The 121896-nt window shown below is 38.5% G+C and overlaps 14 protein-coding genes across 22 annotated transcripts; 4 read left to right on the top strand and 10 right to left on the bottom strand.

Annotated features, from left to right (window-relative positions):
- Positions 1 to 406: 406 nt before the first annotated feature.
- Positions 407 to 5833, bottom strand: LOC136249243 (alpha-L-fucosidase-like). The gene is made up of 10 exons (XM_066041208.1): positions 5347 to 5833; positions 3621 to 3727; positions 3230 to 3360; positions 2798 to 2931; positions 2654 to 2751; positions 2070 to 2202; positions 1743 to 1828; positions 1602 to 1686; positions 1377 to 1516; positions 407 to 646 (listed from the first exon to the last, which is right to left on the bottom strand). The coding sequence occupies exons 1-10, from the start codon at positions 5679 to 5681 to the stop codon at positions 534 to 536; spliced, it is 1362 nt and encodes a 453-aa protein (XP_065897280.1). The 5' UTR covers positions 5682 to 5833; the 3' UTR covers positions 407 to 533.
- A 2557-nt stretch (positions 5834 to 8390) lies between these two features.
- LOC136249241 (alpha-L-fucosidase-like) lies at positions 8391 to 19711 on the bottom strand. Its single transcript, XM_066041205.1, has 10 exons — positions 19302 to 19711; positions 18445 to 18551; positions 18074 to 18204; positions 12839 to 12972; positions 12166 to 12263; positions 11695 to 11827; positions 11529 to 11614; positions 11388 to 11472; positions 8734 to 8873; positions 8391 to 8625 (listed from the first exon to the last, which is right to left on the bottom strand). Exons 1-10 carry the CDS (start codon positions 19646 to 19648, stop codon positions 8513 to 8515), a joined length of 1374 nt encoding a protein of 457 aa, XP_065897277.1. The 5' UTR covers positions 19649 to 19711; the 3' UTR covers positions 8391 to 8512.
- On the top strand, positions 19666 to 31887 carry LOC136249242 (alpha-L-fucosidase-like). Of its 3 annotated transcripts, XR_010698128.1 has the most exons (12): positions 19666 to 20142; positions 21937 to 22043; positions 22400 to 22530; positions 23305 to 23438; positions 24175 to 24272; positions 24327 to 24459; positions 25212 to 25297; positions 25354 to 25438; positions 25524 to 25663; positions 25927 to 26088; positions 31379 to 31432; positions 31549 to 31884. XR_010698128.1 is itself a non-coding variant. In XM_066041207.1 (11 exons), exons 1-10 carry the CDS (start codon positions 19811 to 19813, stop codon positions 26037 to 26039), a joined length of 1359 nt encoding a protein of 452 aa, XP_065897279.1. In that variant the 5' UTR covers positions 19666 to 19810; the 3' UTR covers positions 26040 to 26088; positions 31379 to 31887. The 3 variants fall into 3 exon arrangements, 2 of the variants coding, with proteins under 2 accessions (XP_065897279.1, XP_065897278.1); XM_066041207.1 differs by having other exon boundaries at positions 31379 to 31887; XM_066041206.1 differs by lacking the exons at positions 31379 to 31432; positions 31549 to 31884 and having other exon boundaries at positions 25927 to 26166.
- Positions 31888 to 34860: 2973 nt separating this feature from the next.
- On the bottom strand, positions 34861 to 35658 carry LOC136248297 (putative methyltransferase DDB_G0268948). Its single transcript, XM_066040093.1, has one exon. The coding sequence runs from the start codon at positions 35656 to 35658 to the stop codon at positions 34861 to 34863; it is 798 nt and encodes a 265-aa protein (XP_065896165.1).
- Positions 35659 to 40444: 4786 nt separating this feature from the next.
- Positions 40445 to 41752, bottom strand: LOC136249235 (putative methyltransferase DDB_G0268948). The gene is made up of 2 exons (XM_066041194.1): positions 41590 to 41752; positions 40445 to 41541 (listed from the first exon to the last, which is right to left on the bottom strand). The coding sequence occupies exons 1-2, from the start codon at positions 41603 to 41605 to the stop codon at positions 40460 to 40462; spliced, it is 1098 nt and encodes a 365-aa protein (XP_065897266.1). The 5' UTR covers positions 41606 to 41752; the 3' UTR covers positions 40445 to 40459.
- A 100-nt stretch (positions 41753 to 41852) lies between these two features.
- On the bottom strand, positions 41853 to 55115 carry LOC136249238 (uncharacterized). Of its 2 annotated transcripts, none has more exons than XM_066041198.1 (5): positions 54995 to 55115; positions 51220 to 51278; positions 48793 to 48889; positions 48678 to 48734; positions 41853 to 42451 (listed from the first exon to the last, which is right to left on the bottom strand). In XM_066041198.1, the coding sequence occupies exons 2-5, from the start codon at positions 51261 to 51263 to the stop codon at positions 41960 to 41962; spliced, it is 690 nt and encodes a 229-aa protein (XP_065897270.1). In that variant the 5' UTR covers positions 51264 to 51278; positions 54995 to 55115; the 3' UTR covers positions 41853 to 41959. The 2 variants fall into 2 exon arrangements, with proteins under 2 accessions (XP_065897270.1, XP_065897271.1); XM_066041199.1 differs by having other exon boundaries at positions 55003 to 55098.
- Positions 55100 to 60500, top strand: LOC136249233 (DENN domain-containing protein 5B-like). The gene is made up of 2 exons (XM_066041192.1): positions 55100 to 55285; positions 56792 to 60500. Exon 2 carries the CDS (start codon positions 56797 to 56799, stop codon positions 60355 to 60357), a length of 3561 nt encoding a protein of 1186 aa, XP_065897264.1. The 5' UTR covers positions 55100 to 55285; positions 56792 to 56796; the 3' UTR covers positions 60358 to 60500.
- LOC136249236 (endoplasmic reticulum-Golgi intermediate compartment protein 2-like) lies at positions 60359 to 62615 on the bottom strand. 3 transcript variants are annotated; one of them, XM_066041196.1, is made up of 2 exons: positions 62472 to 62615; positions 60359 to 61558 (listed from the first exon to the last, which is right to left on the bottom strand). In XM_066041196.1, exon 2 carries the CDS (start codon positions 61547 to 61549, stop codon positions 60494 to 60496), a length of 1056 nt encoding a protein of 351 aa, XP_065897268.1. In that variant the 5' UTR covers positions 61550 to 61558; positions 62472 to 62615; the 3' UTR covers positions 60359 to 60493. The 3 variants fall into 3 exon arrangements, with proteins under 3 accessions (XP_065897268.1, XP_065897267.1, XP_065897269.1); XM_066041195.1 differs by having other exon boundaries at positions 62404 to 62521; XM_066041197.1 differs by having other exon boundaries at positions 62427 to 62495.
- On the top strand, positions 62478 to 67870 carry LOC136249234 (phospholipase ABHD3-like). The gene is made up of 9 exons (XM_066041193.1): positions 62478 to 62924; positions 63173 to 63279; positions 65028 to 65088; positions 65763 to 65808; positions 66186 to 66298; positions 66430 to 66603; positions 66654 to 66723; positions 67115 to 67280; positions 67704 to 67870. The coding sequence occupies exons 1-9, from the start codon at positions 62593 to 62595 to the stop codon at positions 67868 to 67870; spliced, it is 1236 nt and encodes a 411-aa protein (XP_065897265.1). The 5' UTR covers positions 62478 to 62592.
- A 107-nt stretch (positions 67871 to 67977) lies between these two features.
- Positions 67978 to 75644, top strand: LOC136249240 (tetratricopeptide repeat protein 32-like). Its single transcript, XM_066041204.1, has 2 exons — positions 67978 to 68295; positions 75367 to 75644. Exons 1-2 carry the CDS (start codon positions 68019 to 68021, stop codon positions 75507 to 75509), a joined length of 420 nt encoding a protein of 139 aa, XP_065897276.1. The 5' UTR covers positions 67978 to 68018; the 3' UTR covers positions 75510 to 75644.
- LOC136249239 (uncharacterized protein C2orf50-like) lies at positions 75505 to 78850 on the bottom strand. Of its 4 annotated transcripts, none has more exons than XM_066041201.1 (4): positions 78623 to 78850; positions 78295 to 78510; positions 78200 to 78239; positions 75505 to 75841 (listed from the first exon to the last, which is right to left on the bottom strand). In XM_066041201.1, the coding sequence occupies exons 2-4, from the start codon at positions 78501 to 78503 to the stop codon at positions 75656 to 75658; spliced, it is 435 nt and encodes a 144-aa protein (XP_065897273.1). In that variant the 5' UTR covers positions 78504 to 78510; positions 78623 to 78850; the 3' UTR covers positions 75505 to 75655. The 4 variants fall into 4 exon arrangements, with proteins under 4 accessions (XP_065897273.1, XP_065897275.1, XP_065897274.1 ...); XM_066041203.1 differs by having other exon boundaries at positions 78295 to 78505; XM_066041202.1 differs by having other exon boundaries at positions 78295 to 78505; positions 78662 to 78850.
- Positions 78851 to 86715: 7865 nt separating this feature from the next.
- Positions 86716 to 89767, bottom strand: LOC136249232 (uncharacterized). Its single transcript, XM_066041191.1, has 2 exons — positions 86963 to 89767; positions 86716 to 86855 (listed from the first exon to the last, which is right to left on the bottom strand). The coding sequence occupies exons 1-2, from the start codon at positions 87938 to 87940 to the stop codon at positions 86781 to 86783; spliced, it is 1053 nt and encodes a 350-aa protein (XP_065897263.1). The 5' UTR covers positions 87941 to 89767; the 3' UTR covers positions 86716 to 86780.
- A 2120-nt stretch (positions 89768 to 91887) lies between these two features.
- Positions 91888 to 94598, bottom strand: LOC136249231 (GTPase IMAP family member 4-like). The gene is made up of 2 exons (XM_066041190.1): positions 94488 to 94598; positions 91888 to 92908 (listed from the first exon to the last, which is right to left on the bottom strand). Exons 1-2 carry the CDS (start codon positions 94495 to 94497, stop codon positions 92022 to 92024), a joined length of 897 nt encoding a protein of 298 aa, XP_065897262.1. The 5' UTR covers positions 94498 to 94598; the 3' UTR covers positions 91888 to 92021.
- Positions 94599 to 99446: 4848 nt separating this feature from the next.
- LOC136248296 (uncharacterized) lies at positions 99447 to 100131 on the bottom strand. Its single transcript, XM_066040092.1, has 2 exons — positions 99846 to 100131; positions 99447 to 99772 (listed from the first exon to the last, which is right to left on the bottom strand). The coding sequence occupies exons 1-2, from the start codon at positions 100129 to 100131 to the stop codon at positions 99447 to 99449; spliced, it is 612 nt and encodes a 203-aa protein (XP_065896164.1).
- Between the last annotated feature and the right edge of the window lie 21765 nt (positions 100132 to 121896).

Raw genomic sequence — 121896 nt, 5'->3', positions numbered from 1 at the left:
ATATGTTATAGCTTCCTGTTGTTCAAGCAATTTGGAAATCTTTTGGAAACTTCTCATTCTGAACTGAGTTCACAAAAATAATGTTTTATGAACTATTGACATTTGTATTTCAAGAAATTATCTAATACTCCCATGTGGGGATATTGCATATTTTGGCAATGGTATACTAATCGATGCATTTGTATTTCATTTAATCACCTAAATTATGGGGTAGAAATTTGTACAAACAAAATTACAATGCATAGCAACAGTTTGAGCTAGTCAAACCTGCTATAAAATGACATCCATGCAGTATCACTGAAATTCTCCCAGACTTAACCTTTTAAAAATTGTCTTTGGAAAGCACTAGTAGTACTTCAGACTCCTCCACCATTGTCATACAAGCTTTAGGTCCTGTGATACTGATATTTTGTAGCACTATAACAAATTCATATTACAGTTATTATGCACTTCTGTACAATCACATAATGTAACTACTATCTAGAAATGAATACATGGCAGCACAATGTCATTAATGTAGCAAATCTTAAAATTTACTGTACTACAATCTTCAGTGCCCATGCCCACTTCAAGTTAGAAGATGGAAGAAGGTTAGGTAGAGTAACTTGTAGTCCATCAGAAACTGATGAGAACTTTAATGGAGTTTCTACCAACAAAACAATTAAATATATACATTACAATATGGAAATTCCAAGTATAGCTTTTGATTACACAAATTCACAAACTTTGAATAGTTAATAAAGCAGGCTATTTTTTACGAGGAAAATATCACAAGTGAGCACATATATTGACTATGGTCTTGTCATCGGAAACCCGTTCTCCAGGGTGACACTTATCAATTAGAGATTATAAACGCCCCCTATGAAAGCTCCACCCCAGAGAATGGGTCTGTGATGATAAGACTATGTTAACTGCATTAATGACATAACTAACATTACACAATTCTTATGCAACTTTTGAAACTGCATGCATCCAATGCAAGTTTACAGTAGTATCCATCAATTTTCATTACATATTCATGTTTGCTGATAAATAAATGTACGGAAGTAGAGGAAAGCCCAGTAATTGTGTCATGTTCATAACAGATCGAATTACAGATACATTAATAGAAGATATTAGTCAGCTTCTGTAATCTTTCATCAGGTGGCCAGATAAAAGTATCACCTGCTATAAACCACTGTATCTATAGGAAATAAGTGAATAATTTCTTGTTTGGTTGATCATCACTACCTTCACATTTAATCACACAGCTATGACAGCAAGTAATAGTGATACTTTCAATGAAGCTTACCAAAGCAAATATAACCACACGCAGACCAAGCACATATCACGAAAAATTCTATTTCTACATGTGCAATGTTGCACAGCACGAGTACCTGTCAGTCCCAACATCTCCACAGACGTCACATGATGGGATGACAATGCTCCCAGTAACACACTGCTATTACTAGGCCAGTCCAGTAGTACAGCATACACTGTTGATGTCTCACCAGTCACATTACCACCACTTGTGTACCTATCACAGTCAACACAACCATCACTATTGTATAGTTTAACTGTAAACACCAAATACTCTAATAGAACATACACACAATACTCACCACACATTAGGACCGATGGTGTCATTCTGATGTAACCATGGTACTGACCCATATATACACTGTCCATTGATGTTAAGCCATTCACCTATACTAGTAACAAGTGGTATGGACCAACTAGTAATGGACTATACTGGTACACACCAATCTCTAGTAGCCTCTCCTCAAATATCGGCATTATCCTCCCATCATGTGTGGGACCAACATTGAGTAACAGGTTACCACCACAACTGTGTAGGGAAGAATGGTAGATAGCAGCATCATTTATCACAAGTTTCGCAGTATGTGCAATACAAACTTGATAACTATTACGCACATGGATTATCATTATATTTGACTGACCAATCAGACAATAAATTGGTTGGAAATGTGTCCAACTTATTTCTACAAAGATTCAAGGCTACAATGAAAATCTGGTTTGTGGGTTATCCTAATCATCAAACCTAGTCGGTGGATTCACTGTACACTGACCTGACCACAATCACCAACTGGTTTATTATTTCTTCAGTTGTAGCATACCCATCAAGGCCAACACTTCTATCATAACCCCAAGAGCTCTTCTGTAGTGTTGTAGCATCCTCCCATTTGTACTGCTCAAGTACACCTGAAATGTACATACAAAGGGATCACTCAGCCCACAGCTTACAGTTATGACAAACCATATATATCTTTCCGACCTGTGGTAACTGTTCTATTAGAGGAGTTCACATTATGTAACTGTTTTATTAGAGCATTTTTTACAAATCCAATATGAGTATTGTAGATCATTATTTAACCAGGAACCCAAAACAAATTTTAAAGTATGTCTCCTATTACATAGTGGACCCTAGAATTGGGAGGCCTGGTATCTTAACGTCCCAAAAGCTACATAGAAATCTAAAGGGGGTTTCCTAAACTTCTGTATACTCTCTGTATTAACACAGAAAAGTTCTCAAGTGGCCATGCAAGTACATACATAGCATTTATGCAATCGGCATGAAAAATTTCAGGAAGGAATTCACAACCTACATCCATAAGTTTACACACTTACATAGTATAAACTACCCAAAACACACCTGGATTGTAGTGATCGTGACATGTAAAATATCCACCATTTTTACAACGATCACCACTACCCCAGCGATCATTGACCACAACAGTATCCTTGACTGGACTATAAACAGTATAACAGTAACTCCATTGTATGTCAGATATGCTACCTGCTGTTATATAGCCAGGCAAGAAACTCTGTGCTCTTCCAGTAGGTGTCTATTTCTCCTCCATAAGCATCAGCCCATATCAACTCTGGTTTGTAGGTCTCCACTACCTCATGTAGTTGTGGCTGCATCACTTCCTAGTGACACTGGAAGTAACATGCTGTTATATACACACATGTAATCATGTCAATCCTGAATCATTTGTGGTTATATGGCAACTTTGGGGGTAGGCCACTACACTGCAGCACTAAAGTTCCACCTGAACCTGAGTGAAATGTGTTGACTATTTGCATGCTTTCCCAGTGTAACATTAGGACCCTATCAGTACAGATAGGTAGGCTACACAATACATGTGTTTCAACTATGATACCAGTGCTCTATCCCCCTAACTACTGCTGCTCACACAATACATACAGACACAAAATATTCAAGTACCTCAACATAATATTGTGTCTTAAAGTCATTCGCCTTATCCTCTTGCCACAAAGGATGGAACCATTCATACAGGGAGTAGTAAACACCAAAATGAATATCAGAGTAGTTCCTTATAGCAGCAGCTAAATCACCTGTGTGCATCACACCAAGGTCTTCATGTTATAGTCTAGTAGTAGACCTGTCCCATTCCCACTAACCCCCATAAATATGGTCAGGAGAGGGGAAGGCATTTTAATGGACACGCTTTAATGCCAAATTTGATCCACCAAACCAACTGTGACCAATATAATTGTCCCCATCCCCCTGACAACAGTATGATCAGCACCACAAATTATACACCTAATCATGTACTACCTAAAGTACGCATATTGTAGAACAATATATACCATACCAACAAGGTCTCTCTGTGGTCCAGTGTCAACACTATTCCAATTCCATGAGTACTTGGATGGCCAATTGGTGAATCCATCAATATGTTTACTAGTCAGTACCACATACCTACATTTAGACATAGCCAAGACAGCACACCTATGGGTATGTTCACTACAATACATACTACACAAATGACCATCTTTATGACTTTAGTACCGTAGCCATCAATGCAAACTTACAATTGGCAGCATAAGTGACTGGGTATATGTGAGCATGAAACATATGTCTTGTACCCTCACACACCTACACACACGCATGCAGGAATGCACGCACACGCACACACACACAAAGCCTATAATAGCTGTGCGAAACACAACTATTGCCACCCAGCAAACCAGCACTGGGAAGCCTGTGCACCACTCAGGTGCTTGAGCCTTGTGCAAGCAAATCCTCCTGGGGTAGGGCTGGTAACCCGCAGGAAGACTTTCCAGGTCTCACGGAGAGAAGTTGCAGTACCCGAAGTTTCACAATGACCCCATCACTGCTAAGTGAGACAAGGACAGTTGGGCATTTGCATCCCCAGTAAACACTAGGTATATCCATTGATGTTACAGCTCCCCAGATGACACCAGACCACCAGGTCCCTATTTATACAGCTGAGTAGACTGAAGCAGTGTGAGTGTTTCTTGCTCAAGGAAGACCATTGCCAGTAAACCTGGTGGCTTAACTGTCCACTATTTCTGCTGTCTGTCCCTTCCATTTAGGAAGATCCAGAGGGGGTAGTCGAGAACGAAGGAAGAAAGGTGTGTGTGTGTGTGTGTGTGTGTGTGTGTGTGTGTGTGTGTGTGTGTGTGTGTGTGTGTGTGTGTGTGTGTGTGTGAGAGAGAGAGAGAGAGAGTGCCAATTTGCTGTTGTTGCTTGGCACAGCCGCACAGAAACCAGAGGACCCATTGAACTCCAGCAGCAGCATGTGCCATGACATTATGACTTTGTCCACCAAGCTGTGCCTGCCTTAAGTGCAGACTTTAGTAACCCCTGGGAGGCTTGCAAAACCTCCACAGGGACACCAGGTTGGTGTGTACCAAGTGATACCATCAGGCGGTAGGTATCCTGGGCTTGGCACACAGTAACCTAACCTTGTGATCGTCGTCAGCTTAGCCAGCTAAGGCTAACATAATAAGATTCCTTGTTTCCCATCACCTTGAGAACAATCAGGTAGTGAGGGCAGGTGGTTATTATTATTAATAACTAAAATTTCATTATTTTGGTGAGCCTTCGAAATGACAATGCACTGTCCACCAGCCAACTTGTTTCAAGCAACAGGATAGATGTTTTAAAGAGCTGTGGCTTTTCATACGTGTCACAGACAACAGCAAAGCACTTTCCAAAAATTTAGTAATAAAATAAAACTACTGAAATGCCATGAATAATTTTGATTGATGTAGGAAGATAAATGAGTGCTATATTAGAGTTGCTGACTGCTCTATTAGAGTATCTTGATCTTCAACACAAAAATTATTTGTATTTCTCAAATCTTAATTACAATAATAATTATCAACGCTGTAGGCAAAGTGGCATGCAGGCAGGTGATGGGAAAGAAGGGATTAATAAATGTTGGCCTAAAAGCTGTTGCCTGTGGGTCACCTCGTGGAGGTGCTGTTAAAAAACACCAACACACACACACACATGCGCACACTCACACAGCAGCAGCAGCAGCAACAACACACACAAACATGCACACAAACCTTGCTCCAGCCTTCTGAAACAGTTCAACCCAAGCTTTGGGATTAAACAATTCAGCTTTGAACATTGGGGCAAAGTCTGGATACCCAAATCCCTGAGGATAATTCTTCTTCATATATTCAATAACGGTAGTGACGTTCCTGACTTTCCAGTCATCCCAGAACCACTCTGATACTAAACTAGGTACACTGTACACTCCCCAGTGTAGGAATATTCCAAACTTCGACTGGTCGTACCATTTTGGTAGTGGCCTACTGTTTAATGAATCCCAAGTCGGCTGGTATTGAGCTGTCACCAATGAAACACACAGTGTTGTCAACAAAATCAAAATATTCATCCTGTCGTCGTAGCAGCACCTTAACAACAGGTGCGCTATTAATAAATAAAGTTTTTACAATCCTTAGGTGGCTTCCTTTTTATGCGAAGAGAGGGATGTCAGACCACCAGACTAATAAGTAGTTTGTTTGGCCGTCTGTGTAGCAGCAGGAGGGGGCGGGGCTAGAGACCAATTTTAGAGTAAGCCCACTGAAGCCAGCCGGATCAAGACACTGAGTCTGAGCCGGTAAGTCAGCTGCCCACACTGAATGGCAATGCACTTGAGAACAAGAGCTCATCAAACAACTAGTACTCCCCCTCAAAGAATTCGTGCCGAGTGAACAATTAGGAATTGGACCAGAGATTTCAGGGTATTGCTGAATTGGCCCTCGGGATGATGTGTTAGCTAGTTCCAGAGACTGATGATTATGAGATGAATGATGGCTAGTTGCTGTGCCGTGTCTCACAATGTTTCTTTGTAATAGCCAAATTGCTGGCAGAGTTTGCTACGGACCATACTAAGTTACTCAGTGGCTTGCTTGGCCACTCATGCAGCCAGCAGATCTGATTAATGACTTTTCTTGCCCAGTGCATGGCACAACAACTTCCAAGTCATCACGTTTGTCAGGAAGATATTGGATCATGATACTGCTTGTAAAAGTATCTCATCTACTGTGAGAATTTCATTCCAAGAGTTGCAAGGGTGAACTTAGTAATGACCTTACTTAATTAACTGTGATTGTTGTAACCACACCTTCCTTGCCAGCATGCTCATCGTGCACACAGGTCCCTTCCTGTCTGTTCAGACGAGTCTGAGAATTTACCTTCAAGCTAAGTTTATTTATGTATCATTCTAAATCACTAATCAATGATGGTTAACTACCCAAATTCAATGATAAATTTCGTAAATTTTCCTGTAGGGGCATGACCCCAGAGTCCCAGACTATATCATATCACTTTTCTTAGCTACATTATAAACTACGTAGCTATCAGTGCATGGTTTTGTTCTACCATTCAGGAAATGTCACAGTAAAATAAAGTTTGCTACTATGTATCTGGCACTGTACTGCCCACATCATATTGACATATGATAGACATCTAGTCTCCCTGAACTTGTTTAATTCACCACACATTAATTTTGTGTGTATAGTGCAGTAAACATGGTTTGTGCTCAAAGTTTAGCTATAGTCCATACAACTACAGCTGTACAGTTACTATATGAATTAGTATGTGCAAAAAAAAATTCTCTGTGAGTCCATTTATGGCTGTGGCGCAACTACTGCTCCTGCACAACAACCCTTCGGTGATTTCATCATCGGCTCACTCACTTGCTTAAAGTAAAGCCCATACACAAATGGATTGATAAGGAGCACCAGATAACCAATATTTGGCACAACAAGTTATGTTACAATCCTTTTGTACATTGTAGAGGCTCCCAGTATCTTGACTGGCAAGTAGATCAGTGGGAAGAAGAGGCCAATTCCTAGGCTGCCCAATGCAACTACCATTAATGTTATCATTGGCTTCCAACTTGTCCTGATAGCAACTTGCTTTTTCTTCAGTGCATTAATTTGACTGATAGTGACACCTGACCTGGTCTCCTCCTGTATCTTATTGTAGATTTGGTAAGCTTTGATGGCTAAGTGGATGTTGAGGATGACAGCAATAACCGATGACACAAAGACAGGTAGCAAAAGATTCAATAAACTGATGATGGTGCTCCTTCCCTCAGAACTACAGGTGCCAAACTGAGCTATTTTGGTGAAGCCATCAGTGACAAATAGCACATGATTCTGACATGAGCTGATGTTGTAATAGCCTAAGCCAGATAATGACGATTCTGCCACTGATAGCTTGAGGGGTCATGATTTTTTTGTAGGGAATCCGATAGCTATCATCTTGTCAACTGAGATGACTACGTATGTGAAATATATCACATTGCCAGGGAACAGCAGGAACATGAACATATTGCAGCTGATAAAATCTCCCAATCCAGTGACAAAGCTGACCATGATAAAACTAAACTGCAAACAAGTGAGAACAGCAGATATCATGCCAGTCAGCCACAAAGATGTTATGAGACTTATGCAGACTTTGTATAAACCCAGTATGCCATAGTACCATGATCATCATAGTAGTCCACTTGAATCCCAAAGACAAGTAGGTGAGATATCCTGGATGGTGAGGATCTTGAGAGTTGTTTCTGAAGTGATTTCGAAGCCAGAACTGGACACCTCACTAAAGCCACTATTTCCTTCTTTGGGTAAGCAAGGCAAGCAACTGAACTCAAACTACTGTAACAGGCTCAGTAAGAGCTACTAACCCAAAGTGTGATTGTGATAGTTGAAGCCATTATAACTACAGGATGATAGTCACTGTTGTTTTATTGGATGATATTTTTAATAGACAGTGCTACTTTATGGGTATGGAAAATATCATGCATTGTACATAATTTTATGTACACTTACTACTGTACATCCTCCACTCACACGGTATATATAGCACTAAGGAGCAATGACACATGCACAATCTTCATCCTTCAATAGAAAACTATTCAGTAGAATACTAGGCAGGAATTTTATTTGGGTATTCCCTGCCTATTGTTGGTGGACTGTTAATTTGACAAGCAGGTTAATGGAGTCACAGTGATATTACTGGAATGTTAATTTGGCGGATACACCAAATCTTACCAATTCGCCAAATTAAATTCTTCACTGTATATAGCTAGCTATAAATTCAGTTTTTTTCTTCTGTGTTAAGAATGAAATGACTAATATTTGATTCTGTGGTGTTTTACAAAAGTAACTAAGTAAACGTTTTTCATATTACAATATACAAAACAATGCTGCTGATTTATTGAAGTGTGATCTTCAGTGTCCATGCCCACTTCAAGTTAGAAGACGGAAGAAGGTTAGGTAGAGTAACTTGCAGTCCATCAGAAACTGATGAGAACTTTAATGGTGTTCCTGTAATGGATTTTTATTCATAAACTCCGGTACATAATTTCAATGCTTCACACAAAGCCTGCCATATACTACAAACCACTGAAGACAGCACACACAGCACTATCATACCTGTCAACCCCAACATCTCCACAGAGGTCACATGATGGGATGACAATGCTCCCAGTAACACACTGCTATTACTAGGCCAGTCCAGTAGTACAGCATACACTGTTGATGTCTCACCAGTCACATTACCACCACTTGTGTACCTATCACAGTCAATACAATACACATGTTATAGCCATTTCTGAAACTGTTCTGAGAAGTTGAATAGATGTACCCAAGCGCTCGTGCGCACCACAAAAGTAGTCTCTCATAACCAGACCACCACTACCTTTATTTTGTGTGTAGGCAGGAAAAATAATCAAAACAGAAATCCTTCACCAGTTATCAGTAATCGTTGATCGACAAAGCTCTAAACTTGTAAACCAGCAATGCACACTCTGCTATTGATCGGAACAAGCACAAGAAAAAATTAGGAATTTTAGGGATCAAAGGAATAAAAAAGTAGTGACTGGTGGATTTTTAATTGCTGGGTTAGCTATACCCAAGCCCAAAACTGCCTTCAGTATGACCTGAAATCCTTCCAATAGAATTGTATAACTTTTCTTCTTCCTGACTGACTGACTGTGCCTTCAGACAAGGATAACTCGAAGGCTACGGTCTTGATTTTTTCACTGATCAACATCATTTCAGCCCAACAGGTATCTTTTGGCATACCGCAGCATGTACAATGCATGCTTCAAGGACATACCTGTGTCCTTCTTTGTGTCCCACTTGTCTTTACTGACAGCATATAAGGTGTTGATTCACGGTAGTGCTGCGTGATGGTTTTCCTATGTTTGTAACAAGAACTGTCCAAGTTTCCATTGTGACTGGATTGATTACAGAGGTCCTTCTTGTAGTGTTGCTTTGTAAACACTATGTAACAAGCTGAACAAAGCTTAAAACAAAGTATAAAGGCTGCTTCACTATTTGTGACCGTCTCAGCGGAAACCTGTCTAGTTCGCACAAGCATACGTATTGAGAAAATAGAAATTTAAAATAATTCGTAAAATTATGCATGCTACAAGAAAAAATATGCAAGTTTTTATCGGGCCAGTACTCAAAGAAGGAAGACTCAAATTGATTAAAACTACACACCATCTTATTCGCCTACTCATGGGGAGTTCAAAAATCTTTGTTTCATTCCTGTAGCCCTAATGGTTTGCGTGTCACATACGTTTGTTTACGAAGCGGTAGACGTAAACAAAATTATCACCATTTCTTCAACAAAACCACCTTCATATGCCTATGCGCAAGTGACTGCAAAGTTAAAACTATACCTTGGTTGATCTGCCAATCCATGGTGAACATTGTAAGCCAAATTTCAACTTTGTAGACTAATCCAAACGGAAGTTATGGCTGCGAATGCAAGCGCCTGTACATAGTTTATTTTAGTATAGTAACTGTACAAATCGATTTCCTTGTTTTTCCTACTTTCTAGTGCTGTAATTCCAAAACTCCTCACCACAGAAGGTTGAAACTTTGGTGAACCATTCCTTGGACAATGCAGATAATGCTGAGAAATTAATAAAAAAATCAGAGGTTGTGCAAACTAGACAGGTTTTCGCTGAGATGGTCACATTTCAGTAATTGATAGTTGGGACACACCTTCAGACACAAACAAATAAGCCTAGCATCATTCTTTCTTCTAATGCAGTATGCATGGATTCACCAGTCATAGTAATGCTACATAAAAAGTAAGCAAACAAGGAATACTGCAATACTGGGTTTGGGCTTTTCTGGCCAAAGTATCACCCTAAAACCAGCCTTATAATATCTTCATAGCACCTTGGTACTGTATGATATTTCATAGTGGTCTGAAAGCTTCAAAAAGACACCTAAGCTTTTCAGTGTAAAGCACAGATGGTCCTCAAACACTTCTTCAGTTTCATCTTGTAAGATTGTTATTGTAAACAGCTCACACTGTTTGTAAATACAAGCAAAACCAGGTATTAACGTAAATACACATTGAAGCATCTTCTGGGCTGTTTCTTTTGTCACATTTACTTTTCAAGTATTTATTAGCCAGAAAATCATGGCAACACTTCAGCAGGGAGCTTTATTGTTATCCCACTGTTCAACTAGAAGTGCTTTGTTATAAACACATGAGGTCAATAACAAGAGTTTTACCCTTGCATCACCCATACTGCACCCATTTAAGTACACGCAATTCATACAAGTTGATATTGTGCTAGTTCTAAAAACCAGACAGCACATGTAGTTAGTATGATCTAACTAAATAGGTGCCATGAATAAATTTTTACTAATCTTTATCTAACTATCCAAATTAGAAGCAATTGTAATTAATTATTTTGCAATTTGTCAATTACATTGCTATGCACTGCTAAGGAAGCGTAACTCAAAACAAGCCACTTTAATCACAAATCAAGCACAGATGTACTGTCTCTATTTCCTTATACAAATGCAAATTCTCTACTCTTCATTTTCACTTGCATGGGTGTCTGGACAGGACACACCCCTATTCACCTCAAAGGAAATCGTTATTCTTTGTAGTCTACAAGGCCATTTTCCGGTTGTTTTTCAGTAGACAGTCTATCATCTTTTTAAATACCCAAAATACACTAACAGAGAATTCATTTTGGCATTCAGTTAAACAAAATAATCACTGCTCAGTTTAGACACCAAATACTCTAATAGAACATACACACAATACTCACCACACATTAGGACTGATGGTGTCATTCTGATGTAACCATGGTACTGACCCATATATACACTGTCCATTGATGTTAAGCCATTCACCTACACTAGTAACAAGTGGTATGGACCAACTAGTAATGGACTATACTAGTACACACCAATCTCTAGTAGCCTCTCCTCAAATATTGGCATTATCCTCCCATCATGTGTGGGACCAACATTGAGTAACAGGTTACCACCACAACTGTGTAGGAAATTATAAACACCATTTAAAGTATATGAGTGCAAGCGCACACACACACATGCGCGCACGCACACACACACCTCACTACTGATACCAAAAGATCCACTAATTCATTTGTGGTACGGTATCCTGAGATATCAGTGTTTCTCTGGTAACCCCATGAAGACTTTTGTATAGTAGTGGCATCTTCCCACTTGTACTTCTGAAGAGACTCTACAGGTACATACCAGCATATGTGACCGGGCCTGCGATAATAGGACATGTGGGCACAAACTACACCCTGTCACACAACAGATCATATCTCAGTAATGAAATAGAATATCTGCATTCTATAGCCTACATTATAAAGCCAATTAAATGTGTAATACATGCTGAAAATTTCATGGCTATATCTTAATGGTATCAAAAGTTATGAGCCATGAAGCTTGAAAAATTAAGCAAATTTTATGTGCCCACATGCCCTATTTTCGTAGGCCCGGTCACATATTATAATGAATAACATTTCAAATACTGTATAGTACTATTTGGCATGTGTGTATAGACATGCTTACTTGGGTGGTAGCGATCATGGCAAGTAAAGTATCCACCATTTTTACACTGATCATTTATACCCCAACGATCATTGACCACAACAGTATCCTTGACTGGACTACAGTATAGACAGATCACATTGTAATCTGTATCATTCCTTACACATTGACAGTCTATACACACATCAGGTGACCTCCCCTCCCCCCACCAGTTTGTTTAAGTGACCATTTTCAAACTTCACAGATGTAAATAACTGAAGAATCAAACATTAACATTGCTCTTTATAACAAGTGCTATATGTAATTCCTTACACTTACACTAGTCTGTTAAATATTTTAATTTGTATACTCACTATATGCCACATCAAAGGGTATGACATCACACAATAAGACGGGCAGCCAATAATAATTAATAGCAACCTTTTTGCAACATAATTTTAAACACCACATCAAAGGGAAAATGATGCCAAACATATATAAGGCTGAAAGTTACCTGACACGCACCCCAAATATTAATTACTAGCACGGCAGAGTAGCCACATATCTGCCTGTTATACAGCCTTACATACACTGTACAGTACACACACCTCAGGCATAGCACAGAATCACCTAGAGCACTGAAGGGTTTACAATTTAAAAGAGGTACGAGTTCATACATTGACAATGAAAATCATATAAAATTGCTAATTCTTACCTATGATTATATAGCCAAGCAAGAAATTCTCTGCTCTTCCAATAAGTATCAAGAGCCCCTCCTGAACCATCTGCCCATATCAACTCTGGTTTGTATGTCTCCACTATCTCATGTAGTTGTGGCTGCATCACTTCCTAAACAAAATTGAGTACAGTTCACATTTGTCTTCAGAATAAGATTCTGAAGTTAGTACAAAATCTTTACATATTTTATGTACCATACAGCAGGTAAGTTTGGAGGAAAGTTTGGCGAATTAGCCGCAATGCGATTTTGGCAAAGAAAAGTCAACGAAGTTCTTAGTAGCTAATACAGGATGAACAATTTGGCGGAGTTTGGTTTGGCGAAACACTGCTCACTCATAAACTTCCTGCATATGGTAAAATAGTTTTGGGATTATCATACAGTGTGATGGTACTGTATAGTAGGGACCACAAATGTGTGGACGTAGCCCATGGAAAAACATCACCCAAAAGCCAGCCTCACTTTTCCCTGACAATGATGAAGCAGTATTGGTTAGGTAAAATTAAGCCCAAACAAGCCTTCAGATCGACCCGAAATGCTTTCAACAAGTTGCTATGAAATTTAATAAACAGAATTTTCTAGTGACTGACTGAGTAACTGATGCCTTCAGATAAGCGTAACTCGATAATGGCTAAGGCTACAGGCTTAATTTTTTCACTGTTCAATGTTGCTTCAGCCGGAAAGGTGACTTTTAGCATACTGCAGTATGTACAATGCATTCTGCATGGACTTACCAGTGTCCTCCTTTGTGTCCCATTCATCTTTTCTGACAGCAAAAAGTGCAGTAGCATGTGATGGCTTTCCTTTGTAACAGAAATCGTCCGTATTTTTCATAGTGCATGGCTACTTTGATTGCAGAGGTGCTTTTCGAACAGTTCTTGATTTGTAATGCTTCGTAGTGACGATAATTGAAAGCTGGGGTGCGCGGCACTATTTCTCTCTTTTGATGTGGTATATGCGTGGGTTCACCAGTCATCTATATATTAATTCTCTTCGCCCACGCACGTGTTTTTCGAGCACTGATCCGCCATTCTTGTTCGGATTCCAATCGGATCAGTACCATTCAATTCTAGAATTTGAGACAAATCTTATGATCCAGGATTGGTGGCGATTCGTTAAACTACGGAAAATACCCTTTAAACCACCGTAACTACCCGAGGAAGACACGAATTCGTCCATAACTTTCTGGAGACACTTATCGTGTTACCAGCCTTCCCCATCCCAGCCTACACTAGACATTTCTCTCCCCTGTGGCTGTCAGAACTAGAAACGTTAAAATCGAGGCCATAAAAATTTCAAACACAAACTACTCCCAGGTTTTTCCCCCGATTAGCTTCAAACTCGCTATACCAACTACCCGTCCAAATCAATGTGTCATAAGGTGGTTTTCGTGTCTATCATTACGTGCTAACCTTGGTTGCAAGATACTTATCACTGTCAATGGCCATTATAAGTTTACGATACACGTATACGGCATCCCGGTATACACGCGTTGCCAATAGAAATCAGATGACGTCATGGTTAAAATTTAATATCTAAAAGCTTACAGTGAGATAGGATCAATCACTTTTTCATGATTTAACCAATCAAGGAGAGTTTCGCAGTGGGTGTGGCAAGTCTACGAGCGATGATTATTTCTATCAGGCTAGACCACACAAGGAAGACTCGCCGGAAATACACACTGTGCACCCTGCTGTGCTGTCCACTACAAGGATAGATGTCCTGAGGCCTATCCCGCTGTGTGCTAGACGAATTATAGCTACTGTGACAAGAAGACAAGCAGGTCAGGGACTATAGACATACCTAAAACGAAGGATTACTAGCAACACCACTGCAAGGGAGAAGGAAACAGTCAATAAAGGATAGTTTCATAGTGAGTGTGTCAAGTTAACGTGGGATGATCACTCCGACCAGGCTGCCTACAATGACACGCTCTGCACTCTACAGGATGACACCTTTGTGAACAAGGAAAATTAGGTTCAACTACTCTAATAGAACATACATCCACCTTACTAGGCGATGAATCGTGGGGACTAGATCATTTAGTTGCTATTGCAGTCTTCAATGTGTAGGGAGACATGGACACATTTTCACTCCTTGGTAACTCAACATGGACAGCTGAAACTTCCAGAAGCTCTACTGAGCAACCACTCTTCGTATGAAGGATTCACCTGGGCTATGCTGATATACAACTCTTCACATATGCTGGTGTTGACCTTGCTCAGTGCAGCCGATTAACTTGAATACCGTACTCAATACTGTACTGCATACACACTTTGTCATGTAATAAGTAAACAACACAACAATACCATGACTAGGATGTAGAAATGAAACTCCAATTCAGTTACTCATATTGACAAAACAATCTATCTGAATAATACCACTATATGTGACAAATTCAACTTGAATTAGAATATAGCTCATTGTGGTAATGCACCAACCATTGGTCAACTGATCCTCATACCACACTCAAGCACTTTATGTTAGTTCATGCAACATCATCCAAATGAAGTATAGAGTACATCCCAATTGTGGTATTTGTCTGCTGCTAAAAACTAATGCATGGTTGTAATGGGACCTGCATGAGTACTGCACAGATGCGCAGAAATTCCAGTGCACAAGGCCAACCTACATTATAAAAACTATAACATCAGTCACTCTTTGTTCATGAAGCCACCAACATTATAGCTAGATTATAGTGCCACACACAATTGAAGAGATCATGTTATGCATGCACATAAGTAGCTATGTGTAATCATGACTTTGTTGGTATGTAATGGTGTGATTACTTCTTGATCATTAGTAATGTTCAAACTTTAAGTGTATTCACACAATAGCACACAATTGTCTTAGTATCACGCGCATTTTGCGCGGGTACACCTAGTAATAATAATTTTATTTTACAAAAAAGTTAACAAACAAGTACACAAAAAAAATTGGAATTTTCAGCTAGACTATAGGGACCATAGCACATCGACAAAAAGTACTGAAACAAGCTGGAGTAGTGCACGACATTAAATCACAGTAAAACAATAAGAAGTGTTATATCCCTACTGTCCATAAGATAGAAGCTGGAGTAGTGCACGATATTAAATCACAGTAAAACAATAAGAAGGTTATTATCCTTACTGTGCTCAAGGTACCATAATGGAAATGGACAGTAGGGATATAACACTTCTTATTGTTTTACTGTGATTTAATGTCATGCACTACTCCAGCTTGTTTCAGTACTTTTTATCAATGTGTTATAGAACTTTGCGTGGGCGAGATCAAAGGAAAAAGCGTACCTTAAATTTCATAAAGTACACTTTCAGCCAACCAACAGTGCTTCATCAACCACAAAGAGTGCTTTATTGTACTGCAAAGAGTGCTTTATTCATTCAATAAAGCACTCTTTGCGGTGCAATAAAGCAATCTTTGTGGACAATAAAGTACAGTTGCCCACGTGCCTTAGTGCAGGCTAATATCCTGCAGGGCTCATGCCAGTATGACTAATCACCCAAGTCAGTGAAGGCTGATAGCCTCGCCGCGCTGAGTGATCAATCACCCCAGCCAACACAAGATCCACCACCGGACTGCTTTTATAGACATACCCAAATGCTTCGATGATGGGTGGGAGAAGGTAACGTTGCTGTTACATTTGTTAATGTAAATGGACAAGTCCTGGAGATATCACGGAATTATTTCACTATGTGACTCACAATAGAATCGATTGTGGGTTGCGAGCAAAACCTGCCAAAATACACAATGAACGTCTACCATGCCAAACTATGGTGAAATACGCGTGAGTTACTTTGTTAAACTAGTTTGTGTGCGTTCAGGCAGTTAATAGGTCGTGCAATGCGTGTTAATTATGAGTCCTAGTGTATGGTGAAGCTACATGACTAGTAAGTTCCATAAATCATTTAAAGCATAGCCTTGCTCGTGCTATATGAAAAATAAGCACTTGGCGCTTGGCCTCGATACTAATAAAGCACTCAGCTTTGCCTCGTGCTTTATTAGCATCTCAGCCGCACGCCTCATACTTTATTTTTCATATAGCACTTGCGGCTATGCTTTAACATATATACCTATGGTCCCTACTTTTTTTGGTATAATTGTTATATACCATATAATATTGGTAAATTGGTGCTTTTCTGTGCACTAGTGAGTCCACTTTTCAGTCCATGATGTTGTTTGGGTGTGTATGGGTGTGTCACTGCTCAAGTCAATATTTATAGTCTCTGAACCAAAAGTCCCTACTGATAAGATCTTGTCACCATTAATGCTATAGACAAGCATAGACCCACTGGTTATATGTATACTGAACAAGATGAGGATTTTACCATCCATCTCCTCCACTACAACATGACCTACCTTCAATTACCATTAACTGGGCTGGAAAAAGCATCGAGACTGCAAGAATGAAGCTCCAAATCATTTTACCACTAAAAGTTTGGTAAAACAGCCAATGTTTTCGGTTTTATACAATTGCTGAACTGGACTCAGGGAAAACGAAGGGGAGGGGTTGGGGGGGGGGGGGGGGGAATGCACATGACAATATTAGGGAATTCTTTTTTTTTTGTCCTTTGTAAAGAGGTGTCCTTAATTAAGGGCTATTAATACTGTTGATTTGGAAGATGTGCTTTATAAGGAGGTTATCCACAATTCAATGGTGTCCTTTAAGAGGGGTCCTCACTGCAATATCATGCAAACTACCAAAGAATGTTTCACATGAGCTGAATAATCCCTGTACAAATTAAGGTAGAGAAAGGAGGGGACTAGGTACATATTTCACCAGGAGATCCTGCTTCAAACAATGATGCAATTCACGACTGGAAAAAAAAAATGCTGAGTAATTAGACTTAGATGTGCAGCAGTCATGGATCAGAGGCATTCCAAAATTGATACAAAAAAGAATCAATTAACACCACAAAACTAGGGTTGATAGGTCAAGGATTTTGTACTGAAACATGGATAAAATGAATCCACAAATAGTGGTTTAGATAGAATGAATAGCTGTACTTCAAATACAAATCCAATCTGTTCAAAACTTGTATACACCACTAACTGGACAATGGGACTATAAGTAGAATAGAGAAGTGTAAATAAATAAAATTGAGATCACATATAAGGCCGTTACTGTGTTTATAGTTTTTAAGACTGCCATCCATATCTTCACAGTATTCCATACACACATATATAAACAACTACTTGCTAAGTAAAGTAACTCACTTCAACATAATATTGTGTTGCATGCTTATTAGCTTTATCTTCTTGCCACAAAGGATGGAACCATTCATACAATGAGTAGTAGAGACCAAAATGAATATCAGTGTAGTTTCTTATAGCAGCAGCTACATCACCTGTGTGTGATACAAGAGAAGAAAAACGAAATAAAGTAGGCCAGAAGTAAAGACTTTCTGTAATGCTACGTATGCCAAACAATTATACCGATAACACTAAGGCTACTTTAGAACTGTAAATTTACTGTATAACTTGCAGATTTTAAATATTCTTCAGCCATTACTGAGCTCAGAAGAAAATTAAATACAACCAGCAATATAACCCTAAAGAACTTCTACACTTCTGTATATATACCATACCAACAAGGTCCCTGTGTGGTCCAGTATCAACACTATTCCAATTCCATGAGTACTTGGATGGCCAATTGGTGAATCCTTCATGATGTTTACTAGTCAGAACTACATACCTACATGTACATGAATATTATACATGTGGCACACCAGTTCCATCTCATCATATTTACTACCATATACATCTTCCTAATAACAACATACACTGCAGGTACTATTGTCACCTTGTAACTACAAGTGAGGGTCACTAATTTAAGGACAAGTTACAGATTCTAGGATTACTCATTGAGTATACAGTGAAAACCTGATAAGTTCACTTGATAGTCTGCTGTAGAGTTTGGCATCAGCTTGGTAACATGACAACTTTTAAACATGTTAACCATTATCTCAAATTAGTAGCTGATGAGATGATAACTGAAACTTGAAGATGTCCTGCAATAGTAAAATTTTCAGTTGGCAAAATACTGATAAGTTCTTAGGCTTCTTTGGTGCTTATAAACTTCTGGTTTTAGTAATTTGCTAAGCAGAAAACAATGGAACCACAAAAGAATTTAGTCTGATTTGACACATAAACGTAAATTAAACACCTATAAACAGTGGCTACATATCCATAGCAATGAAGCCCACACAGAACACAGAATGGTATGCTGAACACCAATCATCGATCAATTGCAGATTCCGTTGCCCTATGATCTACTAGTTTAATTTTTCTATGAAGACAATTGCAGTCTCATGCAGCCAGACCCTAGACTACCTTTTATCTATTGTCAAAAAATTTTTTGACAACTGCCGAGACCCGAGCCAAGACCATGATGCATTATCGCTTGTACACTAGTGTTCAGTGGGAAGTCACTGCCTCAACACACCTTGCTCCAGCCTTCTGAAATAGTTCAGCCCAAGCTTTGGGGTCAAACAATTCAGCTTTAAACATTGGAGCAAATTCCGGATACTCAAATCCCGGAGGATAGTTCTTCTCCATAAATTCGACAACGTCAGGATATTTTCGGACTTTCCAGTAGGTCCAGAACCATTCTGACCGAAAACTAGGCACACTGTACACTCCCCAGTGTAGGAATATTCCAAACTTCGACTGGTCGTACCATTTTGGTAGTGGCCTACTGTTTAACGAGTTCCAAGTCGGCTGGTATTCAGCAGTCACCCAAGGAGCACACAGTGTTGACAACACAAACAATCTCGCGACCAACATACTCATGATACTTAAGCAGTGCGCCAGAAACTCCTCACGTGATATGCTTGACAACTGGGGTTTTCCCTGCAGTGGCTCAGAGTTTTGTATGGACTCAAATACGATTAACTTCTTGCATGTTGGTAACTACGGCTTACCATCAAGGTATTTCTACTCTAATACAGTGGAATGTTGTCTGTGGTAACAGCGATAGTGATATTGAGTTGTGTTTCTGGTCAATACAAACCCACGTGGGACTCGTTAAACAGTAGGCCACTACCAAAATGGTACGACCAGTCGAAGTTTGGAATCTTCATTCACTGGGGGGTGTACAGTGTGCCTAGTTTCAAGTCGGAGTGGTTCTGGTATTATTGGAAGACAGGGAATGATTCTGATTTGGTAGAGTTTATGGAGAGAAATTATCCTCTGGGGTTTGAGTATCCAGACTTTGCTCCAATGTTCAAAGCTGAATTGTTTGATCCCAAAGCTTGGGCTGAGCTGTTTCAGAAGGCTGGAGCAAGGTGTGCATGTGTGTGTGTGGTGGCCTGTTCAGTGTGTGGTGGCCTGTTCCGTGTAGGGGTTGTGTGTGTACTGTTTGCTTATTTTTAATCCCATATATTTTCCCTCTCCAGTATTATAAAGCTTGATTTTTGATTAAACATTATGTAAGAACCTGCACATTCATTCACCTAATTACACCATCCGTGTTGGGTGTTAGAACTAGAAGCTTGTTTAACTAAATTGTTGTCGCACAAATTTGTTGATAACAAAGGTGCTAAAAACTGAGTCTCTAATGCAGACTGGTGTTTCCAAAGCAGGTACTTATTAAAAGCACCGTAAGAGAAAAATTGGTCTGGCCATATATGCATGTGCAAGACTAGTGTGTGTACATGTGAACACATCATTTTGTTTTAATCATCTGTAGCTAGCTAGAAATTTTGGACACTACAAAATTTCCTGTTTTCATGATCATCGCTAAATGAGTAAACCATCCTCAATAGTAACAGACATCTATCGAGGTCTTCAGAAGGACCACAAAGGTATGGGCATGACCCATGAAAAACATCACCCAAAAACCAGCCTCACTTTTCCCAGATGACGATGAGGCAGTATTGGTTAGGTAAAACTAAGCCCAAACAAGCCTTCAAATTGACCCTAAATGCTTTCAATGATTTTTAAAAAAATTATTTAACAGAATTTTCTAGTGACTGACTGACTGAGTAACTGACTGATGCCTTCAGACAAGCATAACTTAATAAAAGCTAAGGCTACGGACTTGACTATTTGACGTTGCTTTGGCGAGGTGCCTTTTGGCATACCACAGTACGTACAATGCATTCTTCATGGACTTACCAGTGTCCTCCTTTGTGTTTCATTCATTTTTGCTGACAGCAAAAAGTATCAATATTGCGGTAGCACATGGTGGCTTCCCTTCGTAACAGAAATTGTCCATATTTTTCATAGTGGCTACTTTGATTGCAGAGATGCTTTTCGAACAGTTCTTGATTCGTTCTGCTGTGTAACAGGTTGAACACAGCCGACAATGAAACATAATGGATACTACGATAATTGATATAACTGGGGCACGCGGCACCATTTCTTTCTTTTGATGTGGTATGCGTGGATTGCAGGAGTGCTTTTCAAACAGTTCTTGATTCGTAAAGCTGTGTAACTGGCTTAACATAGCCGACAATGAAGCGTAATGGATACTTCACTTTTCAGACGATAATTGATATAGCTAGGGCGCGTGGTGCCATTTCTTTCTGTATGCTAGGGTTCACCAGTCTTAACAATTATTATTTACAAAAAAAATTAACAAACAAGTACAAAAAAGGGACCATAGTACATCGATAAAATGCACTGAAACAAGCTGGAGTAGTGCATGATATTAATTAAATCACAATGAAACAATAAGAAGTGTTATATCCCTACCGTGCATTTCCGTATTATGAGCACAGTAGGGATATAACACTTCTTATTGTTTTACTGTGACTTAATATCATGCACTACTCCAGCTTGTTTCCGTACTTTTCGATGTGCTATGGTCCCTACTCTAGTTGAAAATTCCAAAAAAAATTTGTGTACTTGTATAACATAAGGGTGTCTTGTAAACATATGTATTCTTGGACATTTTTGGAGACCTCTATGTATGTACTGCATGATTATAACAGAAAAAATATAGCTGTCATCACCACACAAAAAAATTGTTACTTATTGCATCCAGAATAACCATGACGGACATGTTGTGTGCTATTATATCACTGGCCACTGTTGTGCACTTATGCTATGATTACTATACACTGTACACTGTACAGGTATGTGGTACTGACTAGTAAACATCATGAAGGATTCACCAATTGGCCATCCAAGTACTCATGGAATTGGAATAGCGTTGATACTGGACCACACAGGGACCTTGTTGGTATGGTATTGTTGTACAATATAATAAAGTTCTGACTGGGTAGAACCAGTTGTTTACTGACCATGAGTGGCAGTTACCATAATTGTTTGCTCAAATACAAAACACATTGATGTGTTGATGAGTAATCTGAACATCCACTATCGAGAGATGAATGTTCTATTAGGGTAGTTGTTCTTTCAGTTAGAATAGTACATTCCTTTATTATGCTTTTGCACATGAAGTTAGAGGGTTATGGACCTTTCAATTCACCAGGGAGGTGAAGTTAACTTCTATACATGGAATATTGTATGCTAGTGTACGCATGTGAGTGATATTGAAGATCACATGACAATGATGATACACTGTATCACACATAGGTGATTTAGCTGCTGCTATAAGAAACTACACTGATATTCATTTTGGTCTCTACTATTCATTGTTTGAATGGTACCATCCTCTGTTCTTGCAAGACAAAGCCAACCAGTTCAAAACCAATGACTACATGAGAGTATGTATGTATATTGTCTATATAAGTAGTTCATATGCATCTGTAGACATGTAGGCGCATTTTGTGTAGTGGTGTGTGCGTGTGCGTGCGTGCGTGCGTGCGTGAGTGTGTGTGAGACAGCATAACCAAGTGGTTAGGGCTTCTGCCTGGTGATCGAAAGGTCCCAGGTTCAATTCCCAGTTATGCCACTTTAGTGTTGTTGTTGTTGTTTCCTTGAGCAAGAAACTTTACTCACATTGCTCCAGTCTACCCAGCTGTTAATGGGGACCTGGTGGCCTGGTGTCAACTGGGGAAGCAGCCCACCCAGCTGTAACATCAATGGGTACCTGGTATTAACTGGGAAAACAAATGCCCCACTGTCCTTGTCTCGCTTAGCGGTGTTGAGGTCGTTGTAGAACTTTGAGTTCTGCGACCTCTTTCCATGAGACCTGGTACAATCCTCCTGCGGGTTACTAGCCCTGCCCCAGAAGGATTTGCCTGCACAAGGCTCAAGTGCTGAGTGGTGCACATGCATCCCAGTGCTAGTTCGCTGGGCGGCAATAGCTGTGTTTCGTACAGCTGCCTTGGGCTTTGCTTGCTTGCTTGCTTGTGTGTGTGTGTGTGTGTGTGTGTGTGTGTGTGTGTGTGTGTGTGTGTGTGTGTGTGTGTGTGTGTGTGTGTGTGTGTGCTGGTTCACTTGGTGGCAATAGCTGCCATAGAATTTGCTTTGTATGTAATGTGCACATGCATCGTGTATGTGCATGTGTGTGTGTGTATCACTCTCAGTGTCACTAGGAAGTGATGCAGCCACAACTACATGAGATAGTGGAGACATACAAACCAGAGTTGATATGGGCAGATGGGTATGGAGGTGCTTATGATGATTACTGGCAGAGCAGAGAATTTCTTGCTTGGTTATACAACAGTAGGTAAGCAGGTGACACACAATCACTGACAATGGGAGTATTTCATTATTGACATGCAAGAAATGTAAACACTCTTTTCAGTAAGAAATCATCCAGTGCTGTAGCTAGCATTAAGGCAATCAGACAGCTACCTCAGTAAAAGAAAGTCAGAATGACAAAACAATAGTACTACTACAGAAGATCAAGATACTCAAATAAAACAGTAAAGTGTGCCCTAACCTACGTACTGTTTGACATGCCTACAGGGTATGTATATATACTACAAAGTAAATCAGCCATTTAGTTTACATATCCTTACCTATATGGTCATGCTTGTAGTTACCTCACACCTAGTGGTGCCTGCAGTCTATTAAGCTGAAAAGCCAACTGTGTGTCTGACTGTCTACATTCCTTCTATGATTTTCTCTCCAGCTGCTGTATGTATTGAAGTTATTTTGTGCCAAACAAATGCTCATTATCTGGGAATGAAACTGCTTTTAAAATAAGCATAATTTGTCATTGTATTAGCTTCTTAAATACAGGGGCATAGAACAAAGCTTGCAAATAACTGGTGGCCATGATGCATTGGCTCTAATGTATGGAGTTGTTTTCTTCCAGTGTACCATGCACATATGCAACATTTTTCTCACCTGTATACTTTTCATTCACATGCTGCACTGCACAACACACATATGTACGTACACAGAAAGACACACGCAAGTATACATACTTATAATTCTTATGCTGTTTATGATCATAGTCCAGTCAAGGATACTGTTGTGGTCAATGATCGCTGGGGTCATGGTGATCAGTGTATAAATGGTGGATACTTCACCTGTCATGACCGATATAACCCGGGTGTGTTATCATATTAAAAGATTTGTACATTATACTCACCATTAATATTTGTAGGAGTATTGCAGAAGCACAAGTGGGAAGATGCTGATACGATAGACAAGAGCTCATGGGGTTATCAGAGGAATATACCACTACAGGGTTACCATACTACTGAAGACCTAGTACATCTCTTAGTATCTGTTGTCAGGTGAATTGTCATGTTAACAGAAGCATCCGATCCAGTTGTAAAGAAATGGCAACTAAATTCATAACATGAAATGCTTGATTGTATGCATTTGTCAAAACACTTTAATTAAACAGTCATTATTATTTATTGACTGTCTCTTTGAAATCAATCATAAAGACAAATAACATTATCAAGACCCCCAGTTGTGTGGTGTGTAGTCCAGAAGCTGGCATGTTATGCCAATGTATTGCCCTGATTGGGTAGTCCACATGCCAATTTTAAGCAAATCTCCCAGGCAGGCACAGCTTAACTATTTTTGGTAAAGTTAACTGTCTAAAAACCTCTTCAAAATTGAGTCATTACAAGCTACATTTCCAAAGGCCTAAGTTGACTGAGTAGAGTTTGAAAAGGATGTGGAAATGTTGAGGTAGTTTGTTTAAACTCAGGAACAAACCAAACCCATGCATTCTTCCATCCCAGAGTGTATACACAAAAATAATTATCTAAATTGTTACAGAATCTAATTGGATGCTAGAGTTGCATTGGGTAAAGACCTCTATTGTAATATTAGTTCCCTTGGTAGTCCATAACTTGGCATAATGGTTTATTCCATTTGGCTGTTAGTGTTCTACAATACTCTGAATACTATTATTTTTCTCCATATAAATCTCCCGCCATAGGTAAGCTGTGTAAATCAGATTGATTATGTATGTATGTATGTATAAATCCAGACACTGCTGTGGTTTACTAATGTACCATTCTTCCCTGTACAGTTGTGGTGGTAACCTGTTACTCAATGTTGGTCCCACACATGATGGGAGGATAATGCCAATATTTGAGGAGAGGCTACTAGAGATTGGTGTGTACTAGTATAGTCCATTACTAGTTGGTCCATACCACTTGTTACTAGTGTAGGTGAATGGCTTAACATCAATGGACAGTGTATATATGGATCAGTACCATGGTTACATCAGAATGACACCATCAGTCCTAATGTGTGGTGAGTATTGTGTGTATGTTCTATTAGAGTATTTGGTGTTTGCAGTTAAACTATGCAATAGTGATGGTTGTGTTGACTGTGATAGGTACACAAGTGGTGGTAATGTGACTGGTGAGACATCAACAGTGTATGCTGTACTACTGGACTGGCCTAGTAATAGCAGTGTGTTACTGGGAGCATTGTCATCTCATCATGTGACCTCTGTGGAGATGTTGGGATTGACTGGTATGCTGCAATTGTTTTGTGTAACTTTTAACTTAACTCTTTATACCATAATTTTAAGGGTTATAGTTACAGAGAACTTGACATGCACTCCACTATTTTGTTGGTACACAGAATATGTACAAACATAGTGCATGCTCATTGATAAAGAACATCAGGACTTACAACATTGCAATTGGTTAATGTAGTACTCATTTGATTTGTGTAATGTAGCATGTTTCTGCTTTAAGATTCGTTTAATTGTTTACATTATATTCCCACTACAGGAACACCTTTAAAGTTCTCATTAAATTCTGATGGGCTACAAGTCACTCTACCTAACCTCCTTCCATCTTCTAACTTGAAATGGGCATGGACACTAAAGATAACAGTGCAGTGAATTTGTCACATCAATATGTATCATTTGTAGTTGAGCACATAACTTGCTGGTTAGTCACAGACCAGAACTTGTGTATCGTGTGATAATAAAGTAGAATATCTACCAACGGTAGCACTCTTACAAGTAATATGATATGCCCATGAGGTTTGTGCAGTCCGAGGGTGGAGTGTTTACCAATTAGATACAAACTGAATGGGTGTGTTATGAACTGTTTTGTGGTGTGAAGTTTGCACAGATCAAAAGCGTCCATTGTAACATGGCCAAATGGAGTGAAAAAACAGGAAAGAATGCTAGGCCTAAGGCTAACAATGGCTTTTGGGAACTGTATCCAGGATTTCCTTTCAGCATTCTTTTTCGTTTCAAGAGCTTTACAAGCCTTTTTCCTCTCCAGTGTTGGGGGTAACGCGTTACTTACTTTTGTAGTTACTAAGTAATATAATGAAATACGCTATAAAACAGGTAATATAACTCAAGTTACTTTACTTACAAATGTAACGTGTTACCTAAGTAATATAGTTACTGTAACGAATCTAATGTTGAATGAAGCTTATTCACCAGCTTCTTACTTATAACCAAGATTTGCACGTTGTCCAACAACGCAATCATGTCACATGATAAGGTGGTAGTTTCACACGTGACAGCTTAAGGCTGTGGACACAAAGTAATATAGTATGTAATATTATTATAGTTACTTTATTTTTTGGGTAATATGTAACTGTAACTAAATAGTTCAGTTGCATGTAATATGTGACTAGTTACTTTTAACAAGTAACTGTCCCAACACTGTTCCCCTCCTATACCGCACAAACAAACCCATTAATCCAATAGTCTCAATGTATAGGAGGCATTTTCAAGCAGACTTGCATGATGCCATGAGATTGAGACTTTTGTAACTGCATCAGCTGTGGCCAACAGACATGAATAGTATTCAATAAATGACTTATTATACAAAAGTGTACAGACACTTTAGATACATAACTGCTAGTTCTTGCCATGAAAATGTCATTCACCTCAGGTTAATGTACTGATAGTATGCCTTCATGCATACACTAATTAAAGGTTGCTGATATTGTGTAATCTGGAAATTCTCTACGCAATAGCAACTAGTGTGGCACACATGGTAAATGTTTCAAAACATAATGTATGGTATGAACTTTCATGCTATGTAACTAGCTACTGTTATCCTGATTATAAATCAGTTTTTGAGGTTTCCGGAAACCAGTCAAGTGTATTAAACTAGTTTAAAAATATATTTTGCATTGATTTGCAAAGGCACAACATTCAGATCCAAATACTTTAATAGAGCAGTCACACTATTCAGTGTAGCAAGCTATGTAGAGCTGTATGGATTTTTAAGTACTTTATCAGTGATATTAATATATAGTTACTTAGCTAGTAGAGGGCAGCTATTCTCAGCAGGCAGTTACCATTTATTTGGTCTACACCAAAAGCTATGCTCCTGATCAGAAACCATGCAGTCACCAAAAATCCTGGAGCCTCCTATGTAAATTGTAATTGTACACTGGTCACAGTGTTGTTGTAGTTGTTGATCTTGTACATGTGAATTGCTTCTATTGCTACAAGAAATACATCATGCATGTGTGTATCATGTGCGTATGTTGCTGGTATACTAAAGATTCATAGTAGCTACAGTATATGTGACCATACTATTTGACAAAACCATTCCTCACACATCAGTGTTGTGACTTTGTAAGACTGTAACTTAATGTTGGGGTATGCCATCTTGACCTGTCATGTTGTACTACTATGGAAGACATGTGTGAAAATTTCAGGTCAATAGCATACTGACTAGTCACATTACTTCGCTTTCGAGTTATTAATTGATAGTTCAGTTGTGAGAATCATCTGTATTTTTCATGGTGGCTGGATTGATTGCAGAGGCGTTTCTCCTGTAACGCTGTGTAACGACGGGCTGAACATAGCTGAAAGCGAAGTATAGTGTTCACTTCACTTTTGAGTCAATAACTGAATGATAGCTGGGGTGCGCGTTCAGACGAAAACATTGCCATCCTTTCTTTTGATGCAGTTTGCATGGGTTCACAAGTCATAATTATGTTACAAAAAAGTAAAACAAAAATTATCAATTTTAAGTTTAATTAGGGATCATAGAAAAAAGTAGGGAAACAAGGGAGGTCACCTATACACCTGCAGATATACTAGTGAACATTTAATCCCTAAATTAGGGGTTAAATGTTCACTAGTATATCTGCAGGTGTAGGTGACCTCCCTTGTTTCCCTACTTCTTTCTATGATCCCTAATCAAACTTAAATTCATATTTTTTCCTTATACTTGTAGTATAAGCATGCATGCTTACCATACCTTAATTCTAGCTTAAATCCCTTCACCGGCAATCAATGAAGCCATACAATGATATGGATACCGTATAGCGGGTTATTTTCAAAACAGAAAATTTTGCAAAAGGAGCAAAATCTGAATTTCGAAGGATTTTAATTTCGAAGAGTGTTTATTTTCAAATAAACGGAAATTCGTATCACAATGTGTGAATGTTTGCCAAAAACTGACTTACTGATGGAATAACCCCCCCATCCCTGTGCACTGGAGAGAAGACTGAGGGAGTTTCGAGTGGAATAAATTCACTGGCTCGCATGCTCGATCGTAGCTAGCATAGATTATAGAGCAGACGGCATCAATTCCCATTCTGGATCACCTGTTTTCTGGTTATTGACACAGTAATGATACAGTTTACCCATTGTCATCAGTAATACTGAGCTAAAACTCGAGGAATACACAAGCGAATCACCGAAAGTTGGATCATTGCTTTCACTTGTGGGAATTTATTTTCGAAGAACAACCGGGCATGGGGATTTATTTTCAAAGAGAAGGGCCTCTTCGAAATATCCGAAAACGAAAATAAAAACCTTTCGAAAATTACCAGCTATACGGTATGCCTTTGCTTGACTCTTGATATACAGTATGTGCAGTATGGAGAAGCCTACTGAATCAGGCTGAAGCCAGGATGTTAACAATTTGAAGCCAGGATGTGAACAGTCTGAAACCAAGATGTGCATGCTGTGTGCAAGATGTGGAAGCCAGGATATGCACTAAGATGTGATGTAGTCGTACTTGAAGTTGCGCATCCTGGCTTCAAACTTTTCATCCTGGCTTTAGCCAAATTCAATTCAGTAGCTCCATACTGCACATCTTCCCTGCAAATGATTGTCATCAGCATTAACACTTGGTAGTATACTGTAAAAAAAATATTCAAATAAAATGTGAACTATTGTATTATCGGTAGTAGTGTATTACCATATAAGTATGGATATTCAGTCTACAACAGTTTATAAAATACATGTACAGAGATATATAATTGTTATTAATTATGACATGCAGGTATTTAAGCTGTGCATGTGTGAATGTTAAATTGAATGCCAGAACTTAAAATTTGAATCCAAGATGTGTTGTATATTTACAGGCTTATAGTATAACACAATGGATTCATCACACACACACATGTACAAAACTTAGCTTATAGCATTGTAAATAAATAGCAAATAAGTCTATGTACTTAAACAGCTTTCCTACACTGGGCATGTTTGTACAACCACTGCTGAGTATAGCTACCGGTGTTACACCATCATTAATTACCATGTTTATTGTCTACATGATGACAAATACTGTTAGCGACTCAACTACTAATATCGAGTACTAACATGTTTTGCTAGTTGTATACTGAATAGCTACGTAATTTATATATGTATTTCAATGGAGTCATTGTACAGTAATACAATACTTCTGTTAATATGCTCTTTGGCAGGATTTAGAAAAGTTATAAGGTACCTTTCATCCATCTTTGTTTCAGCATTTTTTTGCGATCATTTCAATAGCTTTACGGGTCCTAGACCATACAAACAAACCCATTAATCAAATAGTGTTGATGTATAGGAGATTGAAATCACATTTTCAAGCAGACTTGTGTGATCAGATTGAGACTTTTGTAACTGTATCAGCTATGGCCAACAGACATTGGTATTCAGTAAAATTATGGTTTTATTATACCACTTGATGTAAAGGTATACAGGCACTGTAAATAACTAACTGCTAGTTCTTGCCATGAAAATGTCATTCATGTCAGGTTAAGGCACTAATAGTATGTCTTCATACACTATAGCTAAATGTGGCTAATATTAAATTCTCTATGCAATATATAGCAAGCAGCTACAGTGGGCATACGTTTCAAATGCATAATGTACGTAGAGTTTACAAGACATGGAACAACAGTTACATAAGGGATTAGGTTCTAATACTCCTAAGGAACAGTAACTGTGGACATTCGGTTTCCTATGTATTTATTGATAGTCGGGTCAAAAGTAGTAAATTTTTGTGATAATGTTATCAGTCTACTTTGATCATGAAGAGCATGGTATTGGGGACTGTGAGATTGCAGAGTGGACTGTTGCATATAGAGACCTCACTAAACATTCTGATACTGACTTTGTGGAATAGGTGTGTGATATGCAATTAACATTCACAGAAGCCTTTTATAGGAGTTATTGCACATGCTAAGAGAACTATGCACTCAGCCAAGGGTTGGGTTTCACCATAAGCTAGATGGTATATATGTAACATTAATACCCAGCTTGTGACCCAGCTACATAAGGTGTTAATTTCATGTACTTATTTAATGTCATAATTTCCATATACAGAAGCACCATTAAAGTTCTCATCAGGTTTCTGACTATTATTAAATTACAAGTGACTCTATACTTATATAGCTAATATTCTTCTATCTCATAAAAGACATAAAGTCTTGATGCAGTCAGACTAACAGATACGTTCATTTCTTGTATAGCTATGATGACACAATTATTATCATCATTTTTTATATATACATACCTAGCAATCAAACTATTGTTCTCTCTGAGTCTCCATCTCGCATATCTACAAGCATATACCCAGTGCATTATATCTATGGATAAACAAGTCCTGAGTTTAATATTCTTAGCAAACCCAGTTACTATATAGCATAATATATACAAGACGCTAGAAATGTCCAGAGCCTCATACATATTATGGCTCAATATATCTATATGCAACACACTTTTATCAGCCCAAGTGTGCTTACTACATCTTCTCATACATGTTTGACTAATTGACAAGATAAAGTTTATAATGTACTTTAAATGACAAGATAGTAACTTTTGTTGTGACAACAACTTAATTGTTACTGTACATTCTGGTGATTATTTATAATTGTTACAATAAAAACAAATTAGTGAAGGTCTCTAACAAACTAGTAATGGTAACTATTTTAGGTAGTGATGCACTAATTTTTGCAGTGACTGTTCCTCCCTTGTAGTGATGAAGCAGTGACGGTAGCTACTGAAGTAGTGAATATCACTACTTAGAAAGAGTAAGCAGAAAATAGTACCAAAAATCAATGAAGCCATATAATGTTATGGATATACCTTTGTACATGTTTTCTGTCTATGACAATAGTTCACATTTAATTTGATCCTATACACTAAGGAGCTATTGGATCACTACTGAGGTTTGAAGCCAGGATGTGAACAGTCGAAACCAAGATGTGCAGGTTTTTTTGTATGAAGTGAAGATGTGGGAGCCAGGATATGCAGTTAAAGCCAAAGTGCTTCAACCCTTCCTTCCTGAAAATTCAGTAGCTCCATCTTCCCTTCAAATGATTGTCATCAGCATTAAAGTATACTGTAAAATAAATATTCAAATAAAAGTGTAAACTGTTGTATTATTGGTAAGTCTACAGCAATTAAAAAATACACGTACGGAGATATATCATTGTTGACATGCAGGTATTTAAGCTGTCATGTGTAAATGTTAAATTGGACATAAAATTTTTTGCCTACTTGAAGGTAATACTGTAAGCAACTCAACTACATTTGTTTTAGTGGTCAGTTGTATACCGAATAATTTGTATTTCAGTAGGGAAATGTTTCAGTGTCACTTAAATCAGTACTGCATGCTCACTACATGTAATGCATCAGCTATCTGTTATGTATTTGTATAAATGATGAAACCTAACATTTATTTGATTTTTGGTAAATTCGTATAATTATTATACTATATTTCCACCACGTGAATGTAAATACAAGCAAACAAACTATGTAGTCCATCTTTGGTTAATTATTAATGCATTGTCTCAATCCAATTTTATTCTCATTAATTAACGAATATTTAGGAATGGAACCCATTTCAGCTAACGTACTAACTAGTATACTATTTAGAGCTACTGTATATCTGACAGATAACTGTATAGCAAGAGTATTGTCCATTATACATGCATTCTTGATTATAGGTGAATACGCTATGCACTGCAACACATGTTTGTATATGAATAGGTAGTAAGACCATCTCACATTTTTATGTATATATATATATATTATATATACTGTCAACAAGACATTGAACATAAAGTATGCTAGCTATTCTTATCCTGATTATAAATTGTTATACCAGTCACAATGTTAGCTGGTAACTTCATGTTACTCCATCCTATACACATCTCAGATCTCCCAGTATCCTCTAACATCTGTTGTCGTTGTTGTTCTTGGCGTTGTTGCAACAGCTGCTGCTGTTGGTCTTGTACACTCATGTGTGAGTTTTCTTCCATTCCTACCATGTTAGTCGTTAAAGATACATCATTATTGTAAGCAAGTCTTACATCTAAACCTACCAACATAATGATAGCTAGCTATACTGTCCTGCTTATTTTTAGCTAAACATATATTTTATGCTTGTAAAATACACAACTGAAAAACATTGTTTCCTTACCTCCAAGTTACTTTTACACACTACTGTTCTGAGTCTGAAGCTATTTTAATTGTTTGCTATACTATTTACTACTTTTATACCATATAGTGTGATGTAAGAGGGAATTTCTAAATACACTGTTGTAAACATCATATGGCTTCAATATAATGGCAGGACTTAATGTTGTAAACATCATATGGCTTCATGGCATATGATGTTTACAGCAATATTATAAGAGGGGAATTTCTAAACATCTTTTAATATTGCTGTAAACACTTCCGAGTATACTGTATAGGCGGATCTGAGGGGGAGCCAAGGGGTGCTGTGCCCCCCCCTGGCCTTTCTCTTGCCCCCCTTGGACCTACAGTACTATATTGATACCAGAAACTAGAATCATGCATTCACAGTGTATTCAGAAGTATACTCGGAAGTATAGAAAGCCAATGGGCAAATAGAAGACAACAGTTATAAATGTACTTTACAGTTATAGCTAAACTATACACTAAAAGAAAGCGAGGCAAATAAATTTGAATTTTTGTGGAAAGATCGAGATACTCTAATAGAGCAGTCACTACTCTAATAGAACAGTCGCAGTTCTAATGTCATCAATTTACAATTTTTACAAATATAACAATGCTAGCTACTCCTTATTTTGTTTTGGTATGCACTTTACCATCAAACAGGTTTATCTCAGATAGGCCAACCAATCTTTGTATGCATTGCAAAGCATACACTTTGTTAGCTAAGTGCTATCAAAAATGCTCTCAAATTCAACCCTAGGAGGTCTAATTTTTAAAATTTTCTCCAACTACAGTTTTAAAAACTGTATGTCCATCATTCATCCAGCTATATGCTAAATAAAGTTATGCAAATGAATATAACTTGTGTACTAGAATTCCATTCTTATCCTCACAGTGAAATAAACACTGTTGTGCACTAAAACTTCCTGCTCCCCCCTGACAGTGTCTCCTAGATCCGCCTATGCTCTTACATCACACTATATGGGTATAAAAGTAGTGAATCGTATAGCAAACAGATAAAATAGTTTCAGACTCAAAACATTAGTGCATAAAGTAGTTAGCTATATATATTTTACTTGAAAGTGTATAAGCTGAATAAGCAACTGACCAGGTATAAATGTTTCTGGTATGTGAATTATTTTGAAACTCCAGCTCTGTAATAAAGCATGCATCAACCAGGTTTGGATAAAATGTTGTTGCAGTAAAGCATTATAACAAATAGGCAACTGGTCAACCACTGTAAGCATGCATTTTAAATGATTAAAATCTCTAATACAGCAGTCAGCCAATTCTTATAGTATTGAATTGCTGGCAGAGACAAACAGCTGGGCAAGAATGCAAAACTGAAACATAACTACATGCACAATAGTAATTATAATATAACAGGGCTCTGATATAGGTGCATGGCTGTGATTATAGCAGTCACCTTATATTCATCAGTAACGAGTTCTTCAAGGCATGTACCCCACCATTCCGCAACCTTAATTTCATTGAAACATATAATGTTAGCTGCTTTCTAATTATATGATGATGGTAGCTTGCAGCAGTGTATATAGCTGCTATCTTGTGCTAGTGTAGCTGCTATACTACTTTTACAACTACCGTGTGAACTGCTGTTTCTATTCCCAGAAGTGCATACTAGTGCTGGGCAATAATGAATGTATTTTGTATCGTGATAATATATTTGTCATGATATGACCTAGAAATTATTACCGTGATAGAACTCACGTTACCTACCCATTATTATGTAAGCTTGTAAAATGGTGTCTCTTGTTCTGCCAAGCCTTGCACTGTACCCTCATTAAGTGTAGTTATACCATTAGATATTTTGGTAACATGTACATCCAATCTAGCATCCTTTCTACCATTTTGAAAGGCACTATAGGTAAATACACTGATACATATGTTTACAATGGTCAATGCAATGCAGTGGGCAGTAAGAACAGTAGTTCAAAGAGCCAATGTAATTACACTTGTATTAGATTAGATAAAGATGACAAAGGTATTGTTCAACCTAAAGACTAATCAAAAATAGTTATTCTTTTTGACATATTAACACAAACATAGGAAACTGGATGTGTATCATTATCTTTTCCTTAGGAATATCAGAACCCAATTCCTTATGTAACTGTTGTTCCAGTTCATCCAATACAATATTCCCAGGATGGAGTTCACTGTATCTGCGATATGCTGCACTACTCCTCATGTAACCAATTAAGTCAGGAAGCCTTCTTTGTTCTTCTGAGTAAAAGTCGTACCGTTCTAATTTTTCATAAGGAAGGTTAAGTTCTGCATAGCAATTATCGATATGCTTTATTCGATCAGCCCAGCAACCTTTCAGTGTGTCTTTCAAGAAATGTCTGATCAATGGTTGTACATTTTCATGTTTTGCTTCAACATGACCATACCCATATGCTGCCAGACATCCTCCGTGTTTCAAAATTCTATCTACCTCTGAATAAAACGTGGTTTCATGAAACCAGTGTAGCGCTTCAGCACACGTGACCAGGTCAACAGATTCGTCTGCAAACGGTAGCTTCTCAGCAGTACCCACGCAGAACTCAACATTTTTGATATTTAGCTGTTTCGATTTCTCGAGAGCTTGATGCACCTGCTCCTGGCTTATGTCAATTCCACAAACTTGCTTAAAGAGATCGGCCATGTGAAATGTGCCTTGGCCTGAGCCACACGCCACGTCTACCATCTTTTGGAAGCCTCCTCCATTCTTCTTTATAAACTCTGAAATGACTTGGCGAACTTTAGGAGGATATGTTGGCCGAAACTTAGAGTACAGTGATGCGTGGGACTCGTCTTCATATAGCCTGTACGCCATTCAAAACCCACAATCAATTCAGTCAGCTAATGACAAATTAAAATTTTCGCGAAATTTGTATCACAAAAATGAAAACGCGGTCAGCACGAAATAATTATTTCCCTGACTGATGTCACACTTCAGTTAGCAATGACAGTATAGTATAATCCCCAAATGTCACTGCTGAAAAGTTGTAGAGCAGTCTTCTTTTCAAAAAAAGGATCACACTTGAAATCACCTGAGCCTGAGCCCCAAATGCATGGCAATTGCCTCAGGCAAGTGTTATGCTATATGATGGTTCACCAATTAAAGATGTACGCTTTAGACAAAGTTTTAACCACCAGTTCAAGAAGGTACTTTTTTAGCCTGTTTTTCATTGCATATTCGCTGGCATTGTGCTTTGCAGTTTCTCAGTATCAAATCCAACTGCTACAAAACCTTTGTCTGACCTATCCTCAAATATGCATCTCCAGTATGGGCTCCTCACTTACAAGTAGATATCTCTGCTAGATATTTCTTGGACAGTAGTAGTTGACATCCCTTCTTATGCCGAAGGCTAAGAATTTATCAAGTAGTAGAATGGCATCCAAAAGATGGTTATTGTGTGCACAACTACGTAGTTTATGGAATTGACTCGGACATAATGCACCCATTAACATTAAGCCCCACCACCCCCCTCCCAGGCATACAGTAAGGAGATGTGGAATAGTGGAAATTTGGTTTGATTTGACCTTAAAAATTGTCGTACCAGTGGGGCATTTGACGGTTTAAATTTACGGTGCTTGCATGCTCTTCTCTGCCTCCTACAAGAATAACCTGTTCCTAAAAGTACATAGGTGGGGAATCTGACCACTTGTCATGTCCTCATGGGTGGGAAATTTGATTCTATTAAAGTCAAATCCCCATCCTTGCCAAAGAGGAGAGATAATATTGATGGGTGCATAGCTAATGTTGGAGAGACAATGTTTATGTGATAACTTTAAAATTGTTCTAAGTGGCCGTGTGAAACTCAGTTATTGGATGTAGTTAATGATTTTTCCAAAGCTGAGAGCATTGAATTCTGGGGATCAAATTGATGCATTGTTTCTAGATTATTGTTTTCTAAAGCCTTCAACAAAGTCCCATATGAAAGACTGTGTCTCAAAACTATTCACTATGGAGTTAACGAACGTTATTGGATTTAGAGATGCACCGATATGACTTTTAGCCGATATTCCAATAACCGATATAAAATAATATTATCAAGCCGATAAACAAAGCCGATCCGATATGGTAGCATGGACATTTTCCCTAACAATTTGCTCTCTAAATGTAGTACAGAGTAGGACTGTAATCAATAGCCAACACTACATAATCCTGCACTGCTAGGAGTATGAGTACCCATAAATAGATGTTTATGTATATCTGTATCTGCTGCCTTTTTATGCATGTTACCGATCCAATATCGATATGAAAAAAACAAGGCCAATAAAACTGATAACCGATCCAATTATCGGTGCACATCCAATTAGATTATTAGATTGGATTAAAGACTTTTATGTGGACAATCTCAAACAGTAGTTATTGATAATGTTAATAGCAAACCCTCCACCATACTGTCTGGAGTGCCCAGTGTTAGCCCACTATCTCTATTAATGACATCATACAAGATCTACATCACACAAGATCTACACTGTACTGTCAGATTCTATACATGATGCTTAGTAACATTACCATCCATATGCCTGAACGATCTCCAATGTCACTTAATCTCCTTACAAACATTGACAGAGAAGTGGCAAATGGAGTTCAACCCATCCAAATGCATGCATCTTACAATCACTAATAAACACCACATTATTAAAGTTACATATCTAATCACCTAATACAGCAGGTTTCTAATGCAAAATATTTAGGAGTAATCTTTGATGAACACCTCACCTTGAAAAATCACTGACAATCATAATATCTGTAGCTACCAACTTGAAGGCCAATGCTACTCATGTCTAAGTTTTGAGGAACTTCTTTTGCCTTATAGTGTCTGTGGAGGCTCAGGTGGTTGCTAAGACAGTTCAGTGTCAGATGTACACTGCACTTTGTTGTTTTTTTTGTTGCACTAAAATTCTATTGCACTCACAGTATAATATTCTGTAGATAAATTGAGGAATTGTGGTTTTTATTTTGTATGCAAAAGTTCCATGGCAAAAAATTGCAACCACAGCAGTGTGCTGGTCCTTGACGCAGGTGTGTGTTCTGTTAGAATAGTTTATACAGTATAAGTAACCCAGTGTCTTGTATACTGTAGTAATATTATAGCCGCATGCATGTAGTTTTACCACAATCACTGGTATGTGTCTCTTCTGTTTATTCTTACAGCAAATCACAAGAATTCCACCAGATGGACTTAGTGACTCCAGTTTGGTAAATAAGAGACTTAAGTTCTCTCCTCTAGTACTGGAGAATAGAGACCTCAGTGGTCAGTATGTAGTTATGTAGCTAGTGCTATATACTCAACATAATATACTTAATTTACCCTTGAATCATGTTTCACCTACTGCAGACAAGTTATGCTTTACGAGAATCTCATTGTTGTTCCAATGTCAATATCACTCTGAGTGATTTAGAACACCATTTGTCAAAATTAACACTTATCTTTACTCTTTCTTGCCTCCAATAATTAGATCATGAAACAAAATCTTATACAGAAAACATTGTCAACCAGCCATCTTTAATTATTTATTATTGATTACAATTTTAGTGATCATGTGTATGTATCTGTGTGTCATAATTTTTACATAGTAATAAATAAATAACTAATAAAAGTAAAATTGATTGAGAGAAGGTATTTAGAAGAAAATCAACTTGAGCTATATTTGCAAAACGTTTGCATGGTGTGCTGAGAGTCTGCTATTTATAAGTCAGGAGATATCTACACTTGCAAATAGCAGACTCCCAGCACACACCATTAGCTAGATACACAATAAATATTTCTGAAATTGACTACAGCACTACACTACACTGAACCACATTTTTTGTCCAGACGTATACTTAGTCACATGCTAAGTATATCCAAATTGCAAAAATGCTGAGTGCTGCAGATGAAAATGCAGCAGAGTATAGTCATGTCTTTGATTGGTCACTTCTTTAATGAGACATGGTCACATGGACTGTGTTCATAATTGTTTTAATTATGGAAGGATTCCGAAGGAACATATAAATTTCACAAATTATATGAACTCCATCTGTGGGATTGTTGTTGTACCTATATAGGATGAACTGGAACAATAATTAGTAACTGAAGGAGTTTGATTATTTTGATTATGGTATACTTACTGAATTTCTTATTTTGGTATTGCTAGGTCAAAAGGACTTGTTTAAAACATTCACAGTCTATTCAGGGCGGGAGCATGGTACTGCCAATTGCATGTAAATGGAAAATAATCAAATTGTACAAAGTGATAGCTATATAATTATTAGCTTTGCTATGAATTTACTAAGAAGTATTGAGTGGACTGTTGCATGTATACGTACATACAGACCTACACTACGATGCAAGCTAGACATTTTGGTTGCTGACCTTCCTTACCATTTGGACCTTGATTATTCGTTCTGTTGATGGCTATAGCCTCCATGCAATGATGCCTTTGCAGTTTCTGTTAGATAAACTATTGGTAGAAGTTAGCTCAGCTGCACATACACCTTCCAGCTTGAAAGGTTTGTTACTGGCTTAGCAATGCATGCCCAATTAATATGCAGACCAATGTTTAACTTGACCTGTTCAAGCATTCTTGTATGAGAGTGTATACACAAGCTAATTTGTTCCTCAGAATAGGGTTGCATTGCCTGGAGGGTGGGAACTGGCCTCAGAAACACATCAAATCCCAGAGTGCTAGTTATTACAAAAGCACATGAGCTTATCAATGGAGGTGTCACATCTGAGGTTTTCAGAACCAATTAAATAAGCATGTTAATACCCCTCCAAGCCATAGCTACATATACTCCAATAGGACAATCTGCAGAGTCGTGGCACCAATACATCGTGCAAAGGATACAACATCTTGCACTATTTTGTAGCTACACACTAAAATAGACTGCAGTTGGGATACACAAAATCCTGTAGACTATATAGTAGTACATTTAATTTAGCTCTACAAGACAAAAATTAAGTATTCCATCTAGTCATCCAAAGTCTGATGTACAACGTGAACACCTTGAGCTAACATCATTTTCTAAAATGAGAGTGGACTTAACTGCACAGGTTGTAGTGATGTTACATGTGACTGTGAGGTGATTTGCTGTTTTGTTATAGGTACTGAGTAAATCTGTGTCGGATGCTTTGCTGGAAGTGGGTACGTACAGCAGCACAACCAAAGATGTAGTGTCAAAGTAGTCACTCATATGTTTCCAAAATGTAAGATTTATGTATAGAAGTAGATTGCGTAGCTTATCAAAAGTTGATGTATGGCAGAGAGTATCCAACTCCCAAATTGATATACAGCCTGTCCAAACATGCAGTCTACTTCTAAATACCTCCACTGGTGATAAACTACATATATGTACAGGGTGTAGTGTACACATGATGCCAACAGAGACAAAAAATAGAACTACAGGGACTAACTTGACTAACAGTACAGGATGTTGGATTGTGTCACATGATAAGTTGCACAAAACTATTACATGCCCCAGCTTGCTAAAATTGTTTCAATGTACACATAGCTACACTGAAGTCAATGCACTGCTTAATGTGCTATAAACACCACCCTTGATATGGCCACCTTTTTGACACTGGGGTAATAGTAGCTGTAATGTAGTATGCATGCACCATTGACACAATTGTAAAATGTTATTCTTTTTGACCTATTAGTACAAAAATAGGAAACTGCAAGTACATAGTTATCTGTTCCTTAGGAGTATCAGAACCTAATTCCTTATGTAATTGTTGTTCCAGTTCATCTAATACAACAGTCCCAGGATGGAGTTCACTGTATTTACAATATCCTGACCAAGTGCTGATGTAACCAATTAAATCGGGTAGCTTCATTTCCACATCTGAGTAGAAGTCATACCGTTCTGATTTAGCATAAGGAAGCTTGAATTCTGTAAAACAAACATCAATGTGTCTTCTCCGATCAGCCCAGCAACCTTTCAGCGTCTCCTTGTAGAAATGCCTGATCAATGACTGTGTGTTTTGATGTTTTGCTTCAACATTACCATACCCATAAGCTGCTAGACATCCTTTACGTTTCAAAACTCTATCTGCTTCTGGATAAAATGTGGTTTCATCAAACCAATGTAGAGCTTGAGCGCAGGTGACCAGATCAACGGATGCATTTGCAAACGGCAGCTTGTCAGCAGATCCCACGCAGAACTCAACATTACTGTGATTTAGCTGTTTTGATTTCTCCTGAGCTTGATTCACCTGTGCCTGGCTAATGTCTACCCCACAAACTTGCTTAAACAGGTCAGCCATGTAAAACGTGCTTTGGCCTGAACCACACGCCACGTCTATCATCTTTTGGAAGCCTCCTCCATTCTTCTTTATAAATTCTGAAATCACATCGCGAAGTTTAGGAGGATAGGTTGGTCGAAACTTAGCATAGAGTAATGCGTGAGACGCCTCTTCAAACAATCTGTACGCCATTGAAACCCACAATTGACTATAGTTACATAACCACTTCCTGAAAGTAGCGTGTGTTTTATTAGAGTAATTTGATTGTTTCATACTATTAACGTGGGTACAGTAACACATGGCAGTTGGATGTGTTATCAACATTGTGCCAATATCCAAGCGATATCCCACCTTCGAATAGTTATAGCTAGATAGTCTTTGATCTGCATGTAGAAAATTCATGGCTGGAGGGTCGTATTTATACTGAACGTCCATTTGGTTCCATGTGGGGTACTTTGAGACAACATAGTCACTCTCTAGGGTTCAAACATGAACTTGGTTTAATCATTATCATAATGTTTTACCTTGTGCTCTGCACATTACAATCGCATAACTGAAACACTACATCAATACTTGTTGATTGAGAGAATAATTTGGTCCCTGTGGGTCCCTAGGTCCAGTCTTTCCTACCACTTTAGAGATCATGCAGAACTTCGCATGATTCAAGTCCTTGTTTCAGAGGAAGAAATAGCTACAGTGTAGCTATATCTACAAAAGTCACCAGTAACACTTCACATTACTCTCATTTTACATTTACATACTGATATATAGCATACAGAGTTCTACCTATTTTATTGCTTGGGTTTTTAAATAGATTAGACAAATTGTTAAAACTTACAAATGGATATAATCAGTAAAGAGAAAGCAAAAATAAAACAAACAAAACAAACAAAATCATTTGCAACATCCTCCTTTGTGTTGCTCCTTAACTGGTATTTTCTTCTCTACTGTAAACGCTTCAGGATCACGTTTGAACACTTTGGCCTGTGACTGCACAATTTCTTCGATGAATTTAAATAGTTCTGAAACATTTTCTCCTGTCTTTGCACTTGTTTCAAAGAAGCTTTTTTTTCCAGTTACTGAAGAAAGGAAGGTAGAAGCACCACCAGTTTTAGCTCTCTCCAACTGCTTCAAGTGCTGCTGTTCTGCTAGTGCCTGTCCTTGTTGTTTTGTAACTTGACGACTCTTCACACCAAGCAAATCAGATTTGGCGCCTACTAAAACAGTGAGACATGACTGACCTGCTCCCTTCAGAAGTGGCATAAATAACTCTTGTAGTTTTTGAAATGATGAAGAATCAGTGATGTCATATACCAAGATGGCCACTGATGCTCCTCGACAATAAAATGCTGACAAAGATGCATACTTCTCCTCTCCAGCTGTATCCTAGATGGGACACAACAAAAAATAATTAACACTTGACCAGCTAATAATACAGAGAAGTTTAAAATTAATGGTAGAAATTTTAATGTAGAACTCCCTAAGATCATGTAAACACTTAGCTTTTAGAAATCCGTCATGGGATAGTGGGGTTATAAGCAATTCTATCCTTTAAAAGGTAAAGCATCAACACTTTCATTAAAGTCCCAAAAATAGCACAATAGAACAAATGGTCACAACTCAGCTTTGTAGAATTATTTTGTGATATAAATACTTTAGTACATTGGCCACAGTACAACCTTCTTTACAAGACTATCTTAGTTTAAGGTCACCTCTGTAGAAGGCCACTTAATAGCTGCATGCATTTAGCATCTTGTAAATGGAAAAACAACATGTACATGGTCTGAGTACGTACACACTGTACCAGTCATGGTCACCCAAAAAAATACCGAATGTGCATGACGATACAATACAACTTGTTTCCTTTTCGTTCAAGGCAGTGGAATGTTGTGGTTAGACTGTGATGACATAATTGGTCTATGACGTGGCTTCTGGAGTGCGATGTTGCCTTCAATGACTAATACATTACCATTGATACTGGCAATATTTATGCTAGTGCAGCTGTCGTATATAATTGCTAACAATTTTGTATGAGTAGATAAGCGCTGGCGAGTGGTGGATTGTTACTTGCAGAGCTAATTCGCAAGTAATAAGTGAGATTACCAAGTTTAAGCCGTCTCAACTTTGTTGTCATGTCTAGTCCTGTATCATTCCCTAAAACAGCATGAAAGGAGAGTAATTAACCCAGCAATGTAGCCTAGGGCACTCACAAGTTATCCAAGAGCTTTATGGCGTCAAATAAATTCCCAGCAGTGCGTAGATTCCTAGCATCACTGCCAACTATATCTCTAGTCTCTCTAGTATGCTGGTTTCTCTATACAATAACTAGTATTGAAGTTTAGTAGCAGTATACTGGTCATTGTGTCATTCACTATAAGACCACTATTTCCCGTCGTTACCATAGGCTTGAATGGCTGCTAGTGGCGAGAACGGTGGTGAAATATTGTTAGCACCAGAATTATTACCAGTGGCTTCATTAACTACAGTGCTAAACTATGATTCAATATATGAACAGCCAGTGTTGGGAAAGTTACTTTGTAAAAGTAACTAGTTACCTATTACTTGCAACTGAACTATTTAGTTACAGTTACATATTACCCATAAAATAAAATAACTATAATAATATTACATACTAGTGGTACCCGTGCAAAATGCGCATGATATTAAGACAATTGTTATGTCCTATTGTGTGAATACACTTAAATTTGAACATTACTTCACATCATAACATATCAACAAAGACATGATTACGCATAGCTACTGATGTGCATACATAATTTCCTCAATTGTGTATAATGTTGGTGGCCTTGTGCACTGGAATTTCTGCACATCTGTACAGTACTCATGCAGAACACAGTTCTCATGAAGGTGGCGTATCAAGATGTGTCCCATTACAATCATGCACTTACATGAAAAAGATTAGTTTTGAATGGCAGGGATGTACTCAACTTCATTTTGATGATGTTTCATGAACTAACATAAAGTCTTTGAGTGTGGTATGAGGATCAATTTACCAATAGTTGGTGCATCACCACAATGAGCTATGTTCTAATTCAACTTGCATTTGTCACATTCATTTTGTATATTTATGTAGTCAATTTGAGTAACTGAATTGTAGTTTTATTTCTACATCCTAGTCATGGTATTGTAATGTTTAATTATCGCATGACCAAGCGTGTATGCAGTACAGTATTGAGTATGGGTATTCAAGTTTATCAGCTGTACTGAGCAAGGTCAACACAACCATGTGGATTTGGATAGAGATGAGTTCTTTTGTTGCTTTCTGAATCAAGGTGCATTACCAAGATGAATCCTTCATATGAAGAGTGGTTACTCTAGAGAGAGATTGACTGTTGGTAGAGAGGTTGTGTGTGTTCTATTAGGGTAGATATCGCGATGTATGTTCTATTAGGGTAGTTCAACGGAGCTTCTAGAAGTTTCAGTTGTCCCTGTGGATTTACCAAGGAGTGAAAACGTATCTTATGTCTCCCTACACATTGAAGACTGCAACAGTCACTTCATGATGTTGTCCACGATTCGTATACTGGTAAGATAGATGTATGTTTTATTAGAGTAGTTGAACGTAATCTTCCTTTCTTCATCTCTCATAATGGCGAATCTTCCTTGTTTAGTCTGTTAGGTAGCCTGATTGGAGTGATCATAGCTAGTTAAATTGCCACACCTACTACGACTGTTTCCTTCTCCCTTACAGTGGTGCTGCTGGTAATCCTCCGTTTTAGGTTTGTCTGTAGTCCCTGACCTGCTTATATTCATGTCGCAGTAGCTGACACTTCTCTATCCTTGTAGTGTATAGCACAGCAGGGTGCAGAGTGTGTATTCCTGGCGAGTCTTCCCTATGTATACTGTCAAGTAGCCCGATCATAGCTCGTAGACTTGCCACACCCACTACAAAACTCTCCTTTTATACTGGTGGGTGTGATAAAAAAAATTTTTTTTTTTGTTGCCGGATGATAGCGTACACACCAGATCACATGATCAAATTAGCTGATGTGATTGGTTAAATCATGAAAAAGTGATTGATCCTATTTCATTGTAAGCTTTTAGACCAATACGTCATCTGATTTTCTATTGGCAACGCGTGTATACCGGAACGCCGTACACGCGTATCGTAAACTTATAATGGCCATTGACAGTGATAAGTATCTCGCAACCAAGGTTAGCACGTAATGACAGACACGAAAACCACCTTATGACACATTGTTTTGGACGGGTAGTTGGTCTAGCGCGTTTGAAGCTAATCGGGGGAAAATCCAGGGAGGAGTTTTTGTTTAAAAGTTTTTTGGCCTCGATTTTCTGTTTCTCGTTCTGTCGTCCACAGGGGTAGAGAAACGTCAGGTGTAAGCTGGGATGGGGAAGACTGGTAACACGATAAAGGTCTACAGAAAGTTTTGGACACATTCGTGTCTTCCTCGGGTAGCTACGGTGGTTTAAAGGATATTTCCCGCAGTTCAACGAATCGCCACCAATCCCGGATCAAAAGATTCGCCTCAAATTTTAGATTTGAATGGTACCGATCCGATTGGAATCCGACCAAGAACGACGGGACAGTGCCGGAAAAGAGTTACAGAATTATTATATAGATTATATTACTTTGTGTCAACAGCTTTAAGCTGTCATGTGTGAAACTACCACTTTATCACGTGACATGATTGCGTTGTTGGACAATGTGCAAATCTTGGTTATAAGTAAGAAGCTGGTGAATAAGCTTCATTTAGTAGGCTTCGTTACTTCGTTGTGGCTAGGCGTTACTCAGAAGATAACTAACGAGATTAGTAACTTTGTTACTTGTAGTAATAATATTACGTAATATTAGACTCTTTATAGTAACTATATTACTTAAGTAACGCGTCACATTTGTAAGTGAAGTAACTTGAGTTATATTACCTGTTTTCATAGCGTATTTCGTTATATTACTTTGTTACCACAAAAGTAATAATATTACGTAGCGCGTTACTTATGTAACGCGTTACTCCCAACACTGTGAACAGTCATTTAAACCCACATAGGCCAGAAAACTGGCCCAAATACGTGTGCCTTGCACAAAGTACTGTAACTTTTGAAGCATCCATCCTATGGCTATGCAATTGACACCATTTTACTTGTGATATAACAAGGATTAAAATGATACCAAGGGTTTTTCCCTAACGCTAAACAGTAAGGCCAAAACTAGCATTGTAAATAACTTTTTGGCAAGGAAACAGGTGAACCTTTTACATACCTTTATAAAATGAGCCCTAAATCGATGGTGGTTGCTTCTATCCACTTGCAACAAGTTCCATTCATTTTGCCGTTAAATTTTCTATCAGGCCATATATAACTCATGTGAGTAAACCCACAAATGAAATTAAACAGAATTTTGAAACACGGAGATGCAACACCTGTTGTTCATCACTTCATACACTGTAGTTACAGTGTTCATCTAACCTTCTCAAAGTAGCCCAGTGAAGGTGATCAATGTGCAGTTTTAGGCTATAAGAACTACCTAATGTTACCATGCATGCCTGTATTGTGTTAACACGCATTCCCCAAAAGTTCTTTGCAGGTTTAAGGGTTAAAAAACTTCTGTAACTCAAAAACAGGTTGTTGAAACACAATGAGACAGTGCTTCCTGAGAGAGGAAGACCACATCTAACATTAGTGCTGTTCACTTTCACTGAATAACCGATTAATCGATTGGAGATTTCCAAAACTTCAATAGTTGGTGATCAATATTAAATAACCGATAATCGGTTCCCAATTATTTCACTCAAATACACACTAACATTTAAGTAGCTTTTGAGTGCTGAACTTAAATCAATAAGAATTTAATGTCAATCACACAAGTACACATGCTCCATAAAGAGATATTTACTGTTATATAACCATGTTTAAATAGTGGAATTTGATTGTACCGATTAACCGATTATCGTCAATTATTGGTGACCAATAAACTGGTGATTACGGTGCACAGCTGTACCTAACATCTAAAGAAACAAATTGTAGTATGAAAAGTTTTAGCTTTAAAAAAAAAAGTATTTCGTACAGATGCAATGGGAAAACGAAAAGGACTATTGTTGATTTATAGTTGGTTACATATTTCCTGTAAATGTATAGCTCCTTGCATAATTGATAGTTATTAATGTGGTGCATTGAACAACAACTAAATTACTTGCTCATACGGCAGCAAATTGATTGTGCCAACTCACCAACAATGGAAGGTTCACAAAGAAAAATTTACCATAGATTGATAAGTACATACTTAAAGTGATTGTTTGATCATTGTCAAGTGTTGTGTGTGTATGCTTGAGACAGCCTTTAATGAAACTCGTAGAAACAGTGTTGGAATTCATCATAAGGTTACATAGTGGCAAAGTCATGAACTACAGTGGTGGAATCCCTTGGGGACTGACCACAAAAGTTGTGTCCTGATATGTTCCAGGTCAATACAAGGGACCTTTGCTAAGCATCTGGTGTCCTCATTTTTCTGGTGTCCTCATTTTTCTAGTGCCCATTTTTATTCTACAACAACTTAACCATGTTGGATACATGGTCCTATTGTAAAAGTAGCAACTGAAGAAATATTTATGACAATTTATACATCCTATTGTCTACAAGTGCTGCACACTTCCAGTGGAACTATCATGTTCCACTTTGTGTAGCTGATTTCCTTGTTTTAAAACAGTAATCAATGCATTATTTTGTAGAGTAATTTGAATAAGTTTTGTTTGCCTGCATTTTGTCAATGCTGATTTTATCAAAGTGACCACCTTGTTAAGTTTATCATACAGTACGATAGTACTGTATAGTAGGGACCACAAAGGAGTAGGCGTGGCCTACAAAATAATATCACCAAAAAAACAGCCTCAAAAAACAAAGTCTTTGACTGCCGCTATGCAGACATGCTTACCCAGTGAACCAGCATTGGGACAACTGTGTGCTACTCAGAGTTAGCGGTGGAAAATCCTCCTGGGACAGGACTAGTAACCATGTCTCACAGGTGATGGTGATAGCACCCGAAGTCTCACCTAGACCTTTACCCACTACGTGAGACATGGACAGTTGGCATTTACTTCCCAAGTTTTCACAAGGTCCCCATTAAACAGCAGGGTAGACACAACACACATGCAAGTGCACACACAAGTACACGTGCTATACGGTAAATAACTAATACACAGGCCATTGTTTGGTCAACTAGTTACAAAGGAAGACATTAATGACCCTTTATAGTAATACTACTACTACTAGTGGCATCTGTATGCAGAGACTGCAAGTTACAAAAAGGATGTATATGTTAGTGGCATACACGAGTATTTCATTTCACTTAGAAACAAGAATAAGTGTAACCAGATAAACCTTCTCTGGGAATATCTTTGAAATTTGAGAAGCTAGCAACCACAAAGAGTTGACACTTACAAGGTTATGAAAACAACGACAATCTAATTAAACTACACACAAAACTCTATACTTCTCACAACCACAAAGGCCATTGAAATTGGAAAACTTAAACTACACCTGTGTACAGGGACACTATTTTTTCACCTGGGTCCCCACAGTGTTACATTTTGAGATTACAGTACAAGTAAACAATGCCACAAAATACTAAACAACTTACCCATAATGCAACGTTGAGGTCTCCCCACTTTCTCATTGCTAATGAAGCTCCAATTGTCTGCAGAAGTACAAACACACGTACTTATACATAGTAACTAATATTTTGTGCTACTCACGTGTGCTTCAGTGCCTGAAAAAGTGTTAGCGATGTACCTTTGTAATAGACAAGTCTTGCCCACACCAGAACAGCCAAGCACTATCAACTTTAGATCACTACATAATGTGTGCGTGTAACAGAATTATAATTAAGCTTACGGGTACATTATCTAAAATACATACTTTCAAATGAAACCTCATCATCAAAGCCACCACTCAGACAAAAAAGCTGTGAGGCATTATAGGTCATGGTGTATTGCATTGTCACATGGTCATGATGTATTGCATTGTCATGACGCACTATAACAAGGTGGTGTTACTAATGAAGTGACTGCTAACTTTAGTGCAATTGTATGAAGGAAAATATTGGCAAATCAAGCGAAACAACACCACTGATGACAAAAGAAATTGGGCAAATCAGTAGTACATATCACTATATACACAGCTTGCATACACATGGGGCTATTGTCTATTATTATTTGGTATTCAAGTACAAGTTCAGGCTATAGCCATTCCTAGCACACTGGACTCCAAGGTTCCAATAAAGATAAGAAGTAGCTTGATGGCAGTATTCTGGCTCTATGGCCAGCTCGCAGTGGCTCTTGATGGCACAAAGGGACCATTTGTTTCCATCTGCAGCAGATTTTACGTTTACACGCTTTAAACTTGAACCACAAAGAGCAAACAAAGTGGTGACATAATATTCCTTCATGTACAAAGAATTTGTATGAAGAAAATTTGACTAATCCATAGCCAGCACCAAAGTTAGTTGAGTGAGGTTTCTATTTGAGGATATATAACTCTAGCACCCACCCCCCATTACATCATATTACATCCTTGTAAATGACATCATTACAACACAACATATCCTGTTCCCCAAATGACCAAATTCCTAATATGATCACTGAATACCTACTACATACTGCTATGAAAGTTACCTGCTCAGCAACTTACACATAATACCCAACATTAAGAATGTAGAAAAGGAAAGAGTAACCTGGTAAAGAAATGTTCAAAGTTTATAGGGTTCGCTAAATTGACATATTTATCAAAATTTCTGTTACCTATGTATATGGTACATTTAATCAGTTGCATATCCCCTGTCAAAATAAATAAAATTCAAATACCACCCCTAAAAACAACACTATTAGGAAGAAAGCTTTGACAATTTCATTTGTATTCTTAGGATCAGTTGTTCTGAAACATTAAGGTGTGCTATATAACCACGTTGAACATTGTACAACATAACAGGGCACTGTGCACATACCATACTATAGAATGAAAATCAATTCAACACAAAGAAACCAACTGGAGTGGGAAATCAATTCACTAACATTTTTCCCTTTAGCCCACAAATGCTTCCTGTCATATGTTGGATAATCAATTCACTCAGCCAGTTTCACCACAACCTCCACCCAAAAATGGCTTGGTCACTCATACTGAAACTGAGCACAACATGGTGTACCCCTTATAACAGCATACTGAGAAACAGCAGTACAATATTCTTCAGTAGGAGAACACATGGTCACTGTACAATGTCTAGAGCCCATACAAACACACAGGTCTATTGAATAATAACACTAATGGAACAATGCTGGATGGTAAACAGAAGACTTCTTGGAAAAAAATAAACTAGTCCACCCTTGTAGAGGCTCAGTCTTAGTGTAAAGTAACTGATCAGTGAAGTGTGGTAACCAACTAGTAGTTGAAACAGGAGTGGCCCCTTCTGTGTGGCAACTATACCACACACACGCACACATCCCAGTATACATTAGAAATGGAATTGTCCTACTGTACTAATGATGAATTAAATTAAACTTTTTTTCTTTAGCTACACAAGGTCCATTAGTGCAGTTTTGTACCCAAAGAATGTCACATTGAAGGAAACTACACTGAAGCCTCATTATGGTTCCTTATTAGAAGTAAATTTTTGTTAACATTATGGTATTGTCATTAATAAGGTGAAGTGTTAACCTTACATGGGTGTCATAATGATATCATAATGTGATCCTGATTTGTAAACACTGTATGTGCATGGCCATATTTCCTGTATCACTTAACTGAGCAGATTAGAGATTTTTATTGCTGTAAATGTGAGAGTTCCATTGCTTACTATTATCAAGAGTAAATAATTTACATGTATGATTAGCCTTACAATCTCTTCAGAAAAAAAAAGAAATTAAAAGAGGCTGGCTACAGTTAAAAAGGGGCTGGTTATGCGAGACTCCAATCTGATTGCACTAGCATCAATTTAATATGCATTATTTTTCCAGCAAAACAACTGAAATTTTGCATAATTATGCCAAAATATTAATAATCACTACAGTAAGCATGCCACAATCTTATGATTCTTATTCCAGAATTAATAATATTGAAACCCTTGGATTTATATCCCTGTAAGCATCATGCATGTGATAGTATAGGTCTACATATACTAATTGACTTACGCTTTAGCCTTAGCAGCACCCCCACCAGCATTCATGGCAGCCATTGTAGTGATCCTAACCTGTAGAACATATTAACACAGAATGTACCAAACAAATCAATAGCATATGTACCAATTCATACTTCAAGCCTGTAGCCCAAAGTAACATTTCAGGTTGCACTGAAGGCACTTTTGGACTTGATTATACCTTCACCAACAGCCCGTTCACATTAGCATGATAGCACGGTTCAGTTCGACTCGGTTCGACCCAATATTGTCTCTGTTCACACTACGCAGTCTTGCTCGCTAAGTCATCCGGTTTCCATAAGCGCACAATTAAATATTTATTAATTTGCTTACTAAAATTGGATGCAGCTCTTGCCCTTCAAGTCTCTTGTGCTGGAATTCTTTCATTTCAACAAGACAGCAATAGATAGGCGACCGTGTAGAGCTGCAGAAATCACGCCGCGAATTGAAGTGAGTGAAATAGTAACTGCCATGACAAGTAGTTCATAGGCTTTCTTTCGTGCTGAGCCTTGCGTCGAACAGTGTTTCTGAGCCTTTATTCATTGCATGTTGAGTTTATAAAATTATTATTTTGTGTGCCTGGTGTGTAATTATCATACCATACCATGCTGGCCTGGTTCAATCGGGTGAGCTGGCTTGGTTCGGTTGGACCCGGTACGGACGGCATTCACATTGTTACTTTTTATCAAGCCGTACTGTTCCAAACCGTGCTACTGGGCTAGTGTGAATGGGGTGCAATACTACCAGGGCACCATGAAAGTACAGTGAAGATGATTTTTTTTGTGAGAAAGTGCAAAGCATCTGTGATCCCTAATATACATACCATGGCCAGGTTGAATCACTCTGTTGTATTAAACATAACTAGATAGACAGATGAAGTAGACAGATGAACTGGACAGATGAACTAGATAGATGCTAACAGTAATGTGGGGCCGGTGAGCCTCAGCAGCTATAGAAATAATTCATTGCTATATATGAATGGATTACCATGTGCAGTGTTGTTATTGTTTTGTTTTTTTTTGTTGTTTTTTTACTATTTCTACATGGCATGAAATAATTCTGAAATTGATGATATCAAGTACATGCCTGTAGCTACAATAAACATTTGCAGCATGCTTACTGTGACACCGCTGGAGGCCAGGCACTCTCTTCTGTGTATGCATCTGTCAGTGTCATGGTTGTAAACGATAAAATACGATTTCAAGTGCGCAAACAGTACATGTGCTAGTGGATTTCATGTGTAAATAAACAGCAAAAAGACAGATGGATGAACACACGATGAGTCAATGAAAGGGTCAGCTGACCGACTCAGCTCACAGAATACAACAGAGAGAAAGAGCTCATCAAATATCTGAGACACCTGAACAAAGAGAAGAAAGACAAAGTGACAGAGCTAGGTGTGCTCGTTTTCGGTTTGAGCAAGGAATAGATCAGCAAAGGGAGGTCAGATTAGAGACTATGCGTATCTGTAGAAGGTGACAACTGGCCATGGAAACCAGTGAAGAGAGGGACATCAGAATAGAGGCGATGTGTATCCATACAGGCAGTCACACTGTACTTTCCAGACTCGCTCTAATAATATTACACTCTGTGATTGTACTATGATGTGATTTTCTTTTGTCGCTATAGAAACTGCAACTTACCAATCATAAATCCTTATAGAATTGATCCCATTTCTATCCATTACAAAAGTGGAAAAGGTTTACAAACTAAGGATACCAATTCAGGAAGGAATCCCTTCAAAGGAAATGATATCTTAGAAACCAGATAGAAACATGCAAGAAGTGAAAAAAATTGTTACTTTTATTAGCACTTTCCATCACCATGTTTCCTTTGTATGTTATGATACAACAAATTTTGAAACAGCTATTTATGGGATAAACGTATTTTAAACTGAAAAATATTTTGAAAGTTGCACAACATCATAATAATTATATAACACCTTGTCAATAGAAAAGTTGCAACTGTTTTTACAGATTATGTCTAAAAATAGCAAAGCAGCCTAACATACGTATATTCAAGACATTAGGGAAACATTAAAATGTTTTCTATTTCTATTTATTAAACATCACAAATATTGCATTTTGACATGTGGATGTTCCCAAAAGTGAATGACCTAGCTACAAGAGATCACGGACTGGTAATGTCCCAACAGTCACCTGACATATTTAGTTAAGAATTAAAAAATTGCAGTATACTCACAAAAATGAGGAAAGCTATTAATTATAAGTATCAGACAAAAAAAAGCAAGTTTTACAAGAAATTAAACAAAACTGCCTGAACTATCAGAGGCCCATAAGCATCACAAGTTATGAGGTCCAGGTACTTGATACGTAGGAATACAGAAAATTATAAATGACAGCTTGTTATATATATGATATCACTGATGAGGTAAAATGACACATTACAAATTTTATTATTGTCTAATTAGGTTTATTAACGAGATTCACAGGTGATAATTGATAGATACTGAGAATTCATGAGAAAAGTACCATATTGTAATTATTGGCTCAAAAGTCATGCTGGAGAGTACACACATACCAAAGGTACAGTTTGTATGAGACATATATCCACGGCAAGAGAGAGACCCGGTATATTAAACAAAAGACTGTATAGAGTTTTTTTTATCTCCTATACATTATGTAATAGCTGATATTGTGAAACCATTGGACATGTATTGAACATTTTGACATTTGTTTTTGTCATGCTTGAATCAATTTCAAGAATGTAGATAGCTGTAACCACCTCCTAAAGGGTTTACCTTTGGTGGATACTCTCCAACAGCAAACTGATAAACACGAACAAAAAAAACTCAGAAACTATGCAATTACTATACAAGTACAAGCATCGTTTTATGCACCAATACAGACTACAAACCACTTCAGTGTTTAAATACTTATGGAGGCAAAAGAACTCAGCAGCTTTGATAGAGTTTCTTAATCACTTCAATTAAATTCTCTATTTCCCGTCCACCGCCTGCATCTGTCAGCTCAAAATATTCCATTATTCCGTATTCTTCCATTATTTTCCGGTTATTCTTGCATTCTGTACAGGTTCAGTAAAGCCATCTCGCAATAGTGTTAGCTCACATGTCAGCAGTGCCGCATTTGTGTTATTTTGCAACTTAAAAGGAAGGTACAAGTTTCAGCATGCTTTTATGCAGTTTTTTACAGTTGTGCCAGGCAAATAATGGCTTAAAAGGCTGCCAATTTTATAATGGAATAATGGAAATGGACCGCCCACCCACATGCAAATATGCCTGAGCCCAGGACGGGAAACAGAGAATTTATTTGGAGTGACCTTACAGTAACTAAAGTCCCAACAATTCTAGAGGAGTTGTACACTATTGCAATTGCTGGTTTGTTCTCCAGTCTGCTCAAAGCATATCTTATGAATCTCTGCTGTGAATGTCAAGGGGGTGGCATTTATTATGTACTCCAATCTTCAAAGTGGTCAAACTCAAAAAAATAAACTTTGACTTTTGAAAACTGCACTTGACTATTGACCAAATTTTAGTATATTTTTGTAAATTTACGTTTACATTGCTAATCTGAAAGTATCGATAGTGGTATACACCTTTCAAACTGTGCTTGTCCTTTGACCAACTGCAAATTTCTAGCTTGACATTCGCTTCGAGGATGAAGATCAGAGTACAGGATATATTAGAGTGCCACCCCCTTGTTGAATGAAATTCTCGGAAACTTTCACCATTTCTAACACACATACTCACAAACCACACACAAAAGGAACACATGTAAGCGGTTACTAACTCTCTCACTATAGTTATCACTCTGCTCCGTACATCACTGGACTGGCTGCTGGATCACGTTCGCTTGCACTTTAGGTGTTTCTAATTAGCGCCCACTATCCTGAATCACGTCATATTTCCGACCAAGTGAGCTCATTTTTGAAGAACCACAGCATTACGTATCTACCAGTTTGACCCGGTATTAAAGGACGCTATTTTATCTGGATGTTTATTAGACTGATTTAACAGAAGAGTATATTAGAGCAAGAAGAAACGCGAAGGAGGTACGCACACGATCGATACCACTAACTTGGTAAGTATAAATATAACGCTTGATACTATCATTTAAGGTACTCTATAATACGTAGCCATGGTGTGATTGTTCTCTCGTGTAATTTCTGTTGTAGGCCGGCCCATACAAATGATAGGAATTAATTATGCGTATGGCCTGCTGGCCTGGATCAGAAATGTACATAGAACATAAAATTTATATTGTAAGACTTAGATGTGGTGGTGACTTTTGCTTAGTTAAGCTAAATTATGGGTAATATTTACAAATTAAATAATTTGACAGATTGTAAGTTGTCAATCTTGAAGAGATCATGTCCACTGATACAATTAGCTGATGTCTATTAAGTTATGGCCAGTTTATAAATCATTGTACCTGAGACTAGACAGTGTTGTTGTTTTGTGTGTAATGAAATTGTATACCTCTGGTCTCAAGCTAAATTCATAACCAAACACCTTAGCTCCTGTTTCGTAAACAACAAATTCAAATGTTAGTCATGCAAGCTTGTAGGAGGAACACAAACGGCACAGATTTGGTTGGGTAGCGTGGCATGACAGAGACAGAGATGTAGTTCTTCATGGGATGGAAACTTGTTGGTCTTCTAATGATGGTAAAGGGCTTCGCACACACCAGTTGAGGGTGAAGGGACCATCTGTCAGTGTACCTGAAATCATTTTATGACTAAGAAGTAATTAGGAATACTGTCTACCTGTGTGTGGTAATAAAGTTAGAAGTGGTTAGTGAGTGATGCTTAGGTGTACATGTATCTTGTGTAGCCCAGTAGGGGTGTGTGTGCATGTGTGCATGTGTGCATGTGCATGTTCATTTATAATAACAAATTATGAACTCCTGGTTGTAAAGAGTTACAAATTTTGCGTCATGAACTACATGTTATCAAAGTGCATGTATTGTGTGAATATACGGGCTGTCATGTGCATATCTACATGTGTGTATCCTGGATGGACGTGCTCATGCACACACTCACACACCCGCGCATGCACACACACGCATGTACCTTAGTTTGTATAATAAACACTCATATAACATAAAAATGCATTTTTGAATTGGGTACATGAATTTACAGAAGACACACTTGGCATGTAAAAGGGGTGGACTGCTTAGATTAATGGCTTTTGTTGCACACCTGTCTTAGTGTGTTTATCTATCATAACCTTCATATGGTTCATACTCACTTCTTAGGCATTTCTGTACTGTTAATAGAAGTTTTCTGTGTTGGTTGTGCCAGCTCTGTGTTGTATGCATACCCTTAATCTGGTAGTGGTTATTGGGTTGCCAAGAATCTCACTGTGTTCTATGGTGTCTATTACTCATCTACACATTTAACAAATTAGAGCAAACATTTACGGTTATTTAACAAATGCTCATACCATTTGGCAAGCAGTCGAACAATAGGAATTATAATTCATAAATCAATACATATTTCTTGTTTTGATATTTAAAGGTTTCAACATGTGATGGTTTGGTTGATTGGAATGTGCTGGTAATTGTATTGTGTTCTTCTCACCATAGGGAGTATGACACAGTTGATTAATTATTTTGCTGTTGTGGGGCTATCTAGTGATGATTTGAAAAACCATATTTCTGATCAGGACTTTCTCACTAAGAGTTATCCACCAAAAGTGTTGTCACATTTTCCAAATGATAAACGCTTCGATGACCATGCTATTCGTACATTATGTCTCCCTGATGGATTACATGTGAGACAGATTACTTTTCCTGAAGATGAAAAGCCAGAATTTCACAGTTTTGTAATCACTAGAGAAGACGGGAGCCGCACTTATGGGTGTGCATTGAGTTTCTACGAAATTAACACTGACCAGAAACTAGTGGATGCAGTGAAGTGCCAGGAGCAAATTGCTGAGAATGCTCTGATTGTGTCTGAGTCGGATGAGAAGTTATGGAAGAGAGGTGGCAGTTTTTGTATCCAGAAATGTATTTGTTTGACATCATCCTACCCTCATGTATCACCACTCAGACAATACTTGTTACAGCTTTATCAAGCCACAATTGGAGGACTGAAGTTATCGATGCCCATTGAACTGTTTCTGGCTAATCTTTGTTACGATGTTCCGGCACCTTCTCCAGGATGCTGTGTCCAATTTCAAGGACCATTGTCAAAAATATCTTGCACGATGCCTGGTGTATATGATTTGCCATTGTGTGACTATTCCTTACTCACTCTCATTCAGAAGATTGGAATTACTAAGTTAGTCCGAGTGTTTACATGTATATTGCTGGAACATCAGCTGCTCATTAAGTCAGCTAGTTATTCAGAGCTCATGGAATGTTGTGAGTGTTTGACGTCACTGTTGTGTCCCTTTGTCTGGCCACATGTCTATGTTCCGATATTGCCTGCATCTCAGTATGGGTTTTTGGATGCCCCTGTGCCTTACATTATGGGGTTGAAGGCTAGTTTTGATTTCAATCCAGACTTGGATATCACCAATGAGGGATCACTATGTATGCTTGACCTCAATCATGGCAAACTTGATGTACCAGAGGATCTTCCCGCCTTTCCTGACTCAGAAAGCTTGTTGGGAAAACTTCAAGAAATTGCTGAGACACATAACCTTGAGTGCATTGACTTGAGAGGCGTTTCTTTGTCACCAACGCAGACAACACACGGCCACAGTGGTGTCATTAACATGCTACAGTCATATTTCAAGGGAGACATGAAAAGCAGTTCAAGTGAAGAGATCGCTAAGTTGGTTGGGATTGCCACACGAGCAGGCATCAAAGAAGAAGTCAGTAGTCCAGCTAGTAGTATCACCTCTGATACAGAAAAGCTATCAAGCCAAGAAATTGACCATGTTGTGAATAGTGAACTGTTCATAAAAGAGATGAGAGAAGTCTTCCTTCAACAATTTGTAGAGCTATTTCGTGATTATGAGAAGTTCACCATCTACCCTAAACAGACTTTTGACCAATGGAAGAGAGACAGGGAACAGTTCCAAAACTTTGACCGTACTGCATTCCTTTCTGATCAGCCTGAGAAACACTTGCCTTTTCTCTCAGCATTTCTGGAGACACAGATGTTTAGAGGCTTCATCGATGAAAAAATTGAAGCCTCCTTCAGGCAAGAGCCATCTAGGAATTTGCGTTTGTTTGACAACAGAATTGAGTTGGCTATTACAGAGAGATCAATACGATCACCAGTATTTGATAAACCACCTTTGGGTGTGGATGAGCCTTGTAGCCCAGCCTTAGACACTGCTCCTCCTATGATTGATATACCACTGCCATTTATCTCCAAGCCATCAGAAAATGTTTCCCATAGACCCAAGGGGGTTTTCCCTTCTCTAGATTTGGCAACTCTTAGCAGGCAAAGGTCATCTTCACCGTCACTGCAAGAACGAAGTGGCTCACTAGAAAAGAAGCAAACAAGGAGATCATCTGGTGTTATTCATGAAGCTGGGTCATCTCGTCAAATGATTCAAAGACATGCTAAATTTGTTATGCAGCTTTGGAGGGAGAGCAGAGCTCGTGTTAAGAACATGGTTGGTAGCAGTCCTAATGCTAAGAGTAACGTGGAAGAGAACACCCAGATTGTTAGTCTTTGTGATCTACTTGAGCGTATCTGGAGTCACGGTTTAATTGCAAAGAAAGATGGAAAATCTCCACTGTGGTCTCACCTTATGGCTTATGCCGAAACAGACACAAAACATTGTGAGCCAGTTTCATCCAGTTCACCTCCAGCCCAGGCAGCTAGATCAACCTCTCCAAAGAAAGACAAAGCTGCTAGGCCTTTTACTCCTACTCATAACTTTAAGGCACAATTGAAACGCAAGAGTTTACAATCACCAGAGCTCCGTGAGCGTGTAAGTGCCCTACTGTGTCCCCCATCATGCTCTCTTATTGATGATATATTGACTATCAAAATGATGACTGAGATTAAGACTGATGTGGGTCGTACAAGAGCCTTTATTAGACTAGCACTGGAAAAGAAAGTGCTATACAAACACCTTGTTGAATTGCTGTCCAACAAGACACTGCGAGATCAGAGATACAAAGATTATGCCTTCCTCAGAACAGAAGACGAAAAGGAACAGTTTTTGCTTCATATGTTAACACTGAGTGCCAAAGATTTCTCATGTTTCACAAGAGGCTTTAGAGACTCTACCATACTATATAGAGTACTGATTGTTGGAGAAGGAAAGCGCTTTGGGCTCAGCACAGCTTGTTTGTATTGTAATCTGGCTGGGGAGTACAACAATTCTGGTGTCAACTGGTTTACGAAAGGTGAATACACTGCTGATATCAAGTGTCAGAATTTGGGTCCCATAACTTGTGTTCGTATTGGTCACGATAACTCGGGCCTTTCACCCAGCACTTGGGTGGATTCTGTGTTCCTACAGAACATAACAACTGGACACACCTACCGCTTCCCCTGCAACCAATGGCTATCCAGAGCTGAGGGGGATTGCAGTACTGAAAGATTTCTAGTGGGTAAGAAACTAAACTACAATCCAATGGTTGGACCACCTTCCATTGATACAGTTTTTTCAGCTGCTGAAAGTGGCAAGAGACGAGGCAGCAAAGATATCAAAGAGACCCAGGCTATATCATCCAATGATTTGTGTCAGAAATTAACAATGTCTGTTCAGGGATTAACTGCTGGAGAGAATTGTAATAATATTGAACAATTGAACAGTCTATTAGGTGCTGAAGGATTTGTACAGTGTCTTGAACAAGCATTACTCTTTGGGACTAATACAAACCGTAAATCTAAGAAACCATTAGTGTGGGATTTAGTTGAGAAAATGTCAGCAAAGATCACGTGCATGCACAATGAAGAGAAAACAGCTGCAGAGAAATTACAGTTAGTAGTCTCAAAGTTACAAGATCTGGAAAGTGGAAAAGTAGAAAAATTTCATATATTCATCTGTGTGGGACTGAGAGACCAATTTTTATCTACATGGATCGAGCTGTTTGCTAACAGCTCTGCAACTGTTGAATTGTACACTCCAGGTTCATTCTTTTTAGATCAGAGTCTACGTGAAGTAATGATTAAAGATTTAAACAAACTATTACAATTACACATACCATTGCCTAGTTTGCTACTAGGATCATTGTAACTTTGTAAAAAATTTTAATTGTATCATACAAATTTATTTTGCATTCATGTGCGCCTGTCAGAAATACAAATTTGTATGGAAATTTTTAACATATTTTATTAATACTCAATACCTAACAATACACATGTTAAATCTGCTACTGTGAGTTTGAGGTGTCCTGTGTAGTTTGATTCTTCTTGCCAAATAAGTCAAACACTGCTCCTACCAACAAATGGATCATACCTGAAGTAGCAAAGACACCACCTACTATGCCGCAAAGTCGTACCAGAAACTGCCAAAATGGTCGCCTTTCTTCAACTATCTTCACAGAAACAGCGGATAGATCATATTTGAAAAAGATACCTGGTACACCATGGCTCCCCTTGCTATGATCCAGTGTTCTAATTCTATCTGTTACTGAGTATTGGTGAGTCTTCTGGTGTCTGGATAAAGTTTCATACTCTGTTGGGACCACTTGCATGAAATATTGGAATATCCTAGCTCGTTCATCTGTCACATATAAGGTCCCATCTAGGGGATTGATGGAACCTGGAACAGAGGCACCAAATGCAAACTTGTCAATACGGTGAGAGAAGTTGTATGCATCGAGTGGAATAAATGCATTCAAATGTGAATGGCCCCTCGCATGAGTGATAGATTTCCCAGCCGTGATATGGAAATTCCCAGCAACTTTTTTCAAGCTTGTTTTCCCAACTAGTCTACAGCTGTCAGTAGAACCATCAGACATATCTGTCTGTGGAAAAGGGGTAGATGTTATCGATTCCAACATAACTAAATCATTCAATGATCGGTAATCTTTAATGCTTGATAGAACAGCATTCCTGGTCTCAAACCACTGCTTCTGCTCGTTGGACAGTTCAAAAGTAGTATCAGCCATCGTCAAAAAGTTACTGGGGACACTCTCACCAGCTAAATCAACAATATCTGCTCCCAGATACTGACATGACATAGCAATCGTCATATCCACCTCTAGTTCAAGAGAAGACAACATATCAACATCCACAGAGTACTCATATTTCATAACAGTGGATCGATAGTACAGGAACTCGGAGAACACTAGGATTAGAATGGCTGATATTGAGATGATGGAGAAGGTGCCTCCACTGGCCGTGGTGCGTTGGTAGTCCTCTGGCACCTTGGTGAATGCATCGAGTTCCTTAACAATCTTTAAAGCCCCTCCACGTCTTCTCATCTCTTAAACCTACAAAATATTACATACATTGAATGAGGTGAATCCTCGGCAGTGTTTGGAGTAACGCGTTACGTAATATTATTACTTTTGTGGTAACTAAGTAATATAACGAAATACACTATAAAAACAGGTAATATAATGCAAGTTACTTTACTTACAAATGTAATGCGTTACCTAAGTAATATAGTTACTGTAACGAGTCTAATATTACGTAATATTATTACTACAAGTAACGAAGTTACCAATCTCGTTAGTTATCCACTGAGTAACGCCTAGCCACAACAAAGTAACGAGGCCTACTGAATGAAGCTTATTCACCAGCTTCTTACTTATAACCAAGATTTGAATATTGTCCAACAACGTAATCATGTCACGTGATAAGGTGGTAGTTTCACACGTGACAGCTTAAGGATGTGGATATAGAGTAATATAATATGTAATATTATTACAGTTACTTTATTTTATGGGTAATATGTAACTGTAACTAAATAGTTCAGTTGCAAGTAATATGTAATATGTAACTAGTTACTTTTACAAAGTAACTTGCCCAACACTGATCCTCGGACACACACTACCACAGATGGGGCAGTATAGTACCCCTCAAGTGTGGCAAGAAAAGTACAAAATATATAAATAGTATCTTAAGGGCAGTTGAAAAATAGTATACACACTATTAAGCTCCAAGCATTTTTCTATACACATTGTAACTCAATAAGTTAATCTTCTTCACACTTTAAAGTTTAATCATAGATATTTATACAAGGGGAATATAAATCTACATAATTGCTAGAGCAAAACTGAACATAGGATAAAACAGTATAGTTGCAATACTACAGACGTCTACAGTTGCTCACGATGTATTCGTAACGTAACGTACAGCACAACAACATGAACAACAAGGGTCGAGGACAAGCTAGGGTACCTTCTCTCTCCAAATACTGCACACCTCACCAATAAAGTAGAATACAAAATTTACGAAGATTTTCTTATTTCGAAACACCAGTGGTGGACTCGAGTGGAGGGTAGCTAGATACTGCAGAGACATGGTTTCCCAAGAGCCAGATAGTGCATTGGCGTGGTCCTGGCCTCAGTTTTATTTCAGCGATTCACCAGATGATAGTTTGAAAGATGGGAAGGGCGCTAACTACTGGCTGTGGTGGATTGGAATAGGAATTGCCTACATCACGTACTACCTCACTATGGTGGTGGCCAAGCCTAAGGTTATATGTAGCGGAAAAGCGTTAAAGGAGATCATTGTTGAGCATTGCCCTATCTTCTACGAGTGTTACTGGCCAGTAGTGTGGGCGTTTAACAGTCATATCATGACTGTGATTCGCGCTAGGATTCAGTACAGTCCAAAAGTTGAATACCAGAGGTACCTACAAATGAATGTTGTAAACGTGCACGTACTTACATGTGATGAGGTCTCAGAAAATCCTGAATTTAGCACTTTTAATTCCAACAGCCTGTGTGTATGCATTGCATGTTTCATTGTAATGTACAACAGTATTATAAATAGGTCATAGCTATTGCTGAAATTTACAAGTAGCTTCTAAAAGCAATGTTGTAAAATTGTTTGATGCCAGTAAAGATAAGCTTTCGTTTTCCCACTGTTTTATTCAGGGATATCTTACCATTAAAAGATGGAGGTCAGTTGGCACTGGACTGGCTAAAAATGGACCCAGAGGACCCCAGTCTACCAGTAATGATCATAATGCCTGGATTAACTGGTTAGTTAAGAGGTCACTATACATGACCTTTAGTGTACAGCCACATGCAGTGATCACAGTGTGGTGTCATGCGTGATACATGTATCATTGATGTGTAGTGATGCCAAGAGTACATGAATATATTTTGTATATATACTGTGTGTGTGTGTGTGTGTGTGTGTGTGTGTGTGTGTGTGTGTGTGTGTGTGTGTGTGTGTGTGTGTGTGTGTGTGTGTGTGTGTGTGTGTGTGTGTGTGTGTGTGTGTGTGTGTGTGTGTGTGTGTGTGTACCAGTGTGTAATGCAGTCATGTTACAGCAAAGAGTTGACAATACAAAATCATCGTTAACTAAGAATTGATCCTTTTACTTCATTTAGTAGGCAGAGGGTATAGCTACAGCTAGCTTATACAGTTATTTACTTATCTTCCTAGAGATGACAACCACTATTCATATCGGTAAAATGAAACTTGGTAAACTGTTATAGCTGGTACCTGAGGATAAAATACTCCCTTTGACATGTGGTGTGTTATTATTAACATCTACTGTAGGTTGTTATAATGCATACATGATACATTTTAGGGATTGACAGTACCTGCATTGTAAAGTTCAAACTTCTAAGGTGATTTAATGTATCTCTACACATTATAGGAGTTGTATATTTTAACCAAAGTTTCCGGACCCTAAAAACTTTACTTTACCAGTGAATACCTTCATTATATTGTAGGCATGCATAATATGCTTTGATCTTTGGAATATAATGAGGTTTTTAAAACCCACTGGAGACTTGCTAGCAGAAGGACCTCAAGCATTGAAAATCTCACTTTGATTTGCAAGTGCTATCCTTCCAAAGTATTAGCATATAGCCCACAGCTGGTGACCAATCACCCAAACTAACATGAGTTCAATCACTCCATTCCTTTTACAAAGGAATTTGATTAGTCTAATGTTGTAGTTATGTTTGTTGTGATGAACGGACAAGTCCAGAAAATTCTGTTTAGCATCCATCTGTAATGTTTTCGTCTTCTGCTAAACTATAGACACACTTTACCAAGTACCTAAATGGGTAAGCTTTCTTGTAGATCAGTGTTATCTAATGTGAGTATGCTGTAAGTAACAACTAATGACAACAACTCATTGCCATCGTAATCTTTTTGTACACACAGTGACGCCATATGCACTGGCAACAAATCGTCATTTGCCTTATTAACATTTCCTATACTATCCCCACTGTCTGTCTGAGGAAGCAGCAATAAGGTGCGAGCTTCAATTTCTTCAGCTCTTCAGCAAAAATGGTTATTCTTCTGCATTTATTTAAACATTGTGGGACAATTTTAAAACAACAATCCCACCATTAGTCATTTAGAGACCATGCCCTCAGATCAGGTTTATCAAGATCTCTGTGCTGGACCAAAAGATGCGAGTTACATTGTTTGTATGGCTTTATTAGTGAGGTCATCAAGTGGATGATAACCACTATAAGAGGTAGCCTTTACTGTAAGTGACCTCATAGACACATTAGAAATGTGAACCTGTTATTCATTGCTACACTTTAGTCATCCATGAACCATCCTGTCATATGGTGTACTGATACTTGTTGTTATATGGTCAATACTTAGTAAAAAACCAGTTAAAGCCAACTCAGTGAATGACAATGCTAGACAGAGTGTTATTGCTAAGTTTGGTATTATTACATACATCATTAATCATGGGGTATATAGGTTGTAGCTCTGATGTTATTGTTACTTAGCTATGGTGATGTGTTCCATTAGGTCACAGCCATGACAACTACATCAGATACTTAGTGAAGGATGGGCAATCACAAGGTTACAGGTTAGTGCTAGAATCTCTGTTGTCCAGATTTCATGGTAGTGATTGTGTTTCTCTGATGGTATTTGGATTTTTTATAAATCAAATCACATTTTGTATTTTATTTATCAGGTTCCCCGTAGATGGTCTTCTCATAGTGCTTGTATTTATATTGTGAATGTGTAACTACAGTACATGTACAGTAGGAAGTTAATGTACAACTGGTCTATTCTATAAATCCATTGCCTTTCTCATTTTTGAAATGTTGCTCGTGTTACATTATATGTAGTTAAGTACTAGTATCTTGAAATGGTACAGCAAGGACTTATGCATGAAGTCCTTGCTGTACCGTGAAGCCAGTCTAACCTATTGTAAAAATGTGCAACTTGCTAACTGCTAAATGTAAGATCAGGGAATTTTAGTTTCAAGGAAATTGGGTATTTTTACGCAGTAAGGTGTTTTTTTTTGTTAAGTATTTAGATTCAAAGCGAAAACTGTCTCATCTACTGCTCCACCAGACACCATTATAGCGTAGACCAATTGACCACTCCCTTCAAGTTTGAATTGTATTGTGTTGGAGGACCTTTAGTGCTCACACTGAACCAAATCAGCCAATGGAGTGATGTTATACTGTGTTATCAACTACAGTATTTATCCCAACGTGTACTTTCATGTATTCTATGTTGTCATTTGTGCAGGCCAGTTGTTTTCAATCAAAGAGGCAATGGAGGATTGGAATTGTTGGTATGTTATTAAGATGGATTTAATTTTTACCTTCACAATTTTCAATGGTATACATTCAGTGGATTCTTACTGTTTTTAAAATGCATATGTAGACTTTTAAACTGCTGAAATTGAATTCAAGCCATGGAGTGCAGTGTGCACTTTTACAACACTCACCAGAAATACAATACGGTGATCATGGCAGCTCAGATGACAGTTTATAAATCTGTGTTTGCAGTAAGATACAAAAATCCACTATGCATACACAGAGGGTTTTGTAATAATGTTGGTTGTCTGCTACTACATTGCATATGTGCCCTAAACAATGTATTTTGAATATCATTGTGTTTTCATTACCATCGTACATTGCTAATGATTTAGTGCACCATCCCCCACAGACCCCTCGTGGTTATTGTGCTGCTAATACTGAAGATCTTCGTGAAGTTGTGGATCATGTGATTAACAGATATCCTGGCGTACCCATTGTGGGAGTGGGTGTGTCTTTAGGAGCGTAAGTTGACAAATATGCACAGTGCTCATCGTGCTGTATGCTCTATTAGAGTATTTAAAGTGTAATTCTTTTTCATTATTAAATCTCTTATACACAAATGTATCCATTCTATAATATGTTACATGGTGTAGGATGCTGTTGACAAGGTACTTGGCTGAGACTGGAGAAGAATCAAAACTGGCAGGTGTCATTGCTGTGTCTGGGATCTGGGACTCCATAGTATCCTCCAATGGACTAGAGCAGTTCCCAAGTAGACAAATATACAACCGGTACCTGGCTTGGTCTTTGAGACAGTTAGTGAAGAGGTGAGTGATATCTCACTATCACAGTAATGTATGATGTGTATGTGTGGTAGGAATATTCCTACAATTACGGAGAAGTTCTCGTATTCATCACTTCCATATGATGTTGACGAAATCTTAAAGGTACAGTGTACTTATAAATTACATTGTAGTAAATCCTTGTGTGTGTATGCGCACATGTTACATTAATTGTTGCTTGTGTATTGCAAAAATCCTGTCTCACACTAGTCACGTTGCTCTAATTTAGCCAGCACTGCTGCAAGCAAATGCCCAACTATTGTATCCTTGTGAGGCCTACTAGCTTACAGTACCTGCACTTTGCATCCATGATACTCGGTGAAGTGTCTTGTGGGTTACTGTTGCCTGCACAACAGTGTTCATTGGGTGACAGTGTAGTATTTTGAGTTGTGTGGTGTACCGATAGTGTGTTGTGTTGTGTGTGTAGTGGTAACACATGGAGACAGTAACATACACACATACTGCCATTTTCACTGTAATACTTTACTACACATAGGGTACACTGATCTCAGAGTTTGATCGCAGTTTCACCATCAAAGTGTTCGGCTACCCAACCCTCACTGATTACTACAAAGATTCCAGTAACAAATACAGACTACACAGGGTCAAGAAACCACTGATCTGTCTGCAAGCTGAGGATGATCCCTTTGCTCCTCAAAAAAGTAATGATTTGTTACATCGATTGTCTATTGGAAAATGTATTTGAGTGTAATAAATATACTGTCAGGGCTCAACCCAGAATATTAACCTAGAGGGGGCGAAGTAAGTCGCTTCAGATTCTAGGGGGGTCTGGGGGCATGCTCCCCCAGGAAAATTTAGGTGTAAATATTCTCAATTTTGGTGAAATTTTACTGTGATGCCATTGAATATTGACCATTCGATTATACAACTTTGGGATCAATTAAAACCTTTCCATTTCTCAAGGCTTTAGGTATAAACCTAGGGGGGGTAGTAGCTAACCCAGGGGGGGCCTGTGCCCCTCCCCCCCTAGATTAACCCCTGACTGTAAATGTGACACTCCCTTGTTCTAGTACATTTTTGAGTTGGTATGTACTGTATAAAATTTTGTTCTCTCTTCCATGTAGCTATACCATTCACAAAATTTGAAGAGAATGAAAACACTATCCTGATCACTACAGCTTATGGAGGACATTTTGGTTTCATGGAGGGGATTATACCATTTGGCATGTCGTGGATGAACCGAGCTGTACAACAATCCCTAGTGGCATTAAAACATGTCCCTATTTCATAGGCCTATATTTATTCAATCATATTATTTTATTTAACAATTATATGGCAATAATATATTTTCATTGTATATAAACTATAAAATTAATTATAAATGAATTTATTATTGTACAAGTTTTAATAAACGCGTGTTGTATTAATTTTTCGGAAGGATGGCTGAAGTAGAAAGGGACCTAAGACATTGTGAAGAACTCTGTTCAAATGGACAATTAGATGAAGCGTTCGAACTTTATACGAAATCAATTGAAGAGAACTCAGGCCACGAAAACTTGGCGAAGATGGTTGCTGAAGCGTTCAACAACAGAGGCCAAATCAAATATCTTCGGGTGGACTTTGACGAAGCAATTGAGGACTACAGCAATGCTATTAAACTAGACAACAACTTCGCCGTCGCGTATTACAATAGAGGACAAATACATTATAGGCTAGGTGAGTTTGTTATGCACCTATCGATGTAATACCCGACTACCACTGATACGGACGGATGGTGTAGGAATTGATCGCTAAATTTCCCGGGATTTGTCTTCACTAAAGAAATTCACTCAGACAGCAAAGGTGTGTGCTTTCAGTTTAGAAAGGAGTGTCTCAGGTGCTATAGTTACTACATTCATACTAGAATCCACTTGAACTAACTCATCACTACCACACGACCGTATAAATTCCCAGTATTCCCAGGGCATAGATATACTAACCCCAGGTACGGGATTGGAAATGGCCACATTTCTCACCAATTAATTAATTAACACCTACACTCCTAGTCAGATTAGTTTTCAAATACATTTTTTTTTGCCAGTCTTAGAAATCGTACTGAAGCGTTCTGAGGAATGGTTCTTCTATGTTGCTGGGTTTAAATAGGCCGTCTCATTTCACAGTAGTACTCTTTTGCACGACTTATCAATGGAAAAATAAGGAATGGCTGTTAAGGTGAGTGTCAAATTTGTCTGCTTGTACTACCTCACTGGATTAGTCTACAAGGTGTCTGTTTCGCTTAAACAGTAGTTCAAGGCCTATAGTTTTGCATGAGGAAGTAGCCAGTGCGCTATCATTGCTAGTTCTTGTCTTATTTAAGGCGATATAATATGCAATTTTAGAAAACTTGTAATATCACTTTACAACAGACAAGAACAGATTAGAAACGCACTAACTATTTCCTTATGCAAAACTAGAAACATAGAAATACTGTTTAAACGAAACAGACACCTCGTAGATTAATCCAGTGAGGCGGTACAAGCGGGAAAAATGTACAACTCACCTTACAGCCATTTCTTGTTGTCCCACTGAAACTCGCATTGAAAAAGTCACGCAAAGGAGTACTACTGGAAAGTGATGGTCTATTTAAACTCAGCAACTTACAAGAACTGTTTAAAACCTGCTGAAACAGTTGAGCATGACTTCTAAAGACAGGCAAAGGTGTCAAATTCTTTAAATTCACTGGACACGGAGTGTGACAACAGAACTATTGAGGCGCGCCACTCGTTCCAATCCCGTACCTGGGGTTAGTATATCTATACCCAGGGTTTGCAGTTCGAGACTTGGTCGGAGTTTGCATCGCCAGTACTTCCCCAGTAGGTGGGGAATTGTAATTTTCAGTGATGTAAATCCCCACCTTCCCCCACCTCAGCCCATATCAGTGGTAGTCGGGGATTACATTGATAGGTGCATTACTATATAGTACAGTATGGTATGAGAGATATGTACTGACATGTACACCTTAACATAGGACCATGCTAAGGTATCCTTGTTCTGTAACTGGGAGCTTGGGAAAATGACCATGCAATAGAGTGATAATGTTTGGCAACCTGTAAACCACTGCAATATTTCCTTGCTTCGTTTGAACGAGAAAATAGTGCATGTTTCCCATTTGCAGATTTGTTTTAATTCATTGTACTCTCAAAAAGAAGTGCCATTTGTGCCTAACAAGAAATACCGTATAGCGGGTTTTTATAACATCCGAAATTCGACGCGGAAAAATTTTAGCTACACTAATTTTAGCGAAATGGAGAAATCGCTAAATTTAAATCCTGTGCATTATTTGAACACGCGTGCAAATAATTAACGCAGTACAAGTGCCAAAAAGAAAGGTACAAAGAAAGATTCGATGGGTGATGCTGAGGCTCGTGGTGAAATGACTTTGAGTATTCGTTCAAGCATTCGTTCAAGCATTCGTTCAAGCATTCGTGGATACCATATTTACAATGCTGTGTGGACCGCATCAATAGGAGAAGAACTGTCATGTGAAAGAGAGGTGACGAATGCTGCTGACCGATACGCAGTTGCAGTAATGAACGGTTCACAAGTTGTTGGTCACTTACCTCGTAAAATATCACGGCTGTGTAGCATGTTCATTTTAAGAAGTGGCACAATATTGTGCATTGTGAGTGGTCCACGTAGATATTCTGGGGATTTATCCCAGGGTGGGTTACAAGTTGAAAATAAGATGCCTAATAAAGGAGAAACTGTAATATTGTATTTCACTTCTCAGCTTTAAATTCACTGTATGATTTTTAAATTGACATTGACCTTGTACATGTATACATGTTAAAATGAATCATTGTTTAACAATAGCTTTTTAGCACAATTCAAATATCTCACTAGTAGTGGCTATCATTCTACTGGTGATAATTGACCTTCGCAGTCACTGTCAGTGAACACATCAGATACATGGTATAGGTGGATCCATCTCAACTTCAGATCCATCAGATGACTCATCATCTTCATTGTCCTCGTCACAGGAGTACCTTAATGTATCTTCATCTTCATCTAGTAAACCAAGCCCTCGATGAATCTTAAATCCATTAATGACTATTTGTGGGTTGTCCTGTAGGTGCTTGATCAGCTCAGTGTGCTCCTACACATTTCATTCTTGCTGAAGAGATGTCCACAGGATCATCATCATCGCCATTGATAAATTTCTCGGAAAGTTCATCAGAATACCATCCGCTAAACTTAGCCTGCTAAAACGACATCACAACCTTGTTTACGAAAATGTCCATTGGTTGTATGTCCCCAGTGCAGTTAACCGGTATGATCACCGAATGAATATTGTTTTCCTCTATTTCCTGTGTGACACGCTCAGTCATCTGGCCTTAAAATGATTGAAGATAGCTAATGCTGGTTGGTCATCCTCTAGTCCCAAATCTTGGCGGACACGGTCTACAAATGGGACAATCACTTTTTGTAAATATTCCAGCATTGTTCCCTCATTGGACCAGTGTTTTGAGCTATAATTTATCACCAGTCATGTGGAAAATCAAATGGAGGGTGACACCTATCCGATTTGCCTCCATAAATCAGTTGTGGAGGTAAAACTTCACCCATGAAGCTCCCACACATGATGGCAGTAATTTTTCTTTTATCCTTAAATCCTGAAATGTCAATTCGTTTTTTCTCCCTTTTGTCCATGGTCCACAATGCACCAGGAACCAGGTTAATCCCCGTTTGGTCCCAGTTGAAGATCAGCTCACCAGGAATATCGTTCAGGGCAACAATTTCCAGTACTTCTGAAATGAATGTTTTCTTGGCACTTTCTAAGTCATCTGGTGCCATGCCAGTTTTGGTTGAGCCTCTTCTCTTTGTAAAGTCCATTCTCTTCAAAAGAGACTTTGCCCACGATACAGATAAAATTGCAGGCCCCCATTCTTGGATAGTCTACTTGGTTCCATCACTCGGGCTAGACCTTTTGCTGCTGCTGCTATAGTAACATGTGTATTGACAGGACACCCATTCTCTCTCAACTTCAAAATGTAGTCCTGGACTGTTGTGTCAAGGGTTTTGCCCAGTAAAATTGGCCTTCATTGCTTCTTCAACAGCAAAGTGGTCACTGTCAGGTCGTCTTCTTCTCTTCGTCGCTTCTGTTGACGCTCAGCAGTATAGGCTTTCTTTAGACCTCTCATCGTGCTCTCATTGACAGGTGTACCAAGCTTAGCTGAAAATTTTCTGGCAGCTTCCGTCGGCCCGATTTGACATGTCATTTTCCCCATTTCTGCTCGTAATGTCGCATCGTAGACATTGTTACCCTTGAATTTTTGCTTCCGTTTCTGGCTGGATTGTGGCAGCACAAATTCAACTTCACGGTTTGCCACAACAATCGCAGTTGAGCGAGACAGTGCACCATTCGGAGTGGGTAATGATCCTTTCTTTCTAGAAAAGTAGTTCAGAATTGACATCTGATCACTACTCTGAAACACGAGGCAGATCGCGTGATGCACGTAATTAAGTCATGCGATTGTTATATCTCACATTACAAAATAGTTGCGATTTTTAATTATAGCGATTGGGGTCTTTCGCTATAATTAAATCCTCGCTAATAAATCCTGCTATACGGTAAATTGATTTCTTTTACTATTAATGAAGCCGCAGTGTCTCTAGAAGTGGGCTTAGAAATTATGGAGATTTGTACATTGACAAACTTGAGTAGTTAGTTACTTAGGGACACTACCGTTTTAATGTGCGTACATATCTCGGTAAGAAGTAAGGGCTCGGATATTTAGCTACTTTTATTTGAACTAAACTGACTCACCGGGACTGATGTGGTGTTTGGATGGCCTAAAAAGATTGTCACTCTAAAAGTGTGTATGGAATGCAGAAAGTATAAGAATACTGTTATACACAGCGAACAAAAATTAATACTCTAATAGAATGATCACTGTGGTTGAACTAATTTCAAGGCTCTACTGTAGTGATCAAATATGCTGTGATGTGTCACTTGGTATAGATCTCCTGTGTGATTGTCCTAGTGTAGTAACTTGCACACAGAGTGTATGTTATAAAATGTTAGAAATGATAGTTATTCTTACATATACATTGTAACTACATAACTAGCATCCTGTGAATGTACTTTTTCCTGAGCACATCAGCTGTGCTGTCTGCTCAGTAATGATAAATATAATTGATCATGATGTAGTTACTGTATACTCTCCAGAGTGTATGTGACATGTCTGGCATGGAATTTGGTGGTTTCTTTTGCTCTTCAAGTGATACTTTTGGGCAAAAATCTAGCTGGCATTGTTGTGTTCGTTTGTAGGTTAGGTGGGTACCCTGTATGGCTTTTACTTTTGGTTAATAGGTTATGATCAAAAGTGCAACCCTGCGATTCTGCTTGCTACATAATTATACTACACGTACAGCTTGATAGCTCTTTCTCCAGCTAACAAAAAAGCTCAACCCGTTTCTGTACAGTTTAGCTACTATTCATTTCCAAAGGTGGCTATGTTTATACAAAAATAAAATAAAATAAATCAAAACTAAAATATGGGATGGATTCCATCTGACTATAGGGTTACCCCCACTTACAGTGTAATTAGTAAAACTCTGTAAAGCTCTGAGCATTCAATATACCCTAATAAAACAGTCACCCAAATGTAATGTGACTACTCTATTGGAGTATCTTACAACTCACACTTGCTGGTAATTACTTCTACAGTAAATTGCTGTATTTCAGGAATTACTTAGGGAATAAATAAGTGTGGGAATAATTGGTGAAGAAACAAGAATTGCTAGAAAGAATAATAAGGTATTCTGCGAGCCCCTAGAAGACACGGTGGAACAAGTTGGTATGGTCTTACAAGTTGAAGATGGGTAACAGGTGTTTGAAACTATGCCATAGCTGCTTGATTACCAGCTATTACAATACAGCAAGTGAGTCTTACAAGCTACTGAATCTTCTTGCAGGAGGAATTAAAAATCTTTCAATCTACCAGGGATCTAGTTGGTAATGATTTACAAGTTACTTCAATGACTTCTTATTCCACAGCTAACTTTACAAGGCTATCGATTACCAACCTAGAGTTGTCAATTGAACGAAGTGAGAAGGACCATAATTTCAAAACCAAACACAGCCTTTTCAATTCACTTCAACGGTGCTGAAACCACACTCTGCTGTATTACTTGTGAACACTATTTTTATGTAAAGTATATGTTGCTGGGATTCAATGAGTATGTGGTGTAAATTATGATGCAATGATGTCCATGACAAAATGATCACATGAGTTTCAATAATATCAGTACAAAACCAGCCAACAATAGGGTTCACTGGATGCTTTACTTTGTTTTGTAAGGGCTCCTGGTATTTCTTAGTGAAAAGGCAGAAAATTACTGTTTCTGTACATTTTCTTGACGTCTATGCACATGTAAAGCACTATCCATAAATCTACTGAGCTTTAGCAAACTACACTGTTTGCTGGTTTTGTATTATTGAGAAATTCCAAATAGCGAAATCAGAGTGCAGAAATAAGTAAGGGGATGGGTCCCAGCGAAACAACATAGCTCATTAAGTTTGTAGCCTAATATGTTTAAAAAGATAATTTGCAATGGTGATATTTGAGCAATTTATAATTTTCAATTGGTAGGTCAGTCAGGCCTGTGAAACAATTAATGGCCTTACTGGTTGGTCATGTGCACGTGTGTTGCAATTAAAATACAGAACTAAGTTAACAGTGTGACGTGGAAACATTCTTAAGGTTAACTTTAGTTTATAAGAATGGAGGGGTGCGCGGCTTGCATGAGGGCGTTTATTAGAATAACCAACCAAGATCTCCTTATTGTGTGCATGTGCATATAGTTGTGGGAACCACGTGAGAAGGTGGAATTGGTCCTACACAGGCAGTCTTGAATGAGTTGCTACATTAAGTATGGTAGTACCTCAACAGTGATTCTTCTTTAATAATGAAGTAGCAGCTATGGATGGATCAAGTTACGGAACCTAATAAAGGTGCAACTACTAGCTTCTGCAATCCTTGGCTAACTGAGGCACAAATTCCACATTTGTGACTGGGCCTGCGAAAATAGGGCATGTGGGCACATGATTTTTGCCTACTTTTTCAAACTTTCATCACTCATAATGTTTTGTACCATTATGTTATGGCAATGCAATTTTGAGCATCTAGTAAGAATTTAATTGGCTTTAAGATGCAAGTAACAAAATACAAATATTCTGTTCCAGCACTGAGATATAACCAGTAGAGTGACACGGTGTAGTTTGTGCCCACATGCCCTGTTTTCGCAGGCCTGGTCACATTTTGTGAGTTGTCTGAATCATGCCTTTACTAATTCAATCCACTTATAGTGTTCTTGTTTGAAGCTAGCTTTGTAAAGTATTTTAATACTGATAGTGATAGCTGTAATTGTTGTTATTAATTTTCATTTTATTTCTCTGGTTAAGTAAGTCCTCACTTTTCTGTGAGGTGGCTGGGTGTAGTGGAAGGTGCCCTTCTCACTCATTCTCCCCCAAGCTGAAGGGGCTAAGCTTTGTCATAGAGATAAATACATCCTTGTACACTTCTCTACCCAAGGCAAAGAATTAGCATATCAGGAGAGGGGCCCTCAATTAAGAATCCTATCTTAAAGGATTTACCTATACCCAGCTGCCAAACCTCAGTTTTGGTAGGAGTAATTGATGTTGGCTTGTACATCACAGGAAGTACTTATTAAATGTATTCTCTGTACTGATGTGTATGTTTTATCAACCTCAACATTGTCACTTAGTGGTATTATTTATTACAGGAAGATATAAACTGGCAGAAGTTGATCTGCAGAGAGCCCTTGAACTAAAACCAGACTTTGAAGATGCAAGACTGAACCTCAATCAAGTCCAATCTGACTTACAATCAGGACATCAGTTCAACGTAACAACACAAAATGTGTAATAATATATTATTCTGATTAATTAATGGGTATAAAAATAAATGCAACGTAATTTGATTACACTGCCAAAATTTTGTTACATCTACATGTGTTGAATTTTATTTTTACAAAAATAAGTGAGAAAATATACTGGTGGATTTCTGTTATATCATAAATAGTTTGCAGCAATATCAGTTTTTCGTTTGTGTTGTGTCATGAGCAGTTCTAGTTTGCGCACATTTCTGTTGTTTGGTGAGTCTGACCTGTGACCAATTTCTTTACTGGTAGTCATGGGAACGGCTGTATCATACAGTGAGACCTTGTCAGGTAATTGTTCTTTTACTCTAACATTACCCTGTGGGGGAAGTAACCATAGTGTTATAAAAAATGTATACTGAGGTAAGTGCTTATAATTCACTGTGTTAAACTGTGGACACAATTCTATGCATGCTTGTATGATACATCCAAAATGTTGCAAATGACTACAATAGTAGGGATAATGGAATCTTTCCCAAAAACATTGCCCAAAAATTAGCCTTACTTTTCCTTCATAACAGCTTGACAGTATTGGTTAGGCATAACCAAGCCCATAAATGTATTCCAGACCCTGGCCTTCCTATTTTATAAAAAAATGTTTTAACTAAATTTTGCACTGACTAGCCAATACTTTCAATCAAGTACAACTATAAAGCCACAGGCTTGATTTCTTCACTGTTTGGTGTTCCTTTCAGCTTGAGACGTGCAGCCACAATGTGTGCATCATGAACTTACCCTTGTCCTACTGTGTGTCCAATTTCCTTCTCTACTACCATGTAGGTGTTGATTAGCGGTAATGCGTCATAGTTTCAGTGCTCTAATTTTCATAGTGTGACTGGAATGATTGCAGAGGTACTTCTCGTACTGCATAACAGGTGGAACATATCAATAGAAACTGAAGTGGAATGGCCATTTCACGTTTTGGTAATTGATAGTTAGGTTTTCAGTTGAAAATTTTGTGGTGACTGGCAGAGCTCTTCTGTACTGTTCTTCGTTTTCATGAGTGGGACATAGCTAAAAACACCCTGCTTGCCATTATTACTTTTGTCAGGATAAATAGTGCAAAAATCTTCTAGACACGTGTGAATTTGATTGTGGTTGGATTGATATATATTAGTGTGGTGGTGATTATTACTGTGGTACTGTTTTTCAGCCAGGACACTATGGAGGAGGACTCTGCAAATACTCATGCAGGAGGTTTCTAATGTTAACTTCCCAGAGTCTGTAGAATTTCCCAAAGTTTTTAGCTACCCAGTACTAATAGCCCTATGAAAAGCCGTGATCACATAAAGGTTACATTTCTATCAAACAGTACTACAGTTGCACTGTTTAGTAGGGTTCCCCCCCTAATGTGACACGTGCCACTAAAAAGCCACATCTAAAATCCATCATGGGAATATTGTATGTGGCAAAAATCACCTATACGGAATAGTCCTACTCCATTTAGCATCAATTACAGCATTAAAATACAAACATCTGGATATAGATTTTTTTTTGGTAAATTTTCATAACTGCCTGGCTGCCTGACCACAGTCACGAGGCCAAACGAAGCAGCACACAACTACCATTTTGCGTCACAGCAACAAACTCACTGCTGGGATGTGCATTTTGTAGTTCCAACGAATGTCTGCCTTCTGCACTTTGTTATTCCTTTTATCTTCAATTTAGTGTTGCACCAATAATCGGTTGAATAATCGGTAACAGATAAGGTGATTTTGCAAGTATCAGTATCAGCTATGAAGAGGAAATTATTTGCCGATAACCTAAACCCACAATCAATCATTAATGACAGTAATAAACACATGACAGTATTAAAAGAAAGCAGTGAATGCAGAGGTAAGCGGTAAACATTTATTTGTTGTACCTGATTATAACTATTTAGGCTTATTTATCTGTGATAGTGTGGCTGCAAGGCTGCATATATTTATTGACCGCCCACACAATTAACCAGTCACTATTTGCAAAGGGTCTGGAATCCCATCAAAACTCCGTTTGAGAAGCTGGCTTAGGTGTTTTATAACTACTTGGCTTTCATTTCCATGAAAGGGATTAGTGGCACACTGGTAGCAAACATTGTAGAATCAGCTGCCCAACGTAAGTAATTAAATTATTGCAATAACTATTGCAATTAATGTTATACACACACACACATAAACTTCAGATGATTTTTGTTCCTTCTCCCCTGACCTATAGAATTGAAGAATATCGGTAAATATTGGCATATCGGCTACAGGAATGAGTGAAAAATCGGTAAATGTGAAAATATGCATATCGGTGCAACACTACTTCAATTAAATGGTTTTCTTCTTCATGCCAGGAAACCACACCAAGGCGGTAATTTTCTGTATCAACACTTTGAGCATACTTGGATGCCATGAAACTATTTGAGGCACCTTAACGGATTGTAGCATCAGGGTATACAGAATAAATATATTCCACAATACCTAACCCCCCCTCCTGTGACTTTTGTAAACATGAGTATGGAAGCTATTGAGGCCTACTGTTTACACCTGTATAGCTGGTAATGTGTTTAGCTATTATCAACCAACAGCACAAAGCTGCTCCGCATTCAAATAATTTAGTCACTCTACCAACAACCTAATCACTAACGAGCACACATCTATAGGTTCATGTGTAGCATTAATTTGCAAAAAAAAACAAAAAAAAGCACAGCTACCTTATGATCAAATTCAGTCAGAAATTTCCAGTTCTGATCCCTATGGAGAACATATAGCTAGCTACTACAGTATAAACATTATCTCAAAGACTCACCATGACTTTGCGGCATTCTTTTCCTTTAGCAAGTGTTCCTTCCATATTCTTTCCTGTGCTACGACATTGCAGTTCTTAAAATCGGCAGCAATCCTTTTCGGTGATGAAAAGCTTCTCGACTCAGTTGGACGCACTTTACTAGCTACTTCCAATGGCTTACTAGTAGCGACTGGTATCCGATATGCCCCAGAAGTGGTGCGATCTGCCATATCTGTGCTACAAGAATTTACAAGATTGAACTAGCAATGAAGCCCGCATAATGTTATAATTACAATGTATGGGGCCACGAATGCCAATCATGATAGCTGGATTCTATTCGAACGCGAACCTGGTCAGTTTGCACGTGACAAAAGTATTCCCGCCTTACTTTTGTGAAGAGACTCTCTCCCGGTGAAATTACAGCATCGAAACAATCAGGGTATCACTTGCTAAAGCTTCTTTTGCGTGTCAATTATCCACACCCGACAGTGTTTACTGCATCTGATTGCCTAGCTACCAAGTGCTAAATTAAGATGGTGGCAACGCAAACTAAAATTTTCTTCGGATAATTAAAATACGCGAAAACTTAAACACAATTATTACGCAATTAAACACAATTACACTCACTGCTTAACTCTTTTGAGTGTATGGATGGTCACTTGTGTCTCATTATTAAATTTGGCAGAGGATACCATGCTGGAAGCCACCCGATGATAAGATTATGGTAGCTAGCCAGGGGCGGATTTAGAGGGGGGGGGGGGGGGGGGGCTTCGGCGTATTTAGGGGGGGCGGGGGCTAAGGGGCCGTAGCCCCCCTTTCCTTTCTAAGTTAGTCTTGGCCAATAAAACCCTAAATCTTCTATGTGCATCAAAAGCAGACTTATTTCAGAAACTATGCATCACTACCAACGCAAATAATGTCTATGCAACTGTTCAACTCTGTTCCAGGAGAATATAGCTTCCTTTTCCTCAAGAGTTCTTCAAAAACAAGTTTCGATTGTGGGTTGCATCTCCAGTTACAAAAGTTTTAATTGTGGGTTTCGTTTTATTCAGATGATTAGCAGTGTTTTCCACTATGGCTATGAGAGGGGTGATTAGTGTGGTTTTTATATTTTAAAATGAATTATATGATTCAAAAAGTGTTAATTGGTTTAATTGGTAAGGTTATATATATATATATTATATAGATTTATCAGCTTCAGTATAATATGTAGCTAGCTACCAACTCAGTCATTTAGCAAACTGTGTAGTCTTTTGGTAATTTGCAGTTTCATAAGACTGCTAGCTATAGCATATTCACCCACTTTTGTGTTTGAATGTAAAATCTACCTTCTGATATGCCGACCCCATGCTGTTGGTTATGGTGCTGGCATTTGTATAGCTAGCCTATAGTTCAGTCTTCATAACCCGGCAGATATAATAAGTAAACTATCACAACAGCAAATTCAGAAAGCCCATAAATGCAAATATAGTTGCACTTTGCTAAGGATTGCCAATGGACTAGCTAATAGCTATTAGTACCCTTCACTGCATTCTGCTTTTCAGTACACATGGCTAACAAAGTGCACTAGGCTAAGGAGCATGCATACTAATAATTGTGACATTCAACACCATACTACTTAGCTATACATGTTTCTGCCTCACAGATTTAACTGATTAGAAGAGGAGCTGATGCATTATGGCATATACCTAGCTATATCTAAATGCTTGGTAGCTACAAATGAAAAGATTATCATGTATGCATGATAGCTACGTATACTCTGCATATATTGTAATCAGTTTTGATTTAATGGAAAAGTAAAATTTGAAGGATATATATATATAATAAACTGAAATTCCGGCATTATTTTCCACTGAAAAGCTGAATACTCTCAGATTCACCTTTGGAGGGCCTAATTTTCAAAACTTTCCTTGGGGGGCATGCCCCCAGATCCCCCTAGGTTGGCATGCTTCGCATGCTAGTGTTCACTATTCCAAATAGCTAATTTGATCATGGATACTACATGATCTTACAACTAGGGCCTTGTGAGAAGGATGGGTATCTTCTAATGTCTGGCTAGTTACCTTTGTCCCTTAGCCCCCCCTTTCAAAGAATCCCAGATCTGCCCCTGCTAGCCATGTATAAACTACCATGTCAGGTGCTAGGAAGCTGAAAGGTGAACCCTTTGCTTACATGCCTCACGTGATAGCTATCATGTGCATCCCACTCATGAAGAAGGACATGTTACAAGACATGCTTACCTGGTTACAGGGTATAATATGTTTATGGTACATATTTTGTATCTATACATACCTATGTGTATGTATTTAGTTGTAAGCCTAATTATACCCTTTCTAGGTCCACCTAGTTTGATAACTGACTTGACTGTAGTTCCAGCAGTTCCAGCTGCCAAAGAGATCACCCAAGGAACTGCTATAATTGTTATGTATTACTTTGTATGTGTAGTTTTATGCTATATAGCTAGAAAGGTATGAGCAGCTAGAAAGGTATGAGTAGCTAGTCATCTATAGATGTTAGGTTTCTTTTTTATAGATATAGCATGCATCCCCTTTTCTGCCAGTGAAATATATGTGTATATCGCCCTCAAAACAATGCTGTAGCTACATGAACTTTTTAAAAGCCTGCAGCTGGTTACAGGTGATTCATTAATCACCATCCCCTACAGAGGGGGCAACAAAAGCTTGGAAGGGGGGACTTGCCTGTACGACTGCTGTCACAGTGTACAGCATAGGGTATTCAGTATTGTCAGCTAAACACAATGTTGTTTATCCTTTATAACCCCAATAACATTGATGTGAACCAGCTGAAATTGTTAGCATCAACATTTTAGAAGGTCTCATGAAATCTGCTCCCAGTGTTAAGAAGTTGCAGCAAGATTAAAGTTGGTGCCAATCATCTGACAGATAAGCTTTTTGGATAGATCATTGAATAAAGTTAGCTAAAAAAACACAGTTTTGTTTTATTTAGTCATGTCTGAGCTGGGTCAATGTAGCTCCTCAGTTTTCATTGTCCTCCATGAGAGAAACCATCACAGTATCTATGATTGATGAAAGCAACATGAACACAATTGCATAATTCTGGTAAGGTGGGTCACTGGATACACACTATACAGCAGTGGTGTTAATGGCTGATGTCGGAGCCTGCAGAGACCTTGCCTGAGACCATGCATGTGGCCCCTACTCTGACTGAGGCCCTAGCAAGATTGACGCAGTAATATTAATTCCCATATTACTTGGTTACAGGCTGTGACAGAGCAAAGGACTGCCAGCACTGTTCACTCTGTAGACAATGAACTTTTTCACTGGCATTGCAGTATGACTGCGATAGATTGGTGTTTACCATCATCATCGAAAGCAAAATCCATCAGTGGTGGGGGGTTAGTAGAGCATAATAATGCTCGTAATGGTCAGTGGCCATGCTCTTCCGAGTGTGCATGCCTACCACACAAGGCTTGTGTAGATAACTGCCATCTGCGTGTGTTAAAAGAAATCAAAGATGGACTTATTCCTCATGTTTGATAAATCATTACAATAGGCCACTATGTCATCATGCTGGAAGCTAGCCCATTCAAAAGAAAAGTGATACAAAACTTCCTAGCAATTATCATCCTATCAGCCTCACTTCAATATTTTGCAGAATGCTTGAATCCATTATTTAAAATAGAATTATGTCCTACTTTCAAGCAAATAACCTTTTTGTAATGAGCAACATGGATTTCGAAGCATGAGATCTTGTGAGACACAGCTTTTAACTGGTAGGTTTTGGACCAGGTGTATTGATGACAGCACTGTAGTATTGATGCAGTGTACCTTGACTTCCAAAAAACTTTTGGTACAGTTTCGCACCGACATCTGTTGACTAAGGTAGAGGCATATGGAGTGAATGGCATCATACTTCATTAGATTGATGTATTTTTATCAAACAGGAAGCAACGAGTTGTTGTTTGTAGGACATTTTCTAAGTGGTGTACTGTTACTAGTGGGGCCGTGTGCACTGTGTGCTCGGTCCCACCTTATTCATTATATTATTATTAATGATTTACCTAACTATATACAAAGCTATGTGGCAGGGGCGGATCCAGACTTATGGAAAGGGGGGGGGGGGTCAAAAATGAACTGAGGCACTACATTGTCTCTGGTTTGATAGGGTGAGACCAAAAAAAAAAAGGTCACAGCCAGCTGACAATAGCTGCCCACCTCACCAACCACGCATTTATAGCTAATAAAGTACATTAAAATCCTTAAATAGCTCACTACACACTGTTCTAATACTCTGACTGCTTTATCAGAGTGACTGCTCTATTAGAGTATTTCGATCTTGGTGTACTAAAAATTTTTGGAGGGGGGTCAAGAGCCCCCTTTGACCACCCCCCCTGTATCCGCCCCTGCTATGTGGGTATCTTTGCTGGTGACACAACACTTTATCATCCCATTTGCTCCCCTGATGACTATTTGACTTTACAATGCTGATGACATTTACTCTGTTCTGCAGTGGTGTACATGTGACACTTGGCTATCTTTTCTCAACTTTCCTAAATGCCAGTACAACACCATTGGTCACTCCTCATCAAGTAGAGAGTATTATTTTACTTCTGAAAATGAGGCAAACAGTATTTCCATATATTGTCACTGAAGAAAAAGACCTGGGTGTTGTATTTGATAAGAATTTGAAATTTACATCTCATGTTAATCAAATTGTACTAAAAGCCTGGCCTATAGAGTGTTAGGAACTATTAAACACTTCCAGGGATGCTAACACTATAAGATTATAATACCACACTTGTTTGCCCAATCATGGATTATGCATCAACCATTTGGAATCCTTATTTTATGAATCGTAAATTAGAAGCAGTTCAAAGAAGAGCCACAAAACTTATACCTTCCTTGTATGATATGACTTACTCCCAAAGACTCCAAGAACTTAACCTACCCAGTTTACTTTACCACTGCACTAGAATGGACCTGATTATGACTTATAAAATTCTTAAGAACTTAGTATCAGCAGACGAAGATTCTTTTTTTACTTTAAATACTGACCCTACCCGATCAAATGGACTCAAAATTTACAAAAATCGTTTCAGCACTACTGTTAGAGGACATAGTTTTTTCACAGAGAATCATTAACGATTGGAACACTTTACCTCCTGATATTGTATTCGCACCTAATGTACTTATTATTAAGACTACATTGGATTTGTTTTTGTACGACCACAGATTTTATTTTAGTTTATTTAGCTACATATAGTTAATGCTGTATGTATACTTTACTTATTTGAGATTGGTTTTTATAAGACTTTGTCTTTCCTTTGTACCAAAAAATAGTAGACTGACAGGTTAAAATAGCTGATTCTACTTGTTTCAAGGGCGGCCCCAGGAATTTTGGTGACTGGTTTCCAAACTTTTGCTATATGCAAATTTAAATCTAGGGGGCAGGATTTTCCAGAAAATTGTGTAATTTGAAATTGAATCTGGTAGTAATATTGACAGTTTAAAAATATAATTATGTTAGGTATAATGTAGGCTGCTTAATTGTGCTTGCTTCTGGTACAGTATCAGGTGCAGACTAAAGAGTTAAGGGACAGAGCAAATTTGACATTTGAAGCATACTGACAACAGACATGGATGTTATTCTGGGGGTCTTGGGGCATGCCCCCAGGAAGATTTTAACACCCTCAGATTTTGGACTATTTTTTACTGTGTTGGCACAGGTAAATAAAGTAGCTAGCTAGCTAATTACACTGAGTTCTTAAGAGAAATGCAAAATGTGACTGTCCTCTATTAGAGTAGCTATTTCGATCTGAACTTTTGTACCATTGCAAATCACTGTAAAATATAATTTTGCAATTGATTACCTGAATACACTTGACCAGTTTCTGAAAACCCAGGCAGGCAGGCAGGCAGGCAGGCAGGCAGGCAGGCAGGCAGGCAGGCAGGCAGGCAGGCAGGCAGGCAGGCAGGCAGGCAGGCAGGCAGGCAGGCAGGCAGGCAGGCAGGCAGGCAGGCAGGCAGGCAGGCAGGCAGGCAGGCAGGCAGGCAGGCAGGCAGGCAGGCAGGCAGGCAGGCAGGCAGGCAGGCAGGCAGGCAGGCAGGCAGGCAAAGTATAATCTCGCGGGGCCAGACCACTTTTCTCCGTCACAGCGCTTATTGATTAGAGATTATAAGCGCCTACTCCGAAAAAGGGTCTGATCCAGAATCAATAGACCTTATTCATTTAGAACAGTAGGCGCCCTCTGATGTCACGCTAAGCCATACAAGGCTCCCTATTTACCATGGTGATGGCTTTTTGGACGCCATTTTGAGTTCTAAAACTGGGCGAGCACAACGGTTGCTATCATGTTACCATAGTTATGGTACTGCAAATGGCGAATTTGGCGGAGAATTGTGATGTTACTATGGTTTTGGTATTGCAAATGGCGAATATTGGCGGACAACTCCTTCGCAACGAGTTATAAGTGCTATGAAATTAATTCAGTGAATAAGGTTTATACGTAAACTCGTTTTCCACCCCAAGGTAGAGCTCGGGGTGAGTCAACTTTCGTCATAAAACGTATACTTCCTTTTAAATTTCAAGCTTCATACGCACTGGAAATGCCATGAACGATTGCCGGTAGCGGTGATAAGACACTGAGCAGTGGCGTAGCCAGGAATAAATTTTTACCGAGGCAAAGTTTATACATTGGACTGACTCAACTGATTCACAAACACTTTCAAGCATGGGTGGTACAGCATTTACAGGGTTGGATGGAAGAAACTATTGAGCGTTTTTCTACATGTCATAATTAGTAATGCTCCAGCTTAGTTAATGCTATAATATGTATACCATGCTTCAATTATTAGACTTGTTTAATTGTACTCAATGCAAAAAATTGACTTACTCCAGAGATATTATGAGTGGTCAAACCATATATGGACTGCAACAGATGTCATAGCCATGCACACTACACTTTTATTGATCTAGTGTGATATTTAAGTCAGAGATTATCTCTTTCATGTGATGCTCGACTGCATGTGCTAAGCATGTCAAGTTAGGGAGTCAGGGAGCATGCTCTTTCAAGGAAAATTTTGAAAACAAGCTTTGAAACGGATTGTAATTACTGCTAACGTATGATACACATGATCAATTAGCTCAATGCAATGCCATGCAGTTGACTCACTGGAACTTTTTATTTTATTTTTTATTTAGGCTTTATGGTGTAAAAAACAAAAACACCAAAGGTCTGTTGGTAGCAACCAACAGCCATAAAATACGTACAACTAATACTAACTACTTAAGTAATTACATAGTTACATGGTTAAGATTATAAGTGATTAAAATTGGTAGTTGGAGGTTTAGTTTGGTGACTTCTGGAGCATGGACATAAGTAATGTAGAGTGCAGTTATTGTTTTCATCAAAGTTAGTCAGGAAATGGTCCCACAGATATGATTTCAGTTTAGATTTCAGCCAACAAACTGACATGTTTAGGTCCAGAATTGGTATGGCATTCCACAGGGATGGTAAACGATGGAAATAAGAATGTCGTGATGTGTTGTTAAGATGTTGAGGTAACAAGAGTTTGTTGCTGGAGCCTGATCTAGTATTGGTAGAGTTCAAAGTGATGTAGTTATTGATGTTGAACTGATTAGTTGGTGATTTGATAGATTTAATAGCAAACAGTATGTCTTGAAGTTCAAATATGTACATTAAAGGGAGGAGCCTCAGATTTATCAAACGGTCTTTGTAACAACTAATGTAATCACTCAAGATGTATTTAGTGGCACGACGTTGTATTCTTTCAAGGTTTAAAATGTCTTTCATTAAGTGAGGACGCCAAACTTGCGTACAGTAGAGTAACTGTAATCTTACCAATAATACATACAGTCTAACCAATGTAGAAGGTGAATGAGTGGGGAAAAAAGTACGGCGAATTAGTCCAAGCATTTTGTATGCTCGAGCAGTGATGTCTTTGTAATGTTTATCCCAACTTAGGTCTTCAGATAATGTTAATCCAAGATCTTTATGAGAATCGACATGAGGTATAATTGAATTGGACATAGAATAAGAGGTGTCGAGATTACGTTTGAATGATAAATGAATAAAGTTCTTTAAACTAAAATCCAGATCAACATCCCTTGACCAAGTTAAAAGAGCAGTGATATCATCTTGAAGAGCCTTATGATCAAAGAGTGTACTAATATGGATAAAGCACTTGGCATCGTCAGCAAATTTGAGTAGTTGGCTTTCATGAATGTATGAAGACATGTCATTGATGTAAACTAAAAACAGCAAGGGACCAAGAATACTTCCCTGTGGAACACCAGAAACTACTGGAAGTAAATCAGAATAGCAATTGTTGATAGAAACCCTTTGATAGCGATTAGTCAAATAGTTCTTGAACCAAGACCATAGACTACCAGTTATGCCCATTGACCACAGCTTGGTCAGTAAGATACTATGTGACACTGAATCAAAAGCCTTGCTGATGTCAAGGTAAATAACATCTGTTTGTGAGGGACTGTTGATGATTTGATCAGTGAAAATTAGCATCTGTTGTAGTGTAGAACAATTTTTGGTAAAACCAAACTGGGATGGACTGATAGACTTGCTAATATGAGAGATAATCTTGTTAAAGATTAATCTTTCAAGAACTTTTGATACAATAGATAATAATGAAATAGGACGATAGTTCTTAACACAATTAGAATCACCTACCTTAAATATGGGTACGATTTTGTGGATTTTCCAACAGGTTGGTAAAGAGTGGTGGAGTGATTGAATAAATAGATGATAAAGTGGCTCACTAAGAGCTACAGCACAACTTTGTAGTACTCTAGGGGAGATGTTGTCAATTCCAGCAGATTTGTTGACATCTAATGAGATTAGAGCTTGATAAACATCTGCAACAGTAATGGTAATTGATTGTAATGAGTTGTGTATAGCTGGGAGGTCATCAATCTTCGGGATAGAAGATGGATCATGGAAAACTGAATGAAAATATTGATTAAATAGGTTGGCTTTACTGTGGTCAGTATTAGCATTCAAAGACTCAAAGTTCATGACTGATGGAATATTTCTGGACTTGGTGATAGATCTAAGGTATTTAAACATTTTGTTATTATTAGATGAGGTGTAACAATTGACAAGATGTGATTCAAAATCCTGCTTAGCTACTTTAATTTTGTCCTGAAGTGTATTTTCAATGGAGTCGATGACGCTGGAGATATGATTTGTAGGATGACACTTGTATCTACGACGGAGTGTTCTAAGTCGATTGATGCAATGCCTTATCTCAGAATTATACCAGATGGGATCTTGGTTTGAATGAACCTTGTACAACGGAATAAACAATTGCATACCTTCCACCAGTAACTGTTCAATGATGTGCCATATAAACTCTATATCATGACTTAAAAGGCATGGTGTGAAATCAGAATGAATCATGTGATTACAGAGACCTTGATAATCTCCTTCAGAAAAGTTGAAAGTAAAGTAAGCGGCAGATTTTGAGGATGTCGTCACACTGATGGATATAGAGAATGTTATGATATAATGATCAGATTGTAAGAGTGGATCAGGATAAATCTGTAAGTGATTGATGTAATCATCAAGGTTGGTAAGGAGCAAGTCCAGGATATTGCCATGATTGTGGGTTGGAACATTAATGAGTTGACTCAAACCAGTCCGAAACATTAAATCACAAAATTGATTCGAAACAGGAGAATGACCTGATAATGTGTCCCAATCAATGTCTGGGAAATTGAAATCACCCAGTACAATTAATTTACCAGAGTCATTCAGTGAGTTATACAGGAAACTAAAAAGGTTGTCATAATAAGTAGTGGTTGAATTTGGAGGTACATAAGTTACACAAACAGTAATTTGGTCCTTTAAATTTAATTTGATACATATGATTTCCAGATCTTCGGGTGAATTAAGTCTCTGACAAGAAATGTTATTGTTAACTGCAATCAATACACCTCCACCACGAGAGGGACGATCTTTACGAAATAGGGTATAATTACAGGGTAAGATTTCATTGTCAAATATACAATCGGAAAGCCAAGTTTCAGTCAAGCCGATGATGTCAAAAGATTTAGAGTATACTAGTGATTGGAAACTTAGGAGTTTGTTGACAATACTTCTAGGATTGGTATAAAGACAATTAATCGTGAGACACTTCAGGGAAATAGTCTTATGATTACATGATGCTGTTTGACCAGGTAGTCATTGAGAGGAAGACTGGTGCTCCATAGAATCAGGAGCAGTACTATTGGTAGAAGTGCTTGTAGGTAGGTTGCTAGAGGATTGAATGTATTTAAAATCAATAACTTTACCATGTAGGAGCTTTTTGACAAAGATTTGACTGTAGCGAATTTTTATGACCTTGCGATCTACTCCCTGTTGGATAAGGTTCCAGCGTTCATGCAGCAATAATGCTTCAGTCTTCCTTTCTTCTGGAGTCATATCACTTTTAATTACAATAGGGTGTTTAACTTTGTCTCTGCTAGATAGAACAGTGTTTGCATCAAGTACACGTAAAAATTTAACTAGTAATGGTCTTGGACAGTTATTAGAGCTAGAAAATTTGCCCAGTCAGTGAATATCATTGATTGAACAGTCACGTATGCTGGAGTCAATAGTTGTAAGAACAGGAAGGGCTTTTTCTAGTTCAAGTTTGGATCTATTAGCTCTTGGTGTTCTAGGAGGACACTCATCAATGCCGTAAATGACAACGTTAAGGTTTCGATCAGTGGGTCTGGCTTTCATATTGGTTAAATTTGCAGGTTGGACTCTGGCTTCTGGTGGATTGTTTGTTGTGTTAGTTATAGGCTGCTCTGAGGCAGTCTGTTGTATTGTAGATGTTGTATTAGCAAAAGATTGTAATGAGGTGATAGTTTCCGTCAGTGAAATAATGCTGGCATTTAGATCCTTGATAATATTGGCTAATTTACATATTTCTCTATTTTGATTTGCCAACATACATTGAGAGCATAAATACTGCACATCAGACTCACCTACCTTGTCGAAAGCTGGGCGGGTGACGCCTGCACATTTCCTGTGAATCCACCCTTGGCAATCACCCTCGCAGAACACAGCTTCGTCTCCCTCACAGTTCTCACTAGGTTCTAGAATTGGTTCATCACAAACAATACAGTCAGCTTCACTGTTTTTGATGTTTTTCGTTTTCCTTTTGGGTGGGGAGGTTCCCGGTAGTTTTCTTTTGGGCTGTCGGCCTGAAGCCATGTGGTTAAATGGGTCACACTAGATAGACAAAGACACAAGAACAAATACTGATATGAAATTGGACTAGCCTGATGGGGTACCGTCATAAGCCACGGTACCACGGTTGTAGCGTTCAGCCAGTCTCGAAGCACCGGCCTGGTGCGTCGTCCTCGTCGTCCAAGGCGAGACTGGCCTAGGAAACGTAATGATAGTAAGATCTGGTGGTTGCAGCAGTCCAAAACGGGGTGAGAATGCTGGTTTAGAGAAGCACAACTTTACAAAACAATCCCACAATCGAATTTTTGGAAGAAAAAAAAATTTAGCGCAACACTACAATATATATTGCAACACTGCTACAGTGCAGCAGTGCAACAATGCAACAGCGCAACACAGTTCAACACTGCAACAGCGCAACACTGGAATATATCCTGCAACACTGCAATGCTGCAACACTGGAATATATCCTGCAACACTGCAATGCTGCAACACAGCAATATATACTGCAACAGTGCAATACTGCAACTTTGCAATGTCAAATAATAGCATAAACAAGTCTGTATATATGGTTACATAATAATATTTCAATATGTTAATTAAAGCTTATAAGACTAGCTTTTACTATCACTGCTATTGTCAATTGTTTGTTTGATGTATAGCTTCAGTGGGATTATTAGCTATTGATGCCAATTTTAGCTTGTATTTTTCTTTGATGAGTGCCATGTTCTGAGAATACATAATTTTATAAGCTCATAACAAAAGTAATCACATCAAATGTATGCACTCTAAATTTTCATATATGGCTTCTATAAACAATAGCTTATGTAGTAGTTGTAACATGGGCACGAGTGATTTGCCTGAAATATACACACGAGCACGAGGGCGCAGCCCGAGTGTGAGTGTGTATATTTCAGGCAAATCACAAGTGCCCATGTTACAACTAATATATTCCACTTGGGTGAATCACCTGCAAGTGTACATGGAAATTGCTGGAATGCTTTGCGAGTGTATTTATATGGAACCATGTGACTTTCGATTGTGGGTAACGTCGTAAGAGCAACGACAAGGCACTGCTGAGAGGCGGAGCGTAAGTGTATCGTCACGAGCATGCAGATCGCTTCGATTGTGGGTACGCAATTAAACACAGGAAGCCCAAATACGAGCTGAACAGCTCATAATGAAGCTTAAGTGCACTATAAAGTACTTACTATACTAGCTATGAATAAACTAAAGCAGTGAATATGTTTACAGCGCTATAATGGCCTAGCCAATTAAGCGCCACGCCCAGTCAATACGCGTGTGTGACATCGCACCAGGTGTCAAAACGGCAATGTAAAGGCGATTCAACTACACTAAAGTACTTACTTTACTAGCCATGAATAAACTAAAGTAGTGAATACTATTAACACTAATGGCCAAATCAATTAAGCGCTACACCCAGTGTCTGTGGGACATCCCCACGTGACTATTAAATGTAACATGTTTAATATAAACCAACCTGTGACCTTCTTCATTCAGTAAAACAATGAACTACCTTCTTCCCCAAGTCCATGATCTATGCTTTGGCTCACTTTACAAAAACTAAAACCCACTATCGATCCTGTGAAGTGTCGCTATATTAAAGGAGAGGAGATCACACAGTTTCATCAAAGAAATCAAATGATTTCTGAGAATGCTTGGAATGCATTAATGAGAATAGGAGGTAGTATATACAAGTTATATCACTCCTAGGAGGGATATAACTTGTATATACTACCTCCTATTCTCGTTACTGCATTCCTGAGCACTGCTAGCAGTGCTATTATACCACTTATACACCTTCTCTTCCCTTTGAAGTGAGGTGTGAAAGTGGTATATGGTAAAATGTATAATATTTAATTATTTTCTTTGATGTATGGCTTCAAGATAGCATCAATCCATGACTCTATTGCACTACTAGGATTGTGGCATTAAAACTGATATGCGGCATGTCAGTGAAAGATAATATGTTTGGTAAGGTAAATTTTGCAACAGCGCAACTGTTGCATTTCACTTGGGATATTATCTTGCTGAACATATCTTGCCACATATGGTATAATTGCATGCATTTTGGTGGCGATAGCGTACATGCATGCAGCTACGTGACTTTGACGTGAGTTTACCAGGATAATTCTTGCCTGCAAGATGCTGACAAATGCTTTTGCATAGGTCAAGGCATGTAGCTATGCAGGTATGATCTTCTGTTGTTGCTGACCTGCTGGTAGTGGTGTGTGCATTGCTGCATGCTTGCTACTTTCTAGGTGTTGGAGCTGTGCTGCATGCTGCTACTTAATTGTTGCCGTTGTTGTGCTGCTACTTTACTATTCGAGTATCAAATTTCTTAGCCAGTATTCGAGTATTTTCAGTATTTCAGCCTTAGAATGTAGCTAACACTTGACTGATTTCATTGTTGTGTATAATTATACTAAAAAAATGTCTAGCTAGTTACAACAACCAAACCTATAGCATGCATAGCACATGCAAAAAATAAATATGTAACTAGTAAAATTGTAATCACTACATGATGTGCATATCACAGTATATTACAACCCCCACGTGGCATATTGGCTATTTGGTTAGCTAAGTTTTGGTTAGTTTTCTGGGCTTCATTGAGCTGACTTGTCAGAGATGACAATGCCTGTTCAAATATAGCTTGCTGCCTTTCTTGTTCTGATCTCATGGTGGCCATAGTTGCTGTCATTTCTGCGGTCATTTTCTGCACACCCTCCTGAGCTTTTCTAAGCTCCTCTTCCCTATTTTGTTCTTTCAATTTTGCTTCTTGGTACAGTTCATTTGCTTTCACGAACAATTTGTTAGTGTAAAGCCTTTTGTTGGTGGAATAAATGCTATCCACCATTGTAAAGAATTCTATAACTTTTGAATTTTGATACTCTGTACTATCGTCTGAGCTCTCAAGCATCATAAATCGTCTGTTAACCCTTTCCATTACCGTCTTAAGATGTTCTGGGCACTTTGGATTATCAAGTGTACTGATGACTACCTCTCGCTGCTTTTGCTCACTTTTACCATAGCATTTTGCTGCAGTAAAAATAACAAACATAAAATTCCACAATTCACCTAGCAGTTCAATCTCTTCAAGAGCCTTGGCCTCTGCAGCGGTGAACCGATGACTAGCATTGATAACTAAAGCTATGGCATGTACGCCAGCTTTAGCGAGAAGAATTGCTTTGCCTAATTCATTGACTCTTTCTTCATCCTTTTCAAAGTCATCACAAAACCCTGGGGTGTCAATCAGCTTAACTTTTTTGCCATTCACCACAGTCTCATGGGCATTACTCTTTGATGTCACGGAAACCATTCCCAGGCCAACTTCAAATACCTCATCTCCAAATAAAAAGTTGCAAGCACTACTCTTTCCTGCCCCAGTAACTCCTGTCAGCATCACAGCTACTTCAGCACCTATATATTGGAACATCATTCATAAAAGTTTAATGTCGGACCACATACCCCATTCATGATAGCTATCATGCACCCATCAAAGTTTTGTCACAGGTAATTTGACCCAGCTCTAAGAGAGACACACAGAGACAGAGAGCCATTATTACGTAAATGAGGAAACATTATAACTCATAAAATGATACCTTGGTCTCGTGCGACCACAACCAGACTCTGGCCATAAGGAGATCTGAGTGCATGGGGTGAAATTATAGGTTTAATATACCCCTTCCTTTTTCCATTTGAGTATCTCGATCCTTTGTTATTACAAGCATTGCCTAAACCTTCACATCTGGGGCTTTGATTTAATCCACTTTTGCTTGCAAGGTATGATATAACCGTAGTAGGTGGGGCAAAACTGGCTTTGATAAGTGCATCCGTCATGCATATAGCTGTCACAGTCACACAAAGAAGTGTGAATTTTTAAGGATTTCTAACAAAAAGAACATCATACCTAACATCTATTATATTGACAACCACTCAATAAAGGAAGTCACCCATGCCAAATATCTCGGAGTAATTTTTGACCAGACCCTTTCTTGGAATGAACATATAAAGCAGACAGCAAGCAAAGCCACCAAAGTCAACGCCTTCTTACATCGCAACTTATACCACTGTCCTGTTAATACCAAACTTAACTGTTATAAAGCTATGGTGAGACCGGTAATAGAGTATGCTTCTCCTGTATGGGACCCCCACACATCTACCAACATAAATCTTCTAGAAGCGGTTCAACGATCGGCAGCAAGGTTATGTTACAAGGACTACTCTAGATTCTCAAGTGTTTCATTAATGTTAGAAAATCTTAACTTACCTACCCTAAAAAGCAGGAGGAACAGAGCCAAATTACAGATGATGTATAAAATCACTAACAACCTGGTGTGTATTCCAAATGATTGTTTGATTCCTATTTCCACCCTTCTTGAGAAATGGCTACTTCAACCAACTAGATACCTGAATTGATAGTTTTAAATTTTCCTTTTTCCCCTCGACAATCAAACTGTGGAACTCAATCCCCATCATATAGTCAACTCCCCCACACACGATCAGTTTTGTATCCTCTTAGATAATTATCACAATCACACCTGTGCGTTATAATCACATTGATTTTTTTTTTTCCCCGGGCTGGATGGACTGCCCTTGCCTACCACCCCCAGCACAAAGAAAGCACGTGCTGGACAACTGAATAAAAAGGACCAGATTGCTAAAAGTTTAAAAGTCCCTGTGCTCATCAATGCGGCCCATCTCAGGAGAGGCATCAGAGGAGCGATGCGAGATGGACCTACTTCCACGTATGCACATTGTAGCTGACCGAAGTAGAGAAAAAGACAATATGCATCGGATAAAAGCCAGAGTCTGACTGTAACTAGTAGAGCCGCGGCGAGATAGATGGTCAGCCAAATTCGACGGTAGAAAACTATTGCCTCCCTTCCCATACCTCCAGTGGTCGCAAACACAAGGGGATTTCTGCACAGCACACACAAATAATAATAATAATAAATAAAGTACACTGTGCGGCAGCACAGCGTGTTCCTATATCTACCTGAATCCATCGCGAGGCTTTGTCCGGCAGAGTGATTCTGTTCTGCAGTCGACTACTGATGCAGCGATTTGAGCACTGAACTGGAAAACACACTCTTATAGCTACCATGGCTGACCGCGTTGTGTACATAGGAAAATTCCTGGTATCACAGTTGGGGCAGTCCTGGGGTAAGTACCAAGGAAATTGCGTCATGTCTGGGAAAGCTATAGCTGATCCAGCCTTTTCGCGCCAAGGCTTGTTATATTCATTGAGCGCCCGCCGCTTAAACGGCTGCCCAGCCCGGGCTCGCGTGTTTGCACATTAGCGAGAGCCCAGATGCTATCGTTTGGCCTCATACATCACGTGGTGACACAGTGGGCTTTATATAAAATCAAAGGTTTATTTATTTATTTTGTTTACTGGACGGACAGACAGTGTCAGTGGTGCGTCCAGGGGACCAACTCAAAAATGCAACCACATTACATGTACAATAATGATATAGTCTATGCTGTAGAATTAATTATTGTCAATCAAGAGTCTATGGATAGCAGCTTTGATTTAAACAAGGGTAGAGTGTTGCTTTCAATCACTTCATTTTGTAAATCATTCCAATCTCGGATTGCTCTTGGAAAGAAGCTATATTTATAGTGGTCACAATTAGTAGAAGGGATAATGAAATGGAGACTGACGAGTTGATCGTTGGGTTCTGAGCAAGTATGTTGGTAATTGTAATGCTGTAAGATGGTAAATAGATTTGTAAAACATATGCAGTCTTGAGGTGTGTCTACGTTCAGGTAGGGTGGGCCATTGTAGTGTTTCTAGCATAGAAGTAACAGAGTTATAATCTGACATTGTCCATCTTGCAGCTCTTCTCTGTACCTTTTCAAGCTCATTTATGTCTTTGAACAGATGCGGATCCCACACTGAAGAGCAGTATTTCAATATAGGGCGAACCATAGAGCTGTACGCTTTAGCTTTAGTGGATTGTGAGCATTTATATAGGTTTCTTCTAATAAAGTTAAAGGTTCTTGTGGCTTTTGCAGATACGCTTTTGATGTGAGAATTAAAGGAAATTTTGCTGTCCAACATAACTCTGAGGAATAGATGCTCAGATACATTTTGTAATAGATAGTTCTCTAGAAAATACGCTGGCTGTAATAGTGATGACAATCTGGAACAATGAAGGACTACACATTTGCTAACATTGAATTTCGCCAAATGTTTGCCCAGTGGGGTATATACTCTAGCAAGGTCCTCTTGTAAAGCTTGCTCATCTTGCAGAGATTTGATAACCCTATATAAAATACAGTTGTATTGTATTGTATTAATGCTTTACAGTGACCAGCACTGAAGGTCTGCAGCAACATGTGCTGCAGCCTTAGGATTACCTAACCTAATTTCAAGGATTTAGTTGTTAGCAAGTAACTGAATTTTGGATGAAATGTTCTGACCAATGTCATTAATGTACAGTAGGAACATGATTGGGCCTAGGACTGTATCCTGGGGTACACCAGATTTGACTCTGGACGCTTGACCAACTATTACAACATGTTGTGATCTTTGAGTTAGCCATGTTGTTAGCCATTTGTGCAGCTTATTGTTAATACCACAGTGTTTTAACTTGTGTATAAGGTGAGAATGGGGAACCGTATCAAAGACTTTGGAGAAATCCAGCATAATGAGGTCTACTTGGTGGTGACAGTCTAAAGAGTGGTGGATTTCTTCAACAAGTGTAATTAGTTGAGCTTCACAGGAATGAGCAGGTCTAAAGCCATACTGGAAATTACTTAATACTTGGTTTTCAAGATGTTTCATGATGGAATGACAAAGTATGTGTTCCATGACTTTGCAACATATTGTTGTTAAGGATATAGGTTGATAGTTTGAGGGATTATGTTTGTCTCCTTTCTTGAAAACAGGGACAACATTTGTTCTTAGCCAATCTTATGGTACCTCTCCAGTATTTAGAGATTGTGAGAATATTACTGTTCTCAAGGAGATAGAAGTAAACAAATACAGTGAGCCTTGATGGTGTGGACTTCAGTAATATACGATAAATCGGTAGGTGTTTTAACCATGTAATTCTTTTATGACGTGACATATGTTAACTAGTACTTGCAGTATAGCTACAAGTGCATTAAATACTGTTGACCACATTATTACAGTGCCTACATGATAAGATAGCACCACATAATTTGCACATGTCTTGGTTTAGCTTACATGCAATTCTGCTGTTTAGTTAACTCCATGTTTACATCACTTTAACTATTAGGCTTGAATGATGGTGAAAAAAGTTCATGATGATATCACCATGCATGCTACTCAGTTTAGGACATGCTTCATTCCTAAAGCACTGATTCATGTTATTGCGGTTAATGTGAAAATGTGCACGTAGGGCAGGTACCATGAATATACAGGCATGGGCAGGCCAATTGGTTTGTCTATTTGTTTGTCCCATGCACAGTAAGTGCCTTCTCTTTTTAACTCCAGTGATGTTAATGCCTAAATTATAGCCTGGAAGTGTGTACCTGTGTATTAAGTTAATTTTGCTCAATCCTTAAGTTGCTTGCAGTATAGCTACAAGTGCTTTAAATACTATTGACCATGCATGTTATTACAGTAGGATAGCACCACATAATTTGCACATGTCTTGATAATTATTGGTTTAGCTTACATGTAATTCTGCTGTTTAGTTAACTCCATGTTCACATTATTAGGCTTGCTAATGTGTTGAAATGGTCCTGCATGTAGGGCAGGTACCTATGCTAGTTCACTATAATATCCAGAAAGACTTATGGCTGTCATTTTTTATGGAGACTTAATTTTACTCTTGGTAATATTAGATACCTACCACGAGGATCTTCGTGATTTAAAAGCCACGAAGATCTGAGTTAAAAGCCACGAATATTTGAGTGGGTGGTCTCTAACTGACTGAAAATGATGTGGGTGTATTTATGCCAGTAGATAGACTGATTGTGGGTTGAGTAAAACATCATCATGTCATTACATCTGGTTCAAAATATAAATCCACAATCACTTTCTGCATTGTTATAATATGATAGGAAGCTCACTGATCTCTGAGGAAGGTATAGCAGATCAGTGATCATAGATCAATTGTGAAATCTGCAATGCTACTCAGCACATCATAGGCGGTGGGGACGGGGCCATGGCCTATGCCCCCCCCCCCCCACTTTTATGGGAATCGAGATACTCTAATAGAGCAGTTGTAGCATTCAGAGAAGAAGCGTAGCAAGCTACTTAACCTAGCTATGTATGTGTAGTTATAAATTATAAATAGTTGGTAGAGGGCAGTTATTGTCAGCAGGTAGTTATCTTTGCCACCCCTGAGTGATCATTATAGAGAGGAATGCTTGGTGGTGACTCCCTCAACTGGAGATAGGAGGTCTCATTTTAGAGAACCTCTCCAGAGGTCTCTTAGGGATTTTAAAGACCTCATTATCTCCCAAAGATCAAAGGATTTCATGCATATCATTTCTATGTTTTCTCTGGCTGTAGGTACATGTTATGCACCTATCAATGTGTTGCCCCACCACCCCCCTCGGGTGCAAGTGGGACTTTACAGGGGGAATTGACACGAAACTGCTGCCCCACTATGTGGCATTTGACGATCGTTCATTTAAGCGCCAAAGTATTTTTTGTTGTAACTTTCTATGCTACGTCAAATCCCGAATAAATCCCCGTGTTGCAACTGGGGCCAACAGTGGGGTTTGACATGATAGATTTGCCCTACTATGGGGCATTTGACATTTGGTTGTGTCAAATCCCCACTATTACCCCATATATGCCCGAGGGGGGGTGGTGGGGCAATACATTGATAGGTGCATTACCCACAGGCCATAAAAGCAGGCTCCATAGTATAGCCTACATTAAAATAACGGACCTATCATGAGGATCCTCGTGATTTAAAAAACCTAATGCGAAGCTAAAGTTTAGATATTTATCCACTAGATTAAAATACAACCCACCATGCACATGCACATGCACAGGCCATTGATCTTCGTGGCACAGTCTGAGAAAACCAGTCTGGCTTATTGCCCATGTCAGCAGATTCGATTTTTCACCTAGGACACAAAGCTACATGAATAAACTACCTAATTCCACAATCAAGACTTGAGTGGTCTGGTTTTGCTGGCTGCTTTTCCCAAGCCCAGTGGCGATTCGTACATGTGGTGTGGGGCCTTAATGGAGCTCTGGCCAGCCTGGGAATGACTATATGTGGCTGTACAGCTCTGTGGTGTTGAATAAGTACCTCTGCTTTGAATTTCCTTTCATTTAAGCCAATTTTGAGACCTCAGTGGCCCAAACCTTGGTCTAATTCATCCCTACACCGTCCTTTTCAATTTTTGAACACCATCTTGTCTGCCTCCCACCCAGTTTGCAGCTTGCCTGATACAGTCAACCTCGCTTTAAAAACTATCTAAAATGGCGGGAAACTTAGTTGTTGGCTGCTTGCACAGTGGATGCTGTGGAAGGTAAGGATATATTGCATGATGAACATGTGAAAATTTGGTACACATAGCTTCAACCATTGGCAAGCTACAACACACTAAATACTTAAAACCGGCGGTTCTCGATACTTTTAAATAGGCGATAAGCCCGGTTTTCCCAGACTGGGTCACAAATCATCATGTCATCATACTTGCTCAATATGTAAAAGTAAAATTCAAACTACTACAATGAATCTATAACATAATAGCTAGCTATAGTTGCCACTATTATTACAGAAAAGATGCTTCACCTACAGCTTGTCTGTAAAAACCCATTTTTTGAACACTGATTTCTTTTTCTTTCTCTTTTGATGATGAGCTGCTGCTGCTGCAGCTTGTGCCTGCAAATGTTGTTGTTTTGCTCTCTCCTCTTCTAATCTTCTTTGGGCAGCTGCTAATTCTTGTTCTCTTTTTTTCTGATCTGGTTGTCTATTCTGCTCTTGCTGCTGTTTAATTCTTTCTGCTTCTTGTTTCAGTCGGTCTTTTCTTGCTGCAGTCTACGTGCTTCGTCAAACTTCTGTTGCTTGTACTGCTGAAACACAGACACAAACATCAGATTCTTATATGGTGCTTTGACCTTCTTTTGAATGGTGTCACATCTTGTTAAAAGTTGGGCCACCTTGTTATCACGATATTCAGCACCCAATGTGTTCACCAACTCAACTAGAACATGACCACCATCAGCTTTACGAACAAGTGTCTTCAAACTATCAGGACAGCGAGGAGACTTCAACAATTCTTGCAACTTTTGCTCTTGTGCAGCATCATTGGGTCCGAGATAACCAGCCACAGTGAACACTATGCCACAACTCAGAGAATTTCTCCAACTCCCTTACAACATCCCCCGAAGCTGAGGTGAAACTCTTGTCACATCTGATAGCAAACACGATACAGTCAACTCCATTGGGAGCTAGTGACAATCCTTTGCTGACTTGCTCTAGGTGTTGTTCCACAGCATTGGAAGCGTCAGAGAATCCAACTGTGTCGATGACTTGCACTCTTCTACCATTTATTGTCTTCGTGTACTGTTTGCTAGCGTTGCTCACTGCAATCAATCCGACCCTGACGTTAAACTTTTTTTCATCCAGTATAAAGTTAGCAAGGGTGCTTTTTCCGTGTCCGGTTTCCCATAAAATCAGTATCGATCTTGCTGCCATGATTTACACTCTAACGTTTGCACATGCAGCTACAACCTGAGCTACAACAAGAAACGCGATTAAATTGCGTGACTGCGGTGATGCACGCAACCTTTGCTTAGTTGCACAACCGGACTTCCGGTTAAATATACGGGTCAACCGGTTACGTAACTGGGAAAAAAACATTACCCAGTTAACTTGTACAATCACCTAGGATCTCGGGCTAGATATAGGGTTTCCAACTCAAGTGCCTCTTTTTGTAGGTGATTATCACACAGACTGATTAATAAGATGAAACAAACAAGTGGTGAATAGCCAAAAAGTGGTCACGTGACCAACAATTCCATAATAGGCTAGGGTTTTCACTGCAAAATAGGAAGATGCCTCTCGTTTCATTGTTTCTGGTGATTTTCACTCAGACTGACTATAAATTGAAACAAGTGCTGATTCATTATTAAAACTGCCTGCTGCTTTCGTAAATTTCATGTATAAATATTACAAAAACGGTCATATGACCAACAATCCCACGACAGCTATAGTGGATTTTGCTCATGCATGCTGTGGTACTACTATGAAGATTTCTACATCTTGTAGTACTATACAAGATGTAGGGTACTACAAGATGTAGAAGTCTTCATTGAGGCAATTGTGTCTCAGATCACCCAAAAAATTATATTTGAATAGGTTGTCCAATGCAGAGGTTTTTGGTCACTTGACCACTTTTTGGATATTTACATGTGTTAAAATTATGCTGATATTAAATACTACAAACAATTCAATAATGAATTAACACTTGTTTTTCTTTATCTTAAAGGTCAGTCTGTGTGAAAATCACCAGAAACAACAAAATAAGCAACTTCTGATTTTCAGTGGAAACCCTATTAGATATAATATGATGTGATGTAAATTGTTACTTTTAGTGGTACTATAATTTGACTACCCTACATGTACACATGAATCAGTGAGCTATTCTACTGCTACCGATGACTCTCACAGGTTTGCATAGCCACCTCAAACATTTATATACTATAGGTCTATATAGCTACTTTATTCGCTGTGTAACTGCTGTTGTTCTTGTTTTTGTTTTTTCTGTAGTTGCTTTGTGTAAAGTGTGTTGTCCTGCTTACTTTTATGTCCTTGTAACTGTATGTGTTTTACATGTGTTTTTATTACTCCAACAAAGAAAAAAAGAACAGCTTTGCCAATTGTTGGGAGGTAACTATCAATCAATCACTACTCTCACTTATTCTAATAATGATACTTCAATTCTCTATGAATCCATTAAATCTCTTTTTAATTCTCCATTCAATTTAATGGTGTGAGCATTGCTATTTTTCACTGCCAAGCAATGCTTATAGCTCCTTCAAAGATACTACTGCTTGAAACTTGCTGCAGAGGCTGCTTGTAGCATACTATTTCTTGCAGCAAGCTACAGCTGCAATTTGCTGATGCTTGTAACTTGCTGCCTCTGCAGGTGCTTACAAATAACTGCTACCATGGCTGCTGTGGTTGTAAATTTTAGTGCTTCTTGCTTCTTGGATGCTTCTACTTCTATATAATTACAGCTTGGTTCTACTACATTATTTGCACTCTGCTTGTAGCTTGCTGCTACTCCTTCTTCTAGCTGCTGTAAGCACCAAGGAACAGCTGCAAGTTGCAAGCTGTATAGCAACAAGATACCAGTATAGTAGCGGCCAGCTTGCAAGTAGTAGTGACAGTACGGAAAAGCAAGCTGAGTAGAAATTGCACACTGTAAGAAGCATTAACATTTTGCAGCAGTTAGTTGCAAGCACCAGCAGTAGCAGCAATTAAGGTATACGGCAGCAAAGTACAAGTAACAACAATCACAAACAGCAGTAAGCTACAAGCAACTTTTTTTAAGTGGCATGTGGCTGCAGCAAATTACAAGCAGCAGGAAACAACAAAAAGCTGTAAACAATTGCAGCCAGCCCAGCCCAGCCCAGCCAGCCAGCAAGGAAAATAATATAACCAGCAGCAAGCATACAGCAGTATTAAAAGAAGCAACGGTAATCCTCATTAGCAACAGCAGCTAGTGTATAGGAAGCAGCAGGTTGAAGTCAATGTTGAAATAATGAACCGGCAGCAACAGTCAGTGCCAGTCATTTGAAACGTCTGAAGTATAAGTTCAGTGTTATTTTTGCGATAGTAATTACGTAGCAGCAGCCTCACTGACTGCCACTGAGTAGCAATAAAAGAGCAACAATTACTGTATAGGAAATGCCGGGTTAGGAACAGCAAAGAAAAGTATTGTGCACACTAAAGTGTGATCCCTATTGCCACCATTCGTTTCAAGCATGCTCCACAAAGCTCAGTCATGAGGCTTCACATCAGGATGTCCGGTTTTGCAACGGGATGCCGCCAGTTGTGCACAAAAAACCGGGTATACTGAAGGTATAACGTATTCGTGCATAACAACGTCATGTACTCGTGCGGTGTGTGGTGTTCTTGGCTCCAACTTGCTGGCTGTATTATAAACCAAAGGTATGTAACGGCCCACGCAGGTACCTTTTCTTGGAAATTCCCTAGATTACATTAAGCTAATTTTGGTGTAATTATTACTTGTCTGACAATTCAATTAACACTACCACAGCACCACCACACCACTCACAGAGATATTGTGTATAGCTATATACAAGATTGTAAAGAGTCTGACTCTTCACCACACCACTCACAGAGACATTGTATATAGCGGTCATGCATACTTTGGCGTATTATGGGGGTAACTTGCCTTTGCTAATAAAGGGAAGATTTTACGTGGATGTTTTCTTTGTTTATTAAGGGAAGATTTTATGCCAATGTCTCCTTTGTGTACTTAATGGAAAGATTTTATGCAGAGTAAGTGACATAAAACCCAGTTGCATAGTATGTGCTTTCTAAAGGGAAATTTTACGCAAACTGTCATTTAACATAATAGACACTTGTGGTAACCATGGTAACACTATGAAATGGATCCTGATGTATCAATGGTAATAACAGACCATGGTATTGTAGTATCCATGGCAACACTACAAAACATGCCTTCAAAGTTACAAACTTAATTACAACAGATTGTGGTATTGCAGTATCTATTGCAACACTATAAAAAAACACTCCTTCAGACTTACAATTGTATGATTATTTATAGTCAATCATGTACATCTTCAACAACAAACTTCTAACTGATATAACAGTCTGGGTTTACAAAAGGTATAGAATAATATAGTAAAATCATGGGGAGTAGGTAGTGTACTTGTTACCCACCCTTGAAGAAAAAGGATACACATATTTTATATGTTTCTAAGCTGCATGTGTGAAGAGGAGGTTGGTCAAAAGTGTGGCATTTCTCTGTGAGTGAAAACCTCATAATTAATAATTTAAATAAGCCAGTTTGTAGTTTTCCTCTTGAAATTTGAAGAATGAGAAGAAGTTGTCAACTTGTCTAAAGCAACTAGCCCCGCTACAGATTACTCACAGTCGACCTCCATGCATATGCTAGACTACAGCAGCACTGGCAGGGGCTGCATAGAAGAGAGTATAAAGACTGAAATAAATTTCTAGAAAGGATTCCAGTATGGTATGACTTTTTGATGTATGGTACTTACTATACTTGCACCTTTGGTTATAAATCATTTGCAATGCATAATATAATTATTAGTTTGGTGTAGGGGTGTAGTAACCATACTGAATCCTATCAATGCTGACAGCACTGAGTTGTATGCCTGTCAGAGGCGAATTTCCACAGCCTGTCTTCCTTCAGAAAATTTTCATAGTGTTATACTCATTGTACATATCTAAGCTTTAATTATTTCAAAGATTTTTGTGCAGTTTATGATAGTGAATATATCCAATCCTGTCCCTACCCATGACATAATATTACAAGGGGAACATGGGAAAATAGATGGTTTTGAGTTCCGTCTGCATTAAAATCAAGATACTGTAATAGAGTAGTCACTACTTTAAGAGTAGTATAATTATAAAACACTATACTTGATCATTCATCTACAAAGAATATCTGACTAGGATCTAGATCATAGTAGAGTTAGGAGAATCAGTATTTTGGTTGTTTAAACTGAAAAGCAGAAGCACCTGTACACCTCGCACCAGAAGTGCCCATTGCTTGTACTTTAGACCTTATAGCTTCTACTAATTCTGTTTTCTAGCTCAGTACTGTATATACTGTACGTATATGAATTTTCAATAAAATGACTTTAAGTTGAAGTGCCATCACATTCAATTTCAAAAGCTTATTTCTTCAAAGTTTCCTTTGGAGAGATAATTCCAGACCCCACTAGAAATCTTATGTTTGCATTTTGCAGAGTGAATCACATGCACTGTGTGGTTACTTCTACCGGTGTGCTCTTTCTTTTGCAAAAATTCCAGATCCACTCTTGCTGCCATCATATTACTAATGTGGATTATCCCTCCATATGTATATTATGTAAATTAACTATACTACTATTGTATATATTATTCATTGGTGGAAGGCATAACAAAAACATGGAATTGCTGTAATCCCTTGGTCTTTAGTCATACAGCTATGAAATGGGCTGTAGTAGCATGCATGAGATCTAATATGGAATGATCATTTTAGTACTATGATTCATATATACTAAGAATCGTATGCAAGTTTTGAATTGAAAGAGCATGCAATTATAACTGGACTAGATCATACCAAAGGGTTGCTTGCCAAACTATATAGCAAAAGAAAAGCAAGACATCCTAGATTCTTTTATGTCCTTCAAGTTACTGTGACTTTTTGCTTCTATTCAGGACTTGGCAGAATTAACAGACAAACAGAAGAAGTAATCAACATCTAAATGGTACGTAATGCCAAACTTGGTCCAGGGCAAAAATCAGTCTGGCTGGACTAGTTTTGGTCAAAACTCGGTCTGGCCAGATCAGTTTTGGTCAAAACTGGTCCAGCTGGACCATTCTTGGCATCCAAAACTGGTCTGGCCCAACCAAAATCGGTCCGGGTCAAACCAGGGGTTGCCAAACCAGTTTTTAGGTCTGGTGTGAGTTTTGCGATGTAGTTCACCAAACTACATGCAGTATTTAGCTAGCTATCAGTTTTGTTCACCAAACTGGTCCAAATGAAGCAGGCTTACCCAAGAGCTTATAGCTAACTACCACTGGATGCATATGAGCTTGGCCTGTGGATAGGTGTTTAGCCAAATTATAGCTAAGCTCTTTTGTTTTCAGATTTGGCATATATATCCAAGGAGAGATGGGTAAATGGAATTATTCAAAATTGGCATGATTATTACCATATGCAAAAGTGTATTTTAAGTATGGATCATAGAAATAAAAAAGCCCTGAAAGAAGGGAGATTGCCTACGCCTGCACATTTAATTCCAACTTCGATCATTATACAGCCTGTCAATGTAGTATAGCCACAACTGGAGTAGGAATAAGCGTCCTTTAGTAAATGCATAGCTGAGGTTGTAAATGGTCTCCCTTTTCAATGGCTTTTATTTCTTTGTTCATATATTCGTAGCCAAGCTGTCGTGAAGGAAGGTTATGATGACGTTTTATGGCAGGAGAGTATAAATATGTGTGATACCTATTCCATACTATACAGTGCTACCGTACTTTAAAATAATTAGTACTGTACAGAACTACAGAGTACTCACCCTGTTTGCTTTATTGCATGATGATTGATCATGGTTTTAAAGTGTGGACTAATAGCCCTCAGAACATTATTCATGCATCATTATGCTTTACTATGTTAGAATATGATTGTGGGTTTTATCGGTTGGGCTGTATGATCACTTTAGTCAAAGGAACCGCTCAAGCCAGAAAATATCTTAAGAACACATCTTTGATACCCAACCGATTCAAAGATACGTTTGCGATATACTTTTTTCACTTGTATATTGAGCAGCACACAGCAGTATTAGTTTCTTAGTCAAGCTGAGAGTAGTCACAAAATTATGACAAATTGACTGTTTTATGATGAATGGTTACTAAATTGTTTGGGCAATGTATTGATGCATATTTCTATGCATGACATGTTGAGCATACCATGGAACAAGTTACATAGTCCTAAGTACATTACCAGGAGCTTATGAGCTGCCAAAGGCGGCGAAGGAGTGTGAAACTGAGTTCCATGACAATCCAAATTATGTCACTGTGTTTGTTTTACATCACGTGCAAATGGCACTCCAGCCACACGAAGTAGAGATGAGTTCACCACCATTGAAGAAGAGAAAGACCTCGAGAAGACTCAGCCAACTTTACCATTGCCATGTGTCACTGGTCATGTGAAATTTTGTATACAGCTTCAAATAAATGGAATTTTATTTTCCTTATATGGAAACTAATCAGCGATTGATTTGAAATGTGATGGCACCTGGCAGGCAGTGTAAATTTCATGTTCCTTCGGCTCTTCATAAACTCCTGACATTTCTCATACAATAGCAACCTTAATGTAGTGCAAAAAAGTAAAAATAAAAACTTATGCCGCAAAAATCTTCATGTGGACCAGGCTAAATCATTTACAAATGCTTTACAAATATGACCTCAAGTGATTGGGACCAAGCTCCACAAAGCACCATTGGACTTGAGCAGGCAAGATTTACTTGCAAAGAATGGTGATCAAAGAACATTATCATATGCAGCAAAGCAGTAATGTAGTCTCTTTATGAATAAGACAAGTTTTTTGCTTTATAGGATATCACTACAGCAGATAACTAAAAGCTTCCTATCACAGTTCTGTTGATCAGCAGCAGTATTCTAATAATGCTGCACTGAAAAGGAAAGCATGATGAGAAAAGTACCAAATGATAGCTAATGAGTGTTCATTTAAATTTCTCCTCAGAAATAAAAAAGAAGCATGGAAAGAATAAGGAATACAGCAAGTCAGAATTCAGAAATTGAGATCTGGTACAAGGATGGTAACCGGTGCAGAGAACGATTGTCATCATTTAACATTGCAACAGGGATGTAGGTTGCTGAATTTTGATGACAGAAGTGAAATTTCACTCAAACATGTTAAGACTTGTTATAGCTGCTAAACTAAAAAAATAAATTAATGTAAGGCCTAGGCTGCTCCCCATGGAAATTTTGAAAACTAACACTCTGAGATTGATTTTGGCTGAAATTTGCTGAGTTCAACACTGGAAGTATGAAAGGTAATAGTAGCTATATACTGAGCTACAAAATAGAATTAGTTGGTATAGTTTCCTCAATAATTTTGAGATTGAATTTGGTAGTGTTTTTGAATTTGTAAATGTAATCTTTATGAAAATTCAATGCTGGAAGGTATTGCTGGCTACCTTGCTGTTTCTTGCAAAAGTCTACTGCTGTTTGTGATTGTTGTTACTTGTACTTTGCTGCCATATACCTTAATTGCTGCTACTGCTGGTGCTCGCAACTAACTGCTGCAAAATGTTAATGCTTCTTACAGTGTGCAATTTCTACTCAGCTTGCTTTTCCGTACTGTCACTACTACTTGCAAGCTGGCCGCTACTATACTGGTATCTTGTTGCTATACAGCTTGCAACTTGCAGCTGCTCCTTGGGGCTTACGGCAGCTAGAAGGAGTAGCAGCAAGCTACAAGCATGCAGAGTGTAAATAATGTAGTAGAACCAAGCTGTAATTATATAGAAGTAGAAGCATCCAAGAAGCAAGAAGCACTAAAATTTACAACCACAGCAGCCATGGTAGCAGTTATTTGTAAGCACCTGCAGAGGCAGCAAGTTACAAGCATCAGCAAATTGCAGCTGTAGCTTGCTGCAAGAAATAGTATGCTACAAGCAGCTTCTGCAGCAAGTTTCAAGCAGTAGTATCTTTGAAGGAGCTATAAGCATTGCTTGGCAGTGAAAAATAGCTGGCAATGCTCACGCCATTAATTGAATGGAGAATTAAAAAGATTTAATGGATTCATAGAGAATTGAAGTAGAATAAGTGAGAGTAGTAGTAGCAGCAATTGATTGATTATTACCTCCCAACAATTGGCAAAGCTGTTCTTTTTTCTTTGTTGGAGTAATAAAACACACGTAAAACACATACAGTTACAAGGACATAAAAGTAAGCAGGACAACACAATTTACACAAAGCAACTACAGAAAAAACAAAAACAAGAATAACAGCAGTTACACAGTAGCTATATAGATCTAGTATATAAATGTTTGAGGTGGCTATGCAAAGCCTGCGAGAGTCATCTGTAGCAGTAGAATAGCTCATTGATTCATATGTGCATGTAGGATAGTCAAATTATAGTACCACTAAAAGTAACAATTTACATCACGTCATATTATATCTAGTAGGTTTTCCACTCAAAATCGGGAGTCATGCATGTATGTACTGGTGATAAACGTCTTATTGATTATTAAGACAATATATAGTATACAAACAGGGGCCTAGACTCAGGGTTACTGTACACTGATAGCCAGAGTGATCAGTGCAGGAACCCTGGTAAGACTTACATTACTTAACTTATATACAGTACAAAATTATAACTACACAGTAACAAAGTTCAGGTCAAGAGGTCCAATAGATCCCACTCTGGAGAGGCTCTAGAATTGAAACTTCTGTAAGAGCAGGAGATGGCAATACGAGCAGCCTGCTCAAACAGTGACCGGACAGTTTTCTTCGACACACAACAAGCAGTATTCACTTGAGCAAGTGTTTCTGGCATAAAGTGACCCAGACATCCTATCTCGATAGAAATGAGATCAACAACTAATCCAGTGCGTTGAAGATCATACAGTAAAGAGCCATATCTATCTTCCTTCCGAGCTCTTGCAGCCAATAAGTGTTGCTGGGTATTAGTGGGAACGGTGAGTTCAAACAGGTAGATGGAATCCTTAGAAACCATGCAAGACCAAGTCAGGTCTGCTAAGGGAGGTAGAAAGTTCAGTGGGGATAGTGCTAGGAGGGCTGACACTGGCAAGATAACCTGGAAGGTCAGCATAGAGTTTAAAAAATTCTGGTAAATACTTTTGAAGCCTGTGAACGAAAACCTGCAAGACTGAATCATGCAATATGCATGTTGCTATATGTAGCTTTTACTGTATCAAACTCCAAGTAGCTGTTGGTACTTGGTAGATATATCTAATCAAAAACAGCCAAGCTGTAAAAAAAGGTGCGGCCCCCAAAAAGGCCATGGTGAAAAAAGATGTGAAATCCAAGGTGGCGGCCAAGAAATGGCTGTGATGGTAGGTTAATGGTAAAAATTTTAATTACGACAATTCAGGTGAATTTGGTGCCGAATCCTAATGGAGGAGGCAACGCAAATTCACCTGAATTGTCGTAATTAAAATTTTTGCCATTAACCTACCATCACAGCCATTTCTTGGCCACCACCTTGGATTTCACATCTTTTTTCACCATGGCCTTTTTGGAGGCCGCACCTTTTTTTACAGCTTGGCTGTTTTTGATTAGATATCACTTCTTTTTGTATTTGTATATTGCAAAGCCGGCCTGTGGCTGGCTTTGGGGCTTTTTTAACCCATCTGTTTTTTTTTATTTACCACAGGAAAAAGAAAAGAACTTAAAGATGATTTTTAATACTTCAACTATTTTTGATTCTATTATATAGTAATTATACAAATTATATACATATATTTATTAAATACCAATTATTCCCCACAGGATAATTTCTTTGTACCTGATCTCTCTACTGGGTGACTCGAAATGTAGCTGAACTACAGGATGGTTTCTTTGTAGCTGACCTCTCTACAAGGTGACTTGTTTCTAGTTCATCTCTCTATAAAGTGGTTTGTTTGTAGCTGAACTCTCTGCAAGGTAATTTGATTGTAGCTGAGCTTTCTACAGGCTTCTTTCTAGCTAATCTCTATATAGGGTAACTTGTTTGTAGCTGAACTTTCTACAGAGTGGGTTCTTTGGAGCTGAACTCTCTACAAAGTGACTTGTTTTAGCTTATCTCTCTACAAGATGACTTCCTCTAGCTGATCTCTCTACAATGTGACTTGTATCTAGCTGAACTATCTACAGGATGATCTGTTTGTAACTGAAATCTCTACAAGGTGACTTGTTTCTAGCTGATCTCCCTATAGAGTAACATGTTTGTAGCTGAACTCTCTACAGAGTGTGTTCTTTGTAGCCAAACTCTCTACAAGGTGACTTCTTCTAGCTGATCTCTCTATAGGGTGACCTGATCTCTCTGTACAGTGACTTTTATCTAGCTGAACACTCTATAGGGTGATTTGTTTGTAGCTGAACTCTCTACAGGATGGTTTCTTTGTAGCTGAACTCTCTACAAGGTGACTTGCTTCTAGCTGATCTCTCTAGACGGTGACTTCTTCTAGCTGATCTCTCTACAGGGTGACTTGTATAGCTGAACTATCTACAGGTGATCTGTTCATAGATGAACTCTCTACAGGGTGATTTGTTTGTAGCTGAACTCTCTACAGGGTGATTTGTTTGTAGCTGAACTCTCTACAGGATGGTTTCTTTGTAGCTGGTCTCTACAAGGTGACTTCTGCTACTACTATACAGGGTGACTTGTATCTATAGCTGAACTATCTACAGGATGATCTGTTTGTAGCTGAAATCTCTACAGGGTGATTTGTTTGTAGCTGAATTCTCTACAGGATGACTTGTTTCTAGCTGATCTGTCTATAGGGTCACTTGTTTCTAGCTGAACTCTCTGTTCTTTGTAGCTGAACTCTCTACAAGGTGACTTCTTCTAGCTGACCTCTCTATAGGGTGACCTGATCTCTCTGCAGGGTGACTTTTATCTTGCTGAACTCTCTACAGGGTGATTTGTTTGTATCAAAACTATCTACAGGGTGAATTTTTTATACCCGAACTTTCCACAGAGTGATTTGTTTGTAGCTGAAGTCTCTACAGGGTAATCTGATCTCCCTACAGTGGGTGATTTGTTTGTAACTGATATCTCTACAGGTAGATTTGTTTGTAAGTGAACTCTTTGCAAGGTGATTTGTTTGTAGCTGATTTCTCTACAGGGTAATTTGTTTGTATAGCTTAACTCTCTACAAAGTGATTTATTTGTAGCTGAACTCTGTACAGGGTGATGTGTTTTTAGCTGATCTCTCTACAGGGTGATTTGGTTGTAGCTGATCTCTCTTCAGGGTGATTTGTTTGTAGCTGATCTCTCTACAGGGTGGTTTCTTTGTCACTGAACCCTCTACAAGGTAACTTGCTTCTAGCTGATCTCTCTACAAGGTGACTTCTTCTAGCTGACCTCTCTATAGGGTGACCTGATCTCTCTGCAGGGTGACTTTTATCTTGCTGAACTCTCTACAGGGTGATTTGTTTGTATCAAAACTATCTACAGGGTGAATTTTTTATACCTGAACTTTCCACAGGGTGATTTGTTTGTAGCTGAAGTCCCTACAGGGTAATCTGATCTCCCTACAGTGGGTGATTTGTTTGTAACTGATATCTCCACAGGTAGATTTGTTTGTAAGCGAACTCTTTGCAAGGTGATTTGTTTGTAGCTGATTTCTCTACAGGGTTTGTAGCCGAGCTCTCTACAGGGTGATTTGCTTGTAACTGAATTCCCTATATTGTGTCTAGTTTTTAGCTCATCTATCTACAGGGTGATTTGTTTCTAGCTGAACTCTCTACAGGGTGATTTGTTTCTAGCTGATCTCTCTACAGGATGGTTTCTTTGTCACTGAACTCTCTACAAGGTGATTTGTTTCTAGCTGATCTCTCTACAAGGAGACTTCCTCGAGCTGATCTCTCTACAGGTTGATTTGTTTGTAGCTGAACTCTCTACAGGGTAATTTGTTTGCAGCTAAACTTTCTCCCTACAGAATAACTTGCAATGTAAAATAATTCTGTAATAGAGTAAGTTATAAACGTAGCTGAATGCTCTATTAGGGTGACTGTTCTATTAGAGTATCTCGATCTCGCATATGCTACACGTAGTTGGCTTTGGAATCATAACTCAGTGGTTTGTAATCCGATTCTTCTGTACTACTGCAAGGACTTTCTATGATAATTATTCCAGCTACATACCGATTTTCAGCTCGCTGCTCTAAGCGGTTTGCCTGGTAGGCGTGAAAACTAATAGTAGGCATTCCAATATCCGAGATTTTTAAATTAATATAATCTCCGTAAATCCCTCAATAGAACCCTGACACAAAACAACAAAGCGCGTTCAACTTGCGATTGTTCCCTTATTCGAGCAGCTACGAAGATGAAACTGTGTATGGGGTTTGTCAACACGCTAAAAATCGTGGTGATGTTAGTTTTGTCGTCCGCGTAATTGCTAGGTAAGTTTTGTGTCTTATGCAATACTTTAATTGGACTATAGCATATGAAGAGTACTTTCAAACTTCGAAAAACACACTGTGGGATAGAAAGGATTCCCTTGTGCTTACTATGAAGTGGTTAATCACTTTGTCTCGGTTGGCGATTTTGAGCTACACAGCAATTGTCGAATGGCCGCAATTGTGTTATTGCTCAAAACTATTTTGTTGAATCTAGAGAGATAAGAAGTGGCGGAACCATTCTTGAAGTGCATTATGGAGGGTGCAGTGAGAATATATTCAACCGAAATAAAGTTTCCTGGCCCTGATCAGTGGATTTAGTGTTTTTAAATATGGGTTCCACCTTTCAAACTGAAGCATGCTAAACATGCAGAAGTAGCTATGGTAGGAAAGTTTGGAAACATTCACAAATTTGCCACAGTAGCCTATTTCAGTTTCAAATCCCATTTTATTTGTTCACCATGCACTGCTGTGCAATGCAATGCATGCATTTGTGTGTTTATTTACAGGTAGACTAGACCGATTCACCGAGTTATTGATGTACTAGTTACTGCTGATGTTTATGATAACAATGTTGTATACAGTGTATTGTAATTTCAGGAGATAGGTCATAAGTATTGGTTTGTGTGATTGTGTGCTGAACATCATGACATCTTGCTTGCTACTGATGGTCAACAATTGTAACCCATTTGCTTAATAACTAGAGGTAATGTACAACTTATTTTTTTCCTAGAATGTCACACAACAGTTGAAAAATGTTTCACATTTATTGAATATTTGGTATTCATAGCAAGTAGATTAAATTCTACATTGGGAATTTTTTATACCACAAGTAGTTTGATAATGTATACTGAGTCTCCTTTGTGAGTATTGTAGTTTAGCTCAGTGGTGGCCAATTCAGTGAGAGGATATTCCAGAAAATGCAGATTTCTCATTAAGTACAGTGAATGCACAATTTTAAATAAGCTATCGCATGAGTACAGCTAGCTAAATTGATGTATTAATAAGTTATGGTACACAAATATTGTTAACATGAACTGTAAATACTTTAGTTATAGAAAGCATTAAAAATCTACTTGAGTCAAAGTTCTCCTTTAGCAATATCTTCTAATAAAGGATATTGACAAACATCACCCTCATCATCATATGCAATGGAAAATTCACCAGTGTCTTCATTATAGCTAACAACAGTTCCTGTAAACCAAATCATTTCACCACCACAATTAAAGAGATGCTCAACTCGTTTGTAAACAAGAAGCTGTGGATTGTCAAAGATTTTCTCTTCAGTAAGTGATGGTAATTCCTCATGTGGTGATAGTAATTTAATTAAATTCTCTTTCAGCTGAGAAGCAGAAAATGTTTGCCGCTTGTGTGAAAATTGGAAGACTGTTTTGTCAGAATGCTCTTGGCCTAGGACTTTCTTACGGAAACTTATTTGCACTTTCAAAGCAGTTTGTTTAGCTTTGGCTCCTTTAAATTTTTTCAAACCATCACTTACTTCTAGTTCCGTTATCCAAAGGCCTCCAACCCTTTGAAGTTTTTTGCTTAACTCTTCTTTCTGTTTGATCTCTTTCACTCTTTTCTTTACTATTTCCTCTTGGCGTCTTTTTACAGTTTCAAGACGTTGCACTTCAATCTGTTTTCTTCTCTCATAAAAATTAGCCTTATGAGCTGCGGTGAGTGAAATTGCTGCTTCAAACAATTGCTTCTGCTGAGCCTGTGATTTACCTTTAAGCCATTCAGATGTCCTATTATGTGAATATAATATTACCGACTCCAATGCTATTGAATTGGCATTTGGCTTCTGGGCCATGAGTTGGTCAAGTACAGCAAAGTCACGTTCCGGAGCAACATTAGTTGTGGGAACAGATTTTGTTTCTTCAATCAATGCTCTGTCTGTGGTAGAGTTGTAAACTCCTCCAGGCAAGTGATCGGGTAACAAACGCTCTGCAGTAAGAGTGAATGATTTGAATAATAATTGTAGCAACTCTTGGACAATTACATCACTTGTTGTAGACTGAAATAATTTGTCTGCCACAGCATCATCCACACCCCGGTCATTATTAAATAAACCCTGCTCTCCATTAAGAACACCTTGTGCATCCTCACCCCACCTTTTGAACAAGGTGTGCATTTTAGAATATGTATCACTCATTTCCAAAACTGAAACAGATGAATGCACAAGGTGCCGCCACAGAGGCCCAGTCACTACCTTATCAATGATTCCTAGTGCTTTGCAGCCAGCAACAAAGGTTGGTACACATAGATCTGACAAGACAGCTTGTAATAACTTGTTCAGTTGGCCATGACTATGCTTCAAATAATCCTCCATGTGCTGCTTAAGGTAGTACACTCCAGCAGCATCATAAAAAAATGATGTTAAAGCGGTTACCACGAAATGGAGCAAGGGCAATTCTGTGTATTCCCTTGTCTCGTAGGTATGAACGAAAGTAAGCTGAGCATCCTGCTTGTTCAGAACCCCTATGAGTGAACGCCTTACAAGCAGTCCGAATTAGACGTTGGGTTCCAGATGTAGCACTTGCTTTACCATCACTGTCAACTAATTTCCACAGTTTCGTGGTAGCTTCAGCAGCATCAGCCAGTGCAACTAAGAAATGCAGGCCGCAGAAGAAATTGTTCATTCTTATCACTTGCTTTTTTTCCTTATCTCTTAAACTTGACCAACCAGCGAAGACGTCAGGTAAAATATCAGAGCGATACTCAGAAAGTAACTGATTGAAATGTTTCTCTGCTGCATGCCGATCTGACATGGAATTCTTTAATTTCACAATGATCTTGGATGAAACCTTTGCAGATTCTAATTTTGCTTGAACCAAATCTAAATCTTCTAGAATTTCTTTCAAGGTATCTAAGGTATCTTGGGCTGATCCTGAAAAAACATGGCGGATGCCAAGTATGTAAGTGTTATTATCTGTTGCAATGTCAAATGTACCATAGTGTTCTCCAAATTTGGTGGTTCCATCACTTTGAATTGTGTAATTATTCTTATCATCACATGACAATTCCTCTCCCAATTGAGCATGAGCTAATGTCAAACATTCAACCATCACATTGCAAAGAAGAGATTTACTTGGCAACTTATCAATTGATAAATCTGTAAGGTTCTTCAATACAGTCATTATAATAGGAGCAACTCTTTTGATTCCGACATTTAATGATAATAATTCATAACAGCAAGCACGGATATTATCTGTATACCTCCCATTCTGAAAAGTTGTCACATGCAGATCAGGGCTGTCTTCTAGAATAGTCTCAACTGTTTCTTTCAGTTTGGTGTTTTCTTGCTCAAGGTGATCCAACCTTTCAGTCAGCTTACTCGATTGCTGCTGATGTTGAGCAATATTTTCATCTGCTTGGTGTTCATATGCCTCCTTAAGATCAACAACCATTTTCTTCCAATAAGCCACTCTGTGTCGTAATTTCTCCTTATCCCTTTGAAGCTCTTCTACCTGTGGTTTCAAACTTGTCACTTCATCATTCAAGCACTTCAATGTGTCAACCTGTTCACTGATTTTCCTTGCCTGGAGAGCAATTGTGTCTTCTTTACGAATGAATTTCTTTGAAGTATTTCGATGCATTGAATACATTTTGTGCCTTAGCTGCATTATCTTCCTTTCTTTGACTTCATTGTCTAACTGACTTTGAGTTAAATTTCTGCAGAGCTCAACATTGATATTCTGGAGTACTTTATCACAATGCATGTACAATGACTTATCTCCCATCGGTGAATCAGCAGCTTTTGTGATTTTGTCACAGGTCTGTGGTAAATGGTATTCATCTTGCAAAAATGCTTGAATCCTTTCTAATTTTGATTGAGAGTTTCTTTCTTTCTTCAGCTTGCATAACTTGGCAGAAACACGTAACACACTTTGGCGAATTGCACTGACTGAAGGAAAGTTTTCCTTTGCACATGGTGCACCAAACTGTTCCAGAAGCCATTCTCTAAGTGTTGAATATGTGTAATCTGAATTACAGTTCATAGCACCAATTAAATCAAGCACCATTTCATTTGTGACTGAGGGCTGACTACAAGGTGAATGATATCCTTTAGCTGCACTAGGTGGTTTTGATAGTGCCATATCTGATCTGTGAGACCATAACACAAATGAGAACTAGTATAACTGAGCAATGCATAGATTGTGGCATGTAATTGTAATGGCTGTTACAAAAAAAGTACAGTACTCATACACACATACATGCCTCATGATCTAGCCTGCCAAATGCATAGACTACATGGCCAGTTTATAGTGGTTGGTATACAGCATACACGGACACGACGCGGCATTTCTTTGAGCTGTGCGAATAATTGCGCGCTTAACATCAAAGTGCCCCATGAATAGCCAATGATAATACATTGGCTAAGTGGCTATGCCATGTAGAAATATCTCTGCGTTGAAGCTATGTAGCTATATCATTTTAAGCAGTCACGATATAGCTACCTTCAGTTTAATGAGAGAATCCCATATCAGACAATTCAATGTATTTTAATGTCATTCAGCTACAGTATGAAAATGTACTGTTTGTTCAATTAGAATTTTAAAAATAAAACTGATTCTACAAAAACCTGTTAATTTTAGCAACTTTTATATGCTCAGCTGTATAGCACGTATATCATATAGGGAGTGGGTGGGTGGGAGGGTGCGGAGGGGAGGGGTGGTGGGCCGCCCACGCGCAACCACGCGCAAGAAGTGGTTGACAGTGAAAAAACAGTCCATAAGTATCATACAACTGTTTAAATATATACGTTCTTTGATATAATATATGCATTAGTTTGCCAGTGATAGTTATAAACGGCGAACAGAATGTAATGAATTTCCCGCCCACGCCCAATTTGCGCCTTCGTTAAAATGGCCTTGCTCAAAGACGATTAAATGTCTATGACATAGTTTTCTGTATAAATACTTTGGTTTGTTTATCATGCTGTAATATTGTGCTGCTGTGTTATGCTATAATAATATTAATGCTTATATTATTTAATGATGTTTGTTTCTATTACTTTAGTGCACGGTGGGAGGTGGAAGCGTCCATGATGATGATTGGGCAATGTGCAAATAAGGTGAGTGTATGCTTTGTAAAAAGAAGCCCACGTAGCTGTGTAGGGCTCATCTTCTGTACAGATCAGCTTCTGTATAGTCTTTCATTATTTTATGTTTCCCGAGGGGTAGCCAACGCCCACGCAAAACACAGAAATGGTGTACCAGAGGGGTTGCCAATGCCCAAGCAAAGCACCAAACTGGCGTATACGAGACTCCCAATCTTTATGTATTTTTAAAAGCATTTAGTGATATTGCTAACTAGTAACTACCTGTACAGTTGTTGATCTACATCTTGTTCTAGTTATTCATGATCGATCATTGTCTACTTTGTTAAACTCACTTTCTCCTTTATTTTTACATGATTTTGGATTTAGGATTTGGTTTCTAATATATTTGTGTATTTCTGATTGGATTTCTCACATAGCATACAAGATTCCCAAGGCATTGGCTACCCCTCGCTTTTTACCAATAGCCAGTTCATCTCTAGTTGACAAAGATTAATATTACAAACTAAATTAAATTCTTGATCACAGATACACATTTCCCTTGTTGCTATATGTGGCACACCACAAAATTAACCAATGTAAACAACCATTACCATACCTTGTAGTGTTTTATTTTTATGTGAATATGTAGTGAAGTGTGTGTGTGTGTGTGTGTGTGTGTGTGTGTGTGTGTGTGTGTGTGTGTGTGTGTGTGTGTGTGTGTGTGTGTGTGTGTGTGTGTGTGTGTGTGTGTGTGTGTGTGTGTGTGTGTGTGTGTGTAGTGTGTGTGTGTAGTGTGTGTGTAGTGTGTGCGTGATAAAGATTTTTTTAAATTCACCAATTTAAATGTGACTGTTTTTCCACAGGTTTATACGTTGGAGAACTGCAAACAAGTAACTTGAAATTTTTATAATGACCATTTTTCAAAATATTTATTTGATTACATGTACACAATACAAAGATGTATCACGTGATCAAAAAAAGTTATTAGCATGATGTACAAGGACTATTGACCATTGAAAAGTTGATGAATTAAACATTCAAGAACGTAATACTTCTCCATTGCAACTCGCCCACGCAATATAGCGCGCGCGTCATTAATAATCAGTGCTCAGCCAGGGTATGCGACTATTGGATTGAGATAGTGATTTTTATAAAATTATTTGTACCGTGTAAAACGTTCGTCACGAACGGTATAGCTAGCTGAAGTATTCAAGAAAGGATAGATCTAGCCTGGTATAACCTGGAATCGTTAAAAAGTTCGCGCCTGGATTGTTGAGGTGAGCCAATGTTTTCATGGCCAATGGTTCTATGTGTAATGTTAAACCCCCTACTTTGTACCATGAAGAAGGCCGTATTAAGCTGTTACATTTTACGTGAAAGTAGATGTCATGCTGGCCATTCCTGCTAGAACCTGGAAAGGGTTTAAAAGTTATCTGACGATCCATAACAGAGCCTTGAAAACCTGCTTCCAGTGTAGACGCGTGTATCTTGCCAATAAAATTTTTTTTATTAAAAGTCGCTTAATTGTTGGATATGCGCTGTTGATATATTGCGTGGCTCACAGGCAACTGCCTAAGGCTTACTGAATACAAATCAATTTAGCTAAAATAATGCATAATACTACTCTTGTCGTCTTGACATACCGGCAAAAAACGTTTTATTATAAGTTGAGGCTTGAGTATAGGTTAGTTATATAGCTATATAACAAACACAAAAGCCAAGTTTTAAAGTAATATGTGACTTAAAACTCACCTTAGAGCTCCATGTGAGTTAAAAACAATGTCACCACTGTCTTCGCCATGTCAACAAACCCTAGACCACTTTTCATCAACGTACAAGCTTGGATACAGCTACAGCTACAACAATAAGTTTCACAAAACTCGATTGTGCCATTTTTTAGTACAAAATATATGGGCAATCGCGGAGAAAAATTGCACCTTTTTTTGCAAAAAAAATTTCGTGCGCATTCCCGTAGCCACACCCACCCTAATAAACTATATATATTTGAGATCGGCAATCAATACTCTATATCTTCAGCACATAAAAAGTTCGATTTTTAGAACTTTCAAAATTGTGCTGGAATGCCTACTAATAGTTTTTTCATTCATAAAAATCGATCGCGTAATTGTGACACAGGTTGGGTTTTGTGTTATATCTAGATGGCCTTTAACTGGATTCCTTTCAAACCACAAAAAGGCACTCCTACGATAGTTACGCCATCTACATAGCAATTGTCAGCTCATTCCTTCAAGCGGTTTACCCTGTGGGCGTGACAGACCTTCGACCTTATTTTACGCAAATAATCGGTCATAACTCCGTGAATGTTCATCGGATTCCTACCAAACTTGGTACTGAGATTCGCCTTAATGAGCCCTTTAAGTGTGCCACATTTCAGCCCGATTGGAGCACGAATTCGTGTTTTATTGCAGATTTTGCAAAGTGTGCGAAAAGAAGTAGAAGTAGGCATTCCAGTATCCGAGATTTTTTAATAAAAAAATTCTCCGTATATTCCCCAATAGAACCCTGGCACAAAATGACAACTCATGTTTAACTTGAGATTGCTCCGTCGTCCGAGCTCCAATGAGGGTGAAAATCGCTGTGGGGTTTGTCCACACGCTGATCATCATGAAAATCTTAGTTTTATCGTGCGCGTTACATATAAGTAAGTTTTGTGTTGTTTTGTAATCTTTTCAAGCCTTGTAATGTATGTAGAATACTTTAAAACTTTAAAAAACGTACGGTCGGGTGGAAGGTAGTCACTGGTGCTTACTTTAAAGTGCGTAGTTACTTCGCTCGGGTTAGCGATTTTCAGCTCCAGAGCAATTTTCTGATGGTTGTGTCATCAGCTCAAAAGTATAAACCACTTCAAAGTCGGCATAACAATGCCATAATTGAAACCACAACTCTACCTTAGGTATTGTTGCATCATTGTGGCACCTCCACTTTAGTTGTTTACCTTTATAAGTTGTTAACTTGATGTTTTTACCAACTTGAGATAGCCACTTGCCTATGGGCATACACCATTGTGCAGTAGGTGAAACATATTTGCTCACCACAAAGCATACAAAGATCGCTGAGATCCGATAAGACCTGAAGTTACTCTCATTACATGTACAAACTTGCAGCTAGAAGCAACTGCAGTTTCAAGATAGTCCAGATTGCTAGATGGCTTCCTGATTCAATTGTGCCATTTTCCCCTGTAAAATGTATGGGGAGCCCTGGAGAAAAAATGTACCTTTTTTCAGTTTTTAAGCACTGTGCATGCCAAAGTAGCTAATTCCAACCCGACAAACTATATATTTCTGAGATCAGCAATCAATAATCTATCTATTGAGCATATAAAAAGCCCGTTTTTCCAAAATTTTAAGATCAGTCTGGAATGCCTAGTAGAAGAAGAAAAAAACGAAGAAGAAAAACCCAAAGTTTGGCCGCTCGTATCTCGGAAATGGATGGAGCGATTTTCTTCAAATTTGGAATGTGGACTCCCCTACCTAGCCGGCACTTCTGTAGCAACTTTGGTTTCAATCGGATAAGGAACTACGGAGTTACAAAGGTATGAAAATTGCGTTTACTTTCTTCCTGTAAATATACTCACGGTGTGGCGCACCGGCTTCTTGGGCCGCACGACACACTACCGTGTATCTTGATTAGACAAGGGGGTGTCACATCAGCACACACTGCAGGTAGATCTGCGACTGCAGTCAAAGTCTTGACCAGGGTAAATTTCACCTTGACCCTTGACTTGCAGCGTTTATCGTCTTTGACCTGTGACTTGAGCATTTGTTGTCCAACTTTTGACCTCTGCTTTATATTTCTCTATTTTCCAATGCCTGCGCTTGTAACCTAGTATATCCCTATCAATTCCCCCATATTATCAATCTGTAGAGAGACAAACAAGACACTATCATCCCTTGCATTTTATCCTGTCCACACCATCTACAACATCTTATCAACAATCATTTTACTCAAGGTCAATCAAAGAATGGAATGAACTGCCTGTATTTATTATAGAGATGACAAACTATGATGAGTTTACAACTAACTTGATATCACACCTTACAAACAATCAGCACCACACTAGTTAGTATATAATTGTGTCTAATACTGTGATACCATTTTTTTTCCTGCTGTGCTGACTGCCTAGTAATCATAAATAAATAATAGATAAATAAATAGTATAATATTTTCTTGGTGTGTGCTACCAACAGCTGGGGGAGAAAAATCATTACAATCATGGTGAAATGCAGGGATGGATCTAGAAGGGGGGGGGGGGCTAAGCTGGACAGGGACATATTTAGGTAACTAGCCAGACATTAGAAGATACCAAGCCTCCTCACAAGGCCCTAGTTGTAAGATTCATATAGTATCCATGGTCAAATTAGTTATTTGGAATAGTGACTACATTAGCATGCCAACCTAGGGGAGTCTGGGGGCACGCCACCCCCCCAGGAAATTTTTGAAAATTAGGCCCTCTAAAGGTGAATTTGAGAGTATTTTAAACAGTTTTTCAGTGGAAAATAATGGAATTTCAGT

This window comes from Dysidea avara, chromosome 3 (assembly GCF_963678975.1).
Source record: "Dysidea avara chromosome 3, odDysAvar1.4, whole genome shotgun sequence".
In the NCBI taxonomy this organism is placed as follows: Eukaryota; Metazoa; Porifera; class Demospongiae; order Dictyoceratida; family Dysideidae; genus Dysidea; species Dysidea avara.
The sequence above is the reverse complement of the archived record's forward strand: the minus strand, read 5'-3'. Positions and strand labels throughout refer to the sequence as shown.

Coding starts and splice junctions, on each gene's coding strand:
- LOC136249243 (XM_066041208.1), bottom strand. CDS start 5,681: ATGAATATTTTGATTTTGTTGACAACACTGTGTGTTTCATTGGTGACA. Junction 3,361..3,620: donor ACCACAGAGAGACCTTGTTG/GTATGGTATATA, acceptor TGATGCACACAG/GTGATTTAGCTGCTGCTATA. Junction 647..1,376: donor GGAGATGTTGGGACTGACAG/GTACTCGTGCTG, acceptor TTTTGTTGGTAG/AAACTCCATTAAAGTTCTCA.
- LOC136249241 (XM_066041205.1), bottom strand. CDS start 19,648: ATGAGTATGTTGGTCGCGAGATTGTTTGTGTTGTCAACACTGTGTGCT. Junction 18,552..19,301: donor TTTCAGAAGGCTGGAGCAAG/GTGTGTTGAGGC, acceptor ATGTACATGTAG/GTATGTAGTTCTGACTAGTA. Junction 8,626..8,733: donor GGAGATGTTGGGGTTGACAG/GTATGATAGTGC, acceptor AATCCATTACAG/GAACACCATTAAAGTTCTCA.
- LOC136249242 (XM_066041207.1), top strand. CDS start 19,811: ATGTTGTCTGTGGTAACAGCGATAGTGATATTGAGTTGTGTTTCTGGT. Junction 22,531..23,304: donor AAACCAATGACTACATGAGA/GTATGTATGTAT, acceptor CAGTGTCACTAG/GAAGTGATGCAGCCACAACT. Junction 24,273..24,326: donor TCATGACCGATATAACCCGG/GTGTGTTATCAT, acceptor TAATATTTGTAG/GAGTATTGCAGAAGCACAAG.
- LOC136248297 (XM_066040093.1), bottom strand. CDS start 35,658: ATGGCGTACAGGCTATATGAAGACGAGTCCCACGCATCACTGTACTCT.
- LOC136249238 (XM_066041198.1), bottom strand. CDS start 51,263: ATGGCTGCCATGAATGCTGGTGGGGGTGCTGCTAAGGCTAAAGC. Junction 48,890..51,219: donor GGTGCTGCTAAGGCTAAAGC/GTAAGTCAATTA, acceptor CACATTATGTAG/TGATCTAAAGTTGATAGTGC. Junction 48,735..48,792: donor TTTCAGGCACTGAAGCACAC/GTGAGTAGCACA, acceptor GTACTTCTGCAG/ACAATTGGAGCTTCATTAGC.
- LOC136249233 (XM_066041192.1), top strand. CDS start 56,797: ATGACACAGTTGATTAATTATTTTGCTGTTGTGGGGCTATCTAGTGAT.
- LOC136249236 (XM_066041196.1), bottom strand. CDS start 61,549: ATGAGAAGACGTGGAGGGGCTTTAAAGATTGTTAAGGAACTCGATGCA.
- LOC136249234 (XM_066041193.1), top strand. CDS start 62,593: ATGGTTTCCCAAGAGCCAGATAGTGCATTGGCGTGGTCCTGGCCTCAG. Junction 63,280..65,027: donor CATAATGCCTGGATTAACTG/GTTAGTTAAGAG, acceptor GTGTTCCATTAG/GTCACAGCCATGACAACTAC. Junction 66,604..66,653: donor TTGAGACAGTTAGTGAAGAG/GTGAGTGATATC, acceptor TATGTGTGGTAG/GAATATTCCTACAATTACGG.
- LOC136249240 (XM_066041204.1), top strand. CDS start 68,019: ATGGCTGAAGTAGAAAGGGACCTAAGACATTGTGAAGAACTCTGTTCA. Junction 68,296..75,366: donor ACAAATACATTATAGGCTAG/GTGAGTTTGTTA, acceptor TATTTATTACAG/GAAGATATAAACTGGCAGAA.
- LOC136249239 (XM_066041201.1), bottom strand. CDS start 78,503: ATGGCAGATCGCACCACTTCTGGGGCATATCGGATACCAGTCGCTACT. Junction 78,240..78,294: donor AAGAATGCCGCAAAGTCATG/GTGAGTCTTTGA, acceptor TGTTCTCCATAG/GGATCAGAACTGGAAATTTC. Junction 75,842..78,199: donor TGACTGAATTTGATCATAAG/GTAGCTGTGCTT, acceptor CTTCCCCCACAG/GGTAATGTTAGAGTAAAAGA.
- LOC136249232 (XM_066041191.1), bottom strand. CDS start 87,940: ATGTTTCGGACTGGTTTGAGTCAACTCATTAATGTTCCAACCCACAAT. Junction 86,856..86,962: donor AAATCGTACCCATATTTAAG/GTAGGTGATTCT, acceptor CTCTCATATTAG/CAAGTCTATCAGTCCATCCC.
- LOC136248296 (XM_066040092.1), bottom strand. CDS start 100,131: ATGGCAGCAAGATCGATACTGATTTTATGGGAAACCGGACACGGAAAA. Junction 99,773..99,845: donor TATCGTGTTTGCTATCAGAT/GTGACAAGAGTT, acceptor GTTGTGGCATAG/TGTTCACTGTGGCTGGTTAT.